Source organism: Globicephala melas, chromosome 21 (assembly GCF_963455315.2).
Source record: "Globicephala melas chromosome 21, mGloMel1.2, whole genome shotgun sequence".
NCBI lineage: Eukaryota > Metazoa > Chordata > Mammalia > Artiodactyla > Delphinidae > Globicephala > Globicephala melas.
In genome coordinates this window covers 5,133,438-5,277,616 of record NC_083334.1, presented here as the reverse complement: position 1 = coordinate 5,277,616, position 144,179 = coordinate 5,133,438, and the positions used below count along the sequence as shown (strand labels likewise).

The window sequence follows — 144,179 nt, the reverse complement described above, 5'->3', positions numbered from 1 at the left end:
TTGTTTTTTTTACTTGTCCCGTAAATTCTTAATTTGCATGTCGTCTTCAGATAATTTTTGAATATTTATTTTTCTCCTTCAAGTCTTTTAAAAGAAACATCTACATATAACAACATCCGTGAGTTTTTTCAGATCAACTTCTGACTGATAGAGTAGTTGATCTCCCATTTCTAATGCACACTTCTTCTCGAATTCTAAGATGCTGTCATCCTATAATCTTCTCTAAAGAGATCAGGCAAATTTACAACCTTCAGTACAGTTTCAGGTGGAGATTTTAACTGGCTCTCTATCGTTCACAACCTGTTTCGTTTGTGTGTTTGAGTTTTCAAGCACGTTTTTCTGTTCCTTCGGCTTGCAGGTACTTCATGCTGCAGTTTCTTAGGCAAGCAGTTTTTAGACTTTACTGAAGAAATTTTCATTCAAAGCATGCACTGTTTTCTCCTGAAGTCGTTCTGCGTTCTCCTGAGATGCGAAGCTGTTTTTTTGCGTTAGCAGATTAGAAGGACGCTGATGCCTCTTGGAGCGGCTGTGTCTGCTCCCGAAGGGGAGTCATCATCACCAGCCGATGAATTATTTACTTTTTTGGCCAAGCAGAGTAGCTGGCTAATTTCTGACACAGGTGAATCCCAGGACAGTGGCAGACTCTGGGACGAGAGGGTGGGTGTAGGGGCCGGGTGGAACCACACCCTGCACGGGCGCCCTGCACGGACACGGCGCTCTCGCTGTCCATCACCCGATGCCCGGCGCCCGGTGCCGGCCGCGCCTCCGCTGCTGCCACGCACGCGTCGCCCTGGGTGGAGGCGGGGGTCAGGGTTCCCTGGCGGTCGCGGTCCTGCCCCGCTTGCCGGCCGGCAGCCTCCAGCCCGGCCCGCGTGCCCGGCACCCTGCGCTGGTCCTGCCAGGGACGAGCGGAGCGCGCGTGAGCGCTCGAACTCGCCGTCATCCGCCCGCGGCAGGTAGACGCGCCAGGTAGACCCGGCGCCGCGCGGGGCGCCGGGCGGAGCGTCCACCCACCCGGATGGGCCTAGAGCGGCCCCTTGGGGAGCCAGGGACTTTCTGGACAAGGGGCGCCGACCTCCCTTTTCACTGAGCTCACCTGGTGCCCCCGCCAGTCCCTGGGCTTTGGGGACGGCGGGGCCGGAGTTGGGGTGCGCGAGGCCTCGGTCAGCCGGGCCTGCTCGGGGCAGTGCTTGGGGTCCGAGCTTGAGGCCGGCGGGCCAGGGTGGCAGGCAGGGTGGACGGCGTCTCGTCCCTGCGGCTGCGGGGGACACGGGTGGCGGCACGTGGGGCGTCTTTGCGGTGCTCAGGCTCTCTGGGTGACGCGAGGCCAGGTCATGGTGGCCTGTGGAGGTGGTGACAGCGCCTGCCGGGGGCAGCTGGGGGCTCCCCTTTCTGTTCTGTCTTGAGAACGTGTACTGTGCCTTCAAGTGAAGCCCTGTTCCATTTTTATTACGCGCTGCCAGTCGCTGGGGTTTGTCACCGGGAGGACCGGCTTCCACCCCTGGAGACTTGAGGATTGCGTAGGCTTGTGCCGTGGGCTGTGGGACGGTCCTGACTCGGCAGACGATCTTCTGGCTGTGACTCTTTTTCTCTCCTTAAAGCGCGTGGGCTGTGCACTGTGAAAACGACCACGGGACTGTGTGACCAGGATCGCCCGGGGACACCCAGGGAGACCCGGGCCTGGCCTCAAGCAACTGGACGGCGCGAGCAGAGACCCCATAGCTGCCCGGGGCCGGCAGGGCAGGCATTCCTGCGAGGTCATCAGGCCTTCCCTGGCTCCAGAGGGCCCCGGGTTCTCCGCTGACGGCCGGGATCCCGTGGGCACAACTGACTGCGCAGAGCCCTGAGGACTGTTCTGTCCCTGGAGAAAACAAGTGCCTGGCCAGCAGGACGAGCATCGGTTGGGCTGGCAGAGGGGAGGGTGGCCACGTTCTGGAAAAATGGTGAAGTTCTCGCTCTGCTGCTGGCTGCACACCCGGGAGAATGGCATCGCTATTCGGTGCGCTGAAGGCGGTGGAAAGAGCCGATTGCAGCCAGAGACCAGCCTGGAACTCGGGCCTTACGGCAAACATGGAGGATCAAAGTCCTGCCGCGCCGTCCGCTTCCCGCCCTCCGACGTGGGTGTCCCGTCACAACGGAGGGGCTGCCGTGAGGGCTGCTGACATCACGTCCCTGGGTGAGGCTGAGTCCCTTGGTTTAGAGTTTCCTTCTGCAGCAGGGAATGCTGCTTCTCCCTGCAAGGGTCACAGGGATCTCCGTCCCCTGCAGGCACCTGCTCTCCTTTGTGTTGGTCACTCAGGCAGGCAGGGGCAGGGGACTCAAGGGTGTCATCAAAATGAGAGACTTCGATTGCACTTGCAAGAACTCAGGTGAAATCAGTTGAAACTGGCAAGGTCTTGACATTTTACAGGTTTTCCGTGGAGCTAGTGTGTCCCCGTTCAATCCCAGTGTTCCTAGAAGGGGTGACGTTCCTCTGGGGCTCAGGCTGTGACTCAGTGACTCGGGCTCCCTCCTTCACGTGGCTTTGCCATCTTCAGCACGTGCCTCCCAAGGTGGCCCTGGGGATTGTCTCCAGTCCACCGAGTCATCTCAGAAGTGTGCCTCTGCAGAGAGAGGGACTCCTTCTTTGGGCTACATTTGCCAACTTTCATTTCTTCAAATCTCACTCTCCAGGGGCTTCCCTGGTGGCGCAGTGGTTGAGAGTCCGCCTGCCGATGCAGGGGACGCGGGTTCGTGCCCCAGTCTGGGAAGATCCCACATGCCGCGGAGCGGCTGGGCCCGTGAGCCATGGCCGCTGAGCCTGCGCGTTTGGAGCCTGTGCTCTGCAACGGGAGAGGCCACAACAGTGAGAGGCCCGCGTACCGCAAAAAAAAAAAAAAAAAAAAAAAAAAAAAAAAAAAAAAAAAATCTCAGATTGAGGCTCAGAGCCTCCTTGCCAGTCACCTGGGCCTCTGCCATGAGAGGCTGGCCCCAGGACTACTTCCAAGACTCTCTCTGTCTGCGTTCTCTGGGTCAGAAAACGGCTTCTGCGTCTTTGGGCAGGATTCACTCCCTGGTTTCTCCTCTGGAGGGAACATGCTTACTGGCATCTCTAGTCGCAAACCTGCACTGGGGGTGTTTCCTGGTGGCGCTGGCTCTTCCCACTGCTGACAGGAAAGGAGGCCCAGGAAAGGAGGATGTGGTCCGCCCAGCGGAGAGGAGCTTGCACAGCAATGCAAGGATGCACCTCTCCCAGGGCGTTCCAGCACCCAGACCGCAGGGCGTCGGGTTCAGAGTCCGAGGGGTAAAGGTGCCTGGGCCAGCAGAGCTGCTGGGAGGGGCCCCCAGAACCGAAGGCCCGTTGCTCACATCCTCGTGGGGGACCATCAGCCCATGGCTTGGAGTCAATGATGATTATAGGGGCTGGCAAGTCCGAAATCCATAGCGCAGATGCACAGGCTGGACGTTTAGATGAGAGGTGATTTTGCAATCTTGAGTCTGAGATGTGTAGGGCAGGCCAGGCAGGGTGGCAGCTCAGGCCATATTTCTAGGTTACAGTCTTTGAGGTTGAATTCCTTCTTCCTATGTTTTCCTGTATCATTTTACTTCTGTATACTGGAGACAAGGCAGACTTTCTCAAGAGGACCAAGAATACACACTGTCACAAGAGAGTATAGGCAGAGTAATAGGGAGAAAACCTCCTTTTCAGGTGTCGACAGAGGTTTACAACGCAGAGGGATCACCTGCAGTGTAACTCAGAAAGATCAAAGGAAGAGACAAGTGCTCCCTCTTGACCTCACTCTGAAAGCACAGTGTAGGTGAGGGCTGGCCTGCCTCAGCCCAGGGCCCACGCACAGAGTCTCTAAGATGCAGAGCTGAGCCTTGGGAAGGGAAAGAAGACAGTTATGACTTTCAGTCCCGAGGGTTCCCACGGGCTCGAGAAGTGATTTGGACAGTAGCTGCTCCCGGGGCAGGGCTGGTTTTACCTCCTTGAACTCGAGTGTGGTGCGTTCCCAGCTCAGTGGAGGTGTGACAGGACGTCTGCTCTGACACAGGAGCTGTTGACCTGGTTGGCCCCAAGGCTTGCTTTGAGAAGATTTCCTGCCATGAGTCAGGTCCAGGAAAGTTTCTCACTGATGCTTAATTTATTTTTAATTCACTTTATATGACCACGTTGCCTTCTCCCTTCTTTGGGAGTGCCGCTAACAGAATACTCCACTCACTTGCCTGAATGACATTCACGGCCCCAGGGTGAGAATATCCTCAGTTTCTTTGTGTAGCCCTGGTTGGTCTGTTAAGGGTGTTTTGTTATTTCAGCAGCTTTCAAACAGGTAATAAATAAATTTCCACTGGGTTGGCATTTCCTTTCATTTCCTGAAGGAGGGGCTGATTGTTTCTAACAGCTCCCCAGGGATAGCCCAGGCTCTCTCAAAATGACTGAATGACCACTGCGTCGTTCCCTGTGGCACTGTCACACAGAAAACCCAGGCAAGGTCATTTAAAATTACAGCATCAGGGCTGGGAGTGTCTGCATTGGAATTGTTCTGAAGCTGAAGAAACCACCAAATGGAGTTACTGCAGAAAATGGTCGAAGAGGCTTCAAACCTGTTGAGATGCTCTTTGGGAATACGTGCCTTGCATGCAGTCATCTGCAGAAGAATAGAAAGGCCTGGTCTCCTCTGAAGAGCCTGAGGGTGATGTGATGTCCAACACAAAGCACAGAGAGAGTCCTGCCTGACACGGGGCAGGCAACTAGTAATCAAATATGTCTTGCCAAGATGATGGAGTTTCTGAAAGATGACTCCTCGTCTTCAAGGATACACATTACAATTAGATTTGAGTGCATATGAAAAAGAAACAAGCAAAGATCTAAAAGCTGTACTGCTGCCCACTCAAAATTGTTAAGTGATTATGCAAAAGAAGATTCCTCATAAGTGTGGAATGTACAGGACTCAATTGCTTCCAGGTCTGGAAGAAGGCCCTATAATTTGACAGTCACTTAAATTGATATTTCTTTCAATAACAATGCACTGCTCATTTTGTTAATGAACTCCAAACTGTCAGTCCTAGTAACTCACTAAACTTTCCTAACACCCTCATTTCAGCGATTTAAGCATATAATTAAGAAGTGATCAAGGCAGCACACAAAAACAATTAAGTATAAATAATCTTCAGGATTCAGTGGGTCTCTCTAAAATGGTAACATTATTGGAATTATTATTAAAACAAATTTGTGAACTATCTTCATAAGTGCTATAAATCATTGTGGTTTTTAAAGTTTTTTTGTAAGGAGCGGAACAACAAAAGAAAAGGGCTAGAAAAAAACCTCTTCCTCTTCCTTTCCTTTTCAGAATTTGAGCTGATTTAAATGTTAAAGATTGGTCACTTGATGAATGCTATATTTTCCCCCTTTTCACTCCAAACCAAATGTTATTTTATTCCTTTTCCATTACCAAATCATCTAGAACGATTTGGTAATGGAAAAGGATATTCTAGAATTCCTAGAAAGTGTAGATAAATTATAGTAGGAAAGTAAAATGTCCTAAATTCCAACCCAACACCAACACACTGTAATTTTATCATGAAACATAAACCCGAGTCCAATTATATTAAATTCTACTGATAGGCACTGCAATATAGCAGTGGCATAAGCTTAGCTCACTAAGTGTATCTGATGTGCGATTATTAGGGATAATTTATATATATATAATTTATTCTGGATACAGGCTTTGGACTTAGATTCCCTGGGTCAAACTATTGGTTTTGTCAGTCACAGCTGTGTGAGCTTTGGCAAATTACTTTTCCATTCTCCAGTTTCTTCATCTGATAAAATGTGAACAGTAGTACACATACTTCATAAAGATTTGTGACTTAATAATTCAAAGCACTTAGAATAGTGCCCACTTTATAGTAAGAATTCAATACTTTTAGCCATATTGATAGTGATAACAGTAGTAATGTGCAAGAGAGTATATTGAAAATTTTGATGATGCAATAAAACCAACTTCCAGTAGCAAAAAAAATTAATAAAGCCATTGGTGAAAATATTCTCAATGTGTAACACTGAAAAAGAGCTAGAATCCTAATAATATTTTTAAAAGCCCTTTCAAATCAATAAGGAAAACTATTCAGAGTGGACAAAGGGGGTAGAACATGAGAAGATAGTCTACAATTTTAGAAATACAACAGTCGCTAAGCATATGAGATGTGTTTAGTTGCATTAGCAATAAAATAGTGCCAGTTTAACCAAATATGAAATGCACTCTTCGGCTGTTATGTTTTGCAAATATTAATAATAACTACTGTTGGGGAAAGTGCAAGGAAAGGGGACTCTCGGCTGATGGAACCATAAGTTAACACAACCCATTTGAAAACCATATTTCTTAGGACTTTTCCGTTAAAATAAATATCAATGTATACAAATATTTATCTACAAGCAAGTTCTGTAGAGAATCTTATAAGATTCTTAAGTAAATGATGTACTTAAGAAATAAAGTGAAATGAATATTTATTGACAGAAGGATGCACACAATTGTTCAACATCCCACTTTGAGGACCAAAACACTCACTGCCCCAGATGTTTCAGGAATGCTTTTTGGCCACTTATGGCTCACAGCTGTGACCCCCTCAGGAACTGTCCTCAGCTGAAGGGAACTGGCTCCCTAAGGTCACACACCCCGCTGGGGGCAGCCAGCATCCTCTGACTCATCAGTTTAGGCACACAAAGGTCCAGCTCCCTGTTTCAATTCTGAGCCACTCTGTTGGGGAATCCCAACTCGAGCTCCTGGGATTGTCTGAAACCTTTTACAAGACTGCATTATACTTTAACTTCTCCCTATTGCCTATGCTGGTTCCTTCACTTCCTTACAGGTACTGTTCTTAATAGCCCAATAAACTTCCTGCAGACAAATCTTCATCTCAAAATCTGTTTTCCAGGAAAACAACCTAAGACAGTAGGTGCCAGAGGGGACTGGAGAGGAAACCAGTGGTGTGCAGGTACATGTTAAAACACTGGCTCTCTGGGAAAAAATACGCCATGATTTGTGGTTCTCGCGAATTTCCATGGTGTAAATACACCCACCTTGGAAGATCTGACTGAATGCAGAGTTGGGAAAAGATGTGTCCAATCGCTTCTTGTGCTGTGGTGTAGCTAGCTCCGCACTCTAGTAGAAGGAGCAGACTCTAACATGAGATTTGGTACTCGATTACTCACTACTAACTGGTTGTAGGCAATGAGTACTCCATCCAGTTAGTAGGTGGAGTGATAATCGCCTGTTGCAGCATTTCAGTTGTTAAGACTTTCATTCCTGGTGAACTGTGATGGGATGTGGGTGGAAAGGAATGCTCTGGGACACATAGCAGGGCAATACCACAGGTGTTTGGAAGACTGGAAGGTGATATAAGAACAGTGGAATCGGATGGCTTCTCGTGAGTAGCATGGATGAACTAGAGAAAGGAAATAAAAGACTGAAGGGAATTAATCACCAATTGGAACGGAAGTGTGAAAGTCAGAGGGTCTCTTTGGCTGCAGATAAAGAGACCTTCACCTCCTGCATCCACAGAGCAGTAAAAAGCAGACAATTACAAGCCCAAGGATTTAATTGTGTTATGACTATTTGTTGGTGACTTTTGAGTTTCTCATGCCAGAGGTGAGCGGGAAGAAGAGTCACCATCCCGGCTCCGGCGATGGACCCTGTCCATCAGGAGGAGTTAAGGCTACTGTCATGCCCTGTGGGCAGAAAAGACTGTCTGTGACACCTAGGTCATCTGCTAGGGCATCTTTGCCAGTCATTCCCTTGCTCACTCTTGTTTATAAATGGACACGTGCTGTAGTCACAACCTGAGAAAGGAACCCCACCTAAGACGTGAGTTAAGAAAACATATTAAATTTTCTGGGATCGGAAGCAGAACCCCTGAGGTTCCTCTGGACTCAGCTGGCGTGGCAGGAGGCGAGCGGTGAAGTGGCTGTTACAGCGTGGGGCAGATAGGGTGGAATTGGACATAAATTCCACGTCCTCGTTCACTGAAAATCCAGGGTCAGGTGTGGCCATCAAGGTGACTTAATCTAGATCATGGTTTCTCCATCTTGTCACGATTGAAACGTTTTGCTTCCCGGAGCACTCCCTCACTTGTGACAACTGATAATGTCTCCACACGTTGCCAGATGTTCCTTGGGGGACAAAATCACCTCCAGTTGAGACCACTCATGTAAGTATGTGTAGGAAATCTTGAGAGCACAGAGGACAGATCAGTAAACTTTATTTTAATATATCAAGAAAGGCTTCAGACAGCAGGTAATGTTGATGCTATATTAAGGGCTCTGTACACAATCAGCATATTTGGGGGAAGAATCCACAGTGAGCCTTTATTAAAAGAAACTTGGAAATGCTGTTTATTAAGCAAATTAAGTCATTAGGGGGACAGTTTCTAAGTGAGTTACTATGTAAACTGAGGTAGATTTGTAGCATGTCAACATCACCAAAACACCATCATTGCATCTCTTTGTATCTAGAATGAAAGAACCCTACATCTTGATTAAATTACCCCTTTTAGTGACCCTGAAATGTCCAACTACTGCAAAAACGGGCACAAATCCATTAACACAAAGATGTCATAGAGTACAATTTTTCTCACAATTGGGTTTATGACTGCAAACAGATGGTGAAAAAGCATGAGAATGACCCTGTTCATAGTTGAAACCATATAGTCCAAAGCATATACAATCCTCGCCAAATGTTAGATTCTAAGTCATAGTTTTAGAAAACGTTTGAGCTATTTTAATATTGTCCCTTCCCCTCACCCGTCCTTAGTTTCCTCTTTAGTATGTGTGTTTATGCCTAGCGTATTACATACCAAAATTGATGCTGAACTCAAGACCATGCTTACATAAAGTCAAAATCATGATAATTAGAAACACCTACCTGATTGACTGTATAGCTATTTTTCATTCAGAATCTTGGCCTCAAGTAAATATTACACAAAAAGTGACTTTTAGACAGAGTACGCCTTTTCGGACTTCTTATACTAAATACCAGAGCCTCTGCAATGGACTGCTCTTCTCACCACTCAGAGCATTTGTATTCTGTGGCCAATTCTCATTTAGTTTTTCGCATCTATTGTTTTTATGGGGTGATGACCTCCTAAGTGAAAATAACATGGATGAAAATTATTTCCTCATCTGGGATGCGAGTTGTTCTTTTCGGGCCTCTGTGGTCTGCTCAGCCTCTGTATTCCCTGAAGGCAGTTGTCTGGATGGTTTTCACCTTGATAACTGGGTTGGTGAAGTCAGATGAAAATGATATTCACAAACTGAATAAACTGTGGGAAAAGTCATTCGGTCCAGGCTGATGATGCAAAGGCATTTCTCATGTTATATGGTTTCCTCTTTCCCATCAAAAATATGAGAGAGAATTATCATTTTGGAGTCATCTGCCAACAATGTTCTGTGCTTAAGTAAATTTTAGGTAACTGGAAATACACTGACATATGGGATTACTATTTATGTTAACATGCCTTTAATCACAAGAATACTCTTTAAGAGTATTTTCTATGTGTAGGTTCCCTATAGTAGTTCCTCATGAAAGTCCTCCAATGGTAGTTTCAACTTGAGGCTAATGGTGTTTTGTAAAATCACTGATAATGTGAATTTTTTCACTTATGCCTTTGAGACAGCACTGTTTAAAAATCGCACCAAAAGACTTTACTTCTGGGAAGAAGGAGTAGACATACTTTTCCCTCTAAGGACAACTAAAAACCACAACCGTTATATACATAACAAACTCTAAAAGTGAAGAGAAGAAAGAGGACTAGCTGGGAAACTCGGGACCCAAGGATTAAAACAGGGGTGAATTCCCCTGTTTTTCTTTTGCCCTCATATATCCCAGACTTGGAGATGAAGAAGTTGGTGATCCAGACCCACCAACAGGTGCAGACAAAAAAAGCCCCAACAAAAACCTCCTCGCTCTAGTCAAAAGACAGGGAGAGCGCACCTTAGAAAGAAAAGTTTTAGACAATAGCCACTCTACTCCAGTCAAAAACCACAGAAAGTATTGTGGCCTCACTCCCACCCCACCCATGTCAGTAAATGGTGAGTGAGTAGCCTAGACCTCCACTCCCGTCAGACTGTAAAGAGGGACCCCAGCCCACCTGCCAAGGTGATGTCAGAGAAGGTCAAGTTAGGAGCTGGAACTTTCATCTCTGCCAGGTGGTAGTGTTGCACCCCTTCCCCACTCAGTGTAGGGGAAGAAGTTTGAGGATCCAGGGATTCCAATCCCATCAGTCAGTAATGACGTATCCCTCCCACTTCCTGCTGAAGTTTTGTCAGTGGATTTTCACCCCAGCCTGGTGGCCATGAGACCTATGCCGTGGTGTCAGTGGAAGACAAGCGGGGAGCAGTAACGAAGGAATTCCCACCCCTCCCATCCAGAGTGGTGTCAGTGGAGACCCAGAGGGAAGACAGAAGTCCCACCAACCCAAGAGTAAAAAGCAACCTCCCTCCTCCCTTCTCCTTATTGCCCCCGTCGTCAACAAAAGCCAAGTAGATTTCTACCCCAACCTGGCTACAAGTAACAAGGCAGCAATCCCCACTTCCCCAAAACAGCTAACATAGAAGATTTAAATAAGATCCAGAGTCTCATAACTTAATACACAAATCATTCAGGTTTTGACTGAAAATCACTTATCATACCAAGATCCAGGAAAACTACAATTTGAATTAAAATAAAAAACAGTGAATAGACTCTACCACCAAGACAGCAGAGATGTTAGAATAATCTGACAAACATTTTAATGCAGCCACCATAGAAATGCTTCAGTGAATAACTATGAACACGTTTGAAATAAATGAAAAACCCTCACCACAAAATACAAAGTATCAACAAATAGAAGATATGAAGAAAAACCAAATAGAAATTTTGGAACTGAATGTATTAAAAGTGAAATAAAGGGTCCAGCAGATAGGATTAAGAGCAGAATAGAGAAGAGAAAAAATCAGTGAACTGGAAAACAGAACAAGAGAAATTAGCCAATCTGAAAATCAGAGAGAAAATAGACTTGGAAAAAGACGAATGGTGGCTAAGGGATCCTTGAGAGTATAACAAAATATCTAATATTTGTGTCGTAGAAGTCTTAGAAGGACAGGAGAAAGAGGATGGGGCTGAAAAGTACTTGAACAAATAATAGTTGAAAACATTTAATATATAGCAAAAGATACAAATAATAACTTGGATGGGATTACACTACCCAATTTCAAGATGCACTGTATAGTTATAGTAATCAAGACTGTGTTGAATTGGTGGAATCACAGATACAAACATCAATGGAACAGAAGAGCGATCCCAGAAATAAATCCAAACAAATAAGCCCAACTGACTTCTGACAAAGTTACAAAAGCAATTCAATAGAGGAAGGATAGACTTCTTGACAGATGGTGCTGGAGCAATAGGAAAAAAATGAACCTCTATCCAAACCTCATACTCTATACAAAATTAACTCAAAATGAAACAAGGATTTAATGTAAGAGATAAAACTATACAACTTCTTAGAAAAAATGGAGAAAGTCTTTGGGAATCTAGCACTAAGCAAAGAATTCTTAGATTTGGTTCCCAAACACAGTTTCAATAGTCACACCATATATACCTATGCCTAAAATCACTATTACACATAAATCAAGTCCAAAAATATTTATATTTTTTTCTCAAAGAAAAAAAAAAGAAGGAAAAAAGCATATCAAGTAAAAGCCACACAAGATGAAACAGAACAAAATGGCTTAGATGAGAAATGCATTTCCTCCTGAATCATCAGCATGTCTCCAAAGTTTACGTGAAACCTTTCCTTATAAGGTCACCACGTACAAAATTTTATGTTGTGGCTTCTCAAGCTGTTGTGGAACATCTAACAGGTTATGATACATTATTTGCTCAGTATTCAATGCAAGATTTTCTCATGGACGCTGACAGAGTAGCAATTTCAGAACGTCTTAGTATTCAGCTGTTTGAATGCAACCACAGAGAAAATGATTATCTTACACTGTGTGTCTATGGAGATCTCTTATTAATCAGTAGTGGCAGTTATATTAAATATATTATAGAAGAAAATATTTAGTTCCTTAAGTAAGTTGCCCCCTACCCCCTGCCTCTCTCTCTCTCTTTTCACAAAATAAGAAGTAATTCCAGTAACAGTGAGATGGGATGTAGAGAAAAAGAGATGAGTTGGGTGGTATTTTTTTACACAAAAGTACATCATTAAATTAGTTCTCCATTTTTTTCACCACTGACACTTTTCAGCCCTCTTTATGAAAATGAATTGTAGAAGCGTATCATATATATTGACCAGGTTTCTGGGAATTTGGGAACTTGAGATTTTTTCCCATCTACTCTGCTCCAGTTGAATCGAATATTCCTTTATGCTCTACAGAAATCAGTGTGAGTTTGAAATCTACTTGTCATCCTCACTTATTATATTTTTTCTTGGCCCTTTATAAATAATATCAGGGAAATCCACAGAGCTAACAAAATGTCTAAAATTTGGCCTCACAATTTTGCCTAGCAAAAATATTATCACGCTGTTTCTTTAGTTACTTTATTTCTCATCCTGAAAGTTGATTTGGGGGTGAAGGCACACTCTTTCTTTTTCACATTCACACACTTAACCAAACTTATACCCCTCTCAAGCCTTGTTTTCTTAGACATATGGAGTTATATAGAAATATATATGAAATACGTGCAAAAGATTCCCAAAGTGTTACTCTGGTGCAGCCTACTGAGACACTGACTGATTTCAGGCTCTTGTACCTTCTTGTACACGTTCTATTAGCAGAGAAATCCATTTTCAAAAGATTGACATAGCATTAGGGAAAGGCTTATAACTTGCAAAATATCTCAAAAGTGGTATTTTGATCTTAGACCTGTTGAATTTTTATTTAAAAGAAGACAGATTTGTGAACTGCTGCCTTGGCGCACATGAAGAACAAATTCATCTAGTATCTCTTACGTTTAACCAACTCCCTGAGGCCACACAGTATCCTGGAAGGAAAACAGAAAAGGATCAGGGAAGCTGTTTTAGCCTCTCGCACTTGCCTGAGACTGTTAGGCATTAAGTAAACCTTTGTGTTTCAATTTCCTTATCCTGTAAACTTGTAATATATGCTCTGCTAGTCTCCTACGGATGTGAAATATATCAGCGCTTATATAGTTGGCACTGTTCCGAGTACTTTACATGGGTGGCAGAGTGAAATTATAAAGGCTTCCTGTGTTCTTCAGCTGTAGCACACCCAGCTATCTCTATCCTTCCCCATCTCCTTCTCAAATTCAGGGAGCAGCGGGGAAATGGTGATTTATATTACTGCCCTCAGGTAGAGATTCTTGCAGTAGTGATACAAGCAATCTGATGAGCTTTTTTGGTGGTTGTTGTTTTCAATAGACTTTAGAACCTCAAGGCAGAGTACATGTCATTGAGAAAAGGCCTTTTTGGAGTTTTAATCTCTATCCATTGAATAGCAAGAGCCGAGGTTTCCTATCTAAACAATAAGCAAAGAATATACAGTAGGAGCTGGTTTTTCTCCCCTCAACCACCTAGATCATATTTAAGATTCCATGGGCTGGAAAAGGAGGAAAAACTGGAGAGAGAAGAGGAACCCAGGGGGTGTATCTGTGTAGGGACCAGGTATTCCCCTACTCCATCTCCAGAGTAGCCTTTGGAGGTTTAGCCTCGAGTTGAGAAAATGTGGCACAGAGGCATGCTTTCAGCTTCCTCGAGAAAGTGAGCAAGCAGGGGGTGGGGTTTTCCTGATGTGTGCCCACCTGTCACAGTAGCAGAAGTGTAGAAATGGCAGCAAGACTTCTTGAGACAGAAAAGCCTGGATAAGATTCATTTGCCTCTGGAGGTTTGAAAACCATCTCTGTGTTTCTCCAAGTCCCCCAAAAGGCTGGGGGTGGTTGAAAATGAGGTCCCTCAGAGTCAAGTAAAGGAAGATGTAGACCACACAGACCAACGGAGAATCCAGGAAGGCAGGCATCTCAGCATCTGCTGGTGTTCCTGGCTGACCGCATCCAAGGACTGTAAAGCGCAGTAACTCACAGGGTTCCGTGTGAGCAGACGCCAGTATCCAGCTATAGGTGCTCTCTCCCAAAGCCAAGGTATTATGTCACAGCTAAGAGGCTATCTGGTTGAATGTAAATCTGGGATGAGGGCTCTTCCGTAGTTGGCCAATGTTTATTTCTTTTTGTCATCAGACACATATTGCCTCAAAAGAGATGAAATTATAGAAAAAATATTACAATTTTTCGCATGACTGAATAAATGAAATGAAAGACATGGAGGAACCGTGAACGCTTATTACTAAGTGAAGGAAGCCAATCTGGAAAGGCTACATACTGTAGGATTCCAACTCTATGACAATCTGGAAAATGCAACACTATGGAGGCAGAAGAAGATCAGTGGTTGCCAGGGGTTGGAAGGAAGTGGGGGCGGAAGATGGATGTCTGCAAAACACAGAGCATTTTTAGGGCAGTGAAAATACTCTGTATGATACTGTTATGATGGATACATGTCATTTTGCATATTTCCAAACGCAGAATGGATAACATCGAGAGTGGAGTCTACGATAATCTGTGGACCCTGGGTGATGATGATGTGTCAGTAGGTTTATCAGTTGTAACATATGGACCATCTTGTGGGGATACTGGGCATGTAGGAGGCAGGGCGTTTGGGAAATCTCTGTACCTTCCTGTCCGCTTTGCTGTGATCCTAAAAATGCTCTAAAAATATAGTCTTAATGAAAAAAGGTGACTTGTGTTATTTCTGGAATATGGTCTTTCTTTACTATCTTCACAGGAGACCATTTCCTAGAAAATAAACAAGCGTAATACTAATTTAAGGGAAATATTAACGTGATTTTCTGATGATGAAATATAAGGATATGCAGAGATTTCTGGAATACCTTAGATAGAAGAGCACAGTGCATTTTATATTCATTCTTCCTAAAAGCTAAGCTCTGAATAAAAATTTCAATTAAGAAAAATAAGTCTATGCAGAATTAAAGTGAAGAATTCTGAATGAAACTAAAGTGAATATGTCAATTTCTTAGTGAGCCTAATGTTAAAAAAAACTGACTAAAATAGATTAAAGATAAGAATAGATTTTCCTGATCTGCTGAGAATCCATTTCATAACTTCCATAGTAACTGAGAAAACTATTAAAACATTTAACTCAGTCTCAGTATTTTAAATGTATTAATTACTGTATCATAACATTGGGAATAATTTCATTATTTTTTTATATATGTGGTTATTTTTCTTAAATTATTAATGTTTTATATTATCTAGCAATGTTAATGTGGAAACCTAGACAAAGCAAGGAGTGTGAATTAATACCTACAGTCTTGTTATAATTGTTACGGTTCCTTGAATGAATCTACATTTTTCGTCCCTTTCCTCCAGTACAATGGTTTCCATAAGATTGAAATAGAAGAGTGCTAGGAGCAGAGAATGAGGAAGGAATTTGGTCGAGGGAATTGGTAAATGAAAGCCGAAGAGTAAAAGAAAAAGGAAGATTTATGTTCTCCATTCAAGGTGAACATAACCGCTACCTGCATACAGTCATCTCCAGTTTGGTATATCCCGGGGCCATCCTTGCAAACACCATGTGGTTTGTCACATCTAGATCCCCTTGCAATGGAGAAGTTATTTTTATTCTCCAGCTGAGCTAGAAACCACACAGTTCTGGCATGCAAAAAGGGTTTTAAGTAATTTAATCATGTATGTGCACAATTGTTGCTCTCCAATAAGCTAGTGGCAAGAACACACCAGATGTTTCTAACTGGCTCCTGCTTTGTGAATGCACGTTTAAAAATCAAAGCCAGTTACCTGAACTGTGAAGCAGAGACCATGAATTCCCAGATTCAGTTTCACGTCCAAGGGATTCCCACATCCCTCTTTAACGTGGATCCATCCACTGCTCAGGTTTGAAACACACTAGTCGGTGCCCGGTCAGAGATTTTTTTCCGTGCAGTCAAAATCCTGGCTTTGATGTGTTGCCCCCATTGTTTTGGTCATATGGATTCTTTTAAAGATCTTATCAGAATTTGTTTTGTTTTAGAGAAGGTTCTCTCTCTTGAGCTATCTTCCTTTTCAGAGTCTTTTCTGATACAATGTATTTTAACAAATATTTGAATATTTGTATTATTTACATAATATAAGTACGCTATTATTTGCTAATTATTAATATTATTCATTATAAATTAATTATGTAATAGTACTGTGATTAAGAACATCATTTATTAACTATTAAATACATTGTTTAGGTGACAAATTTTCTCATCTGTTTTTTGTATACAAAACAAAATGTTATATAAAATTTAATTAAGTCACTAAACATCTCTGAATTTGTTTTTATCCCAACAGTTGTAAATAGACAAACGTTGCAAAACTACCATATATTACTGATTGTACATCGATCTCTGTGACTGCGTGTCACACTCTGTGCTGGGTGCTGCAAGGAACACAAAGGTGAAGGATACACAGAGAAGTAGTCAAGGAATGAGGTGTGAAAAGATAATATCAGCATATCTATCGTGTGGTTGCTGGTGAAAATATAGCTTATGAGATATTATGTACAGCGTGATACCATTTTCAAAGTATGTACTACAACAAAGTTTAAAGCCTGTCAAGGGTGTTTTATCAAAATGTTAACTATGAGTATCCCTTGATGATAGAATTAGAGTAAATTTAATTCCTATGTTCATGTATTTTCCAAATGTTTTAGAATGGAGTTACATTCTTTTTATAATCTGGTTTGATTTGAAAATCATTTTTGAGAAGTTGTGGCATTACTAGGAAGGGTAAGGTATCAATCAGGTGGGCGGGAATGAGGCGGCTATCCCCAAACAGGAAAGGTAGTGGTGGGAAGAGTGAAGGGTCCAGTCCGAAGTTATCAAAATCTGGATAGTAGTGGGAAAATCCTCTGGGGGTTTTTGTGGCGCACTCTGAATGCTAAGGAAAGGATTCTGCTTCTGATTAGTAAGGCAGTATTGTAAATTCTTAGGCAGGTAATAGATTCAGAGTAGTGTTTCAGGAATATTAGTGTATTTGTGGTGCCTAATTTGAAATACAGTGAAAAATGGGGGAGAGGAGACTGGATAAAATAATGCTAAGTTATTTGTCCTTTACTCATAAGGATAAAAGAAATATTTAATTATGTACACAAACTAATTTGAGAGTCAAACCGGCTTTACTGAGGGTAAGGAAGAAAAATGATACAATATGTAACGTCTGATCATACTGTATTCTTCCTGAATTAAAAACCTACCTGTTTCTCTGTAGATCTTGTGAAACAGCCTTACTTACAAAAGAGTTTCTACATTCTAGGTTTTCCTTACTAAAGTCTTTGTTATAATAGTCTTTGCTAGTTCATAAGAACTAGTAAAACTTCCATCTTAACTTTTTAATTGACAAAGTATTTCTGTGACTCGTACTTTGGATTACTAGTGATCTGGCAATTGAAATACAGCTCTCAGCCCAGCAGGAGTCTTATGTAGCTTGAGTTATTTTGTTGGAAGCATACCGGCCAAATGGAAAGGAACGAGCAAAGAATCAAAGCGAATTTAGACAAATTATCCAAATAGGAAAACAATTTGCATTTACCTCTTGAAAGCTAATTTAAAATTTTATCTTAATATGTGTGACTCCTCAATCGTTTATTTATTAATAATCATAACTCTAATTTTTGAATTCACCTACCTTTCCAAAAGTTAGAAAATTTCCAAAAATTTAAAAAACTTTAATTGGGAAATAAAATTTTAGAGTTCTCCCCAGTAATCTATTTCCAAAATCCTTTTAGCTTTTTTTTTTTTCCTTTTGCAACTCCAATGATAGAAACCAGCTCTGTGCTTCCAGATTTCTGGAATAGTTGCAGATGAGTCGCTATAAATGCCAGCCTTCTGGTCTGGTCTAGTATGATGATTTTGGTGGTAGTTTTTCATAGTTGGTGCTTTTGAATTCATTTACAGGAGAATTGCAGCTCTTTTCACTTTTGTCTTCTGGAGAAAATTACACTCAAGCAAGACATGTTTTTCTAAGCTTTTTTTTTTTTTCAGTATTGGTGAAAAAAAAAAACAACCAGAAACATCTGTTTTCCTTCACATCTCTGTGACTTTCCATGTCCATACCTCAGTTATTACCAACAACTGATTGTAAAGTGGATGATTTTTCTATAATGCTCTGTACAGAAAAATAGGAATAAGTAGACTTAGGAAGGTAATATTTCTGAACCCATAAGATATGCACTTTGGATTGGCAAGCAGTTCTCAGTTCTTAAACCAAACTGTGACCTGGGTTAACTTGTTATTTGAATTTGGTTTGTTTTCACCTCATTTCAGCAAGCTGCCTCCATGAAGTTGAGGGTAGAAACCTTTGGAAGGGGTGAGAATGACGCTGAAGGTAGCATTATGGCGCATGGGTGTGTGTAAGACCTGGGGCTTGCTCTGCAGTAAGAGATGACTGTCCAGATCCCGCCATTAACTTATTCAATGATCCTGGAGGAGCTACTCAAATCTCGATTTTCATCAGCAACATGGAAGTAAGTACACTGACCTACATCATTGGAATTTTCTGAACCATGACAAATATAGGTATTAGTAACTTACTTTATAAATTAATAGAGAAAGATATGATTAATATAGGATCTACTCTCAAAAAAATAAGCTTGTTCTGAAATTAATAGAACATTTCCAGGGCTTATTGGCATCATCCTGAAATCAAATTTACCAGATGTTTATTAGTTTTTCATTTTACACTTGTCAAATTCTCCCACTAAATATACATTGATAGTAACTGGTGTAGCCCAACTCCATAAATAACTGGAATTATATTTAAATTTATTTTAATATTTAAAATTAAGTTTAAATATTCATTTGCCGGTGATTTACTGCTCTGCCTTCATTTGAGTATTACATGCAGCAAAAGATTGACACATGAGGGATGCTCATAGAAGAACACTGATAAAAGATGCTGAGTACCTGAGGTGATGGGGGTGGACAGTATATTTATAGCTCACCTGTAAGGGCAGACAGAGCTTGGGGATTTCTTCTGCGTTCTCTCACTAGGTATCAATAAAAAGCATAGGACGAGATACATTTTACACTTATTAGCTCACTTAATTCTCACACGAACCCTGTGGAATGTGTAGTGTTTCCTCCTTTTTTCCCCCAAATGCAGTGTGATAAAGGGATATATCTGACATGACAGAGTTGGTCAGAGTCAGAAGGGGAACTCGAAGTATGCTTTGTGACTCTGAAACTCAGACCCCGTTGACAGGCCACAGTGCTGAAGAGCCGAAACTAGCCATCTATACAGGGAGGGCTGAAAGTAAATTAGAGGATTTTTTTTCCCTCTTTTCAACAATGTGGTTCCACTGATGTTAGGATGACGAACCAGTTCACCTTAAAACAGGGAGGTGGTGAAGGTGGGCCTAATCTAGTCACACGAGCCGTTTGAAACCTTCTCCAGCTGGTTGCAGACTGAGTCAGAGCGAGTCTAAGCATGAAAGGGTCCTATGTGAGGCAGGGAGCCCTTGGAGGGATTGGCCTCTGCCAGCAGCGTGAGTGGGCTTAGAAGCAGGTCCTTCCCCTGGCCCGCACGGGGGTCCAGCCCAGCCCAGCATCGGGCATCCAGCCTTGTGAGATTCGGAGCAGAGGGCTCAGCCCCTCTGGACTTCCGGTCTGTGGAACGTAAGTTCGTAAACAGGGGTCGTTTGAAGCTGCTCAGGCTCTGGTCACTTGCCCTGCGAAGACAGAGACCCACTGTGTTGAGCGAACGGTCCAGTTCCCATTGTTTACACTTGGTGACGCCTGCCCGTGTTCCTCTTGACACAGTTCTCAACCATGAACCTGTTGCCTCCTTGGATAATTGAATCCATTTGTGATTGTTCTTTAGGGTAAAGAGACTTGCTCACCCGGAAGTCTTGTTCTCCCTTATTTGAGCAGGTTGTCGTGTGCCAAATCAGGATAATACATGGATTCTGTCACCTTTTAAAACGTTGTTTATGGGCGTCCCTGGTGACGCAGTGGTTAAGAATCTGCCTGCCGATGCAGGGGACACGGGTTCGAGCCCTGTTCCGGGAAGACCCCACATGCCGCGGAGCAACTAAGCCCGTGCGCCACAACTACTGAGACTGCGTCCTGCAACTACTGAAGCTCAGGTGCCTAGAGCCCGTGCTCCACAACAAGAGAAGCCACCGCAATGAGAAGCCCGCGCACCGCAACGAAGAGTAGCCCCCGTGCGCAGCAACGAAGAGTAGTCCCCGCTCGCAGCAACGAAGACCCAACGCAGCCAAATATAAATAAAAATAAAAGAAAGAAAAAAGCACGTTGTTTATAAAGAGGATATAATTTGATCTAAAACCGAGTATTTCTCTTATGCACGAATACTGAGCCACGTTTTCAACAAAGGATGCAAAGACCTACCCGGTGATAGCATGCTGCCTGCAAAAGGCATCCGTGTGTTTGTGAAGGAAGCAAGTTATCACAGAAGAAGCGTCTGTGTGCTGTTAAGAATTAAGAATGCGTTGAATCCACTGGAATATCTGGCAACTTTGCTATAAAGTCTTGTTTTCATTAAAATGGTTTGGGCTGAAACTTTCTTTGATAATTTAAAATTCCTTTCCACTCTCCCTCCTCCCACCTCCAACCCCCTTGCTTAAAACATCACTGGTATTTTGGCAAATCAGGCAGACTTGAAAACAAACGACTTGCTTAACATTTTGTCAAGCATCTCTCTAATAATGACACAAAAACGTATTGATGGGCATGCTTCCCCCGTGCCGCTCTTGTGCATGTATTTGATTTTCCCGTATTAATCATGAGCTGTGTGTGGTGCACGGAGCACTAATGGCCCCATTATCCACGTCCAGGGCCTTTATATCCCACGAAAAGCCCAGCTGCTGACATTGTTGAGCACGTAAACGAGATCAGTTGTAGTATTAATGTTTGTTTACCTCTCCAGAGTTTCCTTCGTGACTTCTTCTTTTAATTGGTACACTTTGATCATCCTTGTTTTGGTTACTATGTAACAAACTATCCATATTAATTACCGTAAAACTGCATAATTGTATTACGTTCACTGATTCTACTGGTCAGGAATTCAGATAGGGCCCAGCAGGGATGACTTCGGACTGCCAGAGAACTTCTGGGGCCTCTGCTGAGGGATTTTCAGATATCTGAGGGCTGGAGTCATCTGGAGAGTTCTTCACGCACATGTCTGGTATCTGGCCTGGGGTAGCTCAAAGGCTGGACTCAGCTGGGACTGTTGTCGGGGACTTCTAACCATGGCCCCTCCATGTGGGTTAGGAGACCCATGGCACAGTGAGGAGTTTCTGTGGGAGAACACCCCAGAGGCAGTGTCCAAAGAATGAGAGTCTCAAATGACTGGGACCACAAAAGCAGCACGGGATTACTGACCCAGCCTAGAGGTCATACACCAGCACCTGCACTGTACTCTGAACCTGCACAAGCTCACCCAGATTGAAGGGAAGAAGAATAGACTGCATTTCTTGATGGGAGAGTCGCAAAGCACGTTTCAGAAAAGTATTCTGTGTGGGATGCATTTGGTGGCCACCTTCAGGAAATAGAGTATGCCAAATTCACCCTTGGGCCACAAGAGTTCAAATCTCACAGCCTGCAAAATACAGTCACTCTCTTTTGCGACTCTAGAAGTCTCATTCTATTTTGGTTTCCAACTCAGGCTCAAGGTCCAGACTCTTGTCATCTAAATCAGGAGACATGTAGATAAGACACCTTGGATGCAATTCCTCAAGTATGGTTTCTCTCAATCGGATCTGAGAACAAAAGAGCCAGGTTATCTGTGCCCAAAATAGCAAATATGTGATGGTCAGACTTAGGATAACCAAAATAGACCCTCCTATTCAAAACCAGAATCACTGTTCCATAGCAGTTCTGAAATCCAGCAGGACCATGTTACTGGTTCCCTGATGAAGGCTTAGACCTACAACCTGAGAGCTGCTCTCTGAGGCTTTTGGATCCATCCTGGGCTCTTCATTCCTCTCCCAAAGACATTCTTCTTTTTCATAAGCTGTAGCTTATGTTTACAGCCGAGCAGATTTTTGTTTGTTCCTTTCTTTATTTTTGTTTTTATCCTGTATTTTGCCTATAGAAGTTCAGGGATTCAAAGACTCTTCATTTTGTACTATCTCTGTTCCTTTTAGTTTCAGTGAATACACTTCTTTAAGACATTTGTGGGTTTGTTATATTTCAACTTATGAACCTAATGCTTTAGAGGAAATCCATACTCACAAATCTCTTAGCGATAAGCCCATTTCTACATTGGCCACTTGTGCGACTTCTTTGGAATAACATCATTAAGATTTTTAAAAATCCTAATTTTTTCTTAGCAGAGGTAGACCCTGAAGAGCCTTAGAAAGCTGTTTGTCCATCTAAATGTGTCTGCAGGTCATGAATGTAAATCTCTCTGAGGTCTTCATGGTCAGACATAAGGTTTCATCTTTACTGTGACGATGTTTTCCTGCTAGCACTCTGGGTTCAATATTTGAACCAAAGATCCTTTCTTATTTAAGATTTTTCTGTCTTGAATTGCTTTCCTAAGCCCTCTGTAGTTTTTCCTGAAAACAGAATATAGTTTGTTTTCCAGTTCATCTGTCTGCTCTAACCTTCTACCATAACCAGTTAGAGAAGCCACACGTACCCAGCTCCTCTCCTGAAACCCCCTTACCCAGCTTATTGAGTTCATTGGTGTTTTTCTGATTTTCCCCAGGACTGAGGGCTTCCTTTCCTCTACTTTCCAATAACAATCTCCTTAGTCTCTTTCAGCCTTCATGGACTGTCTTTCTGTGGGCTACTGCTTTCCTAGGACTGCTAACGAATTACCACAAGCTGAGTGGTTTAAAACAACAGAGATTCATCTCTCACGGTTCTGGAGAACCAGTCTAAAATTAGTTTTACTGGACAAAATCAAGGTGTCGGTAGGGCAGACTTCCCTCTGAAAACTCCAGTGGAGAATCCATTCTTTGCCTCTTCTAGCTTCTGTGGCTTGTGGCTGCATCACTCCAATCTCTGCCTCTGTTTTCACATGACCTTCTTCTCTATCTGTGTGTCACACCTCCCTCTGCCTCTCTCTAATAAGACACTGTGATGGCATTTAAGGCCCACCTGGATAAGTTATAATTGCCCCATCACAAGATCTTTAATCAAGTCTGCAAAGAACTTTAAATAAGGTTATATTCACAGGTTCCAGGAATGAGGATGTGGGTGTCTTTCAGTGGCAGTATTTCACGTTACCACAGGCTTTTCAGACTTCTACATCACACATAGTCTAAAGACAAATTCTGCCTGGTTTAGGGTTTGTTTTGGCAGTTCTTCATTTCATGGCATCCAGTTCTATTTAATTTACTATTATTGCCTAAACATAGCACCTGGGACTTGGCACAAAAGAAATCTCAGGGCTTCCCTGGTGGCGCAATGGTTGAGAGTCCGCCTGCCGATGCAGGGGACACAGGTTCGTGCCCCGGTCCGGGAAGATCCCACATGCCGCGGAGCGGCTGGGCCCCTGAGCCATGGCCGCTGAGCCTGCGCATCCGGAGCCTGTGCTCCGCAACGGGAGAGGCCACAACGGTGAGAGGCCCGCGTACCGCAAAAAAAAAAAAAAAAAAAGATCATCATTCATAACACCAGGTGAAGAAAAACATGTGGAAGGCTGCCAGGTATAATGTTTTAAATTTACTCTTAAATACACTTAACTTCTGTTTGGAAAAGGGAAATGCATTGTAACTGGAATAACCACTTCATGGTTCAAAGAGGTCAGAGGTTACATTCCTGTTCCTTTATTATTTTTTATCCCGAGTAGCATAAGCTTTTAACACACATCACTCAGCTTGTAAGCAGACACATAATTTTGAAGTCTCCTAGGTTTGATAAGCTTCGAGCTGCCACTTAGGGGTTGATGTAAGAGAGTGAAGGTGCAAGAAATAGAAGACTTGGGAATTAAAAGTTTCAGAGAAAGTAAGCACGTTCATCTAGAGCATGCCCTGGGCACTACTAAAATCACTGGCAAGATACAAAATGAGAAAATACAGAAAGACCACTAGCACTTTCAAATTTAAAATGTTACTTTTAGGTTCTCTATTTGCAAGTGTTTGGCTCGACGTTTTTGTTTTTATTTACTTAGGGACAATCTTCTTTAAAAGTGAAAAAGTAATTATTTGAAACATCACAGTCCATAGTTTGAAATCTTTTAATCATACAAGGGTCTATCTTAGTTACAAAAAGAATGGCTTTTCTCAAGTTTATGGAATTATGTGATCCAAACTTGGTCATCTCTACATTGTAACTTACGCCATGAAATAAATATGAATGCATATTTATTAAATGTTTCCAATTGAAAATAACCATAATATAGGGAAAAATTGATACAAACTCTAAGAAAACTGAATGCTTTGGAAAGGCTCAGTCAAGGAGAGTCAGTAAAAAAAAGGAAAAAAAATGTGTCCAATTAGGTCTGGGAAAGCCAACTATCAATGTTTAGGGCAAATGTAACATAAGAATTTTTTTCAGATTGCTTTGCAAGTGACTTTAATTTCTCAATCCCTTTTAATGAAATAAGAACTGCTAAACAAACAAAGCATTGCAGTATTTGTATATAATGTGAATATCCAACTCCAAAGACAAGGTCTTGTTTCTACAGCAAAGCCTAGTGAATCAGTATACATGCATATAAAAAATAAAATTATACTTAAATCATGATTATATTATACTTAATGATCCTCACTTTTTAGATTAGATCCAACTTTTTAGATTAACCAACCACCAACTATGAGTTAAGATTATCTGTGGTAAGACACTTCCATTCCAGCAGATTTCAATCTTGAGGCACAAATTATACCACAAGCAGAGTCTAAAGATGCTTATTACTTTAATGTCTTTAATCTGAACAATAAAAACTATGCACCTCATGCATTCCATACCTACTGCCAAAGTTAATGCCAAGCGTGTGTATAATTTGACAAAAACATTTCCGTTGAGGTTGTTAACATTTTCATTCAGAGGGTGTCATTTCCCCCACTCCTTCTAACTTTCCTCCCACCCAAATTATTTTTTACTTTAACGGAGAGGTTTTATATTTATGTCTAAAGGCCAACAACCCAAAATGCCATTAGAGAGGAAGAAGTAGTCTTATATATTTCTTAGGAGAAAAGGTGTTCACAAGGTTTCCTTGAGCTTTACCTGGTGGGTGGTGACAAGCTCTGGTTTCAGTCCTGTAACCACCTGCGAGCGTCCCTCCCGTACAGAAGCAGTTAAGGCCGTTTCCAAGTTCAGGCATGCTCATCCTCGGCATGTCAAGAAGACACATTGTAAGATGTGACTTCTTCCAGTAATTGTGTTCCATGAACATTAAGGTCTTAAGAGGCAGTGGGACTCGGGGATAAAATACCACCTGCCCTCTAGGAGTTCATCATTCCCCTCAACTTTGTAATAAAATTCTTATGAAGACCTTAAAGAATGACACATGATAGGTAGTGTCTGGGAAGAATTTACTCAAACTAGAGGGTTGAATAGTTAGATTTTTTTTTTAAAAAAAGCTGTCTTTTGCCTTCTGAAATAATGCAGTCAGGTGGAACTGAATAAAATAGAAAGTCATGCTGTAATTATCCCATAGTGTGACAGTTGGTTTGAGAGATCACCAAGGCCCTAGGCAGCTCTCCTCTTACGTCTTGATGGTAATTTCGAGGTGACTAGGCTAATATTCTCCCCTTTCTCCATCTTTATACATCTTTCTGAGATTATAATTTCCAGAATACCAGTCAGGGAAGTTGTGGGGTGATTGATAGTATGTCTTAGGAGATAGAATCCCTGTCATTTTCAGGAGCTAAGAAAATTAGGCAAAGGAAGAGAAAGGAGAGACACCTGTTGTATCTAAACTCTCAGAGCACTGATGAAAGAATCAAAAACAGGTGGATAAAAAAAGTCAGTGGCCTTAGAAGCAACCAAGAGTGCATAAGAAAAGAATATATAACGGATACATAGAATAAGAACACACATGCACACACACACACACACACACACTCACTCACTCCTCCCGAGGAAATAATTATTCAAAAATATCAGTAGGGCAATTGACTAAATAATTGGGGCAAAAGTTAAATTAAGCCACACACTAAAATAAGTTTCTGATGGTTTAAAAAGTTAACTTTTGTAAATGCTACCCTTAAGGAACCATTTAGTTTTTTATAATAAGATTTTTTTCTAAGATGAAATAATTAACATTTATGTCATAGATTCTCTGCAATCTTACTTGTAAGTTTGTTTCCTCCTCTAGATAGTTTTACTTCCTTCTACCAGGTACGCTACTGCCCTAGGAATTTTATATCCTAGGGACAAAGAATGTCCAGTGACATTAGCACTGAAGTTACAATTCTAAGGAGCATCTGAACGCGCTGACCAGGACAATCAAATGCCATTCTTGTAGAACCTCGGAAAGAAAAGAGGCTTGAAATCAGACTTGTCTGCAGTGAATTTCCTCTCTCTGAGAAGCACAGATTTAGCTCCTATCCCAGCTCCAGTCTTATGGTGCCTTGTAGATAGTCCTCCGTGTGATTAACAATACCATTTTCTCCATCATTTTCATAATCCTGAAATATCTTCTGACAACAGCAAAGGGAAGGAGGCTTAACATAAATGAAATGAAAAGAGCAGATAGAAAAAAATGGTTTGACTCCATAAAATTTTTGTACAGAGAGACAACATAAACTACATGACCAGGCCAACAGCCAACAAGGAAAAAAAATATGTGAACAAGCAGAAAAGTCAAAATTTAAATAGGGGACTTCCCTGGTGGTCCAGTGGTAAAGAATCCGCCTTCCAATGCAGTGGACGCGGGTTCGATCCCTGGTTGGGGAAATAAGATCCCACATGCCGCGGGGTAACTAAGCCTGTGAGCCACAACTACTGAGCTCGCATGTCTCAATGAGAGAGCCCGCTTGCCACAAACTACAGAGCCCCCGTGCTCTGGAGCCCATGTGCCACAACTACAGAGCCCATGCGCCACAACTAGAGAGAGAAAGCACGCACGCCACCAATAGAGAGAAGGCCTTGCACGGCAATGAAGACCTGACGCAGCCAAAAAAATAAAGAAAATTAAAAAAAAATTTAAATAGTATTACTGTTTTAAAAGTTCATACAATTTGATAAGTAGAGCAACCTGATACAAACTGACAAAGACTGAAGAGGACTGTCACAGAGAAATGATTTGTTAACATAGGGAAGTATATTCTACTTCACTATTGATCAAAAGAATTACAAATGAAAATAAGTTATCCTTTTAACCTAAAAATTAGCTGAGATTCTTTTAAAGATAATATTAGTTGAGTTGTGATGGAAATTTATTAAAGCTCTCAAAATGGTCGTGAGATTTCCTAAGGCAATTTCCAGAAGGCAATATTGGGACTGTGTATCAAGATCCCTAAAAGATTAATGCCTTTGACCCATAGGTTCTACAAATAGGAGGCAGCCTAAGGAAATAGAGCTATGACAAAAAATGCATAAAGAATTGCAGATAATGATTGTAATCGTAAGAGTGAAAATTATAAGCAAATTAATGTTCAAATGTAATAGAATCATGAAAGAAATTTTTGTTCAGCTGTGCTGTTATGCAGTCATACAAATTTGAAACATTGTAAAAGAAAAAAGTATACACAAAAATTAAGCACTAAATCCATGAAACAAATGTTTAAATCTTATGATCCCAGTTTTGTATATTCATGAAAATAGTCATAAAAATATACACAGTGTACCATAATGATTATGTTTGGACAGTATAACAGGCCACCTAAATTGTGTTATAGATAGACATAATAGCTTATAATAGATATTTTTACGTGAATTTTTATTTCATATTATCTGTAGTCTTGTGTCTTCCATCCTGCAACATAAAATTTGCTCCTCAAAATCCAGAATTGTGATTTTTTTCTCTGATCCTTCCTCACCCACCTTGCACCTACCTAAAGCAAGCGCAGATTCTAAAAGGAAAGATCTTGTGGAATCTGACTAATGGAATTGACCTTTCTGCAAAGGAGTAAACAAATATGGGGAAAATGAAGTAGATTATCACCTTATGATATGCCTAACTCCAAAACATATACACACACAATGAATGATATTGAATAAATGTTACTGAGCACACGTTATATGCAAAATCTATGGTCTTCACATACACTGTTGCACTGAATCTGAACAGCAACACTGATATCAATGTGGATTAAGGAACTGCGGCTTAGTGAGGTCAAGTGGTCTTACAGCTTTTGAGGACAGTAAAGATGCAAACTACTAGACCAAATGAACTTCCATTAGGATGGTTGATTTTGATCAATCTATTATTTTTTGTATTTTATGTTGATAAAATGAGATATGTACAACTTTACTTGGTAATTATTTAAATATAGTTTTGAAATAGTTATCCCTACATGTAGGAATTTTTCCAAAATGATAAGATTTCTTAGAATTTTGGGTATCCAGCCACCTTCAAACTTGGAAATATAATCTGCAAGGTTTTGTGGTTGCTGGATTGAAATTCATATGGATGAGTGTTTTATTTCAGGACCAGCTGAGTTCCCTGATGTGTGCAGAGTGAGTCATTAGAGAAGAGCTTTATATGGTTACAGTAAAATAAAAGTATCACCTGAAAGTTGAATCTTCTTTCTTTAAACGGCTTTATTGGAGTATAATTGCTTTACAAAGGTGTGTTAGTTTCAGCTTTATAACAAAGTGAATCAGCTATACGTATACATATATCCCCATATCTCCTCCCTCTTGCATCTCCCTCCCACCCTCCCTATCCCAACCCTCTAGGTGGTCACAAAGCACCGAGCTGATCCCCCGCTGCTATGCGTCTGCTTCCCACTAGCTATCTGTTTTACATTTGGTAGTGTATGTATGTCCATGCCACTCTCTCACTTCATCCCAGCTTTCCCTTCCCCCTCCCCATATCCTCAAGTCCATTCTCTACATCTGTGTCTTTATTCCTGTCCTGCCTCTAGGTTCTTCAGAACCATTTTTTAACATTCCATATATATCTGTTAGCATACGGTGTTTGTTTTTCTCTTTCTGACTTACTTTACTCTGTATGACAGACTCTAGGTCCATCCACCTCACTACAAATAACTCAATTTCGTTTCTTTTTTTCTCAGCTTTATTGAGATATAATTGACATATAACTTTGTGTAAGTTTCAGATGTACAACATTTGATTTGATATCCTTATGTATTTTTTTGAACATCTTTATTGCAATTTAATTGCTTTACAATGGTATGTTAGTTTCTGCTTTAAAACAAAGTGAACAATCTATACATATACATACATCCCCATATCTCCTCCCTCTTGTGTCTCCCTCCCACCCTCCCTATCCCACTCTTCTAGGTGGTCACAAAGCACCGAGCTGATCTCCCTGTGCTATGTGGCTGCTTCCCACTAGCTAGCTATTTTACATTTGGTAGTGTATATATGTCCATGCCACTCTCTCACTTTGTCCCAGCTTACCCTTCCCGCTCCCCGTGTCCTCAAGTGCATTCTCTATATCTATGTCTTTATTCCTGTCCTGCCCAAAGGTTCTTCAGAACCTTTTTTTTTTTTAGATACCATATATATGCGTTAGCATACAGTACTTATTTTTCTCTTTCTGACTTACTTAACTCTGTATGACAGTCTCTAGATCCATCCATTTCACTACAAATAACTCAATTTCTTTTTATGGCTGAGTAATATTCCATTGTATATATGTGCCACATCTTCTTTATCCATTCATCGGTCGATGGACACTTAGGTTGCTGCCATGTCCTGGCTATTGTAAATAGAGCTGCAGTGAACATTGTGGTACATGACTCTTTTTGAATGATGGTTGTCTCTGGGTATATGCCCAGTAGTGGGATTGCTGGGTCGTATGGTAGTTCTATTTGTAGTTTTTTAAGGAACCTGCATCCTGTCCTCCATAGTGGCTGTATCAATTTACATTCCCACCAACAGTGCAAGAGGGTTCCCTTTTCTCCACACCCTCTCCAGCATTTATTGTTTCTAGATTTTTTGATGATGGCCATTCTGACTGGTGTGAGGTGATACCTCATTGCAGTTTTGATTTGCATTTCTCTAATGATTAGTTATGTTGAGCATCCTTTCATGTGTTTGTTGGCAATCTGTATGTCTTCTTTGGAGAAATGTCTATTTAGTTCTTATGCTCATTTTTGGATTGGGTTGTTTGTTTTGTTGATATTGAGCTGCATAAGCTGCTTGTAAATTTTGGAGGTTAATCCTTTGTCAGTTGCTTTGTTTGCAAATATTTTCTCCCATTCTGAGGGCTGTCTTTTCGTCTTGTTGATGGTTCCTTTGCTGTGCAAAAGCTTTTAAGTTTCATTAGGTCCCATTTGTTTATTTTTGTTTTTATTTCCATTTCTTTAGGAGGCGGGTCAAAAAGGATCTTTCTGTGATTTATGTCATAGAGTGTTATGCTTATGTTTTCCTCTAAGAGTTTTATAGTTTCTGGCCTTACATTTAGGTCTTTAATCCATTTTGAGTTTTTTTTTGTGTATGGTGTTATGGAGTGTTCTAATTTCATTCTTTGACATGTAGCTGTCCAGTTTTCCCAGCACCACTTATTGAAGGGCTGTCTTTTCTCCATTGTATACTCTTGCCTCCTTTATCAAAGATAAGGTGACCATATGTGTGTGGGTTTATCTCTGGGTTTTCTATCCTGTTCCATTGATCTGTATTTCTGGTTTTGTGTCAGTACCGTACCGTCGTGATTACTGTAGCTTTGTAGTATAGTCTGAAGTCCAGGAGCCTGATTCCTCCAATTCCGTGTTTCTTTCTCAAGACTGCTTTGGCTAATCAGGGTCTTTTGTGTTTCCATACAAATTGTGCAGTTTTTTGTTACAGTTCTGTGAAAAATGCCATTGGTAGTTTGATAGGGATTGCATTGAATCTATAGATTGCTTTGGGTAGTATAGTCATTTTTACAATGTTGATTCTTGCAATCCAAGAACATGGTATATCTCTCCATCTGTTTGTATCATCTTTAATTTCTTTCATCAGTGTCGTATGGTTTCTGCATAAGGGCTTTTGTCTCCTTAAGTAGGTTTATTCCTAGGTATTTTATTCTTTTTTTTTTTTTTTCCTTGTGGTATGCGGGCCTCTCACTGTAGTGGCCTCTCCCATTGCGGAGCACAGGCTCTGGACGTGCATGCTAGCGGCTGTGGCTCACGGGCCCAGCCGCTCCGCAGCATGTGGGATCTTCCCGGAACAGGGCACGAACCCGTGTCCCCTGCATCAGCAGGCGGACTCTCAACCACTGCGCCACCAGGGAAGCCCTATGAAACACTTTTAAAAGATTAGTATTTCCTCTTAATGGGGTCACTAATCACAGGAGTGGGGCTTCCCTGAAGTTCTCGAAAATGTTCTTTTTTTTTCTTTGCCCCACTCTGTATGTAGTTTAGTACAAAGTTTGTAACTTCAGAGTTGGACATCCTGCACAATTTAATTCAACTCCTTCTTTTCACAGATTAAGAAGCTGAGACTCAGAAGATTTTGGTGACTTGCTCAAGGACAAAGCAGAAAAGTCAGGATTAAAAACCTGGGTTTTGGTTCCCAGTCCAGTGATCCTTTTCTTACAGAATGCTTTTTTTTAAAGCAATTACTTGTTGGCTAAGGAATGAAGATAAAAGAGCGTGTGAAACTTTGGTTTAAATTTTTTTTTCAAACCATCAAACCCCATTTACACTTCAACAAGTTAACAGATAGCTATTCTCCACTTAAAAAAATAGCCAATATATTAAAAATTCAAACACGAACATATAAACCAGTACTTACTTTATAATGTATGTGTCATGGACTTCCTTAGACAGTTCTCTGGGTGGACTCTATGCTTCTTTAGGATACAATCATTGGATTTATTCAGAACTTTCTACAATTCCTCTAGATAAAAAATCAGACACGTCAACACACTCTCTTCTGTTGCAGTGGTGGGCAATACTATTTTTTATGTTATTCTCATTTTCAGTTCAAAAGGTAAAGTCCCTAAAAAGCATCCTTTGAAAACTCTGCTATTGGGAGCTCATATCTTGGGAAACGGTGTAGAAATGTAGACAAAGTGGATTCATAGGACCTTGGTTCAGCTCTTTGCCACAGCACTTCCTGGGGAGGTTAATATAGAAACTTGAGCACATAAGGAGGTGCATAAACTTTGGCAAAATGCCAAAACAAGGGCTTCAATGTGATCTCTGTCACCTGTTGGGTCTGTTTCTCTCTCACACTCATTGAATAAAATTCCCACAGAGCAGGGTACCCCTGGAGGAAGCCTGGACTGTGTGGAGGTAAGTGAGTGACCTTTATCCCTCCTCTTAAAGAAGTGTACCCGGGGTATGCCACTGGTGGTCACCCCTCAGATTTCTGCTTTGAGCAGTATGGGTACGGAGGACAAAATTTATTTTTAGAAATTCTAATAATGGAGTCTGTTTCACTCAAGCAGTTAGCAAATGTCAAAACCCACTTCCAAAAAAGAAAGAAAGGAAAAAAGATATGGAAGCTAAATCTTATAACCGCTTACCAAAATATTTTGTTCTGTGAGTCTTTTAAACAGAGTATACAGTGTTAGGTTTCTAGACATAAAATTCTATTTATAAACTTTTCAAGATCTGGATATAGTAACTGTTGCTGCAAGCTTCCAGTGTTTTCTCATCTTTATCCTTGAGATTTGACCAGTTTGTAGTTGGAGACTCTTGCAGAGTTTATGAAAATGCTGTCTATTTTAGCTTCTTGCTGAATCCTATTTGCTAATATTTTAAATCACCGTTTAGCTTGATCTCTAGTCCACTTTCTTAACCAGTACCACAGAATCTCAATTATTATAATGTAGTGAAGTGAGATTTTTATGGTCCATATAAAATTGTTTGCAAGATTCTCTGGCAAAGTATTGTCTTTGTTGATGTTACTTTCACCTTTCATCAAAATTATTACATCTCCAGGGACAAATTAAATGTTATTTTTTCTGGTATGCCTCACGCTTTATATTTTGGTCTAGTGATTTCTTTGGCTTACCCATGTATTCTGAGAAACAAATTGTCAACACATAGTTTAGATTTTTTTAAGCTGATAACTTGTAACGGTCATTATATCAGATCCTAATATTCTCTACATGGCCTCAGGGGGCTCACTGGAAACTTAGAATAGACTTTTTCTGCATTATCTAAAAAAAATTAATATATTTAAAATGTATCAAGACTAAAAATGATTGATGCTAGATCAGCATAACAGATTATATAATGTTTGTTTGCTTACATTCTTGGCTGAAATGTGGTGAAAATTTATTAAATTGGATCTCAGTTGAATTGTATAGCTGGTGACCATTTTATGCACCAAGGGACTGTGCCTCCCCAGCAGGTGGAGAGATATTGTTTATGATGATTCCATTCTTCCTTTTGTAATGACTCCCTAATTTGTTCTGTTGGGGAGATTTTGATAAAACTATAGCTGTTGTCAAATATACTTCTTTTGCTTTTGTTTCATTATTATTGTTGTTGCTACTGCTGTTGTGTTTTTGTGTTCGTTTGTTTGTTTTTGCTGTTCTCAAGTTTGAAAATTACCCAGACCGTAGCTGGTTCATAGATTGTACAATGCATATTTTCATATATTTTCTGCCTACAGGCTTCAGGTTCATCTTTACTTAAAAAATACAAAGATGGCCCATAAATGTATAATGAGAGAATTTCAAAAGACTACTTCGTTTTCCCAGTACGTAAAAAAAAATCTGACTTTATGAACGAGATGTTAAAGTTGTGCAGAGTACGTACCTGTAATTCAGTAAACCTTGCATGTAACACTGTTTTAAAAGTCAGTATTGAAAATAGTGTTTCAACATTTTTAGGGCATCGACCTTCTAATCAAATATTATAAAAAATAAATTATTTTGTAGCAAAACATATAGATACTAATATTTTGTACTGTACTGAGTAGTCACCTATACCATTTAAAATGTTTTTGTTATATTAAATTTGCAAGTTTTAAAAGCCATATTTACATAACTTTATAGATTCTTTTTTTTCCTTTCAGGACTACTTATTTTCATGTATTTGCTAGTAGCTATGTATTTTTATTTGCTAGTAGCCATGTCCTACGAGCAAATAATCAATACTCTGTCAACCAGCCAACCACTTATGTGGTTGCATTTATGTAGGCAAAATATTTGTTCCCAGAAAAAGAAATTTTAGTGTGCTGCCTTTTTAAAAAAAACAAAACAAGTGCTTTAATTGTGTGACTGAAAGGTTTCCTCTTTCGCACATATGAGCATTTAAATGTCATTTCCAATTTATTTTATATGTACTGGGTAGGAGCGCTTCAGCTTATAAAAAGTATTTAGCTGGTCAGAAGAAATTAAATATATGGAAAGATTCTTTTTAAGATTAAGATTAAGATTCTTTTTAAGAAAAATATTTTAAATGTTTGATGAGAGCTATTATATCAGGTTAAGAGTCTGAATGCTCCAAGGGCACTGAATAACTTTCAACTGCATAACCATGCTAAGCAGACTATCTTAGAAGATGATATGTTTTCTATTGATTCATTTGGCTATAAATTCAAAAGTGTCATGGGCTAAAACATTTCTACTCATTAAATATATTAAGAGATGAATTTAAATAAAATTAATAGCAACCGCTGTCCTTCTGAAACTTTCTTTTACAGGATCATACAGCAATCAAAATCTGACATCCAATTAGAGAAAAGGGGAAAGGGCAGGGGGAGATGACAGTTTTCATAATATCGAGCTTTGCTGATGGCGTAAGATGGTAATGGACTCAACTTACCAGCTTATAATACAATTTTCATTTTATTTTAAACATATTTTGCATGATATAAAAATATTGATCACAGTGAGCTTTACCAATTGTTATTGCTATAAAAATGGATGCAGAAACAATATTTTTAGTGGAAATAAATTATATAGTCATTATTCTTTTTTAAAATCACAAGAGAAAAACCTCAGCTGTTTGGTCATTGGCAGAAAACCAGTCTTTTAAAGAGGTCTTTTGCAGATGCGCTCCAGTCCATTTCTGTAACATTATCCACATGGTTCAGTCCCACAAAGTCTCTGTGCTCATAGTCCTAACATGGCAACACCGTTTTCCCATGACAGAAAAATGACGAACTAGAAAAGATACAATCTTAGTTCATATGTGGTCTTTTCCAATATGAAGGGACACAGCGACATACTTCTTCACTAAATGAAAGTCCCTGCTCACAATGCTTCACTCGAGTTGTACACGGTCGTCTGTAACAACTAGGGGAACAAAGAAGGACAGACTTTCGTTAAAGACCAAGGAGATGAATTTGTTAAGCTACAAATGCACTTTTGTGTGTTTTTAAGTTCCAAACTAGTACAGAATTACTCATTTTATCATAAAATTGTTCTCCAGTTTATACATTGCTAAAGTTTGTGCCTGGCGTTACCAAATTTAAGAGGAATGGAAAAACCTAAAAAAAAAAAGAAAGAGTCTTGCTTGCAGAAATAACGAATGGAAGAATGAGGTATTGTGAGCATTAGTTCTTTTGAGGTGCTCTGTGCTTCGTAGATGAAAGTAACATAAAACAGAAATTTTGGAAGTGAATATCTAAGGTCTGCCGATTTAGCGTGATCACGTAAGCATGGTAGCATTCACAAGACTCTGGGACTCGTTTGGAACCCAGACTTTGGAGCGATTAAACCCAGCCACTCTGGCAGGACCGTGGTCCACAGTGAGGGCCCCATCCTCACTCTTGACTTGACTAGACTGGCAGCTGGCTGGCTGCACGAGAGTGGCTCAGCCTCCCTCCTCCACCTGGGCTCCATGTGAAAACAGTGCGGTCTGGGGGAAGGCACTGGGAGGGACAGTATTCACTGTGAGGGTCCCTTTCCTCCTACCCCAGATGTCCAGTTTCTAGTAGTGGCAAAAGGACAAACAACCCAGCAGCCAGTCACATCAGCAGCCCTGTTGCTCCAGTGAATGGGAGCTATCTTTGAAGGATTTTTCTGGAGGATGAGTATACGTAACATGTGGCAGTGGGGATGGATATGATGCAAGAAAAATGCAAGGTGACCTGGAGATCAAACATGCACCACAGAAATACTACAGATGTGATTTTGCAACAGCATTTCTTTTACTCCAGAAAAGAAAGCATGTCTAGTTAGAATGTTATTTATTTATTTTCAGTTCTAAATACAATGACATTATTATAAGGCCACTGGTATTCCTTTACTAAAGAGATACAATTCTCAATGATCAATGTAAGTTGCTGACTAAGGCAGTGAACCACAGAATATATACTCTGCCTGCCACAATTTTGGAATAAATATGAAGAGAAAATGAGGAGTATATATATGTTCAAAATATTAAACTATCTTTTTTTTCGCTTCAGTATATGCATAAAACCTGGAATTATACACTTAGAAAAATGAACATGGGGAGAGAGTTAGTAAATAGAAAGCCATTAAGGAACAGTGTATGCGATGAGGAGAAACACAATGACAGAAATCTTTTCTACTGAGTTAATATAAGAATTCTGTAGACAAGTATGGCTGGTTAGTTTTTTTGCTTTTTTTTTTTTGTGGTACGCAGGCCTCTCACTGTTGTGGCCTCTCCCGTTGCGCAGCACAGGCTCCGGACGTGCAGGCTCAGCGGCCATGGCTCACGGGCCCAGCCGCTCCGCGGCATGTGGGATCTTCCCGGACCGGGGCACGAACCCATGTCCCCTGCATTGGCAGGCGGACTCTCAACAACTGTGCCACCAGGGAAGCCCAGCTGGTTAGTTTTATGTAAACAAAAATTTCAGGTTTTTCAATGTATACTGGGTTCACTCAGATTCAATATGAAAAAATGGTTTCATGATCTTTAATAAAATTTAGTATCTATATTCTGCATTTTTGAAATATCCTTTTGGTGATTAGAGTAGGATATGCAAGTAAAATTGGAATATCATTGCCCAGAATATTCTAAAGAGGAAAAACAAGGATTCCTATCAGGTCTTCTGAAATAACAAAGGAAGAAAATAAAAGTCATTAATGAGATACCTAGATTCATGGAAGTCTCCTCATGCACTAGCTAACATGTTAGTGTGGACAAATCATCAGAAAGATAAACTGAAGTGGGAATACAAACTCTTGAGAATCAAAAAGAAGGATACTTTATTTACTGAAGATAAAGGTAATGATGAACATTCATGCAGATACTAAACTGTAGATAAATGGAAGTATTCATGCAGATACTAAATTGTAAATAAATGTAAATAAATTGTAGTTATTTACAATTATAAATAATTGTAAATAAATAAATGTAAATAAAGTTTTAAGTTGTGTGAATAATCATCTGTTGAAAGGGTGTTATCACCATCTGTAAAGAGTGGGTGGAAAAAGAGAACCCAGTGAGAACTCCAGTGATGGACAGCAAGTGGTCAGAAAACCTAAAGGACAACCAGGAAAGAACAATGTTGTCTCACTCAAAACAGAGGAGAGCCTAAAGAGAAACTACGGAAAGGACAGTTTTACAGAAAGACCAAATTGTCCATCGGATTTGACAATGCAGGGTCTACTGAACTTGATTGTGGAATATTAGGGCATAAACCAGGTTCCAGTTGGTTGAATAAATGAGAGATGAAAGAGGTGAACAGACAAATGCCAAATGCCTGGTCTTGGTGCAACTCAGAAGACAAGGACAGAGCTTGGTTGCTACAGAATGCTCAAAATCGCAGTGAGATGCCAATAAAATAGAAAAAATTGAGGGGGACGAACACTAGAGTTGAGGACATTGAAGGTACGGAAGGGAGAGGGCGTGATTGGTGGAGCGAGATGCTGAAGGAGAGTGGGAGCAAATGTCAAAAGCACAGGTCTGGCTTATTCTCAGATCAAAGAGGAAGAGGTTCAGGGCTTAACACTGAAAGTGTTTGAGTCCAAGAGACTCATTTTTTTCTGGTGAAGAAGGGAGCAGAATCAGGTTTAAGGAATGTCTTGAGTAACCTTGAACAACGTATTAATTTATTTCTCTGATTCCATTAAATATTATACTTAGCTTAACTATTTTCATTTCTAGATACAATTCCACAGTAAACGGTATCATCCTATCCTTTGTAAAGCGTGCACATTTTCTGCACTTAGAACAGCTGTACAAAATTACATCTGATGGCATCATCATTTTGTTGGGGGCAGGTGAAAATGCTCCACAAGTGACTGTCCTTTGCATCTGTTCTCTAACTCACGTGGAGAGCTACTACCTTAGTCTCTGGAACAAGGATTTAGTGCATTCTGAGCTTGGATCTGGTTTTGGTTCCCAGGACTCCCACCTTATTTTTGGGGGGCAAAGTCTCATAAAAATTTAGCATTGGTTACAAATATCAGAATTCATCTTCCAGAACTTAACTAGTTCCATTCTAACAAAGAACCAATATCTTGGTTGAGAAAACTGCTTTGCATTGAGAAAACTATTTCCAGTAAGAGAAATGAATACTGTTTATGAAGATTTCTTACCTGCATGTTTGATGCTGAAACTTCTTTCCTTTCAAGAAGCATTTCTGTGGAGTTTCTGTACATTCACAGGCACATTTTCCAGGGTTTAGGGGTTGATTTCTTGGGCAGGTTCTTTTACATACGCACTGGCATGTGTTTTCGTCAAATTCTCTGTTGGCCGCACACGAGTTGGGGAAGAGTTTGTTTTTACAGACACATTGGCATGAGTTTCTGTCCAGTTCCTTGTGGGGTCCACAGCTGGAAGGCCAAAGCCCCCCTCTGCAGACGCACTGACAGGTCTCTTCATCCAGCTCCTTGTTGGGCCCACAGATGTCATGGAATCCGTCTGCAGAGTCTAGATAAACACAGTCAGGACATCTTTACTATCCCTTACTTGGTGCTGGGTGTGGTGGGAAACAATAAAAAGCCTTTAAAAGTGTTTTCATTTCCATGTTGTTCATTAAAGGGTTGTGCACACACACAGGTAGGTTCCTTCACAAAGAATTTCAAAATAATACCAATACAAAGCAGAAAGTGTCCTATTTTGTAGTGAGTGATTTCAAAGCATGAAAATGAATATTGTACATGTGATTTTAATATTACAATATTTGTTAATCAAAACAGAGACATTTAGTCTTTAATACAGCATTCGGCTTACCGTCTCCAGCATTAGAGGAAAAAATGAAATCTTGCTGAGCCAGGCATCTGCAGATGTGATTATTCCATATGTAATCTGTGGGGCAGGTCTTGTTTGCAGCCTGGCATCTGTGGGAGAGATGGGTTAAGCAAGAGAAAAATTGTTACATGGAAGGGATCATCTCTTTTCTTACCTACGTGTTACAAAATCAACAATGCTTGTAAAAAAAGCACCAAGATGACGTAAGAATATATAAAATGAAATGCAAACATTCCCTCTCAAACTGCTCCCACCCACAGGTGCTGTCAAATTCTAATCCCAGAGGTGACCACTGTTAGTGGAATGGTCTTATATCATTCATTCCAGATTTCTATCTTTTTAAGGCAAATGCATTTATTTGTATAATCACATACTGTTTTACTTCATGAAAAAATGGGATAAAGCCTTTTATACTATTCTGAAATTTCCTTTTTCCATTAAACGATATATTATGGACCTCTTTATATGTCACTTTATGAAGTTTGCTCCATCGTTTTTACTGGCTGCATCGTAGTCCATAAATGGATGTACTATTATTTATTTTATTAATCTCCTATTGGTAGTCATTGGAGTTTCTTCCAATTTACGGCTTTTTCAAACAGTTCTACAGGAAACATCCTTATACATGCGCCTTTACGGCCTCATTTCTGAAGCACAGATGCCCATAGCTGTAAAGCGTCCATTAATACAGATTTCCCACTCCTCGCTCCACAGAAAGGAATCAAAGACCATGTTCTTTGTTGTTATTCTAGTTTTTCCTTCCCTTCCTCCTTCTGTCTTCCTTATTTATTTAACTAAAAATCTGAACATATGGGCTTCAAATGCTCCTTTGATGTGCCAATTGTCTCACTGTTGCCTAACTGGGACCCCTTCGTGTTGGTGCCTGTATGGCATGACCCCTTTATTTTTCCAGCTTCTCTGCTTTCTGGGATGAACAGATGCCATACACTCATGTTGCCTGATTTCTCCCCCATGCCTGGATCAGCCACCCCTTCAGGGAGCCCTAATTCTCTTTTTTGGAGAAGAGCATTATTATATTTGGGGGAATAGATTATTGATCTTAAGCAAGAAATACCTGTACATATTTTTAGGGAAAAAAGTTCATAGTGCTATTTCCAAATCCAGTTGAACATTACTGGGGTTTTAAATTTAGTCCTTTGACTTCAACTAATAACTTCCATTAAAATCTTGGTTTCTAACCATCTTTGCTTAAATATAAGTATATATTGAGATATTTGCTTTATCCTGCAAATACTATATGTTTTTTCTTTTCAACTCATTATTTTGAAAGTGGAAAACATTTATGTGATCATCAGAGTTAAAATTATGAGAAAAAGTATATTCAGAGGTCTTTTGGATTCATATCTCCAGCATGCTGTTTTCGTAGCTTTTGGTTTATATCATCAGTGTTTCTTTTTGCAAAGAAAAGATGTAAGTCTATATGTATGTATTTTTTTCTTATTTTTTTACACAGAAGATAGCATCCCTTATACACTGTTCCAGACCTTGCTTTTTCACTGAATAATATTTCCTAGAGAACATTATACTTTCCTAATAATTTGAGGTATCCCTGAGAGCAAATCTCTACTCATTACATATTTTTGTCATTATTTTCTTGGGAAGTCATGAACATGTTTCTGTTCCACATAAAATCTAGACAGTATTTATCAGTTTGCCAAAATAGTATCGTGTTTTTAAATTTACATCCTACCCAAAACTTTAGCAGCCTTCCATCAAATAAGAAGCAGTTATGTGTAAGTATATAACAGCAATGCAATTAATCCTGGCTCATGAAACTCAAGTCACTCTTCTATCAATGATGATGAAACCATTCTGGCTACGCTGTCCCAACATTGACGTATATGTCGTTTAAGTAATACATTCCTGATACATGTTGGTATCAGGTGGGTACAGTGCTGTTGTGGTCGCAGTAGAAAAGCATCTTTAATTTTGCCAATATGTGATTTATACTGCCGTTACTTAAGCCAGTGTTTTTCCAGCTGTTAGCAGCAACCCATTAGTGGATCTTGAGCTCAATTATATGGGCTGGGAAATGCATTTTTAAAATATAAAAGAATAGCATATAATAAAATATGAACTACTAGAGTGCACGTGGTAAAGAATGTTTTCTGCAACTTTACTTCAATTATATATATATATGCATATAAATATTTTTGAAATGTATGTAATGTGCATGGACAGATACGTGTGTATAAATACGCATATACAACCCCCCCCACACAACCTCCCTGTCTCCCACATGTGTGGTGTATGTGTGTTTGTGTATAGATGGTTGCAATGCCAGATGTATTTGTTTTAGTTACAGTCATTAAAGTAGACAAAACACATCTAAGCTATTTAAATGGGAAGTGTCAAGAATAATCTCCATCACTAGCCTAAGGGAGGTTGGTGAAAGATAAAATCTTCAACTGCAGGAGTATGTGTTAATGTGTCTGTGCTTAAGTATAAATATGTATGCAAAACTGCTTATCCCAAACAGGTATGAAGCAAAAACAATTTCCTCTCTCTTATGTAGTGAGGAAAAATATAGTTTTCTCTCTAATATTTCGCATCTTCAGAAGTATGGATTCAAAAGTATGGACTGTGTGTAGAAATGAATGTAGGAAATGACATTTCTGGAAGTGTCATAAAAAACAAGAAGGTGCCTTGCCTAGTTTTATAGAATTAAATAGTGATTTCATAGTTCTTTTGCTTTTGAATGTTCATGATAAAAATACGGCCTTCAGAATAACACTTTCAATTATGTTATACCTGAAATGTTTTGCCAACATAAACTTTTATTGCCAACTAATTATGGTTTGCTCAAAGTGAATTAAATATTTTAATTTCTAATATTCTTAAAACTTAAATTTCTAGAAAACTATAGCTTCAGAAGCTTTGCCAAGAATAAAAAAAACTTCTACTCATCAGTGTTAACACACAATTCAGTGCTGAAATTTAGAATCCTAGTAAGATACGACTTAATTAAAGAAACATATATTTGACTATACTTCAATAAAAAAAGCATATTTGGATAGAATATATTTTTATAATTACTTCAAGTTCCCTGCTCTAAAAGTGAATAGCATCTTCTAAGTGTTTAAAGCTTCTCATGTGAAAAGATGGGAGACACAATTTCCAAAATATTGTTATGTTAGAATGAAAGGAAATGTTTTCATGGTGGATAGAAGATTTAGCACAATTTACTTACCTTCTACACATCTTAATTTCCAAAGCATTTTTATCCTACTGAAATTTCTCTTTGAGTTCTGAATATTAATGTGTGTAAACATATTTTAAAATTTTATAAATCAGTTATCTTATATACTGTATTTATAAAACCTATTGATTCAAAGGCACATTTTGTTTGCATAGAAAAGCAGAACATTGTGCAATTATTTGTGAAGTAATTTATGTTGAGAATCATATGTAAATAGGTTAACTTTCCTACTTTTCCTTTCCCATCCCTACACACACTAACACATCCACAATCCTGCTTATCATTTGTATGGAGGATAAAGATGCTTTTCTAAGAATTATTTCATTAATTGTTTCAAAACTTCACTTGGCTGGTTTGGTAGCTATTGCTTTTTGCTAATGAAAACCGAGGAACAGGGCTTCCCTGGTGGTGCAGTGGTTGAGAATCTGCCTGCCAATGCAGGGGACACGGGTTCGAGCCCTGGTCTGGGAAGATCTCACATGCTGCGGAGCAACTAGGCCCGTGAGCCACAACTACTAAGCCTGCGCGTCTGAAGCCTGTGCTCCACAACAAGAGAGGCAGCGATAGTGAGAGGCCCGCGCACCGCGATGAAGAGTGGCCCCCGCTCGCCGCAACTAGAGAAAGCCCGCGCGCAGCAACGATGATTAAACACAGCCAAAAAATAAATAAATAATTAAATAAATAAATAGCGTTACCAAAAAAAAAAAAAACCAGGGAACAAAAATTTAACGGTTTGTGTGTTAGAGAACAACAAATTTAATGATCAAATCCATCTTATTTTGCCATTGACCTTCCTTTGGAAATGCTAGAAGATTAATCTGCTCCAAAATGTGTTAGGTTCTACACATTGGGTAATAATTACTAGCTCTTGTGCACTGAACATTGTAGTAGGCTACTTTGTGCATCCTATGTTTTGGACTCTCATCTCTACTTTTCGTCACTCGGGTTTTTATATACTTGAAATTCCCTGACTCTCCAAATCAATATTTAAGGAATGAAGACATACTACCACCTTTATTTGGCATTAGTTAGAGCTGAGCTGAAATGTTATTCTTTTTCAAATCACTATCATCTTGGTAATGTATTTCTAAGTGGAAAAAATGAACTGCATCTTGATTTATATTAAAATGCTTATTGATATAATTTACTAAGTATCTCTTTAAAAATATTTCATAGGTTGCTCAAAATGAATGTTGACATTAATTGAATACTAATTCAACTTGTAGCACTCAATGACTTCTTTAAAAAGCAAATTCTTTCTATGGAGATGAACTGTGCTGTTAATCGATTAATCTCATTGGAAGCTCTTTTAATTAGGTATCTTTACAACAACCCAGCAGATTAAAATTCTGCTGATCATGTGGCATCTATAGTCCACAGGTGTGTTCTTCAAATAGCTATTCTTTGCTAAATCTTGTTAAAAGTGGTGTATGATCCAGTAATATTAGTTTGAAAGCATGTACTACGAGCTCCAAGGAGCTTTACGTCATTCAGTTGGACATTCAATAAGATGTTCTTGTACTCCATTGCGAAAACCGTAAGGGAACTCTGACTACATAATTAATTTTGAAAAAATCAAAATAGGGTTTTGATTTCCTAACGGCCAACTGTTGATGTCGTTTGAACTTCGCCCACTATGATTAACATCACTCAGACCTGTAATACATTACGGCTTAATATCAGTCTAGACCCTTTTTGCTCAAGATTGCTCTCAGCATAGGAGGCGGGGGGGCAAATATATTCTTTCATTATCAGCGCCCTGGTTTCAACAATTTTATTCCAAAAGTCTTTGAACTGTTGTGTTCATCTTGAGTTCGTCATGCGTGGCCCTTGAATACACTCAGCAATCTACACAGATGTTGATTTGCTTATATTTTTGCAAGAGTGGTAAATATCAAATGAAAAGTGGTTAAGTAAAAATGGCCTTGATAGTGAATGTTATTAAGTAGCTTCTTCAGTACTATGGGTAGAACTCAGAATTATATTCATTTTAAAGGCTCTATATAAATTGTCTTAAAAAAGGAACATGTTTTACAGAAATATATCTCAATAAAACGCATATATTTATCATACCTGGTATTGATTTTTATGGATTTCATGCTCATTTGTGCTTACGTCTGCTTATGTTACTATTTTGCTTGTGACTGGAAGAACAGTGGATGGAGTTGGGTTTGTTAAGATATAAAAAAAAATAGTAATTATGTCTGATTGATGAAAATCCATAGTTTTACTAATTTTTCTAGACTTAATAAGTGAAAGGCTAATACAATCGTTGCATTAGTATAAAAAGTGGGCTTAGAAATCTAATCTTTCACTTTTTGTGCGAATATAAATGATTGTTTTAAAGCAGTAACCTGCTATATACAACAACCCAGCTACCATCTAAGACTTGGGTATAAAGCATGGGTTATGCCATGTAGTCACTGCTTGGCTAGCTGCGTGCAGGAGTGCTTGTTTTTGAGTTGGATGGTCACTAGAACCGGAGCACAGCAGCACAGGATGCTAGGATAAGGCTAGAAGCCTAGGTGGTTTCCTTTTTTAAATTTTTAAACTTTTTGGATTTGGTTGGATATACAAGGTTGAGAGAGGTATGGTAGGTTGAAACAATGGAAATCTAGCAGTTACTCTATTGGTCAGTTTGTCAGTTTTTATTGCTATATTTAACTCGAACTAACAGAATCAGAACAGAGAAATGATAAAATAGCAACCAGGAATTCAGTAAAAATGTCCTTCAATAGCCACTGGTCTCATTATCTCATCACAGTCACATCTCAACAAAAAAGCAAAACCAAAACAATGACAACATGTGTTGAGGGCATGAGAGTGTCGCTACGACATCAAAATGACTGGTTGAGGGCAGTGTTTCGGGGAAGGGAAGTAGGGCTGAACAGGGGTTATGAGGGCAGTGAAACATTCTGTAAGACAATATAATGGTGGATACCTGTCATTATGCATTTGTCAAAATCCATATAATGTGCAACAAAAAGATACTAAACTATGGATTTTAGTTGATAATGTATCAGTATTGGCTCATCAATGGTATCAGATGTACCACACTAATTATACTCCAATAAAGACCTATTTTAAAAAAAAAAAAAGATGCTAATAATAGGGGAACTAGTTGGGGGGGAGCAATGGCTTCCTGCTCAGTGTTTCTATAAACCTAAAATTTCTAAAAAAGTCTATAGATTTTTTAGAAGATGATTGGTAGATGTGGTCTAATAATATGGACATTTATTAAAAATAATCATCAATGTGATCTGGGTAAACTTGACACTAAATGTCACAAAATCTTTGATCTAATAGCCCCTACCTATGGGTAACATTACAGAAACAGCCTAGCGCAGAGGATGTACTGATGAAATCTTCTCAGTCATATACATTTTGCTGTCATTTCTACCAGTCAATCAGCAAGCCACAGGGATGCTGTGCTCTCCATTATTAACTTTTAGAAAGCAGAAACAGACAGCCCAAAGACAGGCACACTCTACAGCACGGTTGGCTTCCTTTTGGAAAAAAATACGCTTCAGGGTCTGGAATCTCTTACCTGAGTTCATATCATAGGTGCTCATTTGAAGGTGTTTGACAATATTTAGATGATGAGCTTTGTAGGAAAGAGGATGAATAGACATATGAATTAAGATTTCAAAAATAATTGCATATGAACCTAGGGCTTGACCTGCAAAGAGGATATTTTCAGGGAAGAATAAAAATTCATGTTTTAAAATGCTGAAAAAAAGGGTGGTTTCTGATCAACTGGTGCTAGACTATGTCACAGTTTAATTGGCAGGTAAATTATCTTCACATTTCTGCTCTGAAATAGTTTATTAAAATCAACATGCTATTCTGTTTATCTCTATTTTGTGTAAAGCAACAATTACAATCTTGAAATCAAAAGGGAAATAATGAAAAATTAAAAGGGGAGAAAGAAAAACTCATGGATATTCAAGTTTCTAAGCATTAGGACTAAGGATCCATTGTAATAGATGAACAGTCCAAAGACACTCAGATTCTAAATCAAAGGTTTTCGTGGCTGTAAATCTACTCTGTTTGTTGAACAGATGAACTGTCACAAGAATGAAGTTTCCCTAATAAACCTGAATAACTGTAACTTCTTAGAAGCAGGTATGCTTTACTGGGTATCTTAGTAAACATTGTTAACACTTTTGTAAAAGAAATAAAGGCAGTAAACAAACTCACAAATTAGCCTTCAGGCTAGATTTTTCAATTTTTGCACCTTTCTTCACCCTTCCTTTTTGTCTTTCTCACCATAACATGACTCTCCCCCATGATACAGCCTCTTTATCAGGCTGAAATAATACATATCCTCTATCTTTATTAACCATTAAAACAACTCAAGGTACCTTGGCCATGGTGAGCAATGTCTTGTCATTTCTCTACTCACAGAACTCCCTATGCTTCCCCAATACCTGTACAGAGGCAAAACACCGCAGGCTGTGCTCAAAGGTCCAGAAGCATAGTCTCAGCATTGCCTTTGTAATTTATCTCTACTGCTTTTACAGATTTAAATCCAGTTAAATTATTCGATTCTATTCATTGGTCCCAGAACGTGTTATTTTCTTTAGGATAACTTTAGGAACATTGTTAATGATAATCAATTGACTAACCAATACATTTACCAGTGGGTAAAATTAACTGCAAGGCACTTGTCTCTCAAATGTGACATCTCTCTCCTTTGATTTTATTCTTTTCCTAATGCTTGAATATTGCCTTCCCTATAGTATAATGTCATAGAATAATCATGAAAAAACTATCTATCTATCTATCTGTATCTATCTACCTATCTATTCATCCAATGGAATACTATGCAGCTGTTTAATGAACACACCAGGCCTACAGAAATCAATGATTACATCTATAAAACATACTGTTGAGACTAAAACTAATGGCCCAATTTTAACACAAAAATTTAAACACACCAAGGTGTACCCTATAATCTCTCATGGTATGTTAATACATCCACCTGCTATAAAAATAGCAAAGCACGAATGAGAATAGTACAATTTCTGCGTAGTGGTTACTTCTGGGAATCAAGGATGAAGAATGGTGACTGGGGCTTTGGGTTGTATCTTAAGTGAATATGACAAAATGTTTGTCAAATTTTGAATTGGGGCAGAAAGATGTCATTTTTTGTCCTTTACTGTATGCTTGAAGTTATTGTTTTTAATTTCAAGAAGTTAAAAATGCAGTAATGACTGCACCCCCAAAGGGATGAATTGGCTCCTAATTTAGTTGGAATCTCTGCTTTCCTACATTTTTAGTTGTGTGACATTGGGGAAAGTTACTTGATCCCTCTGATTCAGCTTCTCATGCGTAATTGAGACTTTCTCTCTCACTCTCTTGCTTACCCTCTTTCTTTCTCACCCTCTCTCTCTGCGCCTAGCACATAGTAGGTCATTAATAAATGCTTATGTTATCTCTGTATCACGTCCTTCAGGTCATGGAGTCAGTCCTAACCATTCTTAAGCTTTTTCTGATATTTGATCCTCTCACCACTTCTTTCCTTCAACTCTTGTTGGCTTTTGCAATATCTTTTGGATTTGGTAATATATTTCTCGCCCAGTTTTTATGCCTAAATTTTCTGATTGGTCTCTCTCAGTCTCGTGCTAGTCTATGATTTCTCCGAGTTTCCGAAACATTCATATTCCCCATGGTGTCATCTGCTGCCCCTCTTCCCTGCTTATGTCCCATGTTTTCCTTGGCTGGTTTAATTTCTTCCAATTGCTCTAAGTGCCAGTTACCTATTGGCAGCTACCCAATGGGCATGCCCCCCCACCCCAGTGTCTCCCCAGCCCCAGATCCACTGTCTGCTGAACGTTCCACTCTGATTTCTCAGAGATGCTGCAAAAACTCAAAGTGCGCACGTAAATACTAAATTCTCCTTCACAAACCCGTTCTTCCCGTGAACAGGTATTCCCCGTCTTTTTGAATATCATACCTGCAGTTTCATCTTCAACTTCTCCCTCTTTGTCGTCCCACACACGCAGTTGCCAAGTCATATACTTTCTTATATTTCAAATGTCTTTCCATCCCCACTTCCACTGCCTCGGTACCCACTCTTATTTTTTCTCTCTTGGATTATTTCAGAAGTGTCCTCTCCACATTTTCCAACTCCTGTTTGGCTTCTCTAATTCACGTACTACCTTGCCACCAGGCTGTTCATTCTATCATGTAAGATGTAAATATCACGTCCCTACATGTGTCTTTTAGTGGTTCCTGAGCGACTGGAAGGGAAAGAGAGAAGAAGTCCATCCCTGGAATGGCGTTTGCACTTCTGCTGACCTCTCTGGACTTCTGCAGACCCTCTCCATCACACACTCTGCTGCAGTCATGCATCCACCGTCACCTCCTCTCCTACACCAATTCCAGTCCTAAGGTTACATGTCTGACTCCCTTATGGGATTTTTTCTGGAATAGCAATCCTATCTATCTCTATAGCCTAGCACAACAGTAGTACCTAGAGGGCACATAATAACTGTCTGCTGAATGGCTGAATGAAGCAGAGCACAGTGTATTGTACACTTATTATATTAGATATATTTGTGTATGTTTGTCCTCTGGTACATAAGTTGCTTTAGTTAAGAAATTACATAATCCATTTATAAAAATCCTACGTTTCCTAGCACAGTGCTATGCACATAGAAGACTCAACATAAATACTCATGAATGAATAAACACCAAGTAGAAAGATCTTGGGCATCGCTTCTTAATCATAAACGGCTCCCTCCATAAAAAGAGAGTCTCCATCATTAACGGGGCCATAGAAATTCATGGAATTTAATCTGAAGGAAAACATGAGAGGAAATAATTGGAAAAAAGAGAATAATCTATGAGAACATCCATATGAACATGATAACTAACCCTTTCTGTTAGATACTGTCCTCCACCTCTGAATTTATGGTATTTTTTGTTGCTGCTGCTATTGAGACTTGAATTTTGTTTTGAAAATACTAGAAATGCTCTATGCTATTGGGGGAGAGCTTAAGAAAAAGGAAAACTTGACTTTTTATCTCCTTCTGACACTTTTTTTTTTTGGTTTTTAGCTCTGTATAGGCTAATTACATTTCTAAGACTCAATTTTCTCATTTGTAAAATGTTAGTAAAAATAGCAGCCAATGTTTATTGAACGCTTACTGTGTGTCAGGCAGTGGGCTAATATTTCACATGAATACTGACAATAAACATCATTACACCCTCGTGGGTTAGATGTTATCATCATCATCATTGTTGTTCTATTATGGTATTATAATCTTAGATTAATATGTAATATAGTGTCATGTTATTGAATAGACTGTGAGGACTATAGGTTATAAATCTTACACTGTATTGTGTTATATGTAACATTTTATTGTTTTGTTTTAAAGATGAAAAAGTGTCACAAAAAGTTTATAGAACTTAGCAGAACTCAAAAGGGCTGGTGAGCAGAGGAGGAATTTTCAAACCAAGAAGCCACCTACAGCGAGCACACTCTGCTCTGTGGTGTGTGTCATCAAGGCCACCACCTGGCAGCACTAGTTACGAGCATGAGTGGCTTGGTGCACAGTAATATTTAGGAGAATAAATAATAACAATAATAATATCAACATAACACACGTTGTCCCTTGACTCTGAATGCGCAGAGGTTAGGGGCAACCAGGCCCATCTCTGTCCTCTCGCACAGAACCTAGAAACATTCTTTGTCCTTTTTAGAGACTCAAGAATTATTTTATGAATGGCTCATTTTGTGAATGATTCTCTCAATTACTTAGTTATATCTGTTCTTAAATAACGTAAAACGAATGATATGCCACTTATTTAACCTCATAATAATGTAAACATAACACCAAGAGTCTGGAAAAGACATGACTCATCTTCCTCCTGGCAGCACTGAGCGGGATTTCATCTCCACAGGAAGGAGTGCTGGGAAGCCCTCCCCCCGAAGGAATCATTATAATCTTGACTTAAAGTGTCACGATAAAGATGTTAAGACATCTACCATTTTGAACCTCAACTAATTTCAAAATTATAGTTAAAGAAAGGGGTCTTTTTCTCTTGGCATTTCAAAAATCAATTTTACTGTGGAATGATTTGCATATAAGAAAATGCTATTTTTTTTTAATTTGTTTTATAAAAAAATTTATTTATTTAGGCTGGTCTGGGTCTTAGTTGCGGCATGCAGACTTCTTAATTGCAGCATGCGGGATCTAGTTCCCTGACCAGGGATCGAACCCAGGACCCCTGCATTGGGAGTGCAGTGGACCACCAGGGAAGCCCCAAAATGCTCCTATTTTAAATTCACTGCCTTTTTACAAATTGGTGCACCTGTGTAACGCTCACCACCATCAAAATACAGAACATTTCCATCACCCACAAAAAGTTCCCTTTGCTCAATCCCAGTCAATCCCCACCCCCTGCATCTTTGGGCAACTATTGATTGCTTTCTCTGAGTCTAGATTATCTTTGTCTTTTCTAGGGTTTCATGTAAATTGAATCATACAGTATGCATTCTTTTTAGTCCAGCTTCTTTCACTCAGCTTAACATTTTTGAGATCCATTCATGTTGTTGTGTGTATTAACAGTTCATTCTTTTTAGACTGCGCAGTAATATTCCACTGTATGGATAGACTGCAATTTGTTTATTCATTCATCTTTGATGGATGTTGGTTTCTTCCCAGTTACAGGCTAAACAGCTTATATGAACGTCTGTCTACAAGTTATGGTGTGGAAATACGTTTATATTTATCTTGGATAAATACCTAGGTGGGAAGTTATTGATCATATTGTGTGTATTTAAGCTCAAATAATGTTTGAGCTTAAATGTTAATCAAAACATTAGTATGTCATATGCCAAGAAGAAAAATTGTTGATACCCTCTAAATAAATATCTGGTAGTTATATAGGTTAAACATTGTTTTCTCATATGAAGCCAAAGTTAAAGTTAATTTCTCTTAAAAATTTTTTATTTTTTAAAATTATTTTACTTTTGCTGGAACATGATTATTTTGAATGTTTTAAAAATTATTATATTTGTATTGTTAGTTTATATAAATTGCTAATTTCCATATGTAATTTGACATATTACCATTTTTATAAGTAAATAAATTACTTTAAAAATTTCTCAGCAAATAGTTATGTTATGTTCAATATTGATAGCTTTTACATTTTTATTTAACTTTTCACTATAACATTTTTATTTTGTCCTTTTTAATCCTACGCTGAATAAAAAAGTAAGCTTTCTACTTCCTTTTAAATGTATGAAGCCCAGATATACTTAAGGTATATAAAGAAATATAAATGTGTCTGTGGTATTCAGATTTCATGGGGGAGGTGATTAGGAAAAAATGCCTATAAAAGGATCCTTAGGGGGTGACAATGGGAAAAAAAAAAGGTTGAATAGCACTACTCTAAAGGAAATATTTTAAAATAATACTTTGTTTTATTTTTATAGCTATATATGGGTATATAACTACATGTAAAGTTACATATAGTCATCTACTTTAAAATTATATATATATTCTAAATATTACACACATACATAGATGGATATTACATATACACATAGTTATGTGCCCACTGGCTTGGAATATAAAATACATTTCTTATTGTACACGGTGAAACACACTGAAAAACACAAGAGACAAGGAAATGAATCCAACATGAATCTTAACGATAATAATAAATCTGCCCTTTAATGACTGTCTCTTAGATGCTGGACACTATAGTCAGCACTGCGGAAGCATTCAGTATTTCCTTCAATCCTCTTTACATCTTTACATTTTACACATAAGCAAACTGAGGTTCAGAGACATGAAATACCCAATGTTAAAACGCTAATTAATGGCAGACCTAACTCAGCTCTGCTTACTAAGACCCAAGCTCTCTTTGCTCAAACATTTGTCTCTTCTTGACCTCCAACAGCATACAGTATAGTAGTTAGAAGAATAAGTACTGATGAAAGTATAACTAAAATACACAAATGCTATGAGATATATACAGATAAATAAGTTATTTATTTAAGAAGCATTTGTTGATGAGTGTAGTACACTTGTTTAGCTCCCAAGTTTGGAGCGTGATTACCAGTTCAACTGTAAAATAAGGCTAAGTACCACCAACTTCACAGATGCTTTTGTCAGTGTTAAATGAGACAATGTGTGTTAGGGCCTGAAAGTAGTTAACAGCTCAATTATTTTTAAGTGTTATTAGCTGGACATTACAGAAGACATAAGCCTACCTGAAATACTCTCGTGATCCAGGTTCACATGCAACAGTTACAGACCCCTAAACAACCCATGCAAGGATAAAGTAAGTATAGTAATTGCTATGGGAATTCACGAAGCAAAGGTGACTGTGGTATTTGGACACGACAAAGGCAGCAGAAAGACCTTTACCTGAACTCTGAGAAATAGATACGGCTTTGGAAAGGCAGAAAAGAAAGTAAATTTATTTTAAGCCAGGTCAGAATAGAAACAGTTACAGAGCAGGAAATAAGCGTGGTATTTAGGGAACCAGACTTTGTGAAACACAGACTTGGTGAAGAATAAGAAGCAAAACAAGAAAGGAAGGCTGACACCAGAAGACAGAGGTGGAAAATCGGTGCCCAATTCTTTGAGAAGTTGAAAGTCACTGACAGCTTCTGGTCAGATGAATGAAATGATGCCTTTGAAAGCTTACTTGTGACATTATACAGGAGTTGGAGACACATTTGACACAAGAAAGCTAGTACTGAAACCACCGCATTAAATCAGAAATCCATGCAGAATGAAGTGGATCAGGGTGACAGTGCTGGAAATGAAATAATAAGTTTACGTTGGAGCAGATATCTCCCCTCTCCCCCAAAATAATCAATAGCTTTTGGGTGTGATATAAGGGAAAGAAGGAATTAATGACAACTGCGTGATTTCAAGGCCTCAAAGAATATGAAAGGCCATTACTGTGAATAATGTAGAGGTAAATAAACGGACTTAATAAATCTTTGACTTTGTACCTATTACGTCTAATATAATAATAAACACAGCTATATAAAAGGGACTTAATAAAATATTATAAGTCATCAATATGGTCAGATCTTGAACTGTAATTCTGGAAACCATCAATACAGAGATAACAACTGAAGTGCTTAGAATGGGAGTTGCCAAGGGACACAGGTGAATAGAGCTCCCAGGGCTGCGGAAATGAAATCGCACCTACTACTTCAGGGGGCTGTTGTCTCCACTTGCATTAGTATGAATTTATTCACAGATGCTTGTAAGATTTTTTCTTTCTGTCAGTCAAATTAGGCTACCCTTGAGTTTTTCCTACGGTGTCCCTGGAAAGGTAACGCCTCCTATCTGTCACACTAAGTAAAGCAGCACAAAGAGCTCCAACAGGGAAAACTGCTATTAGCCCATCACTTTTATTGTCAAGCCCATGAAAATGAAAGCTTTCTAAAAAGGTTTTTGGTAAATGTATATGTTTACCCATCAATTTATTTATACTTTTGTTACAAATGTTGGAATTATCTAAGGTTTATTTACACGCCCATTCCATATTCCCTGGCTATACTAAAGAACAAAGAGCTGCATCCTAATCTGGGGGCAAAAAGTTCCTAGATCTCAGATGGCAGTGCATAATGATTCATTATAAACTGTTCATAGAGTCAATACGTGATGCTCTATCCAGGCCCTTTATAAGATCTAATGAAGCATATGTTGCCATATACCCAACTAAAAAAAGGATGCGAAAAAAATTTGAATAACAAATGTTACTTTGATTGTTAATTTGAAGTAATATTAAGAAAAATTATTTCAAGTATTAATCAAAATTTCAGTATTCAATCCTTGCTGAAATAAAAAATATGAATCGATATATAGAGAAAAACTAATTGAGATTGAAGAGAGGCAACTGAATGCTAATAGATGGAAAAGAATGTATTTATATTTACTTTTTGTTTTGGACCAAAAATCTTAGGCTCAAATATTTTTAGTTTTAGCATCATCTATGAATTTGCACAGTTGATTTCATGAATGTTGAATGTCTTCTTTTTATTTGATGCAGAAGTATATTATCGCAAATTTCACAAAAATTCTTTCAATCAACTGTGTTTACTTGGAAATAATTTTATATTAGTAGAGGATGAAGAAAAAAATAGATTTAATTCATACTCACTGTGGTAGTGTTGCTGGCAGGGAACGTCTAATAATTGAATGGACTTGTCTGTAAACATCCAGCTTAGACATGCATCGGCAGGAAGTGTGATTGGCAAAACTGATTGTTACTGGTTTGGGGCCTTGAGAGAGAGGCACTGTAATTTCAAACAACTACAAAGAAGGGACAAAAGAAGAAAAATTATATAGATGCTATAAAGCATTTTTATGGTACATGTTGGAGTCCAAAAAGAGTGAGATTAACTCTTCATGATTAGGTAGTGCTGCATAATGTATTCAGGATGCTAAAGTTTTTATGATTACAATGTAAAAACTGTTTTGCGTCTAATAAGTATCCTTTATCAGAATAGTAAACAGTCCATATGCTTATCTCATGTCACTATCATAAAGCATATTAGAATTCTGATAACCAACTAATGACTACAGAGCAGAGATATGACAAACCAACATGTTCAAGGAAAAAAGGATTGTTTCAGAGTCCTAGATTATTCCAGGGGTTTAAAAAAATGGCACTGATATAAATATCTTTGTGATGTAAGAGCAAATCTATTGGTCACACAACCTTGAAATGTTTGGTTAAGTCCTATTTTATGTAAATTGAATACACAGACATAAAATACATAGATGTAAAACTGACTTTCATTCCAAATTAAACTTCAACCTCAAAGTAGTTTTACATTTATCTGAGATATCTTATGAATTTATTATGTTTAAAAGAAAAATAAATACATTCATTAGTAAAGGATCGTTTCTGCTATTCTGACGAAGGCATTATGAGAATATAAGTGTAAAACAGGGTAGGACATTATACATGATGGTGGATTAGAGTCTTAACATTTCGTTTAAAACCTCATTCTGAATGCCTCATTAGTGGAGAACTTCAGCTTTTCCTCTTCCTTCCACAAAAACAATGTTTTAAGTTGAATATACAAATAAATTAGTGATTAAGTAAAACTAAGAGGATTTAAATGCCAAAGATTCTTAAAATCTAAATTATGATCAGTAATAATGGTGAAAGTGAAATCCTGACCATTACCTGCTTGATAAGATCAGTTCATAGCAATTTAATTGTAGTTAGACCACGTGTTGTTTGCTACCTTTACAGACATTTGTGTAGTGCTAAAAAAGACAACACACCCCAGAGCCTTGTGGTTCCACCCTTTGCTGTAATTTCATGCCAACAGTTGAAGATCACTGCAGATATTTAGGGAATAGAATTAGGTGCCCATTCTGTCCATGCCTACAGGGAGATTCACTGAAATGAATTTTGAAGAATGAAATATAGAAATATCTCAATTATAAATGCACATTTTCTTCACTTGAAATGTATTTCTTATATATTCGCGTAATACTTCAGCTACTTTCTTAGCCTAAGTGCCTTAGGAGGAATGGGCACAAGACAGGGCACCTTTATTGGCAACCCCACTTGTAAGTTATGTGAACTTGGAAAGGTCATTTAACTTCTCGAAGCTGTATATTTCTTTAACAACCAGTAAATTCAGGGTAACATTTGACCCATTAATTCATGGGACTGTTTTAAAAATTGTGTAAGCTAACGTATACGATTGTGATATGTATTTTGATTGCTGTGTAGATGTGAGTTATTATTATTTGCATATATTCTCAGGATTCTAGATGTGTTCCAGAATACTTCCTACTCTACGTAGATAATCTCAACGTATGGCCTCAATGTATCCCAGTATTACCATTTTGACCAGTTTCTTCTCTAAAAAGACATTTGTTTATGCAGTTTGGATGAAAGCCTTTTATTAGGTAAAATGTCACACTGGCAGAAATCTTTTGCACAATGTATAACTATTTTAAGAGAGAGAATTCTGTACTACCTATATATACTAGTTTTTCTACTTCTTATGACATCTCTCGACCCTACATTAAGAACCAGCATTATAGAAGAAATATAAAGTGGTTTAGAATTGCTTATTTCATTTTCATATTTATAAATTACTTAATTAAACTCTGTCATAGTGGAAATGATAGAAAGATGTACAGGTCAGCTCAGAAAAACCTAAGAATTTATGTTTAACTGGCAATTAGATATATGTACTTAGAGCTTAGGAGAGCCCCTTAAAGGCCAGCGGTATTAAAGTTGGAATTAAATTCTTGGGCATTGATGAGAATACTTGGTGAGCTCATTCTGAATGAAAACAGAACACGCCTAATAATAGAAACCTGGGCAACAGGAACGTATAAGGGGTGAAAAAAGGCACGTGAACCAGTGAATATGTTTGGGAAGAAGTCTGACCCTCCATGGAGAACCAGGAGGGGAACTGTTAAGCCAAGGGACGCAAAAGAAAGAGAGGAGGGCTTCCCTGGTGGCGCAGTGGTTGAGAGTCCGCCTGCCGATGCAGGGGACACGGGTTCGTGCCCCGATCCGGGAAGATCCCACATGCCGCGGAGCGGCTGGGCCCGTGAGCCATGGCCGCTGAGCCTGCGCGTCCGGAGCCTGTGCTCCGCAACGGGAGAGGCCACAACAGTGAGAGGCCCGCGAACCGCAAAAACAAACAAACAAAAAACAAAGAGAGGAGAGCTTCAAGAAGGTGGGTGTGGTCACAGGGTCAAAGGTCTTCAAGCGCGCTAAGGACTGAGTGGAGATAACTGGGTACCAGAGTGAGTCTGAGGGCTGGAGCAGGTGGGAATGAAGAAACAAGAAGGGTGGCCTCATGCGATTGGAAAGAAAGGGATGAGACGGGTCAGGCCACGAGGGCACTTCTGCTTACAGAACGCGTGTAATAATAACCACTGCAAGATCTGGCATCGTCTCAAGTGACTCAAGGCAGAACAGGGCCTGATAGCGAGGGATAAGGCACTATGAGATAACAGCTATTGTAGAAGAGTGAGTGATGCTTTCCCACCCCCAGACCTCAGCGGCATCCTTCCTTTCAATGACTGCTGCCATTCCAGGTTCCACCCTGGCATGGTTTCCAAAGGGGAAAGAGACCACAGTGAGTGTTATCAGTGATCGTGGACAGATTTCGGCCATTCCTGGGTGGACAGTGTCCCCATTCAGGACCTGCCCCAAAGCACCAGGTGTGTATTCAGGAAGTAGGGCTTCGAAGAATGTTCTAGTGAGATGGAGATCAGTCAAATGCATATTAAGAGGCATCTTCCTGGTAAAATAAGCCTGGCGCTATACTTTCAAAGGGTGGAAGGGATTTGTGTTGGTGAATACACTGACTAAAAGGATAAAGGGACAGGTAAAGAGGCACTGAAAAAACAAATCACTGTTCAGAGAACTGTTTTTTTCCTGTAAGTTGAAGATTTTTCATAGGCATTAAAACTGTGGTGCAGTTTGAGAGAAAAATTATTTCTAATTAAGGAAAATAAATATTTAATTATTGATGTCATAGAAATGTCTCTTGTTTGAGTCCAAGTAGGCAATTTGACAGCTCAATTCAGTTAATTTGGTCAAAAGGAAGAAACAGGCTGAAGATTAAAGTAAAAACCCTTTTCTTCTCTTTGAAACACACCTTCCACCTCCAAATTTTGACCTGAGATTTTCAGGCAGTTTCCTTAACTTTCTAATTGACTGTGTCAGTGTGGAAAAAATTTAAGGGTCCAGAGAAAGATGCTTTTGACCAATATTAAAGGGAAAAAGATTTTTGATAATTGAGTTTTATTCATCTGCTGACTTCAGAAGAATTAGAAACATCTACTGAGATGTGCTGTATGTGTGGACAGTAAGACGTAATTGTGCCAATGCCAGCTACTGTCACACATTAAAGGAGCCGCTCTCATTTCCCACCTCCTTTCTGCACTAGCTTTAAATGTGAGTATTGATTGACTTTTTTTTTCATTTAAAATGATTAAATACAGTTTCTACTCCTTTTTAATAAGTATAATAAATTCCACTTTCTTTTTTACAGACCAATTTGTGAATTTTACATTGCTATATTTAATCCCTATGTTACTAAGAATGTCTATAGCCCTTTTTCCTAATTAGATAGTATGCTCAGAAAATGTAAACTTTTTTTGAGCTGAAAAATATTAATAATTAGAATCACATTATAAACTCACATGTTTCCCTAAATAAATAAACTTTTCAAATAACTGGCAACTTCCCTTTTCTACTAGAGATATAAGAATAACCAAGATCTTAGTCTTAAAAAGAGACAGACATTAATTAGAGTCCTGCATCTGTGCTACTTCTGTGATTTGGAAAAATTACCTAACTTCTCTTAGCTGCTGTTTCATGATTTATGAAATAGGGATAATAATGGTGGTGATTTCATGGCAGTGTTGTTTGGATGATTCTTCTTCCTCTTCTTTAAAACTGAGTTGAGTCTTTGTTAGAGGAATTACAATTTTTTAACTTATTTAAAATCTTTCTTTGTTCAGTTTTCAATAACTATTTATTGAGAACGTATAGGTCATCAGTCATCTCAAGCCAACAGTCATCTCAAGATAACAGTCATCAATCAATGACTCTTGTCCCTAGTTTTAGTTAAGCAAAACTAACAATGAGAGCGAATTAGGGAAAAAAAAATCTCTGTGTATGTATGATGATACTAGGTTAGAATTTTAAACACAGCAAATAGTTTACCACAAATGCTCTTGGTAAGCAAGAACCTGCAGTTTAACTCCCTTATGAAATCTGTGCTTGTCATTTATATAAAGACTGAAACCAACACAGTGACTATAATTTTCTCTCAAAAGAGTTAAGGTCTATCCAAACACATCAGTCTTTGAAACAATAAATAGATTCTTTATATTTTAATGCAGTAAAAATCCTTATACTCTTGTCAGATTGTTTTGTTCTTTAATGTGTGCACAATTGTACTCTCTATTTTAAATTTAAACTCATAGAGTGCAAAATCTATGTACTATGTTCAGCTTTAGCTAATAATTCTATGTATATACATGCACCTAGTAAATACTAATGGATGTATTTAGTATCGTCATCCATCATTAATGGATGATAAATATAACTTGATATTTTGAACATCATGATTTTCCTAAAATAGTTTTATACCATAAAGTGAATTGTTGTTGAACAACAGATGGTATTAGCTTGTATATAATTAAGCATCTAAATAATAATAAAATTCACTATGGAAACTGATGCTATACTATTAGCATATGCCTATTAAAAGAGTTGCTGGTTTTGGAGAAGATCAAAAGAATTTACATAAAGATGGCATTTAAACAAAGATGGAAATTGAAAAAAGTTTTTGATTGTGTATTCAGTAAAAACTGTAATAAACAAGAGGAAATGACAAACATTTCCAACAGACAGGTCCCCATTTGCTATCTACTGGAATTCTTTAATAAGAATATTTAACAGTCCATTCCCACCAACAAGAATGGACTTCAAATAAAGCCACATTTTGAAACAATAGGTCGTTTACACCAGCATAGCAACAGTTGTAAAACAACAATTCCTATTTCTACTTCTCTTGCAGGCTGTGCAAGAAGAAGGTGTAGAGCTTCCTTTCGGAGAAGATCCTGGATTACGGTTTAGTACCAAATTCAAGAGAATGTTTGAGTGGATAAAAATATGACACAAAAAGTGCCTTCCTTTACAACTTTTTGTCTCAAAATATGACCAGTTTCTCTCCAGAGAATAATATTTCACTACCATGTGTAATTTAAATATTCCAACCCTGAGTCCGTTAATTAAGTGTAGACACATCTGTAGCCCCTGGACAGCACGGCTAATAACTGCAAAGTCAGACAGAAAAACTGCACAACATTTAAAGAAAGAATCCCTAAACATGTGAAAAGATGAAAATTGAGGGTTTATTTTAACCTTTTAACTGAGTATATTAACCACATGGCCAGCTATCAAGGGTCTATGGAACTTAAATTGGGTCTGGGAAGACAGCAGGTCCTAACAGATTTACATCTGGTATTGAATTCATTTTACATGTTTTTATAAATAAAATGTACATACAGTGCTACAATTAAAATAAAAACCCCAATTCAGGAGTTTTAGAAATACTGAATAAAACTTGTGGACATGATCAGTACATTAAGTTGGAAAAAAATGGTATGTTTAACAGATGCATTAACTTCTGATAACTGGTATTGGTATAGAGTTCTTTTCCCACATCTGGATAAAACCTGATTTCCAACAACCATGCTTGCCAAATATTACTTAGCTAAAGATTCAGAACAAATCGCATTCCACTTGTTAAATATATATGAATGTAATAAAGTAATCCTTCAGACTGCTGGTGTTCTGTTTAATTAATGGAAGAACTATCCCTGTCGGCAGTGCAAAATAATACTTCTAAGTTTCATTCCAGAGTTGTACATTTTACTTAGGTTTAAGTGAATTTTGCAGTAAAAGACAATTTTAGGAAACACTTGAACTCCAATATGATCTGGCATGCTTTTGCTAGTCTATATGCTCATATGATTTCTTTATAAGATAACACAAACATAGAACAGCTATTTCTAAGACAGCAACACAGAATTTTAAATAATGGGGTTCATGTACGTCAGAATGAGGAAAGGAGGTTTAGGGCCCAGACTGAGCTGCTCCTTCAGTTGATACTAATGAACACATACAGTTTCTCCAGTTCTAACTCCAAGATGTCCAAGGAAAGCCCATAGATTTAGCAGTTATCTTTTCATTCCTATCTTCAGTGACACTATTCAACAACAATACCAACATTTAAATAACTTTTTGTCCATATGTTTGGCTCAAAAACAGATGACTTTCTTCTGCTTCTACTTTGGCCATCAAATAATTTACGTTCTGCAAAATCCACTTTCTACTTTTTGGTGATGTGTCTTAAACGTACAATTTCTCATGAGAAAATACACTTAAAACATATGTTTAGGAAAGAGGTCAAGAAGACATCCGATCTGGGTAACTTTTCAAAGTCACTTAGGTATTAGTTGGGAAGGACTTCGGAGTGGTTGTTACGGATTAGCTCACTCTGGAATGCTCAGTGCATGTGGTTTTACTTTTCAGCTCACGGCTGGCTTCCTCACACACGCTGATAACCTGTCCTTCATGGAACCCCATAAAATTTTTCTATGAAGTTCCTACTAAAAACTTGGGTTTTACATTACTTAAGGTACATTGTTATGTGATTCTAGCTGGTGACTTGTTGCCAAAAGATGTGTCTGGAATTTCTGGAACAAAACACTTTTTTCTTTCCCCTTCAGAAAATATCGGTAAGAAACTTCCTTTTATGTTTGAAAGCCATCTTCACATGCTCCCATTTGTACTATATGGAAAATATAAAAAAACAGATAAACTCAGGAAAGAGTGTTACCTGAGTGCAAGCTTTTACAAGCTGCAAAAATCAGTAAAAAGGTCAAAGGCAAATGAAAACAGTGCCATCAGGAATTCGTGTCTTGTTCTCCTTGGTTTGTAAACCTCCTTGATAAACACTACTTAGTAGGTGCTTCACCACATTTGCTTAATTGAATTTAAATTCAAATGATCCCTTTTACCTTAAAAAATAAATCTGAGTGGATTCTTTGGGTGGGAGAAGGGCATGATATTACAAAATCAAAGGGAGAAATGGGCGGGATATCAATGACTGAATATTGGCTTTCCCTGGGTATTAGCTTCCGATCTCTCTCCTGAGACAAGAATTCTCTCAGCAGTAGCAACCACGTAACGGCTTCAAACCACATTCATCAATATGAGGTTTCCTCCCAAATCTATAGCTGGAGATCCAATCACTGCTGGAGAATTCTAGAATTATATGCCCAGTCTTCCTCTGGTATCTCCACCTAAATACCACTCAGATGCTTCAAAACCAGCCTATTCGAAACTCTGCCTTTGACTCCAAATCTGTTCCCTTTCATTTAAGTATTTAATTAGCGCCCAGTGTTCACTACGTGCCACCTACCGCGCTATTATGCCCCACGGTAATAACCAAACACAGCCTTTGCTTTCACGGGGTTTAGAGCCTGGGGAATAAAATAATCTGACAGACAGATAAGGTAATGATGCTATATTGTATGGGTAATAAAGGGTGCTATCGGAGCACAGGACAGGATGCTGTGAAGGCGACGTTTATGTCTGGGCCTAAGGATGTGTAGAAATCAGCTCGATAAGTGGGGACGTGGTGGTGATGTGTAAGGAGGTGTTTCAAACCCAGGATGCAGTACTGGAATGACTTGGAGGTAAGAGATTTTGACATAATTTAAAGAGTAAAGGAATTGGGGTATTTGTGGAAAGCAGTTTTTGCGGGAAAGAGCAGAGACGATTGAAGCTGCAGATTTAAGTAGCAGCCAGATCATGGAGGGCCCAGGAAACCAGTTAAAGGATTTCACCTAAAGAAGACACCTGAAGAGGAGCGTCATTCAAAACATTTCACAACTCAGAAGGTTGGTATCAACCGATCAGAAGAGATGCTAGCCTGAGCGGTCCAATCAGAGAAGGCCAGCTTATCAATACCCTCGCGGTACGCTGGCTCCGTCGCAATGGGCAGTGTTACAGGAGAGTTTTGAGCAGCATCTGATTTCTCATTTAGAAAAGAAAAAACTCACTGCTTATAATGTGGCAAAGGGATTGGAGGGAAGTAGGGAGGAGGTATGACCTCAGTTAGTGGGCTGGTCCATGCGTCATGCCCCAGGTGATGGACGCATGCAGCCCAGATCAGAGTGGAGTCAGCAGAACGAAGACACAGACGGGTTCTAGAGATGTTTGGAAGGTAGAGTTAACAGGAATTATTGACTGGGCTTCTGGTGAAAGCAAGAATAATCAGACTGACCAACTAAAAGAACGGCATCATTTACTAAGAGAACGCTGGAAAAAGAAAAAGATTCATTGACTTTTTTGTTTATTTGTGAGGGTGGGTGGAGGTGGGAGACAGGCTGTAACTCCAGCGTGACACAGGCTGACTCTGACCTGTCTGGGGAAAGCTGAGTCACGAGGCTGAGTTGGTGGTGCGGAAACCACGAGAGAGGTCTGAGCTGGAGATAAAGATTTGGGAGTAATCACCAGGAAGGGCAGAAAGAGAAGGTGAGGAAAGAGGGTGTGTAGAGTCAGAGGCGGGTGTCCGGAGCGGAACTCGGAAGACTAAGTACTTCCTTCCCAACTGACTTCAAACTTTTAACTCCAAAATTCTGCACATCTTTAAAAACTTGAAATGCTAAAATGAAAACTACTCCGTTGTTACACATTTTAAAGCCACTGCTATGCAGATCAGAATTTATAAGAATTGTGATTATCGCAAGTATCAAGTCTATCGAAAAAATCCAAACAAAATGTGAAAACATAAACCAACAAGAAACCAGACAGACTTCAAAAATGGCATAGGCAAATCCCGATTTTTTTTTCATATGAGCAGGTAATTGGGAGGAAGCAGGTAAAATGAATCATAGCAACAACATAAATGTATTATAAAAGTAATCCTAAATTCTGTGAAGCATGGAGGTGAAAGAAGATTAAATACAGCTCAAGTACCATAATAATAAACAGTATTGTCTAGGACACATGTCATACTGCTGAACTGAATTATTTTAAAATATACACAAAGGTATTCAAAAAATTTATTTTAATTCCAAAATCCCTCATGTTTATTTTCTCTAACTTTGAAAAAGATAGCGTTTTCTTTTCAAGAGACTCAGAAGGCCGCCATGCCTTTGATAGAGTTTGGCTTGAATATAAAAACAGCATCATGTTTTTAAATCTTAATATCTTTTTAAAATGAATATTACTTTCTGCAGAATACGCTACTGGCATAAGCATTTCTATTTGACCTTTAAAACGTGGCTTGGATGCCACTCTGCAAAGAGAGTTCACGAAGCATCAATTACTCTTTCGGTGATGATCTACCATGGAAAGCACCAACTACTGGGACGTTAACTTCGTTCCCCAGAGACAAGACAAGCAAGTGTGAGCGGGACTAAGGCCCTCTGAAGGCCGCAGGGATGAAGGCGCCCGGGTGCAGGGCTCACGCAGAGCCCGGCCTACCGCCTTGCTGAGGTAGCTGGCGCTGGTGTTCGTGCACCGCTGGCCCTCGCTGTTGCAGCAGCCGCCGCATCTGTAGACGGACACGCACGGAGGCTTGAAGAAGGTGTTTGTCGCTGCTCCGAACTCCTTCCCCACATCCACGCACACTTCCCGCGGCACGCACTGGGTCTTCCTCCACTCAGTATCGATACCTGTCGGGTCACAGGGAAGGCCGTGAGTCGCACGGAAGCCGCCAAGGCGGAGACACCCACAGCAGCTGGAAGCCACTCACATTTGATTTCAGAGTGAAGAGTTAAGTACAATACATAACTTTAGAGGAATAGTTGATGGGATCCTACATCGCCCCGTGAATTGGAATAGGATATAATCTTTAACAGAGCAGCTAAAGGTATTCTCTAAAAGAAAAGACAGCTAACATCCAGACGCTTTCTCAAAATGAGAATAGAATATCGATTCTACGGCCTTTATGTTTGGTTTTCTTTACTTAAGAAAACGAACATTTAATATACAGATGTTTATAAAACCCACAGAGACTCGTGCTCATTTGCTATCATACGTAGCAATTTTGACGTCTCAGAGCAAACATAAACGTGTTTAATTTTTCTTTTTTAAACTGAGATGTAAATGAGAGGACGGCTTTGCTTTTGGGTTCAATTCAAAACTCATTTTCAGGCAGGCGATCTGGCAACCTCGGTAGTGTCCTGGTGATAGGTACTTGAAGTGAGAGGGTATTTTCCAGCAACTGGGACATGCATCCTGAACTTAAGCTTTTTCAAGAAAGTCAAAATCTAGTCCTTTCATGCTCTCTCTTGGAATTCTGTTCCCAATGAGTCAGTGCTTTACCTATAACACTGCTGACTCTTTAAAGACTGCATTAAAAATGATGTACTTCTTAAATGTTCTAGTTTCTTTTCCCCCTATTTCCCCTCAAATAAAGTTTTGGGGAAAAAAAAGATATAAACTACTGCTATTCAACCATAAAACCATTTTGCTTGTTTGCTTTTGTTCTCAAAATAATTTGCAATCTCAAACCTTTACAGCAGTTAACATCCAACAACAGGAAGGAGTTAACGTTTTGAAAGTGTCCACCTATTTATGCTATGGCATTTTGAGCAACATCATAATTTTTTGTGGCTGTAGCTTTACCAAAGTCCTGCTCTCAAGCAAGTTCCCGAAGCAACACAGAAGCAAGTAGCAGTTGATAAGGTGATTTTGGATGATTTAGAAATTAAACGTTTCTATATCCAAAGCTAAAGAAAATTTATGCGCAATTATTTTTATGATGCAGAATGTTTAAGTGATTAAACTGGTATAGTGTGTAAAATTGATCTGTATGTTTTAAAATTTTTTCCGATGGGACATCACCTCAATTAAAAAAAAAATTACAGTGTGTTGATATGCACGCACCTCCCTGTCTTTATTTTTCAAGAAATCATCTTAACCACTCACAGTGAAATCATAAAATTCTGTAGTTTGAAAATAATTCTTTATTTTGTTGTTTTATTTACTTTCGGCCCTAAAGGTATTCAGTGGTATCACAAATGCTGAAATTAAAGGACCAGAGTGACAGCTTTCCCTGGGTTGACATGTGAAGCTTACTATATATTTTCTTTCCCATACTTACTTTTTAAGATCTCTGCGTTGTAGTGTGCTGCGGCAAACTTTAGAGTCCCTTCTGTTCTCGCATTGGCGTTGGCCTGCTCTTTACTGTGTTGCCAGCCACCTTTCCTTAACTGACACTTGTACATTTTCCAGGATTCAGGGTAGAGCAGAGTCATGAGCTCGTCTACACTGGACGCCGACCGCAGCTGCTCCTCCAGCTCTCTGCCTGCATAAGCCTGTCAAAGTGGCGTGCAAGATCGGTTACCTGTCAGAGTAGGCATGTGGGACAGATGCACCAGAAAACCTTTAGCCTTGCTTTATATCTATCTACCTATACAAATAAATAAAAAATATATATATATACATAATATATGCATTAGAAAACCTTTAGGCTTGTTATATATGTATAAATATATATGTATATATAGTTATATATGCTAAATTTCTATTAAAATATTAATTTTTCCCAAATTAACTATTCTTGGTAAAATTACATTCATCTTTTAATTTGAATCAATACAATTAAAATGAAATTAAATACCACAATTAAAATGTAAAATACATACTTAGTTTTTTTTTTGTTTGTTTTCTGTTTTTTTGCGGTACGCGGGCCTCTCACCGTTGTGGCCTCTCCCGTCGCGGAGCACAGGCTCCGGACGCGCAGGCTCAGCGGCCATGGCTCACGGGCCCAGCCGCCCTGCGGCATGTGGGATCTTCCCGGACCGGGGCACGAACCCATGTCCCCTGCATCGGCAGACGGACTCCCAACCACTGCGCCACCAGGGAAGCCCCCTACTTGTCTTTTGATGGACAAAGTATGCATTTGGGGGACTTCATAGCTAGAAACAGAATTGACAGTTCAGGAGGTATGTATTTATAAATACGGCCAAACCATTTTCCAAAGTGATTGCACCAACTGACAATTTATACTTCCGAGGGCTGTTCCCTGGCTCCATGCCCTTGCCCACAACTAGCAGTTTTTAAACTTTAGTCACTCTCCTAAGTATGGGATACTAACTCATTGTGGTTTTAATGAGTAATGCCTGGAGGACTGATGACATTGAACACTTTCATTTTATTTGGACACGGGGTTACCCTCTCTTAAGATGTGCCAATTAAAAGGTTTTGATCCATTTCTGTTGGCTGTTTTATTTGTTGTTGATTTATAAGAGTAAGATGTATTCTGGATACAGGTTCTTTGTCAAATGTGTGTATTGCAAACATCTTCCACTACGAAACTTGTAATTTTACTCTCTCAATGGTGTTTTTTGATGAAGTAAAATTCTTAATATTAATGATGTTTGAATTTTTCTTTACGGTCAGTGCTTTTGGTGTATTTAAAAAAAAACTTTACCGCAAAGTCATGAAAATATTATCTTATGTTGTCTTCTAGAATCTTTATTATTTTACTTTTCAAACGTGGACCTACGGTTAACTTAGACTTGATGTTTTAGTATAGTGTGAGGTTGAGGTCCTGATTCTCTTTTTTCCCACATCTAATTTTAATGAAAAGCCCACACTTTTGCCATAGCACTGCACTAGTTCCTTTGCTGTGAATCATGTGACTATTTACATTGGGTCTGCTTTGGAACTTTCGTTCCACTGGTCCTTTTTCTTTTTTTAAAATTTATTTATTTATTATTTATTTATTTGTTTTTGGCTGCGTTGGGTCTTCGTTGCTGCGCGCGGGCTTTCTCTAGTTGCAGCGAGCGGGGGCTACTCTTCATTGCGGTGCGCGGGCTTCTCATTGCAGTGGCTTCTCTTTGTTGCAGAGCACGGGCTCTAGAGCGCAGGCTCAGTAGTTGTGGCGTACGGGCTTAGCTGCTGCACGGCATGTGGGATCTTCCCGGACCAGGGCTCGAAGCCGTGTCCCCTGCATTGGTTTACATTAGGCACTCAAGGATAGCAATAGCTTAGTAATAGTAGTAGTGGTGGTAATAGCAGTAAACATGTGGGCAATAATTATATTAAGGGATATTCATTAAACTCCATAAAAGGTTCAGTTCTTAAAGCATACTTTAACATTAATTCCTATTCACTTAAAACCTGTGTTCCTTGTGAAATCTTGTTTTCTCCCACCACGTCTACACAGTACTTAAAATCACATAATGCATACACAGAGATACGTTTCTAACAAGATATCTAACTGAATTCTGATTTTTCTAGGACAGATCATGTTTTGGAGAACCACACATACCTCATATAGAATAACACTAAGAACATGTGTTTGGGGCACAGATATACCTGCGTTTGAATCTCACCTTCACTTACTATGAGTGTGACCTTTGAGGCTCATTTTCCCCTGTGAAATGTGACGACTGCTGTAAAAATGAGCTACTTTGAAATAAAGTATGTAAATAGCCCAGTGCTTATTTATAGTAGGTTTTTCATAAGTGTAGAAAATGCTGATATTAATAATACCCTAAGCCTCTGGCTTCCCGTTTATAAATGTAGATATTAAAATGTATTGTGCAAAGCTTCTGTGTATGTAAATAAGACAGCATTTGGAAAGGTAACGCTCATAGGAAGAAGGCTGGTACACTAAGCAGACACTTGTCCCTAATAAGATGTTTAAAATAAATACCAAAGGGAAAATTTTATGCTTTTACAACTTTTTACTGAATGACTACTCTGTGCCAAAGACTGTTCTAGGCATGCTAGTTATAACCAAGATTTCATTGAGTTTACCTGCTAGAAATGATATATAATTTTTTGAGGGCTGAGAATATTAATTATAAGATCCTCAAACTTGTTTTTTTCCAAAGAATTTGCTAATTTTAAGGCATACCTGTTTTGTATATTGCAATTACGTCCAGATTAAATTTTTTGTTCCTTATGTGCTTCTATGTCTAAAAGGTTCCAGATTATTTACCAAAGTGTCGGCGGGGGTGGGGGGAATTTGTTGCTATGAAACAATGTTGAGTAAAGCAAAGTTGACTTATTTAACCAGAAGTACTGTGTCTGAAAACACAAAAATTTCATTTTGCATTTTTACTAACCTTTGAGCTCTTAAATTTCTCTTTATAATTAAAACCCATTCAAGGATTTTTTTTCAAAATAGCAGAAGCATAAATTCTAAGCATGCTTTTACTTATAAATTCATTTACTCAACTACTTATTTTTCTTTGGTACTGATTTTGGACCACAGTTGCACTCTGGCTCTGAAAGGGGTGTGCGTATGTGTGAGTGTGTGTGTGAGTCTGTGTGACAGTGTGTGTGTGAGAGTGCATGTGTGTGTGTGTGGTGGGGTATGCTGAGCATACACACTCAGTAGGTAACCGAGCTAGAAGAATGATGAGGGTCTGCTGCGTTCAGCGCAGATGAATGATGAGAGTTCAGCGTTCCGGATCTGGACTGTTTTCTGGGGACAGGACCTCTCAGTTTTGGGGGAACCACAGCCATTCCCTTATCAAGCCAGGTACTCCTAGATCCCCAGCTGCTTACTTCAGAAACAACTCCGCTCAACCCTGATGAAGTTCTCAGTAGTCTTCCTTAGGGTGTTAGCCAGTGTCAGAATAAGTCTTCCTTTAACAGTGCTCACCACCAGTTCATTTATCCCATGCTGGTTTATTCCCATGCTAATTTCAAACCATCTCCACTTACTTCCATTCCCTCACTCCTGCATTCAGTGGACAAACCTACCTCACACTTCGTAAAGGAAACAGATGTTAAAGAGCAACTCAGATACAGAGCGAGTAAAATGTTTCTCCTCATCCTGTCCAAAGCTAGCAACCCGGGCTTCCCTGGTGGCGCAGTGGTTGGGAGTCCGCCTGCCGATGCAGGGGCGCGGGTTCGTGCCCCGGTCTGGGAAGATTCCACATGCCGCGGAGCGGCTGGGCCCGTGAGCCATGGCCACTGAGCCTGTGCATCCAGAGCCTGTGCTCCGCAACGGGAGAGGCCACAATGGTGAGAGGCCCTCATACCGCAAAAAAACCCAAACCAAACCAAACCAAACCAAAACAAAAAGCTAGCAACTCTACAGGTGCTTGGAACCATCCTGTTCTAGCAACACTACTCCTCTTGTTCAGCCTTTCTCTCGCTCTTTCTCTACTGTACTGTTCCTATTAGCATAGGAAACTGTGGTTCTCCCAGATTTTAAAAAATAAACACAAATAAAAGCATCAACAAGCAGAAGAAAACCCTGTGTAAGCCCACATCCCTACTAAGCTATTGCCATTGTTCTGTTCTCCTTCACAGCTTCCATTCTGGAATGTTCTGTCTGTATCTGTGCTTTTCCTACCTCCTAATCACTTGTCAAGGCTCCCACAATTAACCCACTGGAACTGGCTTCCCACAGCTTCTGTGCGAACCCTCTGTACCCCACCATACTTCACACCTCCGTCCTGCGGATCACCTGCTCTTATTCCAAAACCATGAGTTCTGTTTCTCCCTGAGTCACACTTTTCTGCTATTCCTTCTCCTTTAGTGGCTGTTATTATCAGTAACCTCTGCTGACTTCTCTGATACATAATCCTGAATGTTTGCGTTCTCAGGGCTCAGAAATAGTTCCCTTACATCCTCCTTACACTTCTTTCTGAGTATCGTCATCCATTCCCAACCCTGAGAAAATGATTAGGTTTCTTAAGGTCTCATTCTTAACACATCTAAAACGGAATTGATGAATTTCCTCTCCAAATGCATTTCCTCCCGGGTTTTTCCCAGTTCATTAAAACTTACTAACCTATTGCTCATTCAAGAGTCTGGGAATTAACACTTATCTCTCTTTCCTTTACTCCTAAATATAATGTATCAGCCAGTACTAATAATCTTACCTCTAAAATATAGCAATTTTTCTCCATGTCCTTTGCTGACCTCCTAGTTTCCGCCACCAATATCTCTCGCCTGATTTACTGCATTACCTTCATAACTGATCTTCTCAGCTGCTCTGTTTACCCCCCCAATGGACTCTCCACCCACAAATCACAAGAATCCTTGAAAAACACTCATTGATGGAATGATCCCACTCATCCAGGTTTTGGTGGCTTAGACATCAGATAAAATCCAATCTAAGGCCCTGAGCATCTGACTCCCATCAATGCTCCAATCTCATCTCATATCATTCCCACCCTCAGTCATAGAACACTGGTATCTCCAAAATGCCAAGCTTTTTTCAAATTTAAAACCTCAGAAAAATCTGTTCCATTCCTAAAATTGTATGTCGAGGCACTATATACGGGTGGTGCTTTCTCTTCGTTGAGACTTCAACTGTAAGGTCACATAATTACTGCAGCTTTCCATCCACTGTAACTAGATATCCTAATTGACATAAACTGTTTCAGCACCTTTTTGTTTCCTCCATATTATTTCAGACATTGCAAACACTAGCTTATTTACTCTTATTTACTCCCTTGCATGCCTATCTTATTGCCTACTGTCTACTACCTTTGTAGGCTGGCATATGGAATTCAGTCAAAGAATAAATGAAAGAGTAGGATAGGTTAAAATCAGTTTCCTGTCATTTTTCATGACATGGAAGAACTCTATAAATAATGCTTTCCTAAACCCAAAACGTTAGAAAAATATTTAAATGTAATTTAACTCAAATCTTATTAAAATGGCCCCAAAGTAATTATTGATAATGATGTATTTTTTTTCTTAAGATGACAAAGGAAAGATCATTTAGGAAAGAGTTTCCTGTTTAAACTGAATCAAGGAATAAGAAAATAAACACAATTTTCTTTTTAAAAATAATATTGAAAAACAGTACAAGATTTTTATTTTAACTATTTCAACATTTAATATTTAAACTCTTTGACAAGGTTAAGTCAATGGTAGATAGTAAACATAGGAAATCCACAATACTTTAATCTGAATAGTTTTCTCTATCTTATTTTCATACTCAAAAATCATGTATGGATAGGAAAAAAATTTTAAATCCAGGAATACAAGAAAGAAAGAAGGAAAAAAAGAAAGTCTGATCCACACAGACTTCATAAAAAGTCACAAAACAAGTGTTTATCCATGAAAAGATATATAAATAATATTGGATTAAGGAAGACTCTATTCATTTTATATTTTAAGTGGAAATTTTTTAAGCACTTAATTGCATTTTCCCCCTTGAGGTAATGCAAAGTGAATTAAAGCACATGGCCTCAGAAATACATTCTGAAGTCAGTAGTTTGGGGCATGAACAGGAAACACAGAATTATGTTGTAACTGAAACATTACACTTTTAGCTCCTTTTTGCCTCACATCATAAAGGTTATCAAAAGCATTGCAGAGCTCTATAAGGCTGCCATTCATTTTATTCCTCAAACGCAGGGATCTGAAGTCCAGGATGTTGGAGAATGATCTTCCTTTCACCACCTCTGTATCTCTAGTACACAGAGCCTTACTGGACTGTCACGTACCCTGTCTGGCCCTAACCTCTTATTGGCTAGAAAAAGTAATAGAAGTTTATAACTATCCCCATTTCATCAGAATGGAAGTCCTGCCACCCAGAAAACAAAGGTGAAAAGGACATAAGGACAGAGGTGCTTGCCAAAGACCCAAAGCAAAAGGGTACCAAACGAAAAACCAAAATCAACAACCACAAAGTTCATAGAAAATTTAGGGGTAAGGACCATGAGTTCAGTATCAGTGAGAATTAAATATTTAATTTATATAGCCTTCCCCTTGCGATGGTAAAATATCACTAGACATAACATTTCTAATGTGTCGATTCTTGTATCAGTCAATGAGCATAAGCAGTCATGGGTCATGACAAATGTATGATGAAGTAATATCAAAACCTGTCATCTAGTTGGTTTCAGTTTTTCCGATAGAGCTGATGCTTCTACACACATTTTTTAAAGTTTACTAACGATATTTATTGGCATCAGAGCTAAAACCAAGTCGGTCATGAATGAAAAATTTATCTTTCAACTTCCAGTTAAATTTGGCAAATTCAAAGCAATCGTACAGCTCTGCTTTCCTCCCCAGAGCTTCACCCTAAAGTAGGGGTAATGTATTATGAGCACAGAGGTAAAAAGAACAGGATAGGAGAGCATGGTAGATGAAAGATACTGATGTTTATTTTAAGATAAATACATAGAAGTGTTATCAGAGGAGACAGAGCTGAAAACCATGTGCCTGGAGCTGGGAAGAAGCAAGTCATTTTATGCCTCAGATCCACAAATGTATTTACTCATAGGTACTTGGCTAAACGGAGGTGAAGAAACAGGTGAACACGGGGAGACTGGTTGAAGTTAATGTAAAGCCCAAACTGAGCCCTCAGATACTCCATTTATCCCCTCCACCCAGTCAAGGAGATAAGTCTCTGAAATCCTAGCCTGATCCTAGAGGCTCATTCCAGGGAGAAACTGAAAGAGACAGCTCCAGACCCAGGGTCACTAGGAGAGCGAAAAGCAGGACAAGACTCACTGAAAAGAAGAGAGAACTAAGGAAAAGCCTACGCAGAAAACAGTACATTTTCAAGCTCCTTACTTTGCTTGGTCCCCATCCTGGCTGGCAGCCGGACTCACACACCCTCAGTAGCCGTCCACCACCGTGCACACCTACCCCCGCCCACCGAAGTCATAGAATGTTTTTTCTCTGGAGAGTCTCTGTGGCCACAGGGAAAAGATATATAGTTGCTTACAGAGATGTCTCCCCCAGTGAGGAAAAAAACCCCAGATGTCTACCCACTCGCTCTATATTAAATCCTATCAGTTGACTAGCTCCACACCCAGAGGGAACTTCTGCTGATTTTTTTCAGTGATTCAGCCTTAAATATAAACAATAACAACAGCAAAGGAAGGTAAGAAATTTGAGGGAAATCTCCAATGTAACAAAAAGAGAAATAAAACAAACAAATGGAATCTAACAAAAACAGAAAATACAGGAAGTAGAATAACCCTTAAAGAAAAACCCTATAATATTTTCAGATATTATTAGAAAAGACATTATGAAACATCAACAGCAGAAGAAATAATACCAAACTTACACAAACACTTTGAAAAAATAAAGTAGGAAGAATACACGTATCATCTTATTCGATGAAGCCGTTATTACTGACACCAAAGTGAGATAAACACATACAGGCAAAACAATTTCTTAGAGGCGTATTTTTTCTTCAGGCATTTAAGCAATATTTTTAAATTCGTCTCTTGGCTCCTGATTATTCACTTTTTTAACATGTGGCAATTGCAGTTATCACTATTCAACAAGTACTTAAGTTATTGTGTATGCGAGACTATTCTCTTTGTGGACATGGAGTCTGGTAATTGGAGAGCTATTAGGCATTGAAACCTGGACTACTTCGTTTATATTTGCACAGTGAGGGAGACGGGAAAATGTCCATGTGAAAACCCAGTTTCTAGAGTGTGCGACAAAGGATGAAAAGAGAAGACTATGGGAGGACCCATTTTGAGGGCAAATACCGATTCCAGTCAGAATGGCCACCGTCAAAAAAATCTACAAACAATAAATGCTGGACAGGGTGTGGAGAAAAACGAACCCCTCTTGCACTGTTGGTGGGAATGTAAACTGATACAGCCACTATGGAGAACAGTATGGAGGTTCCTTAAAAAACTAAAAATAGAACTACCATATGACCCAGCAATCCCGCTACTGGGCATATACCCTGAGAAAACCATCATTCAAAAAGAGTCATGTGGGCTTCCCTGGTGGCGCAGTGGTTGAGAGTCCACCTGCCAATGCAGGGGACACGGGTTCGTGCCCCGGTCCGGGAAGATCCCACATGCCGCGGAGCGGCTAGGCCTGTGAGCCATGGCCACTGAGCCTACGCGTCCGGAGCCTGTGCTCTGTGACGGGAGAGGCCACAACAGTGAGAGGCCCGTGTACCACAAACAAACAAACAAACAAACAAAAGAGTCATGTACCACAATGTTCATTGCAGCTCTGTTTACAATAGCCAGGGCATGGAAGCAACCTAAGTGTCCATCGACAGATGAATGGATAAAGAAGATGTGGTACATATATACAATGGAATATTACTCAGCCATAAAAAGAAACGAAATTGTGCCCTTTGCAGAGACGTGGATGGATCTAGAGACTGTCATACAGAGTGAAGTAAGTCAGAAAGAGAAAAACAAATCTCGTATAATATCGCTTTTATGTGGAATCTAGAAAAATGGTACAGATGAACTTACTCGCAAAGCAGAAATACAGACACAGATGTAGAGAATAAACGTATGGATACCAAGGTGGGGGAGGGTGGGATAAATTGGGAGACTGGGATTGACATATATAAATTACTAGGCATAAAATAGACAACTAATGACAACCTACTGTATAGCACAGGGAACTCTACTCAGTGATCTGTGGTGACCTAAATGGGAAGGAAATCTAAAAAAGAGGGGATATGTGTATACATATAGCTGATTCACTTTGTTGTACAGCAGAAAGTAACATAACATTGTAAAGCGACTATACTCCAATACAAGTTAATAATAAAAGAGAAACAAAAAAAAAAGATTCATTTTAGACATGCTAGTTGGGAAGCATTTAAGACATCCATGTGGAAATGAGGTGGCAGTAGGATATATGGTTCTATTGATCAGGAGAAGCCTATCCTGTAAATTTAAATATGACAGCTGTCTATGTGTCTGGTTGGAAAATGAAGCCATGTGTGCGGTTAAGAAGGTACAGAGTGAGCAGAGAGCTGCACAGAACATAGGTTGGGGAGCTACAACCTGACATTCAGAATCCAGAGGATGAACCAGTGAAATAGCCAAAGGAGAGGCAGAAAGAGGTATGGTCATGGAATCGAAAGATAAGAAAGTGTTTCTGGAGGGAGGGAATAGTTTAAAATGGAAGTCTAGGGCTTCCCTGGTGGCGCAGTGGTTGAGAATCTGCCTGCCAATGCAGGGACACGGGTTCGGGCCCTGGTCTGGGAAGATCCCACATGCCGCGGAGCAACTAGGCCCATGAGCCACAACTACTGAGCCTGCGCGTCTGGAGCCTGTGCTCCACAAAAAGAGAAGTCGTGATAGTGAGAGGCCAGAGCACCGCGGTGAAGAGTGGCTCCCACTCGCCGCAACTAGAGAAAGCCCTCGCACAGAAATGAAGACCCAACATAGCCAAAAATAAATAAATAAATAAATAAAAATTTAAAAAGCTAAAAAAAAAAAAGGAAGTCTAATTCTTCTGCACAGTTTGTAAGATGACAACCGAAAAGCTGCGTCACTGGGCACTTGAGCGAGGGTGGTGACTGGTCTAGCAGCGTGCAGGGCAGAGAACAGGTGGATGAGACAGAGAGGTGGTGAGTCATTGGTTGATGTCTAACCCAAGAGATTGAGAATTTTCCTAACCAGTTCTTTCTAATTTGTTAAAAGAATGAACTTGGGTTTGGGGGTCTCTGAGATACAGATTTGAGGAACCCTGACAAGAAAGAGACTACTAAAAACGCACCTACAGGAGGTTTTCAAGGGAGCCAAATATTAATAACAATCACAAAATCCAAGATCCAAGATTCTCCAGTTTTTGAGAACAGACGTTGAAACCGCCTCACCTTCTAGTGGAATCCATGAAAGTGGCTGAAAAAGGCATGAATACATGACTTAAACATATCTGATAAAGCTCATTCCAAAATATAAAAATTTCCATTCAAATTCAATGGTAAGAAAACAACAACAAAAATGGGCAAAAGATCTGATCAAACAACTAGGCAAAGAAGATTACCAGACAGCAAATAATTGCATGAAAAAATGCTCAACGTCATTGATTATCAGGGAAATGGTCCTTATAACCTTCACAGGATGCCACTTCACATCCATTAGAATGGATACAATTTAAAAAAATACAATACTAAGTGCTAACAAGTATGTGGAGAGACTGGAATCTCATATCGCAGATGGAAATGTAACATTGTACAGCCACTTTGTAAAAACCGTTTGGTGGTTTCCTATAAAGTTAAACATATGCTTAGCAGCCATACTACTCCAAGATACTTATTTAATTGAGACGCAAATTTAAGTTCACATAAAAATTTGTACACATGCATTTACAGAGAGTTTATTCATAATCATGAAAACTGAAAACAATGCAAATGTCCTTTAAGAGAGTAGATGGATACAACTATGATACACCCATACAATGGAATATTATTTCAGCAATAAAAAGGAACTACTGATATTTGCAACAATATAGAGAAATCTCAACTGAATTATAATGAGTAAAAGAAGCCAGACTCAAAAGGCTCCTTGCTGTATGATTCTCTTTATATAACATCCTGAAATAGGCAAACCTACAGGGAGCGGATCTGAGCAGTGGTTGCTAAAGGCTGGAGGTGGAGAAAAAGGTTGACTCCAAAGTGGTCCAAGGCAACAATTTTTGGAGAGGGCGCTGACTGAACTACTCTACATCTTGACTGTGTCAATGGTTAACACATGTATATAATTTATCAAAACTCACTATAAAGGGTGAATTTCTCTATATGTAATTATATCTCAATTAAAAAGAATGGAACCTAAACCTAACTAAAATTTAAATATATGTAAACTGAAGGCTAAAGTAAAATTTTAAACATCCTCAAAGTACTTACACCAATAGAAACTAACAGGTCAGTTTAAAGCGGAAACACAACCTTAACATTACTGTTTTTTCTTTAAAAAGTTAAATATATAATTTAGCTTTTTCCTAGAAAAAACTGTTTGGTACACACAGGACTTCATGAGATTCCTCTTCTTTTTTCATTTCAAATAGTATGATTTTTACCTTCTGAGTCGAGAGCAATATTGTACTATCTTGCAGGACTTGAGAAAAGTGGTAAACTGCGGTCAAATTTGGGCTTTGTTACTAGCTAAGCAACTTTGGAAGAGTTACTAAAATTCTCTGGGTTTGTTTTCCCATTAAAAAGATACTGATTTTAATACTTGTATACAAAGTTGTTCTATTGATTTGTTTTTATAGACACATGCAAAGTACGATTAAGTAAAAGATTGAATAAGAAAGTCAAGTCTACTTCGGGTTTAGGTGAAAACTACATGGTGGTCTGCTACATTATCATCTGTAATTTTAGCAAATATTTTATAATTTAAAAACATTTAATAGTTACAATAAATGAGTTATATTGTGCTCAATACAAGCACTCAATAAATAGAAGGAACTATCACATTCTTATGTTAGAAAACCCATCTTTAGACTGGTAACAAAAAATGCACAACAATTTCGTGATGGTTATATTTTTAAATAAAAACAACTACTTTTACAAAACCTAATTTGTAGTCAGCATTGACTAATTACTTTTAGGAAAAGTGAGTGAAAGGAATTTGTAGACTATAAGAAACGGGTAAAAACTGCAAAAGTAGGAGAAACCTAAAGGAGTATAAAATTATTTGAAAAGAAAATGTTTAAAATAAATATAATATGTTGTCTGTATGTATACGTATATAAACATATTCATTATAAATTATATACTCACATGCAAAGTTTAGGATGTCATTAATAAAATGGTTGTGGAGAAATGTTTACCCAACTTCTAAGTATGTGGACTTATAATAATAATTTTAAGAAAATATTAAAGACAATGATCATTTTATGACTGTACAAAGGCAGAAGTTTCTTCCTTTTCCTTTAAACTACTGGCAAGGCAACTATTTCTGATTTCGCTAAAGATGTCATCTATAGCTGTGGAAGGGGCCATTCCTTGCTTGGAAAGAGTTTCCAGTGGATTCCTCTGTAATGGAATTTTGCTGTTTATTTTTCAATCTACAGGGAACCTTTTTTCTGGCAATATTCAGTTCTCTCTTCTCTTGGAGCTTCTTCCTACAACACATACTAACTCTAAATAGATTCAAACACACCTTTCAATTCCCCAACTTCTATTAACAGTTCTCAAAACTAGTCTTTCGGGTACAATGAAAATCTGTCTTTCATTCTTTATTTTTCTTCACATATTTTTCAAACATCATTCTCTCTTATCCAACACTTTTATCCACACTTTCAGGATCAAAAATAAGATTGCTTTGTAATCTTTCTACTTCACCTCGGTAAAAGTGGTGACTGCATGTGTTTTTACTTTAACAATTTAAATTTCAACAGTATAAAATAACTTGCATTATTCAGAACAGTGAAAATCTTTTGCATGTAAAAAGATAGAATTCTGACTCATAGGTTTTTGACCCAGTTCTATTCTTTATATATTATAAGACAGAAAAGAAAAAGAAACAAAATATTAGCAGATATACACCACCACTACCTCTTCTTTTTCTTCAGCACTGGATGCTTTGGACAGAGGCTCTTAAAGGAAATCTTCCCAGAAACTAAATTCTTATCTTTGCCTATTTTGGTGCATAGGAATTCAGTGGAGTAAGAGATTGTGAAACATATAAGAGCTTGCAACTGCAGGCTTATGAATGCTGACACTTTGAATAGAATACCGTGAGGTTTAATCTTGGGGGACCTAATACTGACCTACAAGTGTGAAGGGACATTGGGCCAAGTAGCATCACACCTACTGCTTCAGGGGGTGCTTGCCATTTGGCTCAGTTCCAAAATTACTATTTGAAAAGACTATTGTTTCCGTGAGGTATGTAAAATTCTTTCTCATAGTCTTTTGAAATCTATCTTATGTAAACTGGCACATTTTAATAGCTCTCTGTAATATGGAAAATAGCAAAGGCTTTGGAAATTAATTGGTCTTAATTGAAAAAGGGGTACCTGTTTATTCAAAAATGGATTTACTTCCATTCTTTCCTGCTAGAGCAAAGGCACCATCTCCCCTTTTGAGGATCATCTCCTCCAGGGAGATTTATGCCTTAATTTTTGTAAGCAGAGAATTCTGTAAGGGCTCCAGCTCTGAAAATTTTTTCTTGAATGAGAAGAAAAATATTGGAATAATTTGCACCTAAATCACTAATACAAAAATAAAAGACTGCATGCTTTTAGACAATAGATAGCTTTGAATTTCATTATTTGTTAAAGTTCACCCACATTTCAAGTGAGGTTTTCATAATAAAGTGACCATATTTTCTTTAATTAGCCTATAGATAGATTTTGTGGTGTTTTCTCTCGAATTGTAACTTTAAATAACTATTAGTCTGTCTATGCACTCAATATATAAGTTAAAAGCCTAGATTTTAGATCTAGCCTTAGAGGTAAAACTCAGCTGCATATACATTATTTAGTCTCTTTGTGCCTCAATTAATTCTACTCTAAAAAGGATATAATAAACGCAGCTGCCTCACGACTTGTGATGATTAAAAGAGATGATGTGCATTAGAATTCAGTGTAATTCTTGGTATACATAATAAACACTGTATAAGTATGAAACTATTTTCTCTGAGGCTGCGAGAGAAGTATTTATTTTAAAGTTAAACTTACACACATATAAGGAATGAAAGATTATCTTGGATATAAAAATTCATTTCAATGAGAATATCTTTTGTTGTGATTTTTAAAATGCTGCTTCTTTTACAAAATTGTTAAGTATTTTGTAATTGCTTCAACATTTTTCATATTCCTAAATGGGGTACTGTTAACCAAATTAAAAACAATTCTTAGCTAAACACACAGACATAGAAGAAACACAAAGAAGAAAACTATAGACTAAATATTTATTAGTAAGCTACACAGTGAATCATAACTCATTTTATTTTTAAGGATGCATTTTAAAATAATGATTCTACTAGTTCAACAAATGATAATTGTTTTTTAAAAAAAACTCTTCTTAAAAAAATATCTAATGTATCAGTGTACAAATTCTAAACGGTTATACAAAACGTATTATTTATAAACCTGAGTGGTAGTATTAATTAAAAGACCACACAGTTTGTTACATTAACTAATAAACACCCTGACATGTAAACCAACATTGAAAAAGAAATGTAAATGAATATAAAAATTTACTAAAGGGGAGGGAATTATTACAAAATAAGTTTGAAAATATTCTGTAATTGTTAATTTAACATAAAATGTTAAATGTGAGATGTTTTTCAGATCAATAAGATCTAGATTAATCCAGAATTTATTGTGTTTCTAAAAAAAGAATTCATCTTTTAGTATCCATGTAATACTCATAATTAAAATTATTTGAAAAGGAGAAATACCTTCCTTCATCTGATAAAAAAAAAGGCCACAAATAACAATGTAGTGTTCTGAACAGAATAATCATAAAGATAGTCTAGTTATAAAACTTTTATATGATAGCTTTGCTTTTTTTCCCCAAAAAAACACTCCCTGGGAAATCACATTAATTCCTTATAATTTATTTTTCACATTTTATTCCTTAGTGGCTATTTAAAAGTAATCCATGAGTTCCATTATATGTAATTACATTATATTACTAAATTTAGTTCAGAACATATTTCTGTATCTTTATAAGCTGCAGATGCGGAAAGCAGAAAATGAGCAGAATGTTTAGCGAACTTTGAGAGATATTGTTAAACATTCTGTGGCTGCCGAATTAAGTTTATTGATTTTGAGGATGATAAATTGAACAGAAGTCTCTATAATGTCCACTTGACAGAGTAAGACGCTCAACTCAGGCAAAAGGTGGGAGTACACCTCAGCTTGAGAAGAAGGTTTTAAAATATTTTAAGAAAAGACCAATAAAACTAAAAGCTGGTTCTTTGAGAAGATAAACAAAACTGATAAACCATTAGCCAGACTCATGAAGAAAAAAGGGGAAAAGACTCAAATCAACAGAATTAGAAATGAAAAGAGAAGTAACAACTGACACTGCAGAAATACAAAGGATCATGAGAGATTACTACAAGCAACTATATGCCAATAAAATGGACAACCTGGAAGAAATGGACAAATCCTTAGAAAAGCACAACATTCCGAGACTGAACCAGGAAGAAATAGAAAATATAAACAGACCAATCACAAGCACTGAAATTGAAACTGTGATTAAAAATCGTCCAGGGCTTCCCTGGTGGCGCAGTGGTTGAGAGTCTGCCTGCTGATGCAGGGGACACGGGTTCATGCCGTGGTCCAGGAAGATCCCACATGCCGCAGAGCAGCTGGGCCCGTGAGCCATGGCCGCTGAGCCTGCGCGTCCAGAGCCTGTGCTCCGCAATGGGAGAGGCCACAAGAGTGAGAGGCCCACATACCGAAAAAAAAAAAAAATTAATTAATTAAAAATCGTCCAAAAAACAAAAGCCCAGGACCAGATAGTTTCACGGGCGAATTCTATCAAACATTTAGAGAAGAGCTAACACCTATCCTTTTCAAACTCTTCCAAAATATAGCAGAGGGAGGAACTCTCCCAAACTCATTCTACAAGGCCATCACCACCCTGATACCAAAACCAGAAAAAGATGTCACAAAAAAGAAAACTACAGGCCAATATCACTGATGAACACAGATGCAAAAATCCTCAACAAAATAATAGCAATCAGAATCCAACAGCACATTAAAAGGATCACACACCATGATCAAGTGGGGTTTATCCCAGGAATGCAAGCATTCTTCAATATATGCAAATCAATCAATGTGATAAACCATATTAACAAAGAGAATAATAAAAACCATATGATCATCTCAATAGATGCAGCAAAAGCTTCTGACAAAATTCAACACCCATTTGTGATAAAAACCCTCCAGAAAGTAGGCATAGAGGGAACTTACCTCAACATAATAAAGGCCATATATGACAAACCCACAGCCAACATTGTTCTCAATGGTGAAAAACTGAAACCATTTCCTCTAAGATCAGGAACAAGACAAGGTTGCCCACTCTCACCACTATTATTCAACATAGTTTTGGAAGTTTTGGCCACAGCAATCAGAGAAGAAAAAGAAATAAAGGGAATCCAAATCGGAAAAGAAGAAGTAAAGCTGTCACTGTTTGCCGATGCAATGATACTATACATAGAGAATCCTAAATATGCTACCAGAAAACTACTAGAGCTAATCAATGAATCTGGTAAAGCAGCAGGATACAAAATTAATGCACAGAAATCTCTTGCATTCCTACACACTAATGATGAAAAATCTGAAAGAGAAATTAAGGAAACACTCCCATTTACCATTGCAACAAAAAGAATAAAATACCTAGGAGACAAAAGACCTGGATGCAGAAAACTATAAGACACTGATGAAGAAAATAAAGATGATACAAACAGATGGAGAGATATACCATGTTCTTGGATTGGAGGAATTAACATTGTGAAAATGACTATACTACCCAAAGCAATCTACAGATTCAATGCAATCCCTATCAAACTGTCAATGACATTTTTCACCGAACTAGAACAAAAAATTACACAATTTGTATGGAAACACAAAAGACCCCAAATAGCCAAAGCAATCTTGAGAAAGAAAATTGGAGCTGGAGGAATCAGGCTCCCTGACTTCAGACTATACTACAAGGTTACAGTAATCAAGACAGTATGGTAGTGACACAAAAACAGAAATATACATCAATGGAACAGGATAGAAGGCCCAGAGATAAACCCACGCAAATATGGTCACCTTATTTTTGATAAAGGAGGCAAGAATATACAATGGAGAAAAGACAGCCACTTCAATAAGTGGTGTTGGGAACACTGGACTGATTTACATCAGTTCATGTAAAAGAAAGAAATTAGAACACTCCCTAACATCATACACAAAAATAAACTCAAAATGGATTAAAGACCTAAATGTAAGGCCAGACACTATAAAACTCTTAGAGGAAAACATAGGCAGAACACTCTATGACATACATCACTGCAAGATCTTTTCTGACCCACCTCCTAGAGAAATCGAAATAAAAACAAAAATAAACAAATGGGACCTAATGAAACTTAAAAGCTTTTGCACAGCAAAGGAAACCATAAACAAGACCAAAAGACAACCCTCAGAATGGGAGAAACTATTTGCAAATGAAGCAACTGACAAAGGATTAATATCCAAAATTTACAAGCAGCTCATGCAGCTCAAAATCAAAAAAACAAACAACCCAACCTAAAAATGGGCAGAAGACCTAAACAGACATTTCTCCAAAGAACATATACAGATTGTCAACAAACATATGAAAGGATGCTGAACATCACTAATCATTAGAGAAAAGCAAATCAAAACTGCAATGAGGTATCACCTCACACCAGTTAGAATGGCCATCATCAAAAACTCTACAAACAATAAGTGCTGGAGAGGGTGTGGAGAAAAGGGAACCCTCTTGCACTGTCGGTGGGAATGTAAATTGGTACAGCCACTATGGAGGACAGTATGGAGGTTCCTTAAAAAACTACAAATAGAACTACCATATGACCCAGCAATCCCACTAATGGGCATATACCCTGAGAAAACCATCATTCAAAAAGAGTCATGTACCACAATGTTCACTGCAGCTCTATTTACAATAGCCAGGACACGGAACCAACCTAAGTGTCCATCAACAGATGAATGGATAAAGAAGATGTGGCACATATATACAATGGAATATTACTCAGCCATAAAAAGAAACGAAATTGAGTTATTTGTAGTGAGGTGGATGGACCTAGAGTCTGTCATACAGAATGAAGTAAGTCAGAAAGAGAAAGACAAATACCGTATACTAACAGATCTGTATGGAATGTAAAAAAAAAAAAAAAAGGTTCTAAAGAACCTAGGGACAGGACAGGAATAAAGACGCAGATGTAAAGAATGGACTTGAGGACACAGGGAGGGGGAAGGGTAAGCTGGGACGAAGTGAGAGAGTGGCATGGACATATATACACTACCAAATGTAAAGTAGCTAGCTAGTGGGAAGCAGGCACGTAGCACAGGGAGATCAGCTCGGTGCTTTGTGACCACCTAGAGGGGTGGGATAAGGAGGGTGGGAGGGAGACGCAAGAGGGAGGAGATATGGGGATACATGTATACGTATAACTGATTCACACTGTTATGAAGCAGAAAGTAACACACCATTGTAAAGCAATTATACTCCAATAAAGATGTGAAAAAAATATTTTAAGAAATAAAACAGAACAGGATAAGTAATGGGTTGAAACTTCTGATTCTAGATGGCAGGCTAATATGTGGTTATGCTTTGTAATTTTAATAACTTGTGATGGACAAGTGACTGAGAAGATATTTTGCACAAAGTTGGCTCTGGGCCAAAGTGCCTCTGCTGTAGCTGAAACCAGATTTTCAAGAATTTAAAGTCACTTTGCGGATCACCTTCTCAAAACAAATCAGAGGCAGGAGTTTTCATAAATGCCACATTTAAATTACATGGTGACTTGCTAGTTTCCACACTGATTTATGGCACCAACCATCTGTTTATAGCTTGATGATGGTTAGACTGGTCCTCAAAGAAATCAACCCCAAGATCCCTTAGTCTTGTGCAAGAAAATGTAAGGAGCCCTAAGCTAGGATCAGCTTCCTCCTCTTATAAGTTGTCTGGAGGATTTGTCCTCAGAGGCTGTGAAAAGGGCTAGGAACAAGCCACAACCAACGGTTTGAAATGGTTTTCAGAATACAAAGGAAAAAATCATCTCATCATTTTATAGTTATATAGACACTTTGATCAAAACCAGCCTTCCATAATAATTGGAACACTTACACTATTACCAGACTTGGCTCCAAATGATTTGGCTGCTATTATATTTGGCATCATTTAGATTATTCAAAAGAAAAAAAAAAACTCTATAGCTCATGGAGACATTTTCCAAAGTAAATATTCCAAAAATGTCTTAAGCAAAAGAAAACTTCTCATTTGTCCCAACTGCAGGTAATTTTTTTCATTGCACCATAACCAGTTCTTTATGTATAAGTAGGACCTCAATTAATACTTATTGATTTAAATGAATAACTCAATGATCAAGGAATAAACAGCAAGTTCTCAACAAATGTTTGTTGTATAGTTATTAATCCATTAATTAATGAGTTAATGAGAACTCCCTGAATTTGAGAGATAACCAAAAAATGAAAAAAGAAGCTAATGAATATTTAGCTTTACATTCTTAGTTTATCAATGTCACTATCCAATATCTATTATAAATTGGATCTTGTTTTTGCCACATAGAAAAGTCTAAGTACTCATTTTTAAACCCAAAGCTCCATTTGATGTACTGTCCATATAAAATCATCCTCTTAGATTCCATATTTATGTGTTAACATACAGTATTTGTTTTTTTCTTTCTGACTTACTTCACTCTGTATGACAGACTCTAGGTCCATCCACCTCACTACAAATAACTCAATTTCGTTTCTTTTTATGGCTGAGCAATATTCCATTGTATATATGTGCCACATCTTCTTTATCCATTCATCTGTTGATGGACACTTAGAAAAATGGTCAAGAAGAACCTAGGTGCAAGACGGGAATAAAGACACAGACCTACTAGAGAATGGACTTGATACGGGGAGGGGGAAGGGTAAGCTGGGACAAAGTGAGAGAGTGGCATGGACATATATACACTACCAAATGTAAAAGAGATAGCTAGTGGGAAGCAGCCGCATAGCACAGGGAGATCAGCTCGGTGCTTTGTGACCACCTAGAGGGGTGGGATAGGGAGGGTGGGAGGGAGGGAGACGCAAGAGGGAAGAGATATGGGGATATACGTATGTGTATAACTGATTCACTTTGTTATAAAGCAGAAACTAACAGACCATTGTAAAGCAATTATACTCCAATAAAGATGTTAAAAAAGAAATCCTCTAACAGTAAATTGGAAAGCTATAGAACACAGGAAAGGTTCCGTTCATTTGACTTCAATCCTAACACTGTAGCACAAAAACATCCTTAATATAAGAAACAGAAAACAAAACAATTCTTATGCTAATTCCAGCTGATTTAATTGTTGGAATAATGACTTAGTTTAAGTAAATCTCTTTAGTGCCCAGGGCTGTACCAGCTGAACAATCAACACTGATGAAGACTGTGTTTGGACACTCTGTAGGCATATTAAAACGTGAGAAATCCAGGCCAGGGTCTACTTTGGGGCTTGATTTATCTGCCACGGTTATCTTTAGTGGCACCGAAATTGGGAAACTGCCAGATTGCTACTGAATGCCTTAGACCTCTAGCTCCTAATTGTAAACTAATAAGAATGTGCAGTGTCCCATACATCCTAAAACACACCGTGCTGTGAAGAATAAAAAAGATAAAGTGTAACCTTTACTTGAAAAGTCATTTAATGTGTATTTTAAATTTAAGTGTTTGGTGCAACTGTTACTGATCATGCTGTTCATTAGAAGAAGAAAACTCTGGACTGTACCCAAGACCTACATAATGGAAAGTAAAGGTGAACTGGAGTGATCCTCATGCTTTTCCTTGGCACGAAACCACCTAATTTAGGAAGAAAAGCTATAAATGATGTAGTATTAATTAATTCTCTTATTTAGTTAAGTGTTCCTTCTGTTTTCTTCTTCTCTTCCTTCATTATCTTTAAGTGCATGGTTTAAGGGAAGATCATGAATTTGGGATCACATATATCTCCAAATTGTTATTAATAATCATCCTCAGTTACAGTTTTATTAGGTTTAAATGTTCCCTAATAACTATCGTCAGGGTTACTCTGAAGATTAAACGTTCAGTGTATTCCATAATTGCATGTCATCATCCTCATGCATTTTGTTGGCACTAATTATTAAGTTGTAAAATTCTAAAAACAACTTTACTCTTCGTCAATTCTATTCAAATTTTTCCACAATTGGTGGTGTAAGTCTTGCTTATAATGACGTGAAGGGCCAAACATTGAATTTATTCCAACAAGTATTTATTTGGCAAGAACAGGGCCAGGTGCTAGAGATGGCAGGTGGACAGTGTCTCCTAATCTGAGACAGCAGTGTTGCTGGCATCAAAGCAACCAATGCTCCACCCGTAAGTTCCCCCTTCTGGGAATTCCAAACTTATAAAGAAAATGCAGAGGAGGACAGTCTTTGGAACCGAACAATCTGAACATAAATATGTCAGAGAAAGAGATGAAGTTCTATTGCTGAAAAGCAGAAGCAGCCAGGAACCTTCCAGACTAGGCAGTTTTTACTTGGTTCTTTGCAGTTTACCAGTAACAGGTTTTTTAAGGGGAAAAACTCCCTTTGAACTAAGTTTAAGTTAGCAGTTACTAAGATTCAGTGTGTGTTACTTGCTGAATAATGTACTTCTGAAAATCTCCCACTTGCCATAATCATTCTTATATTTTGACTTGTTTTCTCTCTTGGTGCCCATATTTTGGAAAGTTGCGCAAGCTAGAGTATCTGTGTTAAAACAGAAGGCTACACAGACTTTGGTTGGAAGATGCTGTGATTTTCAGTGTGAGTAAAGCAACCAAGAGGATGTTGGTTACAATATCAAAATTCACAACAGCACACTGACACTATTAAACCACTGCCGAAATTCCAAGCAACCCCCCAAATTATCAAAGGTCACCAGGCATTGGTTATTCACATAAAGCTAGTAAAGTAAGGCAGATGCCAGACGTTGATAAACTCCTGTTTGCTTAATTGATTAACCGGATGTAGACATTTACTTACTGCTTGAGCGGTTCGCTTCCAGGGAGACATGCACTTTAAGAATATGTAAATAGGGGGATACACAGCATCATTTCACTGCTGCATGGCACCGCACACTGAATAAGGCATATGCTTCTGCTTCATGGTTCCCATTTCATAATTCAAAGCTTTGACATCATGAAAATGTATCATGGGATTGTATCCCGTGACGTCATGTGTGAAATTTAACAGCATGGGTATATATGCTTTGAAAGTGGAAGCACAGGGAAATAAGATGCATTTTTTAAAATTACTTTTTAAAAACTAATCAAGACGGATACAAATTGAAGTTATGAACTGAATATGATCTTCTTCACTAGGGCGCTGCGTTAAAATAGACTGATTTGGGCTTCCCTGGTGGCGCAGCGGTGGAGAGTCCGCCTGCCGATGCAGGGGACGCGGGTTCGTGCCCCGGTCCGGGAAGATCCCACATGCCGCGGAGCGGCTGGGCCCGTGAGCCATGGCCGCTGAGCCTGCGCGTCCGGAGCCTGTGTTCCGCGACGGGAGAGGCCACAACAGCGAGAGGCCCGCGTACCACCAAAAAAAAAAAAAAAAAAAAAGACTAATTTGAATGATTTACACAAGAATGGTGATGCCAATCTTATTTTGCGTAATTAGTAACAGTAAAAATAAAAGCAGAGATAAATTAGATAAAAACAAATCCACCATTTTTTAAAGAAATATTACAATCAGTCTTCCTTCAAAAACTATAAAGAATGTGACTGCAAACTCTGGGTCAGAAGCAAAGATGGGACTTGTTAAGTACACCATGCAAATAACGATCAAGTTCTGTTTCATTAAGCAGCTTATAAGGAGAGCAGATGAAACGATGGTCAGGAGGGAGGGAGAAGCCAGCTTAGACCAAACAATATTTACTTTGCCTAGATACACCTTGGGTTTAGCCTAATATTTCTCAAAATATTAAAACAATTCCTTTGGGGTTGGCAAAGGTTTTTTATGTATGTATCGAGACATTAAAATGTGAACAAAACATCCTGGAAATTTTAGACTATACTAACACTGCACTAGATTAGTTTTGTATAGACCTCAAATGGGTCACGTTATCATGTGATGACATATGTAAAATCTGTTGTAAAATAAGATTTTTTGTGTTTTAAAAACAGTTCTTAGGTAACTGTTGAAGTAATGAATAATTACCTTGCTATAAAATAACAAATCAAACCGACATTGTAGATAGAGCATGGTTCTGCAATAAACAAAGACCTAAATCCAAATTCGAGCTTTACAAGGTTATGCTACAAAATATTTGGGGCTGTTACCGAACATCATTCTCAGTTTCTTTAACTACAGCTATAAACTGAGAACAATAATATCATATATTTAGATGGTCTGTGAATTAAATACAGAAGAGCAATTAGTAAAGTGGATATTTAGGTACTAGATAAATAGCATTAGATCGAAAGCTAAAAAGAAAAGAGAGAGAGAGGAGGAAGAGAGGGGAGAGAAAGAGAGAGAATAAGATGAACTGATTTCACATTTCATGTTACATCTGTCTGCTTTGGTTTCCTCATCTGTAAAATCTGACCAACAAGAAAAGCCCAATTTAACTTGCATTCTGTAAAGTGTGATACAAAATTACTGCTAAATATAATAATTTTTCTTTATATTTCCATTAAGTTGCATTAAAACTTTTGAAATGGATCTTTCCTGGGCTGGATACTTCAGTCTCCTCAATATTAAAGTGGAGACCTCCACACATTTAATCAAGAAGTTCTTAGCAATTTTAATACACTAAACAAACAGAAAACATCAGACTGTCCAGGATCCTGTAAATGCCAGGAAAAAGCAGGACAAAATTTATATGGAAAATAGAGGCCTGAAGAGTAAGTCCTCTCCTATTGGTGGTGTGGCTTAGACATAGCTCATACTGGCATTTGTAATGGTCTCCTGACTTTCCATAATCTGCATGTAATACAGACAAGATCTTCTAGCTCTAAAGATACAAATGGCACTGCCAACAAAAACCTGTCTTCTCCTTCACTCTGATATCTTTTGACAGAGCAAAGTCACTTAGATATAAAGGGATGAAAAATGCAAAGAGAATCATTCATTCTACTCACTATTAAAATGGAAATTTCTTGAGTCTTTTGTTAGTTCAACAGTCTTGCAAAGATGAGGACATCCTCTAAAAAAAGTTTTCCACGTAAGATATAAATGTGCACATTTTATATAGCCAAAAAGGGTGTCCCTCACACATAAGTAAGAAACATGACTTTCTCACAGAAGAATCGAAGCTTGGCTAATAAAAAGAGAGGTGGTATTCTGAAAGAGCTAAGATATCCAAGTCCATCAGCTCTGTCGCTTACAAGCTAGATTCGTGACTTAGAAGTCTCAGTTTCCTCATTTGTAAAATGAGAACAGTAATACCTATGGTCGGATGTTATTTTTAAGGACCAAAAACTACAGTGCAAGGCATACAGCGTTCAGTGAATGGGTTAGTGACAATTTATTGATGAAGGGCAGGAACTAAACACATAGAAACAGGTCCAAAACAGCTCACTGATAGTGACCGCAATGAACTCAAATCTATAAGAAGGAAAAATTTTGACACACCCTGGCCTTCCCTGCCCCTTTCTTTTGCCTCCAGCCTGATCCTGCTGAAATACCAAGTGACAGGTTGCAGCTGTGGCATTCTTAAGGGCTGTATGATGGTAGTGCTGTCTAAAAATCAAACAATCAAAATTGTTTATTATTGTTTTGTTTGGGGCTTCTTTTAGGTAGGGGTGGGAAATGGCAGGGGATGTCAAAGAATGAAGCATGGCCTACAGGATAAAAAACCTGAGCACCAATGCGTTATGGCTAGGGCTTAAGAAGAGAGAAGCCAGCAATCACACCTTCTGGAATTCATTAGTGTGTGGATTCCTCACCCCTGAAGCCTTGTCTGTCTGGAGTATTGCCACAAAGCTTCTCAGCAGGCACCGCTTTTGGTCACTGGCGGCTAGGATGACCCTTTCATCAAAGACGGTTTGTTCTTCGCTGAGCCCCCAAAGAAAGTTTGCTAATATTAACACAGATGCAAAGGAAGACTCAGAATCCGATTTTGCCAAAGTTTTAGAAAATCTAGAATCAGAACACAGTCTTATAACCCCTCCAGAGTAGATGATGCAGAGTTCAATGTCTGATAGACCACGGAAATGTTTTTATTCCCACATAAATGAATTGGTTTAAAACATTTCTAATGAAGGGATAGAAAACAATGCAATTTTGAAATGTATGATAGAAAAATAACAATGAGATTTTTCACTCTCAGGAAACAGTCAATCTTTTAACAGTTATGGCTTGTTCAATATAAATATAACATATACTTGCCATATTTATTCAGAAACACTACAAAATCTGTAAATTGACTAAAATTATGTGGCTTAACATATCTTTTGCATTTTTGATTTCTGAGATTAACTCTTTGGCACTACCATTTGCTAACAAAGCCAATTAAGACTGCCTGTACTGATAAACCCACGCACATAAGGTCACCTTATTTTTGATAAAGGAGGCAAGAGTATACAATAGAAAAAAGACAGCCTCTTCAATAAGTGATCGTGGAAAAACTGGACAGGTACATGTAAAAGAATGAAATTAGAACACTCCCTAACACCATACACAAAAATAAACTCAAAATGGATTAAAGACCTAAATGTAAGGCCAGACACTGTCAAACTCTTAGAGGAAAACATAGGCAGAACACTCTATGACATACATCACTGCAAGATCCTTTTTGACCCACCTCCTAGAGAAATGGAAGTAAAAACAAAAATAAACAAATGGGACCTAATGAAACTTCAAAGCTTTTGCACAGCAAAGGAAACCATAAACAAGACGAAAAGACAACCCTCAGAATGGGAGAAACTATTTGCAAATGACACAACTGACAAAGGATTAATCTCCAAAATTTACAAGCAGCTCATGCAGCTCAATATCAAAAAACAAACAGCCCAATCCAAAAATGGGAAGAAGACCTAAATAGACATTTCTCCAAAGAAGATATACAGATTGCCAACAAACACATGAAAGGATGCTCAACATCACTAATCATTAGAAAAATGCAAATCAAAACCACAATGAGGTATCACCTCACACCAGTCAGAATAGCCATCATCAAAAAATCTACAAACAATAAATGCTGGAGAATGTGTGGAGAAAAGGGAACCCTCTTGCACTGTTGGTGGGAATGTAAATTGATATAGCTACTATGGAGAACAGTATGGAGGTCCCTTAAAAAACTAAAAATAGAACTACCATATGACCCAGCAATCCCACTACTGGGCATATACCCTGAGAAAACCATAATTCAAAAAGAGTCATGTACCAAAATGTTCATTGCAGCTCTATTTACAATAGCCAGGACATGGAACCAACCTAAGTGTCCATCAACAGATGAATGGATAAAGAAGATGTGGCACATATATACAAAGGAATATTACTCAGCCATAAAAAGAAACGAAATCTGAGTTATTTGTAGTGAGGTGGATGGACCTAGAGTCTGTCATACAGAGTGAAGTAAGTCAGAAAGAGAAAAACAAATACCGTATGCTAACACATATATATGGAATCTAAAAAACAATGGTTATGAAGAACCTAGGGGCAGGACAGGAATAAAGACGCAGATGTAGAGAATGGACTTGAGGACGCGGGGAGGGGGAAGGGTAAGCTGGGACGAAGTGAGAGAGTGGCACGGACATATATACACTACCAAATGTAAAACAGATAGCTAGTGGGAAGCGGCCCCATAGCACGGGGAGATCAGCTCGGTGCTTTGTGACCACCTAGAGGGGTGGGATAGGGAGAGTGGGAGGGAGACGCAGGAGGGAGAAGATATGGGGATATACGTATATTTATAGCTGATTCACTTTGTTATAAAGCAGCAACTAACACACCATTGTAAAGCAATTATACTCCAATAAAGATGTTTAAAAAAAAAAGACTGGGCTTCTCTGGCGGCGCAGTGGTTGAGAGTCCGCCTGCCGATGCAGGGGACACGGGTTCGCGCCCCGGTCCAGGAAGATCCCACATGCCGCGGAGCGGCTGGGCCCGTGAGCCATGGCCGCTGAGCCTGCGCGTCCGGAGCCTGTGCTCCGCGACGGGAGAGGCCACAACAGTGAGAGGCCCGTGTACCGCAAAAAAAAAAAAAAAAGACTGCATGTACTATTTTGTAGTCTAGAATGTACTTTCATGTCAATTGCCTAAATTGATTCTTACAACAAACTCCTGAGAGAGGCAAGAATATTATTATTGTCACTAGTTTCCAGATGATGAACTTAAAGCGAAGAGAAATTAAATGTTAACTGAGATCAAATAGAGAGTAATTAGGCAGAATTCCAAACCAGTTCTGTTTTCTCAAATTCCAAATTCTTTACAACGTTCAAAACACAGCATTTATCACCACATATATATTTGGAAATCGATATGATTTTTAAAATGCTGGTCAACGTTTTCTTTACTCGAAGTGACAGAAGCAGCTATGTGTTTGATTAGGTAGCCCATGATTTTCCCATTGCTGCTGGAGTAGATCATCACACACTGAGGTGCTGGTTCTATGCTGATTCCCAGAGTTCCGCAGTGGAATTAAACTCCAGATACTCACAGTGGTAGCTTCCTCGATTATGGGCCATTTACTGGGTCCTCTCCTATCCCGTCTTTTCTTATCATTTCCTTATCAGTGTACCCTGGGATCATCTCCCAAATAAACTCCTTGCCTCAAATCCCCATCTTAAAATCTACTTCTATGGAAGCCCAAATTAAGACACTCAGAAGTAACACGATGCCACTGATACACACATATTCATAGTTATATAAGAAAACTCCATACAAGTGAAAGCATAATTTTCCAGGACATTGCCTGTATTTCATAAATCTGCAACTATGTATCATGTCTTGGCACTATCCCATGGCCATCCCTAGAAGAGACCCTGGTTCTTCCATGTATTAGTCTTGACTGGCGTTTTCTGAGTGCTACCCCAGCCTTTGTAAGCTCATCCCACTGTCATCCAAACCCAGTGATAGCAGAGCCAAGGTAACTCATCTTCAGGTCCATTGTTACTGAATTGTATTTTAAATGCACTAGAAGAGTTTCCTGTTGATACGATTAGGGGACTTTCCAAAACACTAAGAAACTCCCACTGGAAGGACAATTTTCAGTGTTATGAAAATTATCTACCTTCGTGAAAGGGAGAACCAGTAAAAAGTCACAACTGAATTGTAAAAATTCATAAACACAGAAAAAGCTAAAATAATGTCTCATCAAAGTAAAAACTCAGTAACTATACTGTTCATTGAAATTCAGAATTGTCAGGATAAATATTCCTCAATTTATATTTAGAAATTAAATTTAATATGCCTCCTTTTGGAAAGACTTCTTACACCTGGTATTTGGGGGCTGAACCAATTCATTTAAGAGAGCGGGGGAAATAAAAGACACTTGTAGAAAAATCTAACCATTAGGATACTTTGAACATTATTTTAAAATGAGTGAAGCATATTGAAACAGTTCATACATGAAGATATCTGGGTTTGTTTGCTTTATTTTCACTTTACAATCTAAATGGTGACTTGAGTGCATATTTCTAACCCCATTCCTCCAAGATTCTCATTGAATGTAAGTATAGAGAGAGGGAGTTTTAAGTGCATTAAAAAAGGGACAGAAGCTGAAAGAATTCAAAACTCTTACAGCTATATTTTTGGACCTAAAATATTCTATTTAACAGGAACTCATATATCCTCTAACAAAACCCTCCTCAACTTCTACTATGCGGTGATTTTCATTCATTTATAAGGCCGGAGATCAGAGAAAAATGATCAGCTGTGAAAGTATAAAACAGCTTCAAAAAATTCACCTTGAAAATTAGAATAAATGACTTTTTATAAAACTGTATAACATAGGAGATTATTTCAAAATATCACACTGTGTCCACAAAAAAGGGCCCAAAAAACCCCTTAAATGAGAAAAGCTGAAATTAAGATAAGCATCAAACTACTTAATTCAAAATTGCTAAAGGGGCACTCTGTGACAAAAAAATCAGTGAATTAAAAGATAATCCTTGCAGATTCTTTCAGAATTCAGAGGAAAGTGGTAAAATTATAAAAACAAGAAAAATTATAAAATTTCAAAACAATTCCAGGAGAATCAATACAGGAAACTGGAATTCCATAGAAAAGAAGAGGAGCTAGAGAAGAAGCATCATCTGAGGGACTAATATTAAAGAAAATAATGGTATCATCAACAATAGCTCCAAGTGCATGAAAGCTTTGTGGCAGAACGCTCACTTATTACCAGTCTGAGCGCCAGTCACAATTTGTGAGAACTGAATAATATGCAGACACATCCCAATGAAATATTTAAACTCTAAGGATAAGAAAAGCTTTCTGTAATATGTAAACAAATAAAAATAAATAAAAAGAATCCCCCCAAACCTGGAAATAGAATAATGACGCAGGTAAAATTCTATTGATATCTTATATTTCTCTTCCATAACATAAATGCCAAAGAGCAATTAAAGAACGTTTATAGAGTTTGTTCTTGTAGTTGGGGGTAGGGGCGTGGATGAAGTAGGGGATACTGTGTGCTATGAATTCTACTGCCTAGTATTTTGCCATTAATGTGTGAATAAAGCAGAACGAAATGATATCCTCATATGTATAGGAATACAATCCATAGACTCCCACACTTTTTCCTGGCATTTGTTTAAAAGACATCATTCAGCTGACTCAAAACTAAATCAAAATAAAGCACTTACATTATAAAATAACTGATAGTGAGCTCGGAAATCATTTCACAGGGATCTGGGTTTACATACATCTCAAGGTAGTTGTAAATACATGTACAATATGGTTGTAAAAAGCACCGACATGTAAATTACATGTGAATGTAAATTATATGGGGTTGCATGGCTGTAAATTACATGTGCATGAAATACATGTGCAATGTGGCTGTAAACACTTATTCAATTTTTCATGAAGAAGAGATAAATGTAAAATATAATAAGATATTAAAATAATATGTCTTGATTCTCCAATTACATCACCAAAACTAGACATGCTTTTTTGGAGAGGATGGATGCAGCAAATGTTTTATATCTCTTTGCCAGAGAAATAAATTTTACTACTGGTATTGTCAGAGTAAAACAGATTAAGGTATTTTTTAAACCTTAAAAGGTAAACAGGAATATCACTGAAGAAGGCATACCTCTCCAATTACTAGAGAAAATATGTAAAGAAATAACTATTTACAGAGAAAAATGAAAATAGTTAACAGCAAGGAGGATACAAAACATAAGTAGAAATGCAGTCATTAAAATTCTTAAGGAATAGTTCAGAATATGAATAATAGTGAATATTATACTTTAAAAGTGGGCTATAAAATAATATTTTAAGCATGACTTTATTTTCTCTGAATATAGTTTGAGAATATATAGAGCAAAGCATGGCAGGTTCTGATGGTAATGTTACAGATAATTATTTTAATATATTTCTGCTTTAAAAAAATTACCTATAAAGACCCTTATATTTTTTCTATATTTAGGAAAATAATTTAAAATAAAAGCTATTTTTAATTCAATTGTATGCAGACATTTCTATTAGGTTACTAAGCAATGGGCTTTTCTCTAACAGTTACTGCCAAAGAATAAAAAATGTCTCCAGGCAAAACCATCTTTCAGTGCTTCGCAGGATTAATCTGACTTAATTATGTCTAGCTAAAATGTCTTCTGATGTTTTTAGGCTATACTGTCTATACATTTTTTTTTTTTTTTTTTTGCGGTACGCGGGCCTCTCACTGTTGTGGCCTCTCCCGCTGCGGAGCACAGGCTCCGGACGCGCAGGCTCCGGACGCGCAAGCCCAGCGGCCATGGCTCACGGGCCCAGCCGCTCCGCGGCACGTGGGATCCTCCCGGACGGGGGCACGAACTCGTGTCCCCTGCATCGGCAGGCGGACTCTCAACCACTGCGCCACCAGGGAGGCCCTGTCTATACATTTTTAATAAACATTTATAAGCCAACATACTAAAGGGTCCCCAGAGTAGCAGGTACCAAGGAGGTGTAACAAGAATTCCACTTTGTAACAAACTTTTACTGTTTCCTTTTCTTATCCAACACTTCACAAGTTTATTCCAGAAGTTTTCTCATACAACGTAAAGCTTCTGTGTGAAACATGGAATGGAAGAAAGAGCCCTTTCTCTGCCCGTTTTTTCCCCCATGCATGGGCTTTCAAAAAGTCCTATTTATTCCCCAGAAACATGCCATTCATTAATAATCTGCTGATTCCAAACCAAAGAATTATATTTTAAATAATTGAACAAACACCACATTGAGGCAGCTCCACGCAGCATCAATGTTAAGATGTCATTTAAGCTTATTATTACTCACAGTACCAGCACCAGTGGTTTGCACATGGTAAAATCACTCAAGGTCAGTGTAAAGAAGTCTGGAACCCTGCAAGCCCAGCCCAGAGAGCAAGGTCAGGGATCCTAGGAATTTAATGTGATTTGTTCCCTAAGGTGAAAATATTCTGTAGATTCCTGCCATTGATCTAATAAAAGCAAATGACAATCCAAAACAAACTAAAAAGTGTTATGATTACTGATCTTCTATGGAATTGTCCTAAATTTGCTAGAAAATTAAATAATACAATTGATAAGCAAATATATTTACCTCTTCTTGCTAACCTTTTCCCTCAAATATCAGTGGGCATTCTAATATAAGTATCTTTAACCTAATATCCGTGCATATAAGAACAGCTGATATAAACTCTTTAGTGACATGTGCACATGTGAGTTTTCAGGAGAACAAATATACAGTTTTTGTAGGTGCTAACTAAAAAACAAATAAATCCCCCCAAAACTGTCACAGATTTATGAAGACTGTAGGATTTCTACTGTTGAATATTGCTTCAAGGACAACAATGAATTACTCTGTGTGTGTGTGTGTGTACACTCTTTGCCTTGGTCAATCTGCTCCCCCGTGCACATTATATACAGCCCATGTAACACTAGAAAAATAAACATATACTTAGCACTTATGTTACTTGTATCTTATGGGACACAAAAATAAGACAAAGTGCATATAGGCTCCTCATAAGCAGTCGGAGAGATCCAAGGGGAGAAAGAAGGACATGGGAATATAAAATGAGATGACAGAGAGTACTAGAACTCATTCTGAATTGGAAGAAATCATTGTCTGAGAAGAAAATCTGGTCAGAGACAGAGAAAGTTTAGAAAGTGACAGGTAGTAGACCCAGCTGTCTCTGACCTGTTTATTAGCCTTATGTAGCATAAATTTATTCACTATGACTAAGCAATTTGCCATGCCTTTGGGTCAGCCACGCTCAGAGAGGAGTGAAAATCTTCTATTTCACCCTGTATCTATGATTAAATTGCTCATGGCTGTGCGGTTGGCATCTGCACACTACAGCTGAGGTGAGAGGCAGACTCAGAACATGAGTCCTCGAGTCAGCAGGTCTTAAGGACAATCCTAAAATCTCTTATAAATTAGTTACTTACGTTTCTGACAGTTTGGTAGAACAGATTCTTTCTGATAAAGTGCATCCATCCATTTATCTTTCCATCTACTTATCTACACACACACATATATATACACGTGTGTGCGTGTGTGTGTGTGTCTCCATATATAGTGAAGCTCTAATAAGAAAGTAAGCATTTTTAGGAAGCCAAAAATGAAGTGAAAGAGAAAAATGAGAGATTACATAAGCACTCAAGTTGTACTCACCCTGGGCAACAAATTCTTTATGTGTATTTTTTCCCATTAATCCTCACAAAAATCTTATGAAAAAAGTCTGATTTTCTGATTACAGATGATAAAACTGAACTTCCAGTGGGTAAGCATCTCAAACACAGTAAGTGGAATTTAAACCATGAGCCTATCCAAAAGCTTTGCTCCCTCAGTCACTAAGCCATGCTAACCTCACGATCATGATTCAGATGGCTTACTTAGTGAATTCCACTTCTAACCATGATGGAGCACCTTGTGACAAAACAATGCTCCTGCTGAGAATTAGAAAACAGGAGATAAAATTAAACACAGCCAACACCTACTTGAAGACAAAACTGTAGAGGCATCCCAGGCTTCAGTGGCCGAGATACTGGGTAGGACAAAAAAAAACTCAGAGAGGTGAACTGACATTTTGAGGGCTACTTTTTCCCTCGGGTAATACGCCAGTCCATGGATGGGAAAGAGGCTGAGAGTCCAGGAAAAGGTCAAAGAGGTAAAAGAAAAAAAGAAAAAGGTGAGACTTCTGGCATTCTATCTATCTGGCACACTTTCTACTCTGGATGGACAGGTAAAACACTAACGTTTGAGGCTGCAGTAGTCAGGATTTGAGGGGCTCAGATCCTGGAGAGAAGGTAACACAAGAGACACAAGTCTGACACTTATGGTTTTCCTCTTGAGGCACTTGGCTTAATGTCTGAAGCGCCCAGGGCAAGAAGCAAAGTAACCACACAAAAATCTGAAAAGCACAAGGATGTTTTCAGCAGTATCACGGTGCTGAGAAAACCAAAATCGGAGTTCAGGACCTGCCAAGGAAGAAGGACTGCATAAACCCATAAGCTCTCAAATGGTTCTTCTGAATGACAACTCCCTAGCAATGTGGGTAAACCAGAGCAGAATGACCTTCACAAAGACTGGAGACAAGCCTCTGACTTGTGACTGACTTCAGTCACATTCTGACTGAATTGGAGTGATCTGTCCCCAATTTACCTGACTACCAGAGGATACTGGAAACCCTCTCTGGAAAAACAAACAAACAAAAAACCCAAACAGCATAATTCTGACAGTTATAATTTTTCATATACAATGTGAGACACTCAATAAAAAATTTCAACCATACTTACAAATAAGACTAAGAGGAAAAAAAAACCTAGAAAAAATAGACAATACAAATAAAACCACAGATGAGCCAGATATTGAAACAGGTATTGTAAAACATGGTGACTAGTATGTTTAAGAAAATGGAAGGCAAGATGAAGAATGTTTGCAAAGAAACTGAATTTATTAAAAAAATTGAAATTTGAGAACTGCAAAATATAATAACTAAAAATAGATCTCAACAGACTGGACTGATAGTATTAGGGCAAAAGAGAGGACTAGTGAACTGGAATGTAAATCGGTAGAAAACATTCAGAGAAAACTAGAGAAAAAGCATAACAGACATAGACAACACAGAAAAGTGACACAGAAACACAGAGGGGACAGTGGAGAGTGCTAACATACATTCAATTGAAGGATAGAGACTGCAGGGCAGAAGAAATATTTGAAAAAATAATAGTCTAGAATTTTTCAAAGTAATAAAAAAAACCCAAGCTATAAATTCAAGAACTGCTATGAACTCCGAGCAGATTAAATACAAAGGAAGCTACACCTAAAAGTGTAACAGAACTACTTAAATCCAAGACAGAAAAACCTTAAAAGCCAACAATGAAAATCATTTCTTGTTCAAAGAAGTGATAATAAGATTGGTCAGAAGATGATGGAAATAATCTTTAGAGTATGGAAAGAAAATAAATGCCAACCTAGAATACTTGACCCAGAAAAACAGACAATAAAATACAAAAACAAATCCCTTTCCAATAGCTTCAGAAATGTCAAATACCTAGGTACCAACAAGGAAGATGTGCAAGGCCTCTATGCAAAAGGAAAACTTAAAATGTTTTAATATTATTTGAGAGAAATTTTAAAAGACCTAAAAGGCGGCTCAATATTGCTAACATGCCAGTTTTCCCCAAATCAATCTTTAGATTCAATGCAATAATCCCACCATATACTGTCAAGGCAATATTAAAGGACAAATCAGAAGTATTCGTGCCATGCATCAAGTTTTTCTATGAAACTACAGAATTTAGGACAGTGTGATACTGATGCAAGACAAGCAGAGTGAAATATAAAACAGGGAGTCCAGAAAAAAACTGTATACGTATAGAGAGATCACTGATGGCAAGAATAACACTGCAGAGCAGTGGGAAAGACACTGAGATACTTCGACATCTAAGTGGAAACAATCCTGATTCATACTCTCCTCCCTATACAAATATCAATTCCAGGTTGATTATAAATCTAAACATGAAAGGTAAAGCAATAAAGCTTCTATAAGACTATCATCATGACACTGAATAGACAAAGATTTCTTAAACAAGATATGAAAAGCCATAAAGGAAAAAGAAGAAACACCACTCTACATTAAGGAAAAAGAGGGAACCACTCACTCTACATTAAAATTTAAAAGTTCCAGTCATTAAAAAAAGAAAAAAACAAAAACGAAAAAATAAAAACAAGGCCAGTAGGAGATGGAAGAAGATATGTGTAATGTATGTATCTTACAAAAATCTGGGGTCCAAATCATGTAAAGAAATTCTAAAAAATCCATTTAAAAAAGATATATAGCCAAAGAGAAAAACGAGCAAAATACTTAAACAGGCATTTGAGAAAAGAGAATATTCCAACGGGCAAAAAACTTATAAGCACATCTCCAGCCTCATTAGTCACTCTGGAAAGGCAAAACAAAACCACAATGAAATATCATTATGGAACCACCAGAATCGCTAAAATGGAAAAGGCTAACAAAACCGAGTGTTTGACTAGGACGTGAACAAAAAATAGGTTGGGATATACATTCCCCTCACTTCCTGCCTGCCTCGCCGTAGACACGAAAGTGTGTGCATTCCACGGTTCCAGAGCCTGTTGGGCAGCCCCTCTGCCATGGTGCCCCGCAATTTCCAGGGTTGATAACACCATTCCCTTCATCCTGGCCCTGCAAGAATAGGATGGTTAGGACTTCCCGCCACTGCTGGTCTCTGGGTGCTTCATAAAAACCTACAGTTCTATAAAACAGACCACTCATTAAGTTCTTTTCAACTAAAACATTTGCAGGACCCTGACTGCTATTCCTTTGCAGAGATTTTGCCTTTTAGTTTGTGTAAAATAGGGAGCTATTCTAAGGCCTTAAATAAGAGATGGATGTAACATGACTTACAGTGTAAAAGCGTTAGTGTGTCTGCTCTGTTGAGAATACTCCACGAGGTGGCTGAGGGTAGACCCAGTGGGACTAGTGGGCAGACCATGCTGTGATCCCGAGAGACAATGGCGGCTCAGGTGAGAGAAGTGGCAGAAGCCACGTGTAGAAGTGGTTCGATTATTCTTTGAAGGCTTAGCCACCAGGACTGGATTCCCTGATGAATCTGGATACGAGGTAGGAAAGAAGTAAGCCAAGGATGACTCCACGGATTGTGACTTGACCAAATTAAGGAAATTTGTCACCCTGACTGAGTTAGGGCAGGCTGTGGAAAGAGCAAATTTCACCACGGGTGGAGGAGATCAGAAGTGTGGAAATGCCAAACAGGAAGTGGAAGAGTGAATTGGTTATATCTTCTAAACTTCAGAAGAGAGATCTGGACTGAAGACCCAATTTGGGGGCTATTTACTACCATGGGACTGGGTTACACCACCAAGGGAGTGAGTGGTTGTCAGTAAGAACAGAGGACACGGCGGGGAATCCCTGGGCACTTCAATATTAAAAATTCTAGAAGAAAAACAACCAGCAGTGGAGGTCAAGAAAGAGAACCACTGAGTCAAAGAAAACCAAGAGAGACAGCGTAACAAGAAAAGGAAAGATCAACTATTGCGAATGTTGCCAAGTCAAGTAATAGGACACACTGTATACATTTAAAATTTTCTGCATATTCTGATGTTTTGACAACTCAAAATTTAAACACCTTTCTGGTTGGGGAAAGACTGCCGCTCTGAGGCTGGCCAGTTCTTAGAAGCGCTCAGCTGGGAGCATGCCTTTGATAGACAAACTAACCCATCCAGAGCCTGGCCTTCTCTTCTGGCCCAAACACTCCAGGAAGCAATGTTCCTCTGCCTTAACCATCCCAGGGCCAGGTACCAGGCAACGACGGACCGCCCCTCTAGCTTAGTGCCACTGAAATTATTCAAACTCCCCAATTCCTAACTGTCCAAGCTGCCCTGCCTCGCCTTTCCCTGGGAAACCCCAAGGAAGGCTGTATGTAGTCTCAGCTTTCCCCCTCGCTCTTGCTTTCTGCCTCTTCACCAAAACCTCCCCTGGCGACCCGTTCCTCCGGGTATGATAGACTTTGCTTTCTTGAGCCTCTCTTGTGGCCACACCTGACTGACCACTGCATAAAAGAGCACAGAACAAGGAGTTCTAACCATCGTACATGGGCTTTGGCAATGGGGAGGTCACAGCTATGCTGAAAAGAGCAATGTGTTATTCATATGTTATTAAAATGTATTGAGCTAGCAGATATTACATTAATAAATGGATATTTAGGTGAACTTTATTCCATCTGTGGACCTTGAATCAAAAAACCTCAGGTAGGGACTCTGCAGACAAGCGTGGGGATCCCACTGATGCATTGAATGACTTTGACAGGCCCTCGACGGAGAACTAATGTTTTACCAGTAGCTAACGCGAGACAGCGTTTCACGTGAGTTTACAATGCTGTAAGGTACACACTCTTTCCCCCAGTTTAGAGTTGAGAAACTGACTCAGAAGTGTTATGATCATACACCTCCCAAGTGCAGTGCTAAATTCAAATACAGTTCCCACCCCAAAGTCCATGCTGTTTCCACTACCCTATGCACTCTAAAAATAAAATAAAATGGAATATTTAAAGAAGGCATACTTGAATTATCTGGGAATCAAACCTGGGCCCCTGCATTCCCTGAAAATCCTATTTCCTGGTAAACCTACACATTGAAACTTCCAATTGTAGATGGAAAATATTTAGAAACGTTAAACGAACAAAAACCAAGTTAACTTCTCTTCCCAGCTACCTAATGATTTCAATCAGTATGACTGCTTAAAATGAAGAGGCTATGTTAAACAGAACTTTATATTAGTAAAAGTCTTTCTAAATATACTTAGCAAGTATATTCGGCTGCTCATAAAGTCTCTCTGAAGACTTGACAAGTCATTTCCAACGCAAAAGGGTAAATCCTAACATTACCAACGTTGTTATTGTGGAAACACTTTAAGATATTAGTCACTAGAATGATTTTCTAAATATATTTAGCAGGTTTAGTTGGCTACATATGAAGTCTCTTATCAAACCTGACATGTTATTTCCAGCGACCTGAATAGGCTATTTCCCTGAGGAAGCAGAGTGGAATAAATTCTCAATGCAGACTTGCCAAACAGAGAATAAAAATAGTATCTAACATATACTCCACTTTGAAATTATGTATTTCTATTATCGTGTCCTCTGGACCACTGCCCCTGAAAAACTAACTGAGCTCCTATTTGAGCAACAAATACCCTGCCAAGCTGGTCTGAAGTGATCAGGATAAAGAGTTCAATAACCGTTACGAGAATTCCACGGCAGCTGTCAAGCACGAAGGTCTGGCTTTTCTGAATGACAGCACCTTCTCCTCTGCCTCCCCTCCACCTTCAGAGTAGCCGATTGTGACGTGACCTCTAGGTACATACCCATTCCTTCTCTGCCTCTGCCCTAACACACTCTCATCGTTCATTCACATGAAAGTGCAAATCACCAATGAACGTGCAAAACTTAACTTTTCTCAAGAAAATGCACTTAAAACACAAAAGAATCAGCGCTGGGCATCCAATAATTAAATTCTAATGGAGACTACTCTGAAACATCAGCACGTACGAAAATTGCCCCTAAGGCAGATTAGGAAGAATAATTCAAACCATTAAGGATAAATAATCCAGTTGCAGGGGGAAAAGTTTAAGATAACATAAACTGGTCCAATCTTATTAGTGTATCAGATGATGATCTATGGAAATTAAACAAGGTAAGTACTTGAACTTCAAACACTCATAATAGTCATTTCCTTCTCTGTTCGAAATGTCTTTTCATGTCAAATTCCCATTACATTTGATACACGGTCTGCGTACTGGAAAAAAAAATGTGTTTAACACATAGGTTTACAAATTTGAATAACAAAATCAATATGGCAAAATATTAAAGGTAATGAAGAAATAACAGAGAACTGTGCCCAAGGGCTCCATGAGCATCAGACATGCACTGAGTACATGCTTATGAGCTTCCGTTTCCCATTTTCCTTCTCAGTAAATGTATAAGACACGTGAAGAGGTGCAGGCAGAAACCACAGAACACACGTGAAGATTCTTCTATCTGGTAGTAAGACCGTGGACACTCCACCTGGGAGAAGTAACCCCTGCTTTTCCTTTGTGAGGACAACCCAGCTGAATCTGTACCTGGTGTTTTATTGGTAGTGTGAAGAAATTTTAATCATCCATCTCCCTCTTATGCGTACTTTTTTTGCCATTCTCACAAGCTGGTGATCTGAAAATCAACACAGTAAGGTCAGGATTATCTGTTATCAGAGTAGCCTGTGATCTGACAATAGTTGTCCCTCACTTTGCACACAGACACTGGAAGTCTCCACAAACACCAAATTCGTCTCACAAAAGTTACAGCTCAGTGACAGGAAAAAGTGAGCATGTTGGCTGAAGAAAGTCCTATTACAGTTAAGCATTAAGCAAGGGAGATGAATCCATTAGAAAGAAGTCAAGTAAAATTAGAAAATTTTCTCTTTCCAACCTCACACAAAATACAGAGTAAAAGGAAAACCAACACCAATATTAAAAAATTTAAATTAAAAACGTTATATTTGCTTGATTTGGTATTGATTTTTCTTACACAGAAATCTACATAACTTGAATATTTTTCGAGGGTACTAGCTTTCCCAAGTTTTCCCCTTCTGTTACTACACCTACTTTTGACACAACAAAATTAGTAAGTTTAAATTCTCATGTTCTACAAATGTTTCAGGTAAGAACTCTCTCTCCAAACTAAACTTGAAATCTTTTGAACAGTCAAAAGGTCTTACATAATAACATTCATATAACTTAAAATTTAATCCTTCAATAACATTAATCTTTCACATGAGTATACAAGGAAGGCACTAAGTTTGCAAGCATGAGAAAAAAGTGAGAAATCTGTGGGAGAAAGAAAACAAAATTAGAAACCATATTGATACAATGTTACAAACCAAACACAGGCTACTCAAAATCCATTCTCCTTTTCTTCCACATAAAGGGAGTTCCAATCTTGTTCGAAGTTGCCTGTGCTTTATTTCTCAGCTTCTCTTGCAGCTAGGGATGGCCAAAAGACAGTTTTGTCCAATAAGAATAAGTGCAAATCTACTACAGATTTCAAGATAGCCTTTGCTTTCCTGTTAAGGCACCAGATTCCTGTCTCCTAATTCCTCCTTCCTTGAAATCAGACATAATGCTGGAGAGGAATTAGTCTTGTTGCAACTTTGGGGGAGAATGTGTGGGAGAGTCTGGGACATTGATAGCCAAAGAGAGCTTCACATGGCACCAGCCCTTAACTCCACTGGCACGAAAAATAAACTCAAATTTGCTTAAGACACTGAAGTTAGATTCTTGTTACATACAACCAAATCCCATTTCAAATGCTATTCTTGAAGTAGTTGGTGAGATCACCAGAGGCTGAAATAAAATTCTTTAATGGTGGGGTCACAGCTATAAAAAACAAAAACACCTCCCAAGCATCAAAGAACAGAAGTAAAGGAGAAGCCTTGGGGGAAAGGAGGCAAAAGAGAGAAGAAAACATAAATTTTTAAAACGTGCAGAAGTGACTGCACATAGCAGAGGTGGTAAATAATGGTCGCAGAAAGGGCAATGGAAGAATGCAGTAATTCTTGTTTTCATTATAGCTGAGTCATTAAAATGAAGTTATGTATAGTATACTTTAATCAACGTGATAAATTTGAGTTTTTATACTTAAAACTGCTAACTTTTCGGGAGTCCAGAAAATTCACTTATGAAGATAACCTTATTTCTTTAGAACATTGAATAAATGGCAAATGCCTTTAAAAATAAAATCAGTAATACATAATATTCCCTTCTGTTTCCCACGAAGCTCTGGGCTCTCCAGCCAAAGGGGTCTGCTCCCAGTTGCCCAAAAACCCCCTGACCACAGTGGCATTACTAGCCTCTGTACTCTGCTCTCACACTCCAATATCTGAAATACCCCTCCCTCCCTCCCTTCTGTAACCGGCATCTACCCGTTTTTCACAGCTGACTCAACATCACCCCACCTTTCCCATGACTGCCCATGCATACCCCAGAAGCCTAGCCAACGACTTGTGGTAAAGCAGGAGACTCTTACCAAAAAAATCCCTTATACTGTCTGCGTTTATAGTTGAACTCATTTCTGGTATTTTTAATGAGTAAGTTTCTTGATTCCTGTCATAGACAGGAATCACTCACTCTACATTTTTTTGTATCACTCACTGCATTGTAATTTCCTGCTTAGAACTGAAGCTGCCGCTAGTGAGACTTAATTAAAATGCCCCTGAATCGAAGTAGATTTAACTATGAGAATCTGGAGTGAAAAGTACATAAATCTTGTTCTAATGGGTAAAATGGAGGTAAGGGTGTCCACAGGGCCTCCTTCTTGAGTCCTTCAATTTCCCTTCCAGGCTGTCACTGAGGCAACAGGTGACTGAGGAAGGAAGCCCTTTGGAAAAGAACAGCTCTCCAGTCCAATCCCTTACCATAAGCCCTGGGGATTGCATGAACTTCAGATCCCAGAATTTTCAAGAAACCCAGTCCATATACATTTAAATTCTCTCCCAACCCCCAGCAAGGTCTATGGCAGCATCTCATAAATACATCACTATTTCTTCAATGAAGTTCAGATATATCCAAACTTAAGAGGATAAATAAAGACTATAAATAGCTTTATGTCAGATCAGATCAAGGTATAGCACCAAATAATTTACGAAAATGAGGTTTGGGGTTTCAGAATTGCAGAAAAGGAATCATCAGGAATCCCTTCTAACATCTGATAGCTACTAGGGTGCTATCAGTACCAGGAAAGGGTAAGAATCCACCGGCAAAAGGTATTTTAATTTAAGGCGCCTATTTGATTCTATCATGGATGCGCAATAAAGAGAATTAAATCAACACAACTTCTTCTCTCTCCAACAGTTAAACTAGGAACTCTGAAAAAACAGTAAATCAGTTGAGGGCTGGAAGCACCTGAGTAATCTGCCTGAGTAAATTTCAGAAGAAACGATTACACTGACAAATCTAAAATATTTACAGTAAATTTTAGCGTCACATTATAAATCAAATGAACTATTACCTCTTATTGTTTAAAGTTCTCTGCTACACTAGTATTTCTAATGTGAAAAATTAATGATACCTTAATTCACAACTTGTACAAATCTGAAGTGACAAATATGTGTTTTGCAACAAAAAGTAGGCCTGTGTAGTACTTAGAGAATGCTTTTATGCGCCAGGAATGATGTAACAGGTGAAAGGGGGGACAAGGTAATGTTTAGACGTTGGAGGAAGTATCATGCCTCTGCAACTAAAGTCTGTTCTTTCCAAATCCAATTAATCCTGAGAGGTCACTTGACATAGTAAGAGCACAATGTTTCACAGAAGTTATATTACTGCAACTTAGAAAAACTGTTCAATTATCGTCAGGAGGCCTGCTTAGGCCTCCAGTTCTGCAGCCATTCTTACAACAGTACCATGGATTAGGCCAGTTATGATCCATCTTTAATCAGAGGGCACCATATGGTGAACCCTGGAAGAAAGTCCAGGTTTCTTTCAGATCGTTCCATTGTGGGGAATGTGGCCGAAATAAAAGTAATAAGGGGGTCCTCGCTGTACAGCAATACTTCTCTCTGCCCCCTTGCACACTGCTACAGCTTACAGGAGGAAGGGAGTATGGACAGTGGGTCTCTTTAGCAAAGCCCAAAGGCTCAAACCCATTACCACGCTTTTCTAAAATACATGCTGCAAAAGTTTTTCAAAAAGAAAAAAGCTCTATTCTTGCTCCTGGTTGAGTCACTTGAGTCTTAGATGCGTCATCTTTAATACAATATAATAACATCCATCTCTGGGGGATGTAGCAAAAAACAAAATGAAATTAACTTACAGATACTCAGGACATTACAGTTATAACCTAATTATGTCAGACTCAGAGCCTCTAACATGAATTGATGCAGAGTGAGGTAAAGAGAGGGAGAGGGTTCAAAGGTTTCCACTTTCACAAACATTTCACATGTCCCTAATACTGAACTTCTTTTCTAAAGATTGATGGTTGGTTACTGTGAAAAAGTATGGGTATCTGAAGTACATCAGAGAAATATCATGAAGCAAGAAGCAGCACAGAGCAGGCTGCAAGTAAATGATTAAGAATTACAGCCACATTTATGGCCTATTTTATTTGAATAAAATTTACCTTCTCATTTCTAATGCAGGGTAATAGGATATGCACACTGGTAATTTTCCTTTCAGGATTGTAATAATACTTGTCAAGAGCTCAAACGGTTCTTGAAAGTTTAAGTCCTACTGATGCTAGACAGTTATTTTCCTTTTATGGGATGTAAATTTGTAAAGCTTATTTTACTTCTCCAAAGAGTCTTAAGTCTAGTAAAATCTTAAGTGACTTACGGAATAATGCCTTTAGCTTCCAGCATACATCAATGGAAACCAGTCTCTTCTATTCTCTGTAGTGTCGTAGTCCTACAAGTAGGACCAACATTTTCCTATGGTTAAAATACTGATGCCAAGGTTAATTTCTCCCACTCCCTCACTTTTCATATTAATCAGTCACCAGATCTATGGGTTCTTCCTCTGTAACATCTCTTTCTTCTGTCTCCACTGTCCTCACTCTGCTCTATTTGTCACTTCCCTTCTAGACTATTACTGCTGCCTCTCAACTAGATCAGGCCCCCAGCAGAAGTCTGTCGGACCTCTAATCAATCCCATAAATGATTTCCGATAGCCTTCTTACTACCTATGTCTTTCAGGTGCTTAAATCATGAATAACCCTCCAAGACTCACAGCAAGACTCAGAGTATTCAAATTCCTTAAACTGATTCAGGCCATATACACTGTGATCTCCATCCACCTTGAAAGCTTATTCTTATTTAAGAGTCTTCACTGTTACTCTATATAACCCCTCGGCTGCCATCAAACACTTCTACTTGCCCTCTCACTTCCTCACTCCATCCAAGACCTGAAAGGGATGTTTGATGTAGTCATCTGCTGGAAATTCCTATCCAAGTTACAGCTCAAGTTCTGCCCTAAGTCAAGGCACCCAGACCAACTAGGCCACATGGATGACTCTCTTGCCCAAACCTGAGGACACAGACAATGCTCTGGTACTCTTCTTCCAATAATTCACAGTATTTTTGTGCTTCAGGCTTTATTTTTCCTACCTGAGTTGCAAGCTCCTTGAAGAGAGGAAAATGGCTTCTGTCTTTTAAGATGCCCCATCCCTAACAGATTACCCTGCAAACACAAAAACTATGTAATGAATATGATAAAACCAATGAAATTAGTCATCGTTACACACCAGAGATACTGAGTGTAAGACTGTCACTGCGCATGAGAATGACTTAGGATGCTAGTTAAAAATGTATGTTCCTAGACCCAAGTCCAGAGACTGCTTGTTCTCAGGTAAGGAAAAAATAAAAAATTAAAGACCTGTAGGGAGTTCAGATGCAGTTAGCACAAAGATGGTATTTTGAGAAACACTGCCACTGATTACTTTGAAACAGTAAATAAAAAAATAAAACAAATACAAAAGTGTGCAGAATTACAATTGATGAGAAAGAAAATAAGGCATGTTACAAAATAGTTGCCATCATTAGGAAGTTTTTTTTGTGATAGTCACCATAAACCATATGCACTCTTACTATGTTAATTGAAAATAGCTATTCTCATTAAAGCAACTAGTGTTAATACTAAGCTAATTAGTTTTTTGCATTTAAACTATAAATTTAGGGATATTTAAAGTTATTTATGTAATACAGAAAATTAGGTAAGCTACATTTGTCTATGTAATAATATTTGATCTTTTTTTTTTTTCCTTGCGGTACACGGGCCTCCCACTGTTGCGGCCTCTCCCGTTGCGCAGCACAGGCTCCGGACGCGCAGGCTCAGCGGCCTTGGCTCGCGGGCCCAGCCGCTCCTCAGCCTGTGGGATCTTCCCAGACCGGGGCACGAACCCGTGTCCCCTGCATCGGCAGGCGGACTCTCAACCACTGCGCCACCAGGGAAGCCCTGATCTTTTTGATCATTCACTTAATTGACACAAGATTGTAAATCTTTAAGCTTTCTTTTGTTGAGTTCAATCTTTATTAACAAAGGCATTTGCAATGTAAGATATGCTCTCCTTGCATTTATTACTCTAACAACCTGTAAGGATCTAGGTATTTAAACTCCCAGTCCAACCCACCTTTTGGAATAAAAGCATATTTCATGATATGAAGTAATGAAGTAACTCCTCCTTTTGTTAATCATAAACCAACCTTTCTCTTAAAACCACACTCAACTCCAACCAACCACAGTGAACTGGTTGTTCTCAGGTAAGGAAAAAAAAAAAAAAAACTCTACCTAATCTCACGTTGGCAAATGATTGTAGTTAGTAATCCAGTGCTTTTTCTAGGTTTTGCAGGTTTCTTTAGTTTGATGATAATTTTAAATATTTCCTCTTTTATCCCCATCATGTGTGGTTAATTTTAATTATATAATTAGGCAATACTTTGCTTGCCTTACTTTTCTGATGTTGACTTGCTTGCACTAACATCCTTGGGAAAAACACTTCAGAAGTTTTTAGTAAGTCTACAACCATGAATAATTAGAAAGAGGAACCTAATAACGGTAAATATAGGTCTAGAAACAAGGAGATCTGGCTTCCATTTGTGATTTTACCTCCAATTTTCTGTATGGCTTTGGGGATGAGGTGAAGAAGGGTATGGCTAACATTGGTTCACAGCCTGTGAGCTGTTTTCTATTTTATTTTAATATTAAAAAACACTTCTGAAGCGTAAATTACCAAAAATCTGCATTTATTGGGGATTATGTATATCTAGCATCTTCTATTAACCTTCCTCTAATCTCTTCTTGGGGTTTATGTAAAGCACAGAAAATTAACAATCAGCGCCCGTCCAGGGCTTACGTCCAAATGAGGGACTAGTCTTGTCCACTAGGGAGAGACATGGAGTCTTTGGACCACGTGTCTTGGACTTTTCCCGGCAAGGACACAGCAGTTCGCCACAGGCATTAATGACACATGCCCTCTCAGGCTGCTACTCAACCACTGGGGAACACTTCGGTGCGGGAGTCACACTGCCTTGTGGTCTGTGGAACTCAGAGCCTTAGAACGAAGTGCTGTCACGTGTGGAAAAGCGTCCATACCGCATACAGAGTTATCATCCCATACTCACCATACAGAATATATAAGAGACAGTCAAATATGAAAAGCCAACAAGAATGCACAAAGATTCTCATGGCAAAGGGAAACTCTCATTACATCACCAATGAAGACAATTTTGAAAACTAAAAACACATTAACTTTTATCCTCTAGCCACACAGACGTAAACATAGGCACACACGGGCCCATCCATCCATTCAGGATCCACCCAGCAGGCAGCGACTCTCACACAGGCTCTGGGCTTATCCGGACAGGCTGCTCATTTCACCTCCTATTTCACGCTTTCTTGCCGTAAACCAAAGTGAGTTAACATAGGCAATAGGGAGGAGTTGCCTTCCTAAGTCATACTTCGAATAAATCGTTGGAGGAAACAAAGTGAATCGATACCATGAAATCCAAGGCATTTAAATTACAGGAAGTGTTAGTGGGTCTAAGGTTACATTTTTGTGGCATTTGAGGATAGGAAGACTTTCTCAGGGCAATAATTACACCAATGTAAATATCTGTGTTGAAAATTATTTCACAATACACATAGAGCGCTCTTTTCTGAACTTTCATGTATATGTTTCTACTTCATAGTTTTTTTCCCCCCTTGATCCCACAATTGAAATTCCAATATTTCAATTTTTTCCCAAAACTTAAACACAAAGGTATTTTGGTTTTTCAAAACTCAGTCTTCTCAGTCTTACAGCGTATTTCAAAATAAAACCGGGAAGGCAACTTAATTTGCACACATTCGATAGATGCTAATCAATAAAGTCCACTCAAGGGTGGCAACTGCACACCCCTGGCCCTTCACTTGCCGTCAGGTGAAATAAAGTGCTGCAATCTAGTTCCAGCCAGGGGTACTGCCAGTGTGTGAACCGACACTTCCAGTCTTCTGTGGAATATATAACTTCTTCAGGAATTTAAGAACTCTTCTAAGCATACTCTCCATCCTTAGGTCAGTTCTGAACTTTTAAGGTAAATAGATACTCTTTCAGGAGATCAAGGGAGAAGCGGGCACCAATACGATACGACACTTGAAAATCCCAATGTCTCAACAGTCTCCTGGCAACATTTTTTAGGCAAAGAGTTAAACATCGCATTTATAAAACCAACAAGGAAATCCACCTTACTTTTCAGTACCTGACGACCAAATTTCAGAAACGCAGCGTTTACTAAGTTGAAAAGCCATGCGTGATGGTGATGGGAGATCCTGTTGCATCTCCAGCTCGACCAACTGCTCCGAGTGAATCTGCAGTCTGAGGCCCTCAAGCCCGGTTACTAAATGCCATATCGGAGGAATTCTCCAGGAAAGCAAGCCTCGGAGGGCTGCTCACCCAAGCCCGGGAGCCGCTGGAGTCCCGCTAACCTGCCAGGTTAGATCAGAGCCCTCCCGACGGCTTGAACTCGGGCTCTCCCCGCGCCGGGTTCCAGGCGCGCTCGGCGCACCGGCGGGGGCCGCCCTCCGGCGGCTGCACGATCGCTGTCACCAGTCACCTTCCGGACCCTTCGCTCGCCTAACTTGCTGTCCTATTTTCCGTGAAAACCTTCCTCCCAGAAACCCTACCCTCAGCGCTGTAACTGTGGAGCCCAGGCACACAAGGTGAAACACGAACCCGCCCTCTGCGCCCGTTCCGGGTCCTCAGCGACCCGAAGACCCCGCGGCTCGACCCCGAAGCCCCCGCGGCTCGACCCCGCAGCGCGCGGGCGCGCACCCACCTTGGCTTCGCCCGTGTCCGGCTCCGCGTCCGAGAAGCCGAGTCCCGACTCGAAGGCGGCGGCGGCGGCGGCGGCGGCGGGCGCCCGGCGCGGACCCTGGAGCAGCGCGGCGGCGAACAGGGAACACGCCAGAGAGAAGAAGCCCAGCAAGTGCATGGTGGACGGGCCGCGAGCGCGCGGGGCCGGGCGCCCCGGCGAGGCTGCCTCGCGGCTCGGCCCTGTCCGCGAGGGCCGCCCGGGGACCCCGCGGAGCCGCGGCGGCGGGAGCGGGTCCGGGCTCGGCGCTCCCGACGCTGCGAGCCGCTCTCCCGGCCAGCGCCCGCGAAGCGACGGGGTCAGGGCAGAGCCTCACAGGAAACCGGACATCCGAGCGCCCGAGGCCGCGGCCCGCGAGGCGAGGCGAGTTGAGGCGAGGGCGCGGGAGGACGGCGCCCCGCTCGGTGGCTCGGCGCGCGCCTCTGGGAGCGAGGGGGTTAGACCGAGACGCCCCGCGAGGCTCGGGCCCTGCGGCGCCCCCGGAGCCCGCGTGCCCCCGCCCTCCCCTTCCCCGCGGCGGGGCGAGCCGGGCGGCCGGGCGGCGGGAGCGGCGGCGAAGCCGGGGAGCGCGGGGCGCGGGGCTGCGCGGCGGCGGGCGCAGGGGCAGGGCATGGCTGACGCGCCCTCTGCCTGCGCTTATGTGAGAGAAAGCGGCCGAGGGAGGGAGCGTGCCGAGCCCGGCCGCCCTCCCCTCGCCCTTTCCTCGGAAGCGGCTCCCCGCGCTCCGGGTCGCGCCGCCCCCCGCCCCTCCCCCGCCCCTCCCCCCTCCCGCTCGCGGAAAGCGGCCCGGGGCGCTGGCGGCTCGGGGGCTCGGGGGCGGTGGCCCCGCGCCGGGCACGGTGGGCGCGGTAGCCGGGAGGTGGCTCGGGAGGACCGAGCCCGCCCTTTGTCCTCGGCAGCCAGGGGCTCCGGTCCGAGTCCCGGCAGCCCGGCCCTGGCAGTCCCGCTCGAGGGGTGGAAGGAGCCCCGGATTCCAGAAGGGGCGAGAGAAAGTCAACCCCGGGGGGAGACCCCGCCGGGGCCCGGGAACCCCCGCCCGTTGGGCCACGCGGGGGCCCGGGGCAGCCGAATGAGGGCAGGCCGTGTGGGGAAGGCCCGGGAGCGCAGACTCGGGGCAGATGCGGAAGGAGCAACTGGCTCCTCACGGAGAAGCTTAGGGGCGGCGTTGGCTTTCAGTGAGAAAGGGGGTGACGGAGAGACACGTGTTAAGCACGCTGTCGTCGGAAGCGACATTTGCCGAAGGCGACAGCATCTCCTGGTTGGCAAGGCACCCCGGGGCCGGTTGCCCGGGGTGGAGAGACTTTCCCATCTGAGGTAACGCGCTGCAGGTTCTGAAACTCCCCTCCCCCCGGTTTACTTGAAGCCTCGGTACCGCCTGGGACGGGAGCCCCCGCTCTGCGCGCCTGTCCATTGCCCGTTTGACGGTCAGCATCGCTGCGAAGTGCTTCCTCCCATCTGTCCGTTGCTCTGACTTCTGGACTTTACACCGCAAAGCGACTCTAACTTCCATATGTGAGTTCTTCACATACTTTGAAAGTATCTGTCGTGTTCTCCCTACGCTCTATTCCTCCCCCCCGCCCCTTTTTAAAGACAGCTCCAAGTTCCCTCATCCACCATGATCTAGTTCTCCATGTTCTTCAGACAGTATACGCCCCAGAACGTGACTCAGTACTGAAAGGGTTCCTGCAAGCCTGCAGAAAGGGTCTTCCTTGTCCAGACATCATACATTTGCTGATGCCGCCTTGGATGGAGTTTATTTTCTGGCAGCCAAATCAGTGTTGACTCACACTACGTTGAAAGTCAGCTGAATTCCTCAAAAATGTTTCACCTGTACTACTGTTTAGTCACGTCCACATTACCCTACATCTGTGAAGTTGGTTTACTGTGCTCAAGCTCTGAGCTTCGTTGTTTCTCTTGGTCAGGTGCTGTCCTCTCAGAGCGAGTCCATCATCATAGCTTGTTGAGGTGTTCGAGGATGCTGGCGCTGTCAGGGTAGCAATGTTCCCGCTGTCTTCCTGCTATCTGCCTGTTTGATTAATTTGCCGTATTTGTCTTCAGAGACCGATAAAGCCCTGCAAAGGGAAGAGCTAAGGACAGATCTGGGTGGGATTCAAGTAGACGCTGGAGCTTCCTTTTAACCATTCCCTATTCCAGTGGTTCTCAGCTTTGCGCCTGGAATACCAAAAGGAGACTTCACAAACACGCATGCCTGAGTGCCCCGTAAGAGATTCTGCTTGATTGGCCTGGGGTAAGATGTGAGCTTCAGGATCCTGACAGGCAACCAAGCTGAGAATCTCAGGTGTTTCCACCACTCCTGGAGTCTAGCATAGGGTGAGGACTGTGAAATCAGCAGAATCAGAATGTGTCATATTGAGTATATTATTTGTTTTCTTTGAAATACAGCAGTAAGCACATACAGACTTTTTCTTTTCCTCTCAAAAATGTTATCTTCCTACTACAGTTATTATTTTAAGTAAAGGAAATCCTGCAAAAAGTGTACCTGAGTGGAGAGAAAGAAAAAAATCCCAGGAAACAGTCCTGCGTTAGTTGTTTCAGGGCTTGTTTCTTTGTTTGTTTGTATGTTTTGGTGTTGCCTGCTTACCCCCCAGAAAATGTTTCCTACCACCAGCACACTCTGATGCATAAGAAGGGCCTTTTTCCTGGTTTGTGAGTCCAGCACTAGCTTCATACAGGACCTATTTAATAACCGGGCTTCTAAAACGATGATTTTTCAAAGAGTGTTCCTCAGAGGAAGGAAATTGAGGAAGGGGACTTAGGGAGCAGGGCTCCTCTTGTCCTCTTCCCAGACCCCAGCCAGAGGGACACCTCTTGTCTGTCTTATGTATTGGGTTTCTGTTTTATTTGAAGGCACATAATGATAATACTGTATTCGTTCTGTGTCCTCCAGTATCCATTCGGACCATCTTCTTTAGTTCATTTATTTCTGATTTCAGTTATTCTGCCCTCTTGCTTCTTTAATTTTACTTTGTTGCTGTATTTCAAACTTCTTTAGTTGAATTCTTAGACTGGTTTTCTTTTGTCTTTCTATTTTCTGATGAACATATGTTAAAAATATGTTTCCATCTAAATTCTGCTTTACCTGTATATTTGCCACTTTGGCCTTTGTGCTTTCTTTGCTGAACAGTTGTAAATTTATCTTAATTTCCTTATGATTTTTTTCTTTACCTGAAAAGTTATTTTATTTTCTTTTTCTAGTTTACAGACTGATGGAATTTTTGTTATTAATTTTAAATTTTATTATATTTAGTTGTATTATAGATTATGTTGATTTTAGAAATGCATTGAGGCTTTCTTTGTGACTTTGTACATGGTCAGTTACTGGAACTCATTCTCTGTGCGCTCTCTTTGTTGGATATTGAGTTTGAGCTTATTAATTATAGTATTCAAATCTTGTTTGGAAGTGACTTGTTAAAATCTCCAGTTATAATTATTGACTTTATTTTCTGGTTCTAACTCTAATTCTTTCAGTTATTTCTTTATATAATTTGATTCTATATTGCTAAGTCCAGGAGGTTCATGATGACTGTATCTTTTTGATATAATTTTCCTTTTACTAGTGTATAATGTCCATTTTTGTAACTTCTGATGATTTTATTTGAAATTCTACTTTCTGTAATATTAAAATCTTAGTCTTTGAGAATTGAGACCATCTGTGATCACGACTTAGATAAAATGATGCAGACTTAAAGTCAATGTGATTTAGTTGTTCCTTCTAGGAAGCTTTAGCCTGGGAAAGATAAGATTGTAAACTAATAATTAAGTCCACTGTTTGCTTCAGGAAATGCCCACAAATCTGTATATTGAAGATAGTAATCTCACTGTGACAAACAACCTGCTTGTCAATGACATTTTGTCCATCAAGACCCTCACTCCCCTGTGTCAGCCAGTCTTAAACTACTACATCATGAGCTTTGCCCAGTCCTACACAGTTCTCCACTGTTGCAGACCCACTTTAACCTACTCAAGTCCAGACCCCAGAGTCCTACAATTATTCTACTTCTAACTTAACTCTCTTGAAACACGGCTTAGACTCTGTCAAAACAGTATTCTCTCGTACTGCAGTAAGTTATGCTAACTGTGACTTTTGTTTGTTCAAAGGTTTGCTGGTGATATTTTGGGAAGTTCAACAACCTGGACGTCCTACCAAGATCCTATTGCCACTTCCCTTGCTGCTGAAGCCTAAGACCTTCAATTCAGAAACATGGGAAACCACTGAGGCCTACAGTGAGGGGGTAAGTCTCACAGTGGATCTCAGTTCCAATTGCTGTTCATCAGGCTACCAAACGCTAAGTGTATTGTGTCCCCTAAGAATCCCTTTCAGGAATGCTTTGATTCTTTGATCAGTTTTGAAAACAGTGTATCCTTGGTCGAAAGCTGCCTCATTACTACAACGTTGCTTTTTGTCACTACTCTTCATTATTTTCTGTTGGTAGTTGATAGCAGGAAGTTCATGTCCAAACCTTCCAAGAGCTTAAGACTTGTCAGGTTTGCCTTTGGAGATTGCCTAGCCACTAGGTTGGAGAGCCCAGAACATAAGGTGAGCAAACCACTGATTGGACCGACTGTTGCCGGACTGTCATGGGTTTGTCTCAGACTAAACCCAAGTTCCTGTCTCCTACAGGCCAGGTTCCTGCCCTGTACATATAGGTACATTCTAATACATGTGAGCCTCTTTCTAATTGGCATAATTTTCCCAACAGTTATATAGCATTTCAGTGGCCATTCGGGGAAACTTCTCATGAGAACAGAATGGTTCCTTTGAGCAGTGCCTTAGAGTGGACATGGAGTAGATCTCCAAACATTCAGTGACCTGTATTTTTTTTAAATTGTTTAAGGAAGCTTGCAAGAGAAATTCAGATTCCACAGTTGCCTCTCTAACTATTCTGTGGAAGAGACAAATGAAAAATGCAAAAGGCTATCTCTCTTTTAGATCCACCCAAATCATAACTTGAATCTGTTATAAAAACTTTAATTTTACTACCCCTCTTCTTCCATGCCATGGCCCTCTCTTATCCCTTGCCCCTACACTCTTTCTGACTAGCTTCCCTTTCCTTGTGGCCAGCCAGAAACTCTAAAAGCTGAATTGGCTCTGAAAGTTACCCAGATCAGAACAAGCCCCTTATGGTGGAATTTAAGCTCTGGTCATGGTCTGACCTGAAAGTGGTTTTCAAAGACTTTCCAAAAGCCTAGCCGGCTCGGCAGAAATTTAGAGAGCAATTTGCAATAGTTCTAGGAACATGTAATTCCAGGCTCCCAGATCTACATCAAGTCATTTATATGTTATTAGGAACCACATGTGCAATAAAACTGAAGGGAAAAGGCACTGTGAATACCCTGAGTGTGACTTTAGAATCCTCAAATTCCATAATAAAACCAGAGGAATTTAGAAAACTATAAATTATTAGACAGCGTTTTCGGAGGACATGCTCCAAAACAAGCAAACAAAAAGATGAATACGTTGGAGACTTTCAGGATAGGCTCTTTAACGCATTCAGAAAACATTCAGGTGTAGATCTTGGAGATGATGTGACCACAGCTCTTTCCCCATTTTCTCTGAGTGGCCTTAAGTCAGAAATAGGGGATTTAATAGACAAGCGAAAGCTGGAATGGAAAATAGTCCTATTGCCAGACCTCCAAAACTTTGATGAGCAAAACAAAAGGGGAAAAAAAGGGAAATCAATGGAAACTCCTCCAGTGTAGTACCAAGCACTCAAATTTCCCATTTACCCTTCAAATCCCAAAGACTAACTGAAGAGTGTTCTTTGCGACGCAACCTGTTTTGGAGGATGAAAAGAGTTATCGAGAAACATCACATGAGGATAATCTCTGTCACCTTCAGAGTGACTGCTTGGTGTCACCAGAAGCCTTCAGCTGGAATGTTGCAAGAGTTTTATGCCAAACCCCAAGGAGGACACATTGATCACTGTACTTTCTCAGTGTCGTTGAGAAAATTGCATTAAGATTGCTGAAGCTATCGCTGTTTGCATGTCTCACCTGCACCAGATTAACCCCGGCAAAACTGTAAAGATGGGACATGGATGAGAACTCAAGTCTCAGGATACCTTTGAACACCTACAAATGGGTTCTACAATTACACCTTGTTATGGAGTTTGAACGTCCTACTCAATATGTGCTAATTTTCAAGGTGGAACAAAACTTTTTTTTGCTGGAACGGTGTGGTTCGGATGGTAGCAAAAATGTTAACTTGACTTTGTTAAGTCAAGTTTCTTAACTGGAGAATTCCAACCTATCTCTCCACCATTAGAGGCACTCATTTTACTGGGATACTTACTGGAGAACTTTGCAAATCCTTGCTGTTTACCCAGAAATCGTATTGTCCCTATCACTTCCAATCCTCATGAAAAGCAGAGAAAGTCAGTGGTATTTTTAAGCTCAAATGTGTACTCATTGACTCGCGTCATAAAAACACATCACAGGTCTTCCTTTAAGGCTGTGTATTTCTCCCCCAAGTTTGGGGGTCTACCTTGCAGATGTGGCAAAACACTGTAAGGGATTCCTGCAAGCAATAAAACCAGTCTTATCATGAGGAAGTATGAGTTGCATTTCCTTCACATTCTCCCAAGTGGCCTCTACATGCCCTAAAAAACAGAGACTTTGTCATCTGGAAAAGACACCATTAAAAAAAAAAAAAAAAAAAAGGCCTAGGACCCACAATGGAGAGGAACTGTAGGGTAATTTTGACCACTAGAACGCAGTTAGACTTCAGAAAGTGAAAACCTATATTCATGTGTCCTAGCTAAAAAAGACACAGGGTTTAACCCACTGACAACAGAATTGACATCCCTTTAGGACATTTAAAATTAGGGATTCTTAAGAATTTTTTAGAAGCAGATGGTCTTCAGATGGAAAGAGCTTGCACCACAGGGCTTTGTGTCAAGGTGGTGGTTGTAGGACATGACCAGCTTCCACTCCAGACCTACAGAACTAGATTTAGATGACTGTGACTATGCTTGCATCTGCATGCTTTTTTTTAAAGCTGTTTTTCCTTAGCTATTTTCTTACATGATTGTAGCCTTGAGGTTCTGGGTAGTTAACCAACCACTGTTATTTCTTAACCAGTGAAAAGTCAAGGTCTCTAACTTTAATATTATTTCCTCTCTCTGTAGTCATTTCTTGCTATAACTCACATACTGGGAGAAATGTATGCATGTTTTGTCCAAAACAAACAAACAAACAAACAGTAAAGTCCTCTGTTTTGCACACTTTTCCCTGTGAGGGCCAACCAGCTAGTGGCAATCCTTTGTTAGGAAGTATTTGGTTTTATCCATAATTGGACTCAACGACAGATTGGCTCTTTTTGTGGAAGAGAACACAACAGGACAGGTAACCAAAATTAAAAACTCCTTAGAAACAGAGTTTCTGCAACCACTGAAACCATACTCAAGGAGCATTTCTCAGAGATAACGTCTATAAACAAACTTTCATGGAGGAAAGACTCAGAAAGGGAACAAGGAACAGATGGTTTGTATTTAAGACCTGTCTCACATTTACAGATCTTACAAAGAAGGCTTACTACGGCAGTAACTTGATTGCCTATCAGATTTACCCTGCGTGACCCTTGGTGAACCTCTCTTCTCCACATGGGGCTTATGTGAATAGTATATTAGTTCATATATGTAAACAATTTAAAATAATACTTGGCATTTAACAGGCCCTCAATAAACTTTGGATAGAGCATGAATAGTTACAAATTCATATATAATTGTAAGTTATTAATGTCACGTCTGATATATTTATCTTGATTTCTTTCTTATATTTTTTCACCCTTGTATTTAAATGATTATTCAAATAGATATAAAATTCTAACATGGACTATCTTTTCTTAAGCGCCTTTCAAATGCTATCCTGTGGTATTCCTCCATCAAATAATGCTACCAAGAAATCTGAGAAAAATAATCATTTATAGCCATATAGTGACTACTAATGTATTTTTACGGGTTTCACATATTCTAATGTATTTAGTACTTCCAACAATCTTATGACATAGAAATCATTATTATCTTTATTATATAAATGAGGAAACTGAGCTATGGGGAAGTTAGATGTCTTGTTTAATTTTAGAGCTAGAGCTAGTGTTTGCCAGATTCTAAGTACTCGACGCAGCATCTAGGAGATCGAGCACTGCCCCCTACTGCCTCCTGAAGAATGTTGATATGGTGCTTTTCCTGGTTTCATGATCTGCCATTTCTTTTTGGGAACTTTTAGAATGCTTCCTTTGTCTTTGATATTAAGTTTTACTGTAGTATGTCCGGAGTGATTTATTTATCACCTCTGGCACGCTTCGGGATCTTTCAGTCTGAGTTTATGTTTGTTTATGGGGGTTTGTGATATATCTGTGAAATTATGGATCACATGTCTTCAGATAACTTACGCAAACTCTTACATTTTCCCCTTTTATTTTTCTAGGATTTGTTGTATACAGGTACTGACATTTAACCTTTATTTTCATGTGTGTTGGCTTTTCTTGTGTTTATTCCATCTATTCATCCTTTCCTCAGGCATTCTAGAATTTTTCATCTGATTTTGAACTTACCTTCCATGGTTTGTGGCAATGATTCTTCTCTTTCTATGTATATATACATATGTAACTTTCCTGCCATAATACACCTGTTTTATAAATCACTTTTTTGACACTTTCCTGTGATTATTAAAGGATTATTGAAATTCCACCACTCCCCAATTGTGATCGTACATCCTACCCTCACACTCAAGAAAGAATAGTGGAAAACCAGTTCATGAGTGTGATGTTATGAGAGTGAAAATTTTGAGTGACTTTTTAAAAGCATATAATTTACAAACATGAGTCGTATAATCATTATAATTAACAAACTACTTGTGGCCCATCTCATAACTGATTGGAACAATAGGTGGTCATGCTACTGCTTTGCAGTGTCCGTGTGCTTATAGAATTGGTTCCAAACTGCCTCCTATGGGATGCAGTTTCTTTCACAATATCATCACAGCCCCGCCTTTTAGCTTAGTTTCCCATTACTTTCCTTTTATGTGTCCTGTTTGCCAGCACTGCTTGAAGAATTCTCATTCTCCAATCACACCAGATAAACTGTCTCACGTCTGGGAATTTTTTAGCTATTTCCATAGGAGGAACGATTCTTTCCTTTTTTTTTTTTTTTTTTTTTTGCCGTACGCAGGCCTCTCACTGTTGTGGCCTCTCCCGTTGCGGAGCACCGGCTCCGGACGCGCAGGCTCGGCGGCCATGGCTCACGGGCCCAGCCACTACGCGGCACGTGGGATCTTCCCGGACCGGGGCACAAACCCGTGTCCCCTGCATCGGCAGGCGGATTCTCAACCACTGCGCCACCAGGGAAGCCCCCAGATTCTTTCCAGTTTTGAGATTCATTGAAATACTTTTTTTTTTAAGGTCACGGTGAAATATTTCTTTCTAATCCATCAGAGTGAATTCTTTTCTCCTTTTGTCACTAGAGCACTCTAATATAAATCTTCATCTTTGGTGTGTATTCCATGATCTACATGTACGTTTCTCTCCTCGGATGCTTACTTCTTAAAGGTATTTTCTCAATGATGGGCATAGTGCCTGGAAAATTACAAACATTTAGTAAAAGCTTGAACGGTGAGTGAGTCTCTTGTTTCTCTGATTGACCAAAGCACCGTTGCTTCTTCTTTTTCGACTCTTTCTCTTTCTTCTTTCCTTCTTCTCCTCCTCCCCGTCCTCCCTCTCCACCCCTTTCTCTAAATCACAGTCTGATAAAATTATATTTGCCTCTGCCTTAGCCCTTGCATTTAACTGTAACCAGCTTGAATGTAGGGACTGGATCTCACTCATCATGGTCTTCCTTGTAACATTAGCACAGTGGTTTGTTGAATGTAATTAAAACTGAGCAAGGAATTTGAAACAAAAACTTATTTATTTATTTATCCATCTATCCATTTATTGATTGATTGATTCATTATTTTAACAGCTTTATTCTGAGATATAAGTGACATACCATAAACTGAACATATCTAAACTGTGGAATTTGATACATTTTGACATATGCGCACACCCATGAAATAATCACCACGATCAAGATTGTGGACCTATTCATCACCTTCAAAGGTTTCTGTGTGTCACTGCCTTCTGCTTTCTCATCTCCAGTCAACCATTGATCTGTTTTCTATCAGATAGATAAGCGTGCGTTTTCTAGAATTGCATGTAAATGAAACCACACAGTATGTACTCTTTTGGGTCTGACCTCTCTTCTTTTCAGCATGATTATTTTGAGATTCATCCATGTTGCTGAGGACATGTGAAGTTCATTCCTTTTATTGCTGATCAGTATTCCATAGTATGGACAGAGATACCATATTGTGTTTATCCATTCACCTGTTGATAAACAATTGCATTCCTGTTTTTGGCTATTACAAACAAAGTTTATATGAACATTCATATACAGATCTTTGTATGACAAAAAGACAAAAGTTTTCATGAAATGGGCTTCCCTGGTGGCGCAGTGGTTGAGAGTCCGCCTGCTGATGCAGGGGACACGGGTTTGTGCCCCGGTCCGGGAGGATCCCACATGCCGCGGAGCAGCTGGGCCCGTGAGCCATGGCCACTGAGCCTGCGCGTCCGGAGCCTGTGCTCCGCAACGGGAGAGGCCACAACAGTGAGAGGCCCGCGTATCGCAAAAACAAAAACAAACAAACAAAAAAGCTTTCATGAGATGATCAGATGGTTTTTCTTTTTTAGTTGCTTAGTATGGTGAGTTACATTGATTGGTTTTTGAGTGTTAAACTAACCTTCTGTTGCTGGAATAACCCCCAGAGTTTGTATAGAATTGGTACTCTTTCTTTCTTAAATGTTTGGTAGAATTCACAATTGAAGCCATCTGGACCTCAAGTGTTCTTTGTAGTAAAATTTTTAACTGTAAATTCAGTTTCTTTAGTGGATGCAGGTCTCTTCCGATTAATGATTTCTTCTTGAATGAGTTTTGGTAGTTTCTACCTTTCAAGGATTTCTTTCATTTCATTTAAGTTGTCACACATTCATTGGCATAACAGTTTTCATATTACCTTCTTCCTTTTTAATAAATCTGTATGGTCCATCATGATGGGGCTCATTCCTGAGATAGTAATAGCTTGCGCCTTCCCTCTCTCTTTCCTGATCAGTCTGGCTAGAGACTAATCAGTTTCATTGATCATCTCAGAGAACCAACTTTATTTCCTTGATTTCTCTCAATTTTTAAGTTCTCTTCCATTGATACTACTCTTCATTATTTTCTTCTGTCTAGGTTGGGTTTAGTGTATTTTTAAAAAATTTCCTAAACTAAAAGATGTCACTGATTTGAGACTTTTTGTCTTTCATAATATAAAGTTTTAGTTCTATAAATTTCTAAGCACTGCTTTAGCAGCTTACCACACATTTTGATATGTTGTGCTTTTATTTTCATGCAGTGAAAAGGACCTTCTAATTTGCCTTTTGATTTCTTCTTTGACAAATAGGTACTTATAATTGTGTTTCATAAGTTCCAAATATTTTCCGATGTTCTAGAGTTCTTTCTGTTACGTCTAATTTACATTGTGAACAGAAAACATGGTATGGCTTGAATCTTTTTAAATTTATTAAGCCTTATTTTCTGGCTCAGAATGTGATCAACTTTGGTAAATGTTCAATATGCACTTGAAAAGAATGCATATATATTCTTCCATGGTAGGGTGGAATTTTCTATAAATGTCAATTCAGTCAAGTTGACTGATAGTGTTATTCAGTTCTGTATCCCTTCTGATTTTTGGTCTACATGTTCTATCAATTATTGAGAGAGGAGCATTGATACCTCCAGCTGGGTTTGTCCATATCTCTTTCGCAGTTGCATCAATTTTTGTTTCATGTATCTTTAATCTCTCTCTTGTGTGCTATATTTTATCCAAAAAATGTTTGAGGGTAAAAAGGGGCTCTGATAATAATTACACTGTAACAATAGACATAAACCTCAGTTGTCCTGGGAATACTGGTACATATATTCAATCTGCTTAAAAAGTGACAGAGATCTATTCTTCCCTTATGTAATATGAGTCCGTAGGTGGGAAGTACAGGGTTGATGTGTGGCGGCTGCACTTTCACCAGGGTCAGAGCCACTCTGTCTTTCTGCTTTTTGCTGTCTCTCTCAAGGTTGTCCTATTGCTCACAAGATAGGAGCTAGAGCTTCAGGCTTCATGCCCTCAGCCCTTGATTTCTCATTCTCACTGGTCATTAGATTACAGAGTTCTGCATATTTTACTTGCTCAGACTGGTGCATTGAACAAGAAAGATTCACAGTGTATAATTAGAAATCCCTATTTTTTCCACGGGTACGTGCTTACACTTACTCCTGCCCATTGCATGAAAATTAAGGCGGGCTCAAAGAGTTTTCAGCTCATTTTTAGATAATAAAAAGGCTTCCAGTTCCTTCTAGACATAGAAACAGTCTGAATTTTGTAGTTTATTGCTGTAATTCAGTTTCTTAATAATATCTATAAAAAGAGTTCCTGGGCTTCGCTGGTGGCGCAGTGGTTGAGAGTCCGCCTGCTGATGCAGGGGACGCGGGTTCGTGCCCCGGTCCGGGAAGATCCCACATGTCGCGGAGCGGCTGGCCCCGTGAGCCATGGCTGCTGAGCCTGTGCTCCGCAACGGGAGAGGCCGCAACAGTGACAGGCCCGCGTACCGCAAAAAAAAAAAAGAGTTCCTATATTTGTTAAACTTGCAGCCTTCCTCCACTACTGATCCTGTTGCCGCCTCACTACCGATGGCAGGAAGGGGGTGGTTACGGTTGCTACTCCTCAGCCTCCTTGCTAGCTGAAGGTTTTGATGCGTTGATGTCAAGGGAAGGGAAGGGAAAGGAAAAAAGGACAGAGGTATGGGGATAGAAGGAAGAAAAGTATCTCCTGACTTTTACTTGCCTGATAGTCTACCTTCAGTATACTCTGAGCTTGGCATATGTTAGGAGCTAACTCTCTTTGTCTACTGCTGTTCTTTTGAAACCCCTTGTACCAATAGGAGTGTTACACCTGCAGTTTGCTTGAATTGCATGGACTCATTAACTTTCCAGCTGACAGCTGATGACTTAGTTCTCAGCCAGACCCCATAATGCCCTGGAGGAATTCATGATGATGTAGTGATATCATTAGACTTCTACTTTTAAATTAATACCCTTACTACAGTGCTGAAAATGGAATGGAAGAGTTTATGAGCAAATAAGAGTCAGGATACAATAATGAGAGTTTGGTCAAGAAAGGACATAAGTCTAACTAGGATAGTGCATAGAAATGGAAGTAGCTGGACTGATTCAAGAGAGGTAAAGTTTACAATACTTTGGTTTTATTGGACAGAAGAATAAGCAACAAGAAAGTTTTAGAGCTAAACCTCAGGTTCTGGCTCTTACCATTGGATTGGTGATGATGCCACGCAGCAAGATCCAAAAGCTGAAGAGGACCAGGTGTACGCAGGAAGATTTTAAGTTCCATGTTGGATACGTGGAGTTTCAGTCACCAGTGATTCATCCACGTGGAAATGTTGAATACTTAGCCAATATACAAGACTAGATCCCAGAAGAGAAGCCTGGGGCTCAAAATATACATTTCTGAGCAATCAATGTTTGATAATTAGAGCTGTCAGAGTGAAAAGTGATCCCTTCCAGAGAAAGTATTAGGTGAGAATGGAAAACTCTGAGACCAAGCCTCGGTGGACACGATCGTAAAAAGTCAAGAAGAAGAGGATGAGCCTGCAAAGGAGCTCGAGGAGTGACCTGTGAATTAGAAGGAAAGCTAGGCGACGGGATTGTCACAGAGGCCAAGAAAAGAGAGTGTATTAACATAGAGGTATCCTCCAGCAGTGTCAAATCCTGCCAAGAGAGTAAGTAAGATGGGCTCTCAAGAGCACGCACTAGAACACTGCTGACCTGATGGACGCATTTTGGTGTAACGTTGGAAGCATAAGGCTTATTTCAGTAGGTTGAAAAGACAAAGGGAAACAAGGAGATAGAGACAGTGAGTATAGAAAATGTTCTGGAAAATGTGTGGAGGAAAGAGAAGAGAGAGTTCAGGGCTAGCCAGAGGGGGAACTGAGGTCAAATTTTGCTACCTCCATCTCTAATTAAATATTATGTATGCATTAAAATTGTGTTTTCAAGGAATATGGAATTTCATGGGCAAACATTCAGGATAAAATAGAAGTACAGTAGGATCACTCATATATACACTCGTACACCTCACGATCAGTGGCTTGTTGAATCTGAGAATGAGGAACCTCAGATACGGAGGAACCTCAGACAGGGAGGAACCTCAGATAGGGAGGGCTGACCATAAAGTTATAGGGTTGCTCTGAGGGTCAGTTCCCCAAACTCTGCTGTTCAAGGGTCGACCGTATAAGCAATGTAGAGATACATTCAATGGAATATTACTGAGCCATAGAAAAATAAAAACAAAATAATGCCATTTGCGGCAACATGGATGGACCTAGAGATTCTCATACTGAATGAAGTCAGAGAAAGTCAAATACCATATGATATTGCTTATATGTGGAATCTAAAAAAAGGCTACAAATGAACTTATGTGCAAAACCGATATAGAGTTACAGATGTAGAAAATAAACTTATCGTTACCAGGGGTTAAGGGGAGGAGGGATAAATTGGGAGATAGGATTGACACATACACACTACTATATATACAATAGATAACTAATAAGGACCCTGTACTGTATAGCACAGGGAACTCTACTCAATACTCTGTAATGGCCTATCAGGGAAAAGAATCTAAAAAAGACTGGGTATACGTATTTGTATAACAGATTCACTTTGCTGTACACCTGAAACTAACACAACATTGTAAATCAATTATACCCCAATAAAAACTTAAAAAAAAAAGCTAAGTTTAGGGAAAAAGATGATATGGGAATGCAAATGTCTAAAAGTGTTTGGAATTAAAATCTAACTTTACTAAAAAAATAAAGTATATGCGAAGGTGTACATAGGTTATGTGCAAATACTAAGCTATTTTATCTAAGGGACTTGAGCCTCCATGGATTTTGCTATCCATGGACGTCCTGGAATCAATCTCCCTTGGATACTGAGGGACAACTGTAATGTTTTAAATGGCATTTCTTGAATCCAATCCAAAGACTTTATTACCCAAAATTATTAATAGAAATTCCTTCTTTCCTTCCATCCTTCCTGTTCCCTCCCTCCCTCCTTCCTATCTTCCCTCTTTCCTTCTCTCTTCTATGACTCATCGTCTCTTATCTGTCTCTGTATGGCCATCCATCTGGATAGACATCCATCTATCCCTCTATTATCTATTTTTCTCACTTTTTTCCTGCAGAATTTATGTCAGTTTGTAATATTTAAACAGTATATAAATTAAAAACAATTAACAGGATAATAAGCTTAGGAAAATATAATGAAGAAGGACTAAAGAGGAAATAAAAAGTATGTGAAATAAATGTCACATAGACGAGTGAATTACTTTATCAATGATCATTATTCATAGTCAGCCAAATGGCTCTTTGTGTTTAAATACAACCTTAAGTTCATGACAGAATATATTTAACCATCCGTTTTTTCACAGGTTATTTTTGAGGTTTTGGTTTTAAAGAAAACAATATATTTATAGGAATTTCATTATAACAAAATGGCATGCACATAAATATATAGTTGTTTTAGAAGTGGAATGATTTCATCCATAGTTATTACATTTTAGGATACAGATAAGCTGCAAAAGAAATAACAGGAAATGCCTCTTTTCTGAAAGAACACTGTAAAGTGCTATAGATAACATCACTTGCTATTTGCATTGAATAGGTCCTTTAGAGTTGACAGCATACATGAATACTTTTTTCTACAGTAATCTATTGTTTAGTAAAATAACATTTATTCTGAGAGAAATTCACCTAACGTTGTCATGTTTAAAAATGATCATATCTAAGAAGGCGTTAATAGTTCTGAATGTCTGTAAAGTAGTTAAAGCAAAAGTCAAGGTGGCAAAAGAAAATTCCTTTAAAATTATTGATTGGCAGAAAAATACGGCATGAGTTTCATAATTTTGAATTAATTTTTTTAGCTTGTGCCTTCTCACTTCTTTTCTCTATATAATCTGAGCTCCTAAATTCATGTAGATAGAATGAAAGAACAAGCAGTGGACAAAAGTACAGGTGGAAACTGCAGATGTCACATGCACGGATTCTGGGAAAAATCTATATTCAAATCATTCTAGAATTGAGATACATAAATACCCTGCCTCAGAAGCAACTTTGGTAAGCTCTTTTTCATCACCACCCTTGGGAAGAATGATTTCTTACATTTGTCTAAATCATTCATCTGCATCTTAAAATAAATTTCACCTTGAATTGCCCTCATAGAAGATAAGATCACCAAGTAACACTTTTTTGTTGTTGTTTGTTTTTTTATTTAATTTTTATTGGAATATCGTTGCTTTCCAATGTTATGTTAGTTTGTACTGTAGAGCAAAGCAAATCAGAAACAAATATCGTATATTAATGCATATATGTGGAATCTAGAAAAATGTTAGGTATGATCTTATTTCCAAGTAACACTCTTTTAAGGAAAGTTTACTCAACTCACTCTTAATCGCCCGGATAGCTTACATTCAACTTCTTCTTAATTATGGTCTCTTGAATTTATTATTATTTAGCTGATCCTTCTGTATCTTTATTGGGCCTGTATTTTTTTTGTCCTTATGGCTTATATCGCTTAAACTTTTACAAGTGAATTCAAAACTGGTCAGACTATTGTCTTATCAGCCAAAGCAATTTTTATTTCTAATAGTACAGCACCTATGTCATTATTTAATTTTAACTGTCTATTGGGACTTTTAAGTCTCTCTAGGACGGTGGATTTCAAAGTACAGCCCCCAGACCAACAGTGACAGTATCACCTGAAAACTTGTTAGAAGTGGAAACTCTCAGCCCTGCTCCAGAAGCCTGCTAAATCAGAAACTCAGGGAGCGGTGCCTAGCAATCTTTAACAAGTCTTACAGGTGAATCTGATGTACAGTAAAGTTTGAGAATCACTAATTTTAAAATCCCAATACCCATGCTGAACCCCAGACCAGTTCCATCAGAGTCTCTGGGGGTGGGGACTGAATATCAGGTTCTTTAAATACTCCCTTGAGGGACTTCCCTGGCAGTTCAGTGGTTAAGACTCTGTGCTTCCACTGCAGGGGGGTGCAGGTTCGATCCTTGGTCAGGGAACTAAGATCCCGCATGCCTCATGGCATGGTTAAAAAAATAAAATTAAATTAAAAAATTAAAAAACAATACTCCTTTGGCGTTTTTGTACAGCCTTGAATAAGAACCACTACTCTGGGAAATAATTCCTAAAGTCTGAGATACTGGGCTTCTGATCATATGGTATATCTGTGTCCCTGTTCGCTTAGTATCCTCTGCACCCAGCAGATGACAGAAGCTCTTGTTATAAATATCAGGGAACATGTACTACGTGTTCAGACAGTTGTATCAGTAAAACTTAGAAAAACAAATACTCAGAACTTAATTTTAATGATCAGATTTGGGATCAGCACCTGTTATCAAATCACTTTTACTTACTCTCAGTAACCAACGAGTCCCCAGGTTCTACCTCCTGTCTCTGATTTTCCTCTTCTCCCACATGAATTCCATTCCAGCTTGTCTTTTTACCCACAGGTTTTACTCTATAAATTTCTTCATCCATACTATTGGTCTTTCAAAAATTCATATCTGCTTATGTTTCTTTTTTGCTTAAATCCCGTCAACAGCTCCTTATCACCTACGAGCTAAAATGCATGCGTATTTGTGTAGCTGTTTTTCCATAGACTGCTCTCCAGCATGTCCTATCTTCTGAGATATTAAATCACTTGGAATTCCTGGAATAAGCTTTGCCTTTGTTAATGTATAGCACATCTTTAAGTTCTAATGAGTGTGTCTTTAATGAATGAACGGGACTACCATTTAGTGTGTTAAAATATAAACAGTGAGGGGTTTTAGCTTCTGGTAACGGTGGACTAAGCCAGCTACAGATAACAGTGATAAATCTGTCTCATTCCCTTCCTCCCCCAAAACTTCCGACTATTTGAAGTCAGTGAGAAAGTTGCCAAAATCAGACAGAAACTGGAGGAGTATCTACTCTCGAAAGGCAAAATGAAACAAACCTACACTGTAAGAAATGCTAATGGAAGCTTGTTAGGCTAGAAGGAAATTACACAACAGGTAGAACTTGGCTCTGTAGGAAGGAATGAAAATCATCAAAAGTGTAAATATGTAGTTAAATATTTTTTAAAAATTAAAAATCTGTAAATACACACCCATATTTTATTTTCTTAGGCAAAGCAATAACTGTAACATATTGAGGGATTTATAATGTGAATACATTATAAAGGGAGATGGAAAATTTCCATATCTTGATGGGTTTGGGTTGCATAGCTGTAACCATTTGTCAAAATTTTACTGCTGAGATTCCAAAGCCTTTTTGTATATCTTATACCCAAATTAGACCTATAATAATAATATGAATAGTCCTTATTCATACCCGTAAAGTAATTGTCATTATAATTATTATTGTTGATGTTATTGAGTGAGAAGTAGGAAGTCAATCAGGTATAGATGTAAGAAAGGACTTTTATAATTATTGAAGCTGAGTAATGGAAGGTGGCATTTCATTATACTGTTCTCTTTGTATGTGTATGATATTTTCTGTAATTAAAAAGTAAGAGAAAATATAAATAGTGACTATCTCAGACTTTTCTAACACCATTCAGTAATTAGATCATGAGAAAGGTATTTCTGAAAAGGTATACCTTTTGAGAAAGCTATTCTCAAAATCAGCACAAGGGAACATTAATGGTCCTTTTCCCCTAAATTTCTTCACTGGGTGTTTTTCTGTTTTGTTTCACGAAGCTGTTTCGTTACTAGTGATTTGAAATAAAAATCTCAATAATAACGATAAAAAATAAAATTAATAATCTAAGGATTAACTGTTCACAGTTATTATGTTGAGATAGTCCAGAAGAGACCATATACATATTAAATACAAATCCATCTTTGCTTCACCCAATATTTCATAAAGCTAATCTGACCCTTGGGAAAGTTCTGGAGTAAACTTTTTATTATGTATTTTTTCCATTTTGTAGAGACTAGTATATGATACAGAAATATAACCATTGTGAATGGTTATGTCAAGAATTATGAAATTTATCACCATCACCCAAGCCCTCTGGGGATTTCATTCTATTATAAAAGTGAATTAGATTACACTGACTTTCTTATTCCTCACAATTCATAATGATTGCTGCCCAGTGTCTAATTCTATTAAAGGTCATGTCAAATTGAATCTATAATTCCAGTTTGCAAAATTCGAGAGTATGTTGTATGGTTTTGATTTCTAATGCTTCAGCCACAATCACTATTTGATACTTTAGAATTTATAGACTAAATTGTAAAGTTACCTGCCAATGACCCACCTTAGACACAAGATGGAATCAAAAATAAATTGGCATATAACAGTACCAGAAAAAATTAATGGGTCCTCATTTCTGCAGCACATTGTGAGTCGTGATCATTATTTGTCACTTCCTCCTTTTCTCTGCATTTTATATTTGTTTTTCCCTCAGGTAGCACCCCAGCTGGTCAGGATTTGTTACCAGAGGGTATGACCTGAACTTTTATTCCCGCAAATTCTGAGCCCTTTTTGGTTCTGCCTATGTGGGTTGCAGTAGTCTATAATCAACTTTTTCTTTTTCAAAAATACTTTCTTTTTATAGCATTTTTAGGTACGTAAGAAAATTGAGAGGAAGGTACAGAGATTCCCCGTATACATCCTGCCTCTACACATGCATAGTCTCCCCCATTAGTAACATCATTCATCAGAGTGGTGCATTTTTTACTAAAGGTGAACCCAACTGACACATCATAATTACCCAGAGTCCATAGTTTACATTAGGGTTCACTTTCAATGTTGTATACTTTCTGGGTTTAGACGAATTTATAATGGCGTATGTCCATCATTGTAATGCCATACAGAGTATTTTCACTGACTTAAAAACCCTGTGCGCTCTGCCTGTTCATCCTTCTCCTCTCCCTGTGCCTGGCGACCACTGAGCTTTTTACTATCTTCATAGCTTTGCTTTTCCAGAATGACATCTAACTGGAAGCATACAACATGTAGCCTTTTCAGGCTGGCTTCTTTCACTTAGTGGTACGTATTTAAGGTGCCTCCACATCTTCATGGCTTGATAGCTCACTTTTTTTTGGCACTGAATAATATTCCATTGTCTGGATGGACCACAGTTTATGTATCCATTCACCTACTGAAGGACATCTTAGTTCCTTCCCAGTTTTGGCAGTTATGAATAAAGCTGCTATGAAGATCTGTGTGCAGATTTTGTGTGGACATGTTTTCAACTCCTTTGGGTAAATACCAGGAAGTATGATTGATGGATCGTATCATAAGAGTATGTTTCAATGAACTTCCTACCGCCAGATAAGGTATTACCAGGAGGTTCCCTAGAGCCTTGCTAGTCAAAGGGTGGTCTTCCAACCAAGAGCCTGAGCATCACCAAGGACCTTGTTGGAAATTTGAGGTCCAGTGCCCCACCCCAGACCCACTCAGTCTAAATCTGCATTTTAACCAGATTCCTTGGGTGACTGATACCACGTTAGCTGTTTCTTAAATACTGCCCCTCGAGAATCCTCTGAGCTCTTGGCGTAGAGTTTCCTGGCTGTCCTGTGCAGCACCAACCCTATTTCCTCTCCGTCATCCTTATGTATCCTTACCAACATGATACCTCCTGGTGATCGTATTGACTTTATATTTCTGAGACACTTTTTCCCACATGGGAGTTAGGGGTGCTTCTAATCAGTGGCAGAATAGCTGCTCTCTAGGTGGAGGGAATTGAGGGGTTCATAAGCCCCGAATGTCCCCACTACCGTTATAGGAATTTGGCATCCATTTTGTTGAAGGCAGTGGTGTTGAAACCGTGCCCTGTAGATGCTGGCGTCCTGCTGCGGGTCCCCAGCAGCCACTGAAAGGTCAAAGGCATCGCTGAGGCAGGTAGCTCCAAGCTTCACCCTGGGCAGCTCCTTCTGTGCCCTCTGATATATTAGAGCTCCACTTACGCTTTCTTTGGGGGAAAAATACCATTTTCTGCTAAATAAAGGAAAGTTAAACATCTCTGGTGTAGCATATAACCAAAAGCCATTAAATTACATACAGTTTTCAGGAGAGGTAACCTATTAACCTACTATCACTTACTGCTTCCAGGAAATACTCAGTTTTTCAGGTTTGTTACTTAGAGAGATCAGGGTACTGAAAAATTAGCTTAGAAAGTTAATTTTTAATGGGAAAAGCCATGGTAGGACTGGCCCGACTCTAGTACATAATAAAGAAAACTGGACAATCAGAGAATTATCTGTGGAGCCAGGTAAGGGTAAGAAAAAGATTAAGGGGGACTCGTGTGTGTGTGTGTGTGTGTGTACACACAAAAATATAGAGATTCCATTACAGGTTTTTTTTTTTTTTTTTTTTTTCGGTATGCGGGCCTCTCACCGTTGTGGCCTCTTCCTTTGCGGAGCACAGGCTCCTGATGCGCAGGCTCAGCGGCCCAGCCGCTCCGCGGCATGTGGGATCTTCCCGGACCAGGGCACGAACCCGTGTCCCCTGCATCGGCAGCTGGACTCTCAACCACCGCGCCACCAGGGAAGCCCAATTACAGATTTTTTAAAAACTAAATTTCCTCTTGGACTCAATAAACCATATCACATACTATGTTCCTTTTAGAGAACCACAGCCGGAATTTTTCCTCAGGCTCACTCCTGCAAAAAAGACATAGCTTGCCAAAGTAACTGGTTTATTCTTTTGGTCACTCTGAATATTTCATCAGATTACCTTTCTCCCTTTTGTCTCTCTGCTCTCAAGCTCATCGACAAATATTTGGCCTGCCTCCTGCAGCGATGAAGTAAATTAGGTAGTATTGGCCCAGCTTTCCCTTAGCTGCATGTTATGTCGCTGTTACTGTTTTCTCTTTGGCCAGTGGTCCTCCTTGACCTGCTCCCAAACTAATGCTATATGTCACTTTAGATTTTTACCATGTCTTACTTTATCAATATTTATCTCTAAAGAGGAATTATGTCTAAAAGTAAAAAAAAAAAAAAAAGTGCTGCTTCTAAGAAAATATTCTATGAAATTATTATCTTTAGAAACTGTACTTTTGTTTTTAATGTGGAAAAGGGCAGGTAAAGAAAAAACAAGTTTGTGTGATTAAAAAGGGAACACTTTCTATAATAGTTGTGGGAGTTGTTTTAAAAACACTGGTCGTATTGGAGGTTGCAACTTACAAATCAGCTCACATCTCAAATCAGACACAGGAATTCTATTGCATCGATTAACTGGGGGCTGTATACTTAGTAGTATATAGTATTGAAAAATTTAGGTTTTTAAATTTAAATCTCAATATTAAAATTATCTGTAACATGATGTATGACCTAGGTTGACGTCCTCTTCCTAGGTAAGGAAGAATCTAAGTAGGAACTTATTTGGCGCTGTAGAAGCAGGAACAGAAATCAGTAGAATAATGTTAATTGTAGTTTCACTGTCTGATTTTATAATCCTACCCCAATCCAAACCCAGAATCTGGGAAGGAGTGGGCCTGAAATTTATCCCCAATATTCTGTTGTAGCCAGCCCTCATCTACTTTTAATAACTTTATATTTTCTTACTAAATCATAAGACTACATATCAAAACTTTGTAAATAAACTAGCCCTCGCTTTTTCATGTATCAGCAGTCAGTAATAAGAAGGGATAGAATGATTACCTGAAACCATTTAAATTTCTAGGTCAACCCTTGTCCTTAGAAATATAATGAAAGCCACAAAGGTAATTTTAGATTTTCACACAGCCATCTTCTTAAAAAAGTAAAAGAAGTAGGTGAAATTAATTTTAATAATATATTTTGACTCAGCTCATCCAAAATATTCTCATTTCAACCTGAAATCAATATAAAATTATTAATTGGATGCTTATTTTATAGCCTTTTTATTATACTAGGTCTTCAGCGTCTGGTGTGTAGTTTACAGTTACAGCATATCTCAACTAGGACTGGCTACATTTCAAGTATTCAGTAGCCATGTGAAGCTGGTGGCTCCCATAACCCAGTTCACAGTTTCTTCTCTTACTCTAACTCTGAAGTAGTTACAAGGTTTCAATGTTTATGTGGGTGAGCAACTGACATTCCAATTTTCAGTTGCTTGATCTCTTCAAATCAAACTCATTTCATCTCTCTTCCGCTTGCATCATTCTCCCTGAGGGCTACATTTTGGACTCTATGTTCAGGGAAACAGTTACACCTCTGAAGTCGTGCACTTTGATAATGCTTCTCTCAGACCGCAGCCTCCCATCTTGGCCAGTCGCTTGTCTTTGCTCTTTGGCCACGTTGAGAACACAGCCCCTCAAACCCTCCATTTCCTCCCTTTAGTCCCTGTCTTCTGCCTCATCGAATGTATTTACTGAGCATGGGTGGTCCAAGTTCAAAGAGCCAGGTCTGAGGATGGTCTGAGGAACAGATGTCTTGCAGGACTAAAAATTACCTCTTATAATGTGGCATTCCCTCAGAATGGGTGCTTTGCCTGTGTTGTCTTGTTTCCTCTTTACTATCAGACCCCTAATAGACCTGTCCACACTGTTTTACTTCAAAGGTGCTCAGACATCTCTACATGCCAGGATTAGCTCAGCTTCCTCTCAAGCTGCCACATGCCTCTGTACACCCTTCCAGGGTGATTTCATCTGTCCCAACGTTTTAAATATCACGTACCCTGCTAGCTCAAGTGTCAACATTTCCAGTCCTGTCTTATCTCTTTAGCTCACATAGTTCTGTCTCCTACTTGATTTCTCCAGTTGTTGTTGCCTCCTCGTCTTGCATTTTCTCCCTGGTTTAATGTCTTTCCTATCAGGCTCCCCAAATAGAAAATTAGGAGTTATCCTTTGACAACTTTATCCCCTCACCCCTGGTCTTGTACCTCATGGCTAGTTTCAACTCCCTGTTTTTCAGGCTGGGATCTCCCATGAGGAAATCTGAGTCATCTTTCCTGCCTACTAATCTCTGTGGGGATTTCCTCTAAGCGAAGAGGAAATAGGGTCTTTTTTTTTTTCTATTTTTATTTTTCATTTTTATTTATTTATTTTGGATGACCACAACAAAAGCAACAATGATTGCAAGTACCAAACACGAAACACACTCATACTATGTCATAATGTTGACATACAGTCCAGGAATCCTCCACGGTAACAGCTCCTTTACTTGCAGTGAAAATTGATTTGTATATTTTTTGCCTCTGAGTCCTTGTGGGATTGTTTTTTTTATTATTCAAACAGAAAGTCACAAAACTTATAATCATCCTCATCAGTTCACTCAGTCCCAGGTAATTAATTTTTTTTATCTTGATCTTTTGTTAGCACTTTTATGAATTCATCAGTTTTCCATTAGAGTTCTGAAAATGCTTATTCATTCAGTTCAGCAGTATAGTCAGTTACCAGAAATCTGTACTTGTCAGAGTCTTTTCCATGAATTCCTTGAAGATGAAACCCTTTTATAGGAACATTTTTGCAAAAGCATCAGAGTACACCCAGAACTGTTTCCCTCTGGAAATAGGGTCTTGATTGCTTCTTTCACAGGCAGTTCCTTGCTCTTTTGTGAAGTTTCCCAGCTCTTTCCCAGCAAATCTCGAGTTGCTCTGGGTACCAAGGAGTAGGGTAGCCAGGAACCTTTGCCAACACCAAAAGTTTGTTTTTGGGCTGATTAATTTCAGCTACAACAAAAACAATAAGATAACTTTTAAATGAAGTGACCAAATCAGTCACCAAAATCTGGTACTTCTACTTTAGAAATCGCTCTCGAATTTCTCCTGTGTTCTGCTCGTCCATAGTCAGTGTCTTGGTTCAGGTTCTGACCTGTAGACTATTACAAATAACATCGGTACTGGCTGTTGTGGGTCCAGATGGCAAACCACTTTCCAGGCTGCTGTGAACACACTCTTTGTAAATTAGAAAGCTGGTCCTGTTGTCCTCATGCTGGAAACATTTTATTATCTCTCCATTACCTGTATCAGGTTTTCACAGGCATTATTTTAAAGCAGAACAACTTTTAGAAACATTTTTAGAAATGAAATTAACAGTGATTCGCAATATACAAAGGAAAACAGATGTATCAGGGAGCCTCACAAGAGACTGAATTTGTGAGATTCTAGCCTTGCCCCATTTTTTCAGAAGGACCATGCCAGAAAATGTCTGTGATTCACTGAAAGCGTCCCACTGATGCTTTAGAAAGAGGGAGAGACAGGGAGCCTAGAAACAGTGAAGGAAGTTTCACTCAGAAGGATGAATGCAGGGCGATAGGACCTATTTTTCCTGGAAATAACATGTAATTTTAGGTCTTCTGTAATTTTTTGCTTTAAAAGGAAAATATGACTCCTAACTGGACTGCCAGGAGATAAGGGGGCTATGAATACTGGCCCTCTGAGAAGCAGATCCAGAAGCAATTCTGACCCCACCCTTAGGAGGCTACCCTGATGTTCTAGGAAAGGGTAAATATTTTATCTGTAATGATAAACTTAAAAATTTTTTTCATACTTATTTTTAGTAAACATTGAAATTACTATATCTCCTCATAGTCTAAGAGTATTTCATGTTTGTTTATTCTTTGAAAACATTTTGAGAAACATCTAAACTTACATGGAAAAGAAAAGTCATAGATTCTTAAAAATTTAGTATGATTATGTCTGTCAGCACCATCTTTCAAATTGTTTTTTGCCTGAATGGTTTGATTTTGGTTTCATTGACTGAACTATCAAAATGGCCTCAGCAATGGTGAAAGGAGACAATATTAGAATTAGAAAGCTTTAAATTTGCAGAGTTATTTCCATTAAAAAGGAAATCTCCAAATAAGAAATCTTTTCTAATAAAAATTTAGAGTCTAGATACATACCCTGAAATAGATAAAATTTAAAGAAACTGTTTTCTATATAAGGTTACAAATGGTGAGCCAAAATTATAGACATTTTTGGGGACTTCCCTGGTGGTGCAGTGGTTAAGAATCCGCCTGTCAGTGCAGGGGACACAGGTTCGATCCCTGGTCCGGGAAGATCCCACATGCCGCGGAGCAACTAAGCCTGTGCACCACAACTACTGAGCCTGTGCTCTAGAGCCCGCGTGCCACAACTGCCGAAGCCTGTGCACCTAGAACCTGTGCTCTGCAACGAGAGAAGCCACCGCAATGAGAAGCCCGCGTGCCGCAACGAAGAGTAGCCCCCACAGCAACGAAGACCCAATGCAGCCAAAAATAAATAAAAAACAAAAAAACGAAGTTAGAGACATTTTCAAATTTTAAAGGTTGACATTTATGTTAGAAATTCATGTTAATTTTTAAATTGAGCTCATTGCTTCCCCCTGACAGTTTCAGTTATGGTTAAAGTGCTTATTTAAGGAAAACCAAAGAGTATGAATGTAGAATTAGTTAGGGAAGAGTTTCTTCTGAAATGTTCTTGGCAACACACAGATGATAAAAGAATAGGAGTAGATTTTCTGAAAGTCATATTTGGTTTTCAGCTGATATTTCATTGAAAAAATTTCATATAAAGTCACTGTATTTAAAAGTTATTTTATTATTGTTGTTATAGCTGTAATCAGTCAGTCCAAAGGAACAGACTTTGGGTGTTGACAGAGATTGCTGGCTGTTCCACTCCTTGGATTACAGAGGAACTCAAGATTTACTGGGAAAGAGCTGGGAAACTTTGCAAAAGAGCAAGGAACTGCCCGTGGAAAAAAGCAATCAAGATCCTATTTCCTTTCTTTTGAGGAAATCCCCACAGAGATTAGTAGGCAGGAAAGGACGCTATGATTTTTCTCATGGGAGATTCTAGCCTGATAGAGAGGGGTTGAACTTGGCAAGTAGGCAAAAGGTCAAGACCTAGATTGTTGTAGGGAAGCACCAATTGTGTAATCAATATTCCTGAAGCCAGAAATCTCTCTGGGTCCAGTCTTAATCCACTTGCCTGACGTTAAGAGCACTCTTTGTGTTTAACAGCCATGCACAAATGGTTTTCAAAAAATATAAAGGTAGGAGTCCAGATATCTAAAAGTATAGCGTGATCATAACTGAGTATAACTTTGGAAGGGGGCAGAGCAAGGAGACCTGCTTACCTCTCTTCTCCCAGGGATACCTTCAAAAGGTCTTGCTAGATCAGCAGTGAGATGACCGTCATTGCACAGCACTGAGGGGGAGCCACATGCAATCCTCGACACATGCAATGGTGACTCTTCCTACAGATCTTTCTCCTGAGGAATGTGGAACCAGTACTTCCCTGTGCACCAGGTTTCCATGGCAATGCCAGGATGGCTCTCTGAGGCTTCCCTGCTGTGAGTAGTAGTACCTAAAGCTGGACTTGGCTAATGACCATCTTTGGATCTTTAGCATGGCAGTACCTGTTCCAAAGTCACCAACCAGCATCTGATGGTTCCATAATGTCCTTCAGCATCAAGGTGGTGTTCCTGAATTCTAATAACGCTTCTAATTCAGGAGCAACAATGTCTGAATTATGTGAGGAACACGCCCAAGTTAGTGGGATTATCTTAGAAAGTGCAATCACGTTATTTTCGTCAGTGAAAGAAATGTGATTGTTTTGGTCTTCCATGTCATGAAGCAGGACATAAGTGTTGTGCACATGTTCTCATAAGATGGGTTTTATCCTTGTGTGGGACCGTGATGTTTATTATGAGTTTATGCAAGAAGAGCGAACATACTTGACCCAATTGGACGTGCTAAAGAAAAAGACCAGATGTACTTTCTCACTTACATAGACAAAATGAATTCAAACTTGAGCTGACAAATGTAATTAATAATAAAGTCTATATCAGGTTTAAGGATAAATTTTATTAATGATTAGGGAATGACATAGAAAATTTATTTACCTACTAATGTTCTTTTACCTGCAATATATTAAAAAAATTTTGTTGACAGTCTGTGCTTGGAAACTATGCACAGTATAGTATACACTTTAGTCCATATGTGGGCATGACTTTTCTATTCAAAAAGATTGAGTATTAAGTGTGACATTTGGTTTTTCTTATTGATTTTAAATAAATATTCTAAAGTAAGAAATGGGACTTTACCTCAAAGAAAATGAATTTAAACAAAAGCATCTACTACACCTTGTCTTTAAAAGCAACCACTGGACTGCTAAAGCAGGAATAGTTTTAATGTTGGCCCCTAAATGTTGCCATAAGTGTTTGGAAGCATTGTACCTGCCGTCAGTACCCATGCCATGGGATAATTCAAACAGCAAAATATGTGAATGTGTTGTGCCTGCCTTCTAAATGACTGTTGTATTTTACTTTTCACACTTAACGTACACTGAAGGAATGGATAAAATGTCACCTGAGGTCAGTCATAAGGGTGCATTTTATCTGATGGCTCCAGGATAGAATTTAGGACATTTCCCCCGAACCACGATCAAGGTTAGGGGTGCTGGATTTACCTGTTATATTCACATTAGGTCACTTCCCACATGCGTAGAAAAACAGTGGCACCATAAGACAAAGAAAGAGCAGAAATCCCGGTGGTCTTTGCTCCTCGAGTTTGTAAAGGCAAAGGAAAAGTGGAATTCTCTAAAACTGTCAGCACTGAAACATCTCAGCTCAATTCTTTAACCAAAGGTTAAGTGAGGAAGGCTAGTCTTGTTTTCTAGACACTTAGCTCTCTTTTTCCTAAGCGTCTTTACTTCCCATTTTGCCTGAGAGTCTCTTAAAAAGAAAATCATATTTTAAAGTGACTCTTTAGTGATACAAATACAATAGTCCTGAATATATCAGTGTCGCAGTAATTGTGTTCAGAAGTTAAAGCATGCACCGAATGCCTTCCTCCCAGGTGGCAGAAGGCACACAATTTTAGTGACAAACTCACTGATATTTTATCTATAGGAACTGTCACAAGACAGCCATGTTAAATGGGAATACGGAAAGATGTTTCCAGAATAAAAATAGGAAAGGCAGTCTTTTCTTAAACATTTAGGGGCATTAGAGATGTTCCATTGAAATTTAGGTTCGACTCACTTTTGCTTATAGTTAAATATCCGATCAAGGGATAAGCAAGCGTCTCCTTACTGACTGGTGGCCATAGACTGGGGGCTCCTAGTTCCCCAGCTGCCAGGTACGTGCCGGGAGGCTTCTGAAAGAGTCAGCCAGCCAGCCTGGAGCTCACACTTCACTGAGCTGCGTGTTTCCCTGAATCCTGTGTCTGTCTGCACAGTGTGGATGAAGAACATTTTCAATGCGACTGAAGGTAAAAACTCCATCTTTCCCTTAAAGCTGAATGATCGCACGGAGTGAGCAATCGATTTAAGAGAACATTAAGACCTCTTTCATCAGCGATCAGACGCTTTGGATTAAACATCCCTGAACTTGAATCAGAGCTCTGCCTGTCACTGGTGCTGTGAATTTAAGGATGTTATTTGTTTTCTCTCTTGAGAAAGTGGAGGGAAAACATTACCCTTTGAGGCCAGTTTAAATGACCACTGGTGTGGACTGAATGTGTGTATGCCCTCAAAAGACATATGTTGGGATTCTGTTCCCCACGGTGATGGTATTGGGAGGCGGGGCCTTTGGGAGGTGATTAGGTCATGAGGATGGAGCCCTCGTGGATGGGATGAGTGTTCTTACGAAAGAGACCCCATGTAGATCTCTGGCCTCTTCCTCCACGTGAGAACACGGAGAGGAGAAGCCAGTTGTGAAC

At 39.1% G+C, this 144,179-nt stretch overlaps 1 protein-coding gene across 1 annotated transcript; it reads right to left on the bottom strand.

The window, feature by feature from the left end:
- Positions 1 to 34,801: 34,801 nt before the first annotated feature.
- VEGFC (vascular endothelial growth factor C) lies at positions 34,802 to 114,554 on the bottom strand. Its single transcript, XM_030829962.3, has 7 exons — positions 114,350 to 114,554; positions 66,078 to 66,291; positions 64,454 to 64,644; positions 54,551 to 54,702; positions 39,169 to 39,275; positions 38,532 to 38,865; positions 34,802 to 35,315 (listed from the first exon to the last, which is right to left on the bottom strand). Exons 1-7 carry the CDS (start codon positions 114,503 to 114,505, stop codon positions 35,201 to 35,203), a joined length of 1,269 nt encoding a protein of 422 aa, XP_030685822.2. The 5' UTR covers positions 114,506 to 114,554; the 3' UTR covers positions 34,802 to 35,200.
- Positions 114,555 to 144,179: the final 29,625 nt, after the last annotated feature.

Coding starts and splice junctions, on each gene's coding strand:
- VEGFC (XM_030829962.3), bottom strand. CDS start 114,505: ATGCACTTGCTGGGCTTCTTCTCTCTGGCGTGTTCCCTGTTCGCCGCC. Junction 38,866..39,168: donor TTCCTCTAATGCTGGAGACG/GTAAGCCGAATG, acceptor GTGTTTATCTAG/ACTCTGCAGACGGATTCCAT. Junction 35,316..38,531: donor TTTCAGCATCAAACATGCAG/GTAAGAAATCTT, acceptor TTGTTCCCCTAG/TTGTTACAGACGACCGTGTA.